The sequence below is a fragment of the Poromitra crassiceps genome (genome assembly GCF_964638095.1).
Source record: "Poromitra crassiceps genome assembly, chromosome: 10".
NCBI lineage: Eukaryota > Metazoa > Chordata > Actinopteri > Beryciformes > Melamphaidae > Poromitra > Poromitra crassiceps.
The window spans coordinates 40,273,297-40,417,475 of record NC_139631.1 but is presented as its reverse complement, the minus strand read 5'-3'; the positions used below and the strand labels follow the sequence as shown (position 1 = coordinate 40,417,475).

The 144,179-nt window shown below is 42.5% G+C and overlaps 1 protein-coding gene across 1 annotated transcript; it reads right to left on the bottom strand.

Moving 5' to 3' along the window:
* Positions 1-25,164: 25,164 nt before the first annotated feature.
* Positions 25,165-138,229, bottom strand: susd1 (sushi domain containing 1; the record flags this gene model as incomplete). The annotated part of the gene is made up of 20 exons (XM_083645439.1): positions 138,160-138,229; positions 133,336-133,476; positions 132,776-132,931; positions 49,808-49,960; positions 48,245-48,424; positions 45,985-46,164; positions 45,593-45,772; positions 45,098-45,277; positions 40,853-41,032; positions 40,569-40,640; positions 39,996-40,175; positions 37,813-37,992; positions 37,022-37,201; positions 36,489-36,671; positions 33,817-33,981; positions 32,571-32,665; positions 31,997-32,183; positions 26,944-27,037; positions 26,292-26,547; positions 25,165-25,218 (listed from the first exon to the last, which is right to left on the bottom strand). The coding sequence occupies exons 1-20, from the start codon at positions 138,212-138,214 to the stop codon at positions 25,165-25,167; spliced, it is 3,051 nt and encodes a 1,016-aa protein (XP_083501565.1). The 5' UTR covers positions 138,215-138,229.
* Positions 138,230-144,179: the final 5,950 nt, after the last annotated feature.

Genomic DNA, 144,179 nt, shown 5'->3' with positions numbered 1-144,179 from the left:
TACGTATTAATTACAGAATCATTTATTAATTCAGAATAAAGAATCCTAAAAGAAGTTTTGTGTCCTGCGCTGTATAATTTCGCCAGGCTACAATATTTAGAAGGTTTTTGTGGATTTTGGTTGCCGGGGTCTTTAAAGACCCTGTGTGTGTGAGTGGTGCTCGGCTTGAGTTTAAGGAAATGACTCGGGTGGAGAACTCACCTCCACGCGCAAACACACATCGTGTTTCTTTAAATGCGTGTCTCACTGTACATTAAACATGGTGGGCTATGTGGGCGATTTATTTTCCGACGTTTATAAAACATGGAGTCTCTGAGCGCTCCAATCTCACACACACACACATGCGGGCTACTCACAGAGGGAGAAGCGGGTTGGGCAGGCAGGCAGGTTACCTCTGGCAGGGAGAAGATCCACTGCTGCTCCGGCCGCTGATGTTGGGACGAGTGTGTCGTCGGGGGGAAGACGCGACACCAGCCTGCTGCTACTGGATGATGAATCACGGTGGTGATGGGAGGGAGGATGGAGGAAGGGAGGAAAGGAAGACGTTGAGAGACAGCGAGTTTCACTCAAGAGCTAAGCCCGTGCAGAGCGCTCATCAATCGGCCACAAGTTGAGGAAGTACGACCTCGCTCAGCTCCAGTTTCTTCTTTAAATGGATGTTTCAAAAAGTCTGGTCGCCACAGTTTTTTTTTATGCACATTAAACACATATGCTCATGTTTTTGTATCCGTTTGTGGTCCATTTTCGATTATTTTACGGCATTTATGTCTCGGAGAAACCGATTCAGAGAGCCCTAGTCTCCACTTTCAAACACACACACACACACACACACACACACACACACAGGTTCAATGCGACACGCCCGCACAATCCTAGGACGGAGACAGAGCGACCGAGAAGTCTGCTTGTTTCTCCATGACTTTCAAACCTAAATGTATAAACTTTGCGACGTTCATCATCGTTCAAATTTTGACTGGTGGATTATCAACATAGGTTCCTGTGGTGTTCCTCAGAAAAAAAAGTGCAGTATACATATAAATTACAGTTAAAGCAAAATGCCAAAATTGGAGCATAAATTCAAGGTTTTCACAGCTTTACTATTGCATGAGGTAGCTAATGTTCTGATGTAGGACTCTGCTTCTTTCTTAACACATTGAGTGCCAGCCGTTTTTTCAATCCTGTAGGTAAGTTGTGCCAGGTTTTTTTTTGAGGATTCTGGCTCATTTTACAAGAGCCGAGGATTATTTTCTGTTAAGACTTCGTGAACACCAATCATCTAAAAATAACTAATAGAATGTGTGCTTTCTCTGTCTAAAAGAGTTAGTTTGCAGAGTTAGTAGTTATGTAGATATTAGCCGTTGAGTACAGCATGGTTTTAGCGTCTGAGACAGGAAGCTGAGATAATCGCAGTTTTGTGAAATTCAATCAAACAGGCAGAACAGTCACCTGCCTGTGATTATGGGTGCCCTTGGGCAAGTCTGTATACTGTATGTGTGTGTGTGTGTGTGTGTGTGTGTGTGTGTGTGTGTGTGTGTGTGTGTGTGTGTTCGCGCGTTGCTCCGCGGCTCTGAGAGGAAGAGATCTCTGTCCGTTCTTTGCCCCCACAGCGTGTCTGTCTCCCACTCTGTGTGCTCTCTCTCTCTCTCTCTCTCTCTCTCTCTCCTCTCTCTCTCTCTCTCTCTCTCTCCTCTCTCTCTCTCTCGGGACTAGAGAGAGAGAGAGAGAGAGAGAGAGAGTGTGTGTGTGTCTCCAAACTCCTCCCTCCGTCTGTGCTGCGGAGGGAGGAGGCTCCGCGGCCGCTTTCGGGCAGTCTGGACTGTAAAAAAACTGGCTCGTTCGTGTCGGCTGAGAGCTTTGAAGAAGCTTTTGCGATTCTGGTCTTATTTATGCGCAAAGGTACTCGAGTGTGTGTGTGTGCGCGCGCGCGCGTGTGTGTGTGTGTGTGTGTGTGTGTGTGTGTGTGTGTGTGTGTGTGTGTGAAATCGAAAGAGTTTTCGCCCAGCTATTTCCTTGTAATTAGACTGGCTTTCTGCAGCGGACCCGTGGCTGTGGCTTTCTCTCTGTCTTGGGAGAGAACTGTCGCCACTTAGTGGTCGGTAAAATAGATTATACACATTCTCTTCCTCCAATATTGATATAGAAGACGTAAAAGGGGTTGATTGATGTCCCACCGTCAAAAAAAATAAATGTTTATGTAAGACGAGATATCTCGTCTTTGGCACTCAACGGTCGGATTATGTAAGACGAGATATCTCGTCCATGGCACTCAAGGTGTTAAACGTGAAAAAAGAGGGTTTCATTTTCAACACCTTACATTTATGGATATAAAACTTTGCCAGTAATATGATGAGATTACAAAGAAAGAATTCATTTTCTAAATCTCTCTTGTAATTTGTAAACCCAAACAACACATCCTTCAAGCGAAGCACAAATGTGTCATATATAGAGTCCAAAATGAAACGACATATACCTTGCCACAGCTTCCGAGTGTGTTCACAGGTCCAAAACAAATGAAATACAGTCTCTGGGTGCAAGTTATAAAAAGTGCAGGTCACATCAATATCCGTGATTTATGACATCACTGATGACATCATATACATTGTGACATCATCAGTGATGTCATAAATCCTTCCCATCAGAGGCTATAAGTAGGACCGGCAAGCTGGTGCCAGCTCCAGGAGAAGGACAAAACTCACCCAGACCACAAATATTTGAGTAAATCACAGGTACTGTAGAAGGTATAAGGTATTCATCCAGGTTAGTTGAACAAATGAACAAACAAGACGAAGTGTCAATGTTGTCAGTGCTTCTTAATGAGCTGCATCTGGAGGGATCAGTGTGTGACGCGGTGATCAGAGTGGATGATGTGGAATTCAACACCCACAAGGCCGTCCTCTGCGACTACAGCCAATACTTCAACGCTCTCTTCACCCATGGCTGGACGTCCCAGGAGAACATCTACGACATGGCCGGCCCTGTGTCAGCAGACATGATGCGTCTCCTCATAGAGTACGCCTACACCCGCTCTGTCCCGGTGACCGAGGACAACGTGGAGGAGCTGTTGATAGCAGCAGACTACCTCGGCATCATGGGGGTCGTCTGCTCCTCCTGTGAGTTCCTGGAGGTGCGGCTCTGCCCGGAGAACTGCATCGGCATCTTAAAGTTTGTAGACTTGTACTACTGCCCGGACCTGAGGAGCAAGGCCTTTCTCTTCATCCTGGAGCACTTTAAGCAGATTGCCACAGCCTCTGAAGAGTTCCTGGAACTCTCTCTGGAGCAGCTGACGGACATCCTGGCACGAGACGATCTGAATGTGAGACAGGAGAGCACGGTGTTCGAGGCCGTCCTCCGCTGGATCGCCCACTCACCCGAGGAGCGTGAAGGTCACATGTCTGTGCTGCTGCCTAAGATCCGCCTGGGCTTGATGACCACCGACTACTTCATCAACCAGGTGAAGAACAACAGTCTGGTTAAAGACAACGCCGAGTGTGAGGCGATCATCCTCGATGCAGAGAGGGCCATGGATGATGTCACCTCCAACAGACCCTCCAACCCTCTGACTCGCCCGCGCCTGCCTCATGCCATCCTGTTGGTCATGGGAGGCGATATGACGAATGCCGGCGATGTAACCAAGAGCATTGAGGTATACGATCCCCGTGCCGAGCTCTGGGTCAACATACCAAACGTTGAACTTGAGTCTCCCAGGCTTGACCACGGTGCCGCTTTCCTAAATGGCGTTGTCTACTGTGTTGGCGGCTACAACAGCAGGTTGGACAGCCTCAGCACTGTGCAGAAGTTCGACCTCTGTACCCGCACTTGGCACGATGTGGCGGCCATGCCTAATTGCCAGGGCTCTGTCAGCGTGGCAGTACTGAATGGCAGGATCTATGCCATGGGAGGTGGCTATGAAAACGTCTCTCTCGACAGTGCCGAGCGCTATGATCCTCAGACCGACAAGTGGACTCTGCTCCCACCCATGATTGAGCAGAGGAGCAGGGCCAGCGCCACAGTACTCAACGGCAAGGTGTACATCTGTGGTGGTCACGATGAGGAGGGGAGCCTGAACACAGCTGAGTGCTACAACCCAGACACCAACCAGTGGATGAAGATCGCCCACATGAGCAGCAGGCGCTTTAACTTGGGCGTCATCGCCTACAGACAGCGCGTCTACGCACTGGGGGGCTGGGAAGACGTCAGCGCCGAGGCCTACGACCCGCTAACCAACACGTGGAGCGCCGTGCCCGACATGCTGAATCCACGCAGCTACTTTGGCATTGAGGTGATGGATAACCAGCTGTTCGTGTGTGGAGGCTACAGCAAAGGAGACTTCTCCAATAAGGTGGAGCGCTACGACGAGAGCACCAACGAGTGGCACGAGGCCTGCAGTATGAGGACGCCACGTGACGGGTTCAGCTGCTGTGTGGCACATGGACTGTCCAACATGGCCGAGTACGCCGCGCCTCGCCACACCCTGCCCCCCGGGGAGCCTGCTGGCATGTCAGGAGGATCCATCTAGTTTAGTTTATATGTTTGACAATTCAATTTAAAATGACAACATGGCTGCAACACCAAAGTAGCTGCTCAATTAAAAGAACATCAGGTACAAAAACGTCACAGGACTTATTTCCATTGTGGTCCTTGTTGTAGTGAGATGTGTGTGTGTGTGTGTGTGTGTGTGTGTGTGTGTGTGTGTGTGTGTGTGTGTGTGTGTGTGTTAATCCACAGTTTAATCCCGGCAGAGGGCCCAGAGAGCACACGGCCAGTGTGTCATTGTCACCTCGGTGTGCGTGTGTGCGCGCGCATGTGTGTATGTGTGCGTCCGTGTGTGTTTTTCTGCGTCCATGTGTGCGTGTGTGTGTGCGTCCATGTGTGTGTGTGTGTGTGTGTGTGTGTATGTGTGAGTCCGTGTGTTTGTGTGTATGTGTGCCTCTGTGTGTGTGTGTGTGTGTGTATGTGTGAGTCCGTGTGTTTGTGTGTATGTGTGCCTCCGTGTGTGTGTGTGTGTGTGTGTGTGTGTGTGTGTGTGTGTGTGTGTGTGTGTGCGCGTCCGTGTGTGTGTGTGTACTGTGCGATTGCAACCTGTAGCACTCTGAAATGTCAAACTCCATGGAGCGTAACGGCCTAACGGGACTGCTTCGGGAATCCTTCCCTCTCTCTCTCCTGCTCTGTGTGCATTGCTCTCTTTATCCAGACCTTAACAAACGAATGTAGATAAACGGATCCCGGATCTGTCCCCTTGATCTGGATTGACTTAACCAGATAATCGCAATCGAGCTAAACAATACCACAGAGGTGGTTATCAGCTGGGTCTGTCAATTTAGGATTTCCCTATCCAGCTCTGAGCTTGTGCACATGAAAATGCTCATGCACGTGAGCTCATGCCCAAGAAAGAGGTGTGGTTTGTAGCAACTAGCCAATCACAATGCAATATGGGCAGCTCCAGATTTTACAGCGCCAGACAAGCCTATTTCCTCATTCATTCAAACTGAATTAATAATTAGCAGAGCTTTACTGTATGTCAGAATCTAAATCCGTGTTGGATATTAATTTGTTACTGAAGTACTGTCTAAAGTTAACACTTTTATTCACAAGTCATCTCTTTGAACAGCAGTTTCTGCCTCCACGTATGAGCCTACAGCAGTTGAAAAAAAACAGCCTTAGTGACCCGTATGCGGCCCGCGGGCGCCCCCTGTGTGGCCCGCGATGGAATTGCAAAAAAAAAAAAAAATTACAGTGCACCTGAACGCAACATGCAAGATACCCGCTGAATAAGTGTCATTCATTCCCGTTCATGTCATTCTGGCCAATACTCTTCTGTTATAGCATTTCAGTCTAGAATATGGAATATCTTTCAATAATATTCATGACTAAAAGGCTATAATCTCATGTGTAAGAAATGACTGTTCTACATTGAAGTAGAAATTTAAATAATTAACTTTTTGGTTTTGGATTTATTTAGCTTCAAGAGTGCATTTTTGTTCTTGTGTGACCCTCAACACAGGCTTTGAGAATCCCAGGCCACTTACTGATACTTATGCTTAAATTAACCCACTCATATTCTGGTTTATTTCAAGAAAAACATTTCGGCTAGTGGAAATTCTAATTGGCTGGTCACTTTAAAATCTAGCAGCCATATTGGCAGGTGGTGAAAAAAGTTAATTTCAAGCCCTGCAGGGAGAGCAGGTGGTGACATAGGAGTGAGTGAGGAAAAGGATCAAATATTGGCGGTTAAGACTGAATAATGACATCACAACTGTTAATTTAAAATTAGTTAATCCTCTAAACCTGGCTTCAAATGCCCCAAATTTTTCACGCTGGCGCCGTTCAGCCCTCAGCAAAATCTGGTAGCAAGGACATCATCAAAGTTGCCCATCCATGGGTTACGGCATGACAATATTTGTTCGCCCCCCGGCAACAATCTGGGTTTCTCATGTGGCCCCCCATGAAAAATAGTTGCCCACCCCTGACTTAGAGGATACTGGCTATATACTGTTGCTGGACATGACAGCACGTGGAAGAGCATGGAGGACGAGGGCGCCACTAGCCCTGGTGTAACACATCAAGGGAGCACACTCACACCTCCAATCAGCCGTCTGGTTTTCTGGAGAGATTCATACAGTGCGCGTAGGAATGTTGTCTAATCGTTGGATCCGATTGTCGGCTTCTTAGGCGGCCGTTTTAGGCTCGATCACTGAATAAAGTAGCAGAATAGGCTGCTTCCTGCACGGGAGGCAACCTTGCAACACTTTATAGGCAAAGCAGTCAACCTGCTGCAGTATATCTGTCTGTCATTCCGTAGTCCAGATTTCTGTTTGCCGCCAGGCAAGACCATGGATATCTCTTCACTTGCAGATTGACCATCTTGGATGTTGATGACCAACCGTCATGGAGGGCTTTATGTTGATGATTTGATGTGATCTATTCAAAATGGTTTTTGGCACTTTTTCATGACAGCAAAAGCTTGTCTGCTGCGGGTGAAGAGGAGATGGTTCCACCGAGACTTGAACTCGGATCACTGGATTCAAAGTCCAGAGTGCTGACCATTACACCATGGAACCACAGCAGATCATTTGGGTTGACTGAGAAAGTGGGTCAAGGAATCAAACTTCTACAAGTATGACAACCAAGTTAATTTCCGTCAGATTTGCAACTTCACCGACCAAACGGTGTGACAGGCTGTGCTTCCTTTGATAGAGTTGCAGGAATTTCAGCAATCAGCCACCACCGACTGTTGTACTTGCATCGGTGGTATAGGGGTGAGCATAGCTGCCTTCCAAGCAGTTGACCTGGATTCAATTCCTGGCAAATGCACTCTGTTGTGTCATTTTTTCAACAGACAGATAAAGCCAATGCTCCACAAGACTAGCTTGACACCCAATGACTGGTGTTTGTGCGTTGAAGAAAACAACTTCCATCATGAACTCGACGACAAAACCTGGACTGTGACTTCTTTATTTCAACTGACATTTGCAGATGTGTTTCATTGAGGCAATCCTTGAACTTCCATCATGAGTTGTGTCCACGTGCTCCCTCTGTTTAAGAAGTATCAGAGTACGACGAGGATGGGATTCGAACCCACGCGTGCAGAGCACAATGGATTAGCAGTCCATCGCCTTAACCACTCATCGCCTCAATTTTTTTCTGAAACACGTTTAAGTGTACCATTTGGCTGTAAAACGACAAACTGTGTGATCCGGCCGCCATGTTGAAACAGTCCCTCTGAGCTCCAACAACCAACCAGGGCGCAGCATGTCATATGACGTCACGTGACTTGTTCGCAGTTTGTTCGGATGAGTCACGTGACTTGTTCGGAATTTGTTTGGAAACCTTTGATCTCGTTCGGACCTTTTGTTCAGACCTGTTAGGACCTCGTTCGGACCTCCAGGCAGTCCAACTACAGGCGTGTACGGCCACCTCGTCCTCCATGCTCTTCCACATGCTGTCATGTCCAGCAACAGTATATAGTCAGTAGGGGTGGGGGAAAAAATCGATTCACCTAAGTATCGCGATTTTTAATGTCACGATTTTTTGAATCGATCTTTTATTCCAGAATCGATAATCGCAAAAAAAAATTTTTTTTTTTTTTTTTTTTTTTTTGGTGCTTGCAGTCAGGCCACTCACTGAACAGCAGGCCAGGCGCCGCCTACTGGTTTACTAGTGGTTTTATTACTTTATTAGTTAGTCTGAAGTAATAATTACACTTCAGGGTTAAAGTGGGTGCATCTCATTGTAAAATTTGACTTCAAACGGCCCAAATCTGGCTTCAAACGGCCCAAATTGGGCTTCAAACGGCCCAAATTTCATGGCGTCGGCCCATATCGGCCTGGCCTGCTTGGTATCTAATGCCCGGCCTGAATTATGATCCCAGTCCGCCCCTGTTTTTAACTATATCGCCCAGCCCTACTCATGATATATAATATACAGTCTCTAGTGTATGATTCAACTTTTCCCATGTTCTAATCTAGTGTAAAAAAGCAAACAAACTGAAAAAAGAAAAGAAAAAAATAAACAAAAATCGCAATAAATCGTAATATCGAATCGCAATAATCGTAGAATCGCAATACTTAAGAATCGCAATATAAATCGAATCGGCACCCAAGAATCGTGATAGTATCGAATCGGGAGATAAGTGAATCGCCACAGCCCTAATAGTCAGTATCCTCTAAGTACAGCACATTCACTGCTTTGCTCAGAATAGGATTCTAAAGCAGGTATCAGTAAAAAAGCAGGGCTGAAGTTCTAACAACAGAAGCTGTGCCGTGACCCGGATTTGAACCGGGGTTGCTGCGGCCACAACGCAGAGTACTAACCACTATACGATCACAGCTAGCCAGCTCCACAGAGGGACTGACTTTGAAAGAGCACCTTTCAACATCAAGGTAGGGTCTACCATTCAAAAAATAATGTTCTCCTCAATTAACCTTGCTGTTTCTTTGTTGTTGTTTTTTAATGTAAATTAAAGCTTCAGTATCTATCAAAGTGCAGAGGGCAGACAATTGTCCAAGTCCCTCTGATCCGAGTCCCAAGCGAGTCTCAAGTCAATTGGTCCCGAGTCTCAAGCAAGTCCCAAGTCTTTCCTTTTGTCGGCAAGTCGTCAAGTCAAGTCACAATGTTATTTCAAGTCAAGTCTCGAGTCGAGTCACAGGTTATGTCAAGTCGAGTCACAGGTTAGAAAAAATGACAAGGCAGTGATTATTTAGGCTGCAGACGTGCGCGTTCACGTGCTTGTTGCCAAGCAACACACTTCTCTCAGATGAGCTCGAGACAGCTGACAGACAGCTCCAACTCAGCTCAAAATTTTAGAGTTGTATTCAAAGCATAGAAACGTTCTCACAGCTCAATTTAACAGCGCCAACACAAGCAGTTTGATCACAAGTGCAATCAGTACTGAATGCGATGGCAGACTGCGCACTGCGGGCAGTTGACGAAGTCAGGAAGAAATTGAAAGATCTTCCGACGCATCAGCTTAAAACCCGCCGACGAGCGGAGGTCCTGCACCCAAAACGTCTATATTTACAGCACATATCGATCGATATTTTTGGAGAAGATTCCGGCCGCATCACGCGCAGATCAAGATGAGACAGCTGTCAGTGAGTAGCTACGCATTTGGGTGTAACTTTTACGCCTGCTCCATACACAGATGCAGCGCATACAGGGTGCACTAGTCATAAAATTAAGTTAGTCGTAACTTTGAGTTCTACATCGGATGTAGCGTGTAAACCTAGGCGTACGCCCAGCTGGTGCACTCGGCTGATCTTGTCACAAGTCCGAGTCGAGTTTCGAGTCATTTTCTTCCAAGTCCGAATCGAGTTTCAAGTATTTACCTTCCAAGTCCGAGTCGAGTCGGAAGTCGTCAAATTTGCGACTCGAGTCGACTCGAGTCCGAGTCCCTATGACTCGAGTCCAATTGTCTGGCAGAGGGTAAACATTTTGGGAGTTTTTATTAAACTATATGAATTCATTGTATTGACTGAAATGAACGAGTCGATTTTATGCAAGCTTGTCTTCTCTTTTGGGTTTCTTCGTCCGGCACATAACCATGCACAGCTCCCAAGTGTTTTGCGAGATAGCGCCACCTGAGTCGGTAGCCATGAACTACTGTGGAAAGGAGTGATGCTAATAAAAGAGATGTTCCTTCCAAGCTAAATGTTGAAGATGACGGAGAAAATTTTTAGATGCTGGTCCATTCCATGAGACCACAAAGTGACACGCAATAATCACTTGTTTCTTTCAGCTAACATTCTAAACTAGCACGTAAAGGCAGGCCCTTAGCCTTTTTTCACACCTGGCGCTCAACATACGCAGAACTGAAGCTTGAGCCAGGCTCAAGCTGAGCTGATGCTTAACCGGTCACACAAGAAGCCTCCTCTTTTCCTCAGAGTCTTGCTCGGCACGCCTTGAACCCGCCCACAACTCCCATTGACTTCATGACTGGCAGCTTCATGCTTAGAAAATAAGCATGAAAAAATCCTGAACGATGGCTTGAGCAAGGCGTGAGCATGCCTTGTGCCTGGTGTGAACGGCCTCGCCGACATGGGTTCAGCATTGCTTCAGAGTATGGTGTGAACAGCCACTTTAACAGAGGAGGGAAGGGAGACAGTAGGAATGTTTTAGCAATTTAAGCTAACAATGAGCTAGCCAGGAGTCGAACCTGGAATCTTCTGATTCGTAGTCAGACGCGTTATCCATTGCGCCACTAGCCCTGGTGTAACAGTTTGATTGATTGATTGATTTTATCATCATCATCATCATCATCATAAGTAGTATATAAATGGGAGCTGGGGCTCTGTCTGTTTGTTTGTTTCTCTGTTTGTTTGTTGACTTTACTTTACTTATTGCATTTAGCAGACGCCTTTGTCCTTTTATTCTGATTTGCTCAGAATAGGATTCTAAAGTAGGTATCAGTAAAAGAGCAGGGCTGAAGTTCTAACAACAGAAGCTGTGCCGTGACCTGGAGTTGCTGCGGCCACAACGCAGAGTACTAACCACTACTGTTTCTTTGTTGTTGTTTTTTAATGTAACTTAAAGCTTCAGCATCTATCAAAGTGCAGAGGGTAAACATTGGGGGAGTTTTTATTAAACTATATGAATTAATTGTATTGACTGAAATGAACGAGTCGATTTTATGCAAGCTTGTCTTCTCTTTTGGCTATCTTCGTCCGGCCCATACGTGTGTGTGTGTGTGTGTGTGTTTGAAAGTGGAGAGGCCTCGCTCTGAATCGGTTTTCCTCCAAGACATATAAATGTCGTAAAATCATCGGAAATGGCCCACAAACTGATACAAGTCTCTGAGCGCTCCAATCTCACACACACACACACATGCGGGCTACTCACAGAGGGAGAAGCGGGTTGGGCAGGCAGGCAGGTTACCTCTGGCAGGGAGAAGATCCACTGCTGCTCCGGCCGCTGATGTTGGGTCGAGTGTGTCGTCGGGGGGAAGACGCGACACCAGCCTGCTGCTACTGGATGATGAATCACGGTGGTGATGGGAGGGAGGATGGAGGAAGGGAGGAAAGGAAGACGTTGAGAGACAGCGAGTTTCACTCAAGAGCTAAGCCCGTGCAGAGTGCTCATCAATCGGCCACAAGTTGAGGAAGTACGACCTCGCTCAGCTCCAGTTTCTTCTTTAAATGGGTGTTTCAAAAAGTCTGGTCGCCACAGTTTTTATTTTATGCACATTAAACACATATGCTCATGTTTTTGTATCCGTTTGTGGTCCATCTTCGATTATTTTACGGCATTTATGTCTCGGAGAAACCGATTCAGAGAGCCCTAGTCTCCACTTTCAAACACACACACACACACACACACACACACACAGGTTCAATGCGACACGCCCGCACACGTCCTGCCTGTGACCATTGGACTCTTTAACGCCTCACTAAGAAGAGCACCTCGGAGACACTCAAGTCTCTCTGAGACTGAGTCAGCCGATTGGATAGCTGTGCCTTAGTTACGTCACACGTAATGTGCAATTTGATTTAATTTAATTCCAGTGTGCAATAACTGCAATTTGACACGTACTGTACATAGATTGTAACTGTAACTACTTATTGAATGCTATTCTACAATTCTACTTACTTTTACTATCCCATTGACCCTATTTTATTTTATTCTATTTTATTCTGTTTTAATTTATTTTATTTTATTTTATTTTATTTTATTTTATTTTATTTTACTTTATTTTATTTTATTTTATTTTATTTTATTTTATTTTATTTTATTTTATTTTATTTTATTTTTTATTTATTTTTATTTTATTCTATTCTATTCTATTCTATTCTATTCTATTCTATTCTATTTTATTTTATTTTATTTTATTTTATTGTATTGTATTGTATTGACTGTTTTTTACGTGTAGGGAGATACTGTGTGATACTGTGTTATGCTATGTTGTGTTATGTGGATATTTCATGCCTGAGTGCGAGCAACTGCAACTTGTCCCAATTTCCCCCCGGGGATCATTAAAGTCTTTCTGATTCTGATTCTGATTCTGAATCCTAGGATGGAGACAGAGCGACCGAGAAGTCTGCTTGTTTCTCCATGACTTTCAAACCTAAATGTATATATTTTGCGACGTTCATCATCGCTCAAATTTGGCTGGTGGATTATCAACATAGGTTCCTGTGGTGTGATGAACTCAAAATACATATTGATGTTGGGTTTCCAGGGTCTTTAACAGTTTTTGGGTCACTGCATACAAACGTTGTCCTCTTAAAGGAGAATTCTGTTTTTTTTTTTAACAACCTGGCCCTTATTTTCTAGCCTAGGTAAACCCAGCCCCCACGTGACCTGCTCTCTCAGTTCCCAGTCACTAGCGTCTAGACTCCGGGCCATTCAAATCGATTTCTGGGGCGATTGAAAGACCCACGCAGACCCGCAGCCAATGAGTGACGGCGTGACTGCCAACATCAGTCCTGCAGTGACCGGCCAATCAGAGAGTGCGTCTTTGTCAATGACGTGTAACAGCTGCTGCGGCTTAAGCACTGGTAGCCGTTAGCATTTGGCCTCTCTAAAGCATAGCTCCCGAGCTAGCTACTAGCTATATGGCTAGCTATATGGCTATGCAACTACGTTGAGGAAATGAAAACAGCTGTTAATGTTAATGTGGGAATCATGGTGGAACCGAATAAAAATGTTTTTGTTTGATACTCTATTCCAGGGGCACTCAATTAAAATTCAAAGAGGTCCAGTTAGAGAAAATGTCCTCAAGCAAAGGTCCGGAACATTGTAACGTAGCTTACGCTATGATTCAGTGCCATTGAACTCAATGATTGAAGTAGCCTAATGGTACAATGTCTGTATGTAGTCAACAACTGACTGTTAAATCTAAATAAACATCAACAATGCTTATTTACAGTTTTCATATTTAACTGGATTAATTATACATAACTAGCCTACTATAATAAATAAATGATCTTTTCTCATTTCAAGTAAAATAATGAATTTAAAAATAACAAACAACAGAGTGCTTTGGAAAAATGTGCATCTTAAAATGAAGTGCTTTAATTTAAGAGAAATAAGTTTCCCCTTTTCTTCACTCCATTTCACATTTAACACTCTCAGCCAACAAACAACCTTTTCTCTTGAGAGAAGTGAGCTCCCTATCTATCTATCTATCTATCTGTCTGTCTGTCTGTCTGTCTGTCTGTCTGTCTGTCGATCAACCTCGCATGCTGTTGCGTTGGGCAGTGAGTGTGCCCTGGTGTGTGTGTGTGTGTGTTTGCTCATGTGTGGCGCTTCCATAGACCGGTCAGGATCGCACCGCACTTCACACGAGACATACTGGTTTTGAACTGCCCGTAAGAACAATGAATGGACATGTAAGAGTGGTTTCTTTTGAGCACACCATGTGAAATTACTATCTCTCGCGTCGCGTCACCTCCCCTCCGTCCGTGTGCTCGCAGCACCACTCGAAGCAACAGAGAGAAATGATTCGCTTATTTGATTGGCCGAGTAGCATCACGTGTGATGATTTACAGCGCGTGCATTGGTCTGTGAGCTTCCTGGCAGATAAACCAGTAGTACCGTAAATATTATAAAAGCATGTGCCGGTTAAAATAGAAACGCTCCGTGAAAATGTAAGTTATCAATGATTTGTAGCACTAATTTGTAGGTTATAGGGCTCGGTCCGGATAGGATGATGTCTCGGTCCGGATGCGGACCGGAGTCCGGACTTTGAGGATCGCCGCTCTATTCTGTTGTATTGTCATGTGAGAATGAAAACAGCTATAGTAATAGTACTTCAAAACAGTGGTTCTCAAAATGTTTCCACATAAGGATCCTTAAAGTGACTGAGAACAGGTCTGAGAGCAGGTCACATGGGGGATGGGTTTACCCAGGCTACTTATTTTCAGCTTGGTTTATGTTGTGCTGGTCACCCAGAACAGAGCTAGAATGCCCTACGCAACGGCCTGGAACAGAGGCCGTAGGGGCATGTGTTGTCCAAGCATTTACGTCCTGTAAATAGCTTATTTTCTGCCAGGCAGCGGCTCATATCGTCGCTGTCGCGGCAGGACCCCGAATATCCATTTTTTCAGATTTTTATTTTTTGTCATAAATCAGTGCCATTGGTCACCCTTCACTTTTACCAAATGCAACCAATGGAAAAGCATTAAAACGAGCTTGTGTTCTCGTAACGCCATTCGCCCTCAATCTGTCAGTCAAACCTCGAAATTCCTCCCTTACCTCCGTCTGTAGCCCCCCACGCAGGACAGTAAACGCGGAAAAGTCACACGGCAGACGTATTTCTGATATTGTTTTGTTTAATCCTGGCTTCCTCTGACGTGAATAGATCAATAAAATGTTTTCCAGTTATTCCTAGGCTGCAAACTTGTTTTAACATGCAAATCGGAGTGGTTTCTGACGAGAATAAAGTAACGTTAACGTTACGTTATGTCAGACTGTTCTCATCCCCATGGCAAAGCTTTCACCTCGGCCATGAGAGGCTGAGGAGCACTGCTGCACGGCTGCGCGCGCCCACGCGGCCCGGAGCTTGGGGCTCGTGCATGTGCATACCACTCTCTCCCGCCTGACTGGCCGGGAGAGAGTGCTTCCAAGTCGGACTGATAATATAAACAACATAATTTGAGCTTATCCAGGTAAGATATTAATAAAGTAATGACACATTCAGCGGGAATCTACCGTAAATTCCGGACTATAAGCCGCGGCTTTTTTCCCGTTTTTTGGCCCCTGCGGCTTATATAACGGTGCGTCTTATCTATGGATTTTTTCAGAAAAAAAAAAAAAATACAAATAAAATCTCTCTTTTTTAGCACTCTTTCTAACTATAAATCCACTTCTGTTTTAATTTCCTCTCTTGCCCTCTTTTCACCACACCGCGGACACTGTGTGCACTGTAAAAATAAACAACGGTGGTGTTGTGTTATGTTGTTTTGTTGAAATGTTACGGTAATACGGTAAATGGGAGCTTCCTCAAACAGCCATCTCTTTCCCGACAATCCCCTCTGTGCGTGACCACTTACATATGGTAATTACGGTAAGCAAACGGCCACTCGGCCATCAACTCCCTCCCCCGACTACCAGGAGAAAATCACAAACTTCGGCGAATTCACACAAAGGAAGATCAAGGAATATTCACAACAAGACGAGCAGTAGAAGCAACACTCTCACTTACCATGGGGAAGGTACGCAGAAATTCACACGACGCAGCTTTCAAGTTGAAAGCAGTCAATCTCGCATTAAAAGAGGGAAACAGAGCAGCCGCGCGTAACCTGGGCATCGATGAGTCAATGGTGAGGCGTTGGACGGTGCAGCAGGAGGACAAACACAAAGGAAGATCACGGAATATTATAGGAGTGTGAAAACATCCACAATCACCAACGGGTTCCAAAACGCTGGACTGCTGCGGGATGAAGAGGATGACGCCGCCACAGCTGGCGCTGAGGGCCGTCAGAGGCTTCAGAGGCTGTTCGATGCCGACAGTGATGAAGAGGAGTTCGTTGGTTTTGAGTGACAATGAAGGAGAGAGGAGAGTGGTTGACGAAGCCACCCTGAACCTGTTCGTTTCCGACACTGAAGATGAGGACTTTGGTGGTTTCAGTACGCAGGAAGAAGAGGAAGACGAGGATTAGTGACTTGACTTCTCTGGTTACAGGTTTGCTGCACATATAGCCTATTGTTGTGTGATTTTGTCTGGGGATTAGTGACCTGACTTTTGTTTTGTTTTGTTGAAATGTTAATAAATGGGAGCTTCCCCAAACAGCCATCTCTTTCCCGACATTCCTCTCTGTGCACGAACCCTTTCATATGGTAATTAAACATCAAAACACCCGCGGCTTATAGACCGGTGCGGCTTATAGAAGAAAAAAATAGTCAATTTTGGTCCCGCGGCTTATAGACCGGTGCGTCTTATAGTCCGGAATTTACGGTAACTATAATTAAGACATGTGCCAACTTTGACGACGTTTGGTTCAATATTTTAAGAGCAAACAGGTTTTTTTAACTTCCTGAAAAGTTGCTGTTTTGGAGATTCGAGGTCCTGCCGCGACAGCGACGATATGCTTATTATATGATATTGGCATAATAAATGTGAGCCTCTCTCACCCTTCTGTTTGCTAGTTTCCACATCCGGGGACTTCGCGTAACCAAGTCCCGCCAGAGTCTCACATCAGTTGAGATTTCAGCTGCAGTGGATCAAGCCGCCATGGTTCGCTTGGAGTAAACACCATAAGATAGGGTGGCTGGATTTTTACCTGATTTCGAGAATATGGACTGGATATATTTAAGCCTGACTAACGTTATATGGATTACAAACTGAAGAGCAGGGGCAACGGGAGCTTCTACTGTATCTCTACCAATGTGACGGACAGCAGACAGAGACAGGGTGAACAAGGTAAATACAGTGTTCATTTTCTCATTGTCTCTATGATATAATAAGGATATGAGTTGAGTGTTGAGCAGAGAGAGAGAGAGAGAGTGATTGACGGGTGGCTATAATGTGGGGCTTTCTCCCCGTCGGTAAACAAATCTTCAGGAGAGAGAATAGCGACCGAAGAAGCAAGATGGACAATGAAAAGTTAATCCACTTAGTACAACAGCATCCAGTTCTCTATGACAGCAGTCACCCAAGAAGGAGACCTGGTTATATATATCCAGCATCAATAGCACATTAAATATATCCGATTTATTTGACCTACCCATGATAATTCGGGACCAGACGTGACCAAAAAAAACACTCGGGAGAGAGGAGAGGCGCTTGTGACTCGGCTCAGGTTCAGCGTGGAATAGGCGTGCAGTGTGATCGCAAAAGCGTGTGATAGGTTCACGCGCAGCTCAAGGTCTGTAGGCGTAGGCGTGGGTTGAGGCAAGGCAAGGCGTAGGTGCCCTGTGTGAACGTAGCGTAGGCGTGGGTTGAGGCAAGGCAAGGCGTAGGTGCCCTGTGTGAACGTAGCGTAGGTGTGGGTTGAGGCAAGGCAAGGCGTAGGTGCCCTGTGTGAACGTAGCGTAGGTGCCCTGTGTGAACGTAGCGTGCCAAGCTGAAAATAAGGTCCAGGTTGTAAAAAAAAAAATGAAATTCTCTGAACTGGAATACTAAGTGGTCACTAGATGGCAGCACATTCTAAAAAAAAGAAAGAAAAAGAAAGAAGTCTGCTATCAACCCTGACACTGCTGAGCACTTAAAATAGAAACAAACCTGAACACACCGTTATCTTCTGGTGGGAAACTCCTGTCAGCCTCATGTGTGGAGGTCTAGGATCAAATCAAAAGACAATCAAACTGGAACCACTGTGGTACATCCTGCTGGGTAGCCTAGTCTATATCAGGGGTGGCCAACTGGCGGCCCGCGGGCCGCACACATTATACACGACACAACATTATAACACATAACATGTAGACTCTACATGTTATGTGTTATAATGTTGTGTCATGTATAACCAACGTCGATAACAGGCCTATTTCAGGAGAAAGCACTGGAAAGCAGACAGGAAGATTCTTGTTCATTCCGGTCTTCATGGTCCAGTCTACGATACTATAACGTTGTTACAGTCTAGGCCAGGCCAATAATAACCTTTAAATAAACCTCCATATTTTCCTGTTAATTTTAGTGTAAAGAATTACAGGTACATTTTAAGAACACATTTTCACGCAGGGTTATCTCAGCTACCATTCATCTATCTATCTATATCTATCTATCTATCTATCTATCTATCTATCTATCTATCTTCTATCTATATATAAATTTGGCAATGTGGGCTCTGTTCTCTGTTTAAATTTTTATCCCACTGATGATGTGATCAGTGATGTCATAAATCGCTGATGTCATAAATCACTGATGTCATAAGTGATGTCACTTGAGCAATTGTGCATTGTGACATCACTGATGACGTCATCAGTGACATCATCAGCATTGTGACATCACTGATTATGTCATCAGTGATGTCATAAGTCACTGATGATGTCATCAGTGATGTCATAAGACACATATGATGTCATCAGTGATGTCATAAGACTGATGGATGTAAACGTAACATTTTGTGAGCAACACACACACACACACACACCCCCGCACACACCAATAGAGTAGCCAAGGCCTTGCAGCTGTGAGCTGTAGGGACAGCTCAGCGAGCTGCAGTGTGTGCGAGGCTGTGCAGCGGCCGGGCCTAGGAATGGAGCCTAGTATAGTATATAAAATGGGCAATGTGGGGTGTTTGTTCTGTTAAAATTTTTGTCCCACTGATGATGTCATAGTGTCATCAGTGATGTCATAAGATGCAAAGTTGTGCCATCATCAGTGATGTCTTTCATCAGTGATGTCATAAGAGCATTTGTGATGTCATCAGTGATGCGAAGTTGTGATGTCAGCAGTGATGCAAAGTTGTGACATCATCAGTGATCATCAGTGTCATAAGAGCAGGGGAGCCCGCACAGCAGTCGAGCTGCAGGGCAGGCTCGGCCGTGGCATTGTGACATCATCAGTGATGTCATAAGAGCATTGTGATGTCATCAGTGATGCGAAGTTGTGACATCATCAGTGATGTCATAAGAGCAGGTGAGCCCACACAGCGGTCGAGCTGCGGGGCCGCCCAGCGGCCAAGCTGCGTATGCGAACTGCAGGGCCAGCTCAACGAGCTGCAGGGCAGGCAGGCGAGACCGCGCAGCGGGCAGGGCGGGCGAGAGGGTGCAGCGGGCGAGACCGTGCAGCGGGTGACCCTAGGAATCGAGCGCGCGTGGTGCGAGATACCTAGTCAAACAAACGACCAAATCTACTCTGTAATGAAAATAGTTGACCATTTAGTGATGAATAAAGAAAACATGAATAGGCTACTTAATATTTAACTTGCTCCTGAAACCTGCCACCTTAAGCTTGTGGCATACTCTTCGCGCCCAGCCAAGCGCATAGGGCGCGCGGCGATTATGACGTCATCGCACGGGCGTGTCGGGGGGCGAGGCCTGAGCGCAGCGCGGCGCGTCCATGGAGATTTTTCTATCAGCGCGTCGGGTTTTGCTGCCTGTGCCTGTGAGATCTCTGTGGTAGGCTATCAGTGGATATCTGCTGTGATTGAGTCCTCACCGTCGTAAAGTTGACTTTGAAGCATGACGTTCGATTATAACGAACTAGTTGTGTGGCTTACCCTTCCCAAATGTTGAGGGTCGTTTTTTATAATTGAATACATACTGCCTCATTCAGACTGCCTGGCGCCTGGAGCTGCGCACTGAGTATGTTCTGTTTTGGCCCGCGCAGAGTGCGCGCGCCCTCCTCGGAGCCCCGCCTCCAGCGCGTGCGCCAAGAGTATGCCAGAAGCTTTAGCCTTCATGAGTGCATCACACTGGATTGAAGGAGTTACTGCAATTTTACACTTTGCAAAGTCATCCTGTGGGCCGGACCGGACCCTTTGGCGGGCCGGTTTTGGCCCCCGTCCATATATTTGATACTGCTGGTCTAGTCTAATGCTAGTTTATGAAGCCATGCTACTGTCATGTAATAACACATAGGTCTAGTCTAATGTTAGTTAATGAAGCCATGCTACTGTCATGTAATAACACATAGGTCTAGTCTAATGTTAGTTAATGAAGCCATGCTACTGTCATGTAATAACACATAGGTCCTCACCTTCTTCCCTGGGGTCATTGGAGGGGACTGGTGATGCCAGAAACAATTCTAGAAGATGACAGATGGGGGGAAGCAGCAACGTTATCCAAGCACAACTTTAACCCAACACACTTTAGGCAAACTTACAACCACAATACATGTATGCTAATGCTAACTTGACTTTTTGAATGCCTCTAAGCTGGATAGCAGCTAGCTAAACAATGTAGCGGTATGTAGCAAACTAGCTAAATGGCATGTCAACCTGTGGGATTAAACTCGGTGCGGGGTTCCACTGACGTAACGCGATATAGCCTCTGACCGAAGGGACCAGTGAAAGGGCTTGAGTTTGACCAAAGGCAAATTCACTTCCAATGTTGAATTTTTGATCGTTTGTTTGTGTGAAGAAGATAAAAAAAAGCAGCTCACCTCCTGTCAACAGAGCAACTGGCGGTACAAAGCTTTGGTTATGGTGGTTATTATCGGTGGTTATGGCATGGATGTATTATGGTTATGGTCGGCGCGCGAGCTCCGAGCAGCAACAGGCTGCTGGTGCTGCTGAACTACACACACACACACACACTAGCCTCAACGCGAGACTCATCCCGAGATCCTTCTTTCTGAAGGAAGAATGACTGACTGATGAGTCTCGCGTTGAGGCTACTGCTGAACGCTTCCTGTGTTATTACGTCATTACCTGTCTTGAATGGTCGATAATGGTCGCCTTCTCCACTCAACTCATCTTCTTCAGAGTCACAAACAATGTTAGGATCGGGAGGTGCAGCCACCCCGCTAGCTGCTTGCTTGCTAACGACATGGATTGGATTGGCGCGAAGTACAACAATGGCGAATGGGGTGTGTTCAACCTGCAAAACGGTGTGCACCGTTTCCGCGTTGAACGTTGAGATACTTGTCTCTCGTTTGGTGGGTCCGCAGTGTTTCTCAAAGACTCGGTCGGGACCACTGAGCTATTTAACACGTGTTTTCAATAACGTGCATAAAACAAAGTTGGGTGTTTGAAAGACTATGCTAATGGTACATCCCAGTTTCGCATTTGTATGGTCCATTTCAATTTATTGCATCATCCCACCTGAACAACAGTGCAGAGCAAGTTAGCTCCTACTCGTCCGTTTTCCAGTTTGGTCTGCTATAATAAAGTAATAGCCTCAACAAACGCGAGACTCAATCAGTCATTCTTCCTTCTTCAACATGATGTGATGTTGTTGTCATAGTGAACAACACATCTACTTAATGTCAGATTATATATATATTATACCTTTTCATTTCCATTGGTGCTGTTGAATGTTAAGTTGAAGTGAGCAGGAATTTTCTCCGGGCAGCAGGAATTTCACTTCCGGTTTAGTGATTTTGCCTTCAAAATAAAAGAACGACAAAGTTCTGTTTTTACAATAAAAAATAGAGTAGAAATGTAGGCTACCTATATGACACCCAACATAACGAACATAAGAACACTAAGATGAACCTGTTTGAATGAAAATAGACCAGCAGAACAAATACAAAGGAGACTGTGTAAAGAAAACTCCTGCTGACCACTTCATGCTGGTCAATAGGTGCCTCTCACCTGATTTGTCTCTCGGAAGACATCAATAGGAGAGATTCTCTCAAGTATAGGTGATTCATTAATATGCACAATGGATGATGTGGTTATGTGAAAAGTAGGCACTTCTGCACATATGACACTTGTAAAATGTCTGCCCATATCAATAAGGCAGACACACACACATTACAACAGAACAGTAAAATGAGCCCATTTTGAAATATTGTTCAAAAATTAAAATTTTAATGCGTTGGGGAAAACTCAGTGCAGTCATGTACATCAGTAGTCCCTCTATCATGCCTAACTAGTAGCTAACCTACACTCGTGCGTGTGTGTGTGTGTGTGTGTGTGTGTGTGTGTGTGTGTGTGTGTGTGTGTGTGTGTGTGTGTGTGTGTGTGTGTGTGTATTGATGTTCTATGTTGATAATATCCTTCTGTGTGTGCTCTTTGTTTATTGTATATTTTATTGTATATTTGCTTTCAATAACATCAAGGGACAAACATTGCAATGTAGCTTTATATTTTATATTTATAAATTATATTTATAAATATTATTATAATATATATTATATATATATTATATTAATATATATATTAAGACAGTCTTGATTTTGTTCCCAAGAGTGGGGTCTGATTGTAGAGGATATACTTCTTGTCACTTAATTGTCTTTTGATTTCGTTGCTGTATGAAACTTTATATTATCCTGGACGGCAATGGCTTCGCCTTTATCTGCATATCTGGCATTGTTCAAACTCTGCTAGAGCTTTTCTCTCAGACTCTGGCCACACAAATCCATGACATCTCTTTCCACTTCACTTCATGAAATACTTCAGTCTACTTCACTCTACAATCCCTAGTCGTGGGGCCCTTTCACAGAACCCATGAAGGTGCAGTGAGTGAACACAAACAGTTTATTATACTCTACTGTAGCATTAATTGCCTGGCACCCAGAGTGGGCATTGGTAGCCCACATTATATTGCAACTTTACAATGTATAATAGTATACTGACAGAACATAATAATACACAGGTGATGAAAAAATGTCTATTTATTCAATTAATTATTTACAATTGTATAAAAACACAAGCATTCACATCCAAAAAGCATTCAAAAAACAGTGATGAAAAAAGAAAGCAATTTTCTTTTTCTTTTTACAAAATGTACAAAATGACTCATACTGACAGATGAAATGACAGAGCATCAGCAGTAGGCTACAACGCGAGGTCATGTCTTCTTGAAAAACCTGGAGAAAGAAGAAATCAATCAGGACACAAGACACACTTATGAAAAACATCTGTATCTGTGGTTAGGAAGAGAAGGACTTATTGGTGACCTACTAATATTGTAATCAGTAACCTAATCCACTGGAATACTCAAGATCAGTTAGTGAAATGTGACTAGTTTCACTTTTGTTGCTCAATGACCAGTAAATGAATAATGTATTCTGTTTGCAGACTGTTATTACCTATAACTATAGTGTACTGATTTAGATTACACACTTCAAATCTATTCAAGAGAAATATAGTAAGCCATCAAGTGTAACATATATTTTCCACTTTTGTAATGATGTGGTGGTGGTCTTCTAAATACTAAAACGTTTTACTATCATAAACTACAGTATGCCCTTCAGATCACAAAGATATTAAAGTAGCATGAAAAGGTGGGTGAACTTTATGTGACACATAAAAGGGAAGATAAACAGAGTGTGTATTTGCACGATATTAGCAGTCATCGGTATCGGCCAATAAAAGCTTTCAAATGAAATATCGGCGTCGGCCAGAAACAAACATTTCTGCTGATATGACATGCCGATGAAACCACGCTTTAATTACTCCCAAATGCGCAATGCTTGACTAATAAACGTATGGCATGTTTGTTTATCATAACCCAATTTGTAGCAGTTTCTTATTTTGCCCAGTGAATGTGTACATTTGGAAAGCATTGTATTTATGTCTGCATCTGCCAGTGGGCCATCACGATAAGAGTAGGCATAATAATGTGTTAATTCCACTACAGGAGAGACTTGTTCTCTGAAATTAGGTGGGGGGGAAATGTGCGCATATATCGGTACGGCACCCGCATTCGGCCAACAGAGTAATACTGCATATTGGGGCAGTGGTGGCCCAACGGTTAGAGAAGCGAGCTTGTGACTGGAAGGTCGTCGGTTCAATCCCCGGGACCGGCAGGATAAATCTGGGTGGGGAAAGTGAAAAGGCAGCGCTTGCCCCTCCCTCATTACCACCACTGAGGTGCCCTTGAGCAAGGCCCTTAACTCCAACTGCTCCAGTGGAGCTGATCAGTGGCCAGCAGATCAGACTGTGGTTGTACTGGTCAGCTTCCAGGTGTGAATGTGTGTGTGTGAATGGGAACAGGGCACTCCTGAAAAAGAGAGCATTGCTCTCAGTAGAGACTCCCCCTGTATAAATAAAGGTAAAAAAAATAAAAATAAAAATGTATATAGGCAAAAAACCCAATATCGTGCATCCCTAGTTTGCTCCTTACCAGGTGCAACAGTATCCGACCAAAATGACCAAAGCCACCAGTCCTACTGAGCCACCAGCTATCAGCGACGACAGCCTCATCGCATAGGAGGTACCTGCACATGGAGACCAGCATCAGCTTACAAAAAGAGAGTGTGTATGTGTGTGTGTGTGTGTGTGTTTATGCGCACACACTTTATGAAATTAAATACTTTATGCCATTTTGTGCAACAATTTCACAAGGTTGTAACTGTTGTAACTGAATAAAACACATTTCCACAACAAACAGCAGCTGACCACACCATCACATAATTTGGAGCATGCAGTCACTGCCTGCCTGCCTGCCTGTCTGTCTGCCTGCCTGCCTGTGTGTCTGTCTATCTGCCTGCCTGTCTGTCTGTCTGCCTGCCTGCCTGTGTGTCTGTCTATCTGCCTGCCTGTGTCTGTCTGCATCTGTCTGCCTGTCTATCTGCCCGCCTGTCTGTCTGCTTGTCTATCTGCCTGCCTGTCTGTCTCTATCTGACTGCCTGCCTGTCTGTCTGCCTGCCTGTCTGTGTGTCTGTCTATCTGTCTGCCTGTGTTTCTGTCTGTCTATCTATCTGTGTGCGCTGGGTGTGCGTCACCTGCTGGCTGTTGTGGGTTATGACTAATTGGCCGTTTTTGGCCATTTAATCAGCCATAATGACCGAATTCAAAAATCCGGCCCTGTCACCATCTGCTCGGGAACCTCTGCTGGTACCCATGTCAAATATGAATATTGTCAGGCCAACGGTGTCCAAGGAAAATGCAACAGACAGAGAGACATGATACATATACAGACAGACAGACAGACAGACAGACAGACATACATACATACATATGTTTGCCTTTTTATATGTTAGATAGTCTATTGTTTGCAAGTGATAACGTTACTCAAATTCGGTCTGAACACAGGAATAAAAATGTTTAAACTTCAGATTCTATAGATTTTAGGCAAAGTAACCCGGTGATTGCATTACTACATTGGAGTGTTAATTAAATACAATTCTAAACAGATGGGTAATTTGTATTAGATTATATTTTGAGAGTAACCATATCAACATTGTTTACCTTTTACATTTGCCCACAGGACACAGGAACTTTTAAACGCCTGGGAAAGAGTGAAAGGAGAAGTTCAGTCATGATCTACTCAGCACCATGCCGATGGAAGGTTGGCTGAAGTTTCTTTAGAGTTTTCCAGGGAAACAGAGTTACAGCTGTTCTCTAAACATATTTAAGTGAATGGTGACCAACTTTCAAACATAAGGGCAAATTCAGCCCAGGACCACGTGCGTATAAAAAGAAGAAGACACATTATCAAACTGTCACAGTAATCAAGAGAAGTGAAGCAAAGCCAAATCTGACACTGTTTCAAGGCTTCAAGGCTCACATTGCATGAGGAGCTCTGTACCCCTGCATCTCATGCCATAAGGCCGATTTAGAGCAACTGAGGAAGGCTACAATTTTCCATTCAATAAATTGATGACATCATCACTGATGACATCATCACTGCTATCCATGATCCGTTCCTGACTGAATGAATGAATGCATGACTCACTGTAAAAAATCTTGACAACGCACTTGATGCTCGTCTGGTGTAATCCATTGATTGTATGTCAATAGTATAATCCAAGTGAAGATTTGAGCTAAAACAGGGTGTAAATGACCTCTTTTGGCATCTCAGGGCTTGTGGAGACTTGGATTATGCCAGGCAAGCAGTATAGAGTTTTTTTTTTTACATTTGAAAGTTTGTCACAATTCACTTAAATTGTTTAGCATGCTGCAACTCTGTTTCCCTGGAAAACTCCACAAATATTTTGTGGACTAAAAAACTTCACTTGACCTTCCATGGGGTTGAGTAGATAATTACTGAATTTTCATTTATGGGTCAACTTTAAGAGAAAACATTGATGTCACTTCAGTAATCATGGTCTAAGTAAAACAAGCTCTGTGTATCTGTCCTATATAATTACATCATTTATTTATATTTAAAGTCCCTGGAAACCAGAAATATTTAGGATTTTGGTTTCCAGGGACTTTAAGGTGTTTTTTATAAGCCATGCAGGTTTTGACTTTGTGCAAATTAATAAACTGTTGAATCTTGTGCGATACACTTTCTCTCAAATTAAAAAAAATCTCAGAGACATAATTCTGTACTGCACATTGTACAACAGCTGCACCCACCCCTCTCCACTGACTGACAGCTCGCAGGATGATGTAGTAGTTCCTGCCATTCTCCAGCGCTGCGTTCAAGAAGCCTCCATAGTAGAGTCCATCCCCGACAGTGAAGTTCATCTCCCTCCCCACGTGTGTCACATGGATCTGGGCGGTGATGTACTCTCCTTGGGACGTCCTGCTGCTGGAGGAGTCTGCACTCCCAGGAGAGGTGCAGTCAAATATCATGATCCTCTCGACCGGCAGCACAAACACTTGGTACAGACTGACAAAAACAAAGGAAAAAATACTTCAGTGTTTGAAGGGTTTGATTTTAAAAGGTGCAATGTGTAGCATTTTTAACATTATAACCCATTGAGAACATTGCTAGTTCTGTCTGTAGTTCAAAGTTGAATGCCTGTGACTATCCAAAGGCCACTATGTTATATGATGAATTATTGAATTCCTCTGGGTGCTCTATGCATGTTTAAAACCATCCTGTCTTGGTCTGAGGTCAACTGATCACAGCACATATCAACGTGTGTAGACCCTCCTTCAATCAGGAATACTTAATATAATATAATATAGAGTAGACTGATTATACAGATACACCAATACAGCAGTTCATCATAACCCCTCCAGTCGAGTCATAAGTCTCGCCCCTCTTCAGCTTGCTTGTTACCTTATTGGGTCCAAAGTGCTGAGTGATCTGCGTAGCCTCAGACGAGGCAGCGGAGTCTCAAATTCTCTGTAGCGGACAACTGGAGCTTCAGGTACTGTAGGAAAAAAAGAACAATGTCAATATATGTTGTTTGTTTTCACATTAAGGGTTTCATTCCACAGAACCTCTGCTTTGGAGAGAGAAACTGGTATCTCAACGATGACTGTTTCAAGTTACCCAAATAACAGGAAGTTTGACATACATTCATGCAAGAAATAATTTTTTATAGGGGAGGTGTGTCTAAGGATGGCGAGCAGGAGAAGAGGCAGAGGCAGGGTGCAGGTCCACCACAGATGTTTATTAATGGTGGAACAAGGCATTTTTGTCTTGGGTTGTTACTTGTTACCGAATAGATAAAATATACTCAAAAGGCTTTGAACAAAATAAGGCTAATGAGTAGGGGGTGTCACGATACACTCAGTTCACGATACGATACGATACACGATATTGGGTTCACGATAACGATACGATACGATATCTTAACACATTCACTGCCAGACGTTTTTTTTTTTACTGTAGTTAGCTTCTGCCAGAGGGTTTTTTTGAGGATTCTGGCTCATCTTTCAAGACCCGAGGATTCTTTTCTGCTAAGATTTTGTGAACACACAATATCTCAAAAGAACTAATAGAATGTGTGCTTTCTCTGTCTAAAAGAGTTAGTTTGTAGAGTTAGTAGTTATGTAAGCATTAGCAGTTGAATACAGCATGGTTTCAGCGTCAGAAAAATTATTCAGAGATAAACGGCTTTTTTTGAAATTCGATAGAACAGTCACTTTAACCATTCATTTTTGGCTCTCTCTCTCTCTCTCCCTCCCCCTCTCGCTCTCTCTCTCTCTCTCTCCCTCCCTCTCGCTCTCCCTCCCTCTCTCTCTCTCTCTCTCTCTCTCTCCCTCCCTCTCGCTCTCCCTCCCTCTCTCTCTCTCTCCCGGAGACGCACTAGGTTTAATCCTAGTGAGAGGGGGAGAGAGAGAGAGAGAGAGAGAGAGGGAGGGAGGGAGGGAGAGAGAGAGAGCGAGAGAGAGAGAGAGAGAGAGAGAGAGAGAGAGAGAGAGAGAGAGGGAGAGTTGCTTCCAACTCCTCCCTCCGTGGGCGTTCTTCTTGGCTGCAGCGGCCGTCACAAGCTTGTCACCAGTCTCACTGCTTTGCTGCTGCTGTCCTGTGCCTGTCTGCGCGGCCGCTGTTTGAGGAAGTCTGGATGGACTCGCTCGCTTCTTGGAGTTTTGGTTGAGAGAAGCTTTTGCGATTCTGGTCATATTTATGCTGCGTGTTTCAAAGTGTGTTCCACCTGTAATCTATTATGCAAATTTGCAATCCCGCATCGCCAGCAATCAGCGCGAAAACGAAAGCGTTTTCCCCCATCCATTTTCATGAGAATGGCTGCTTTTTGCTTGCCTTCCTCTAGTCAGGAGGGCACTGTCGCCACTTAGTGGCTCGGTGGAATGGGTTGTAAACGTTCGGTGGCTCCAATAATTATATAAGAGATGTAAAAGGGTTAGATGCACATCCCACGGTCAAAAAAAAAATTTCATTTTTTTGACGTATTAATACGTCATTGGCAGTCAACCGTTGGATTATTTTTGACGTATTAATACGTCATTGGCAGTGAACGTGTTAATAATATTTTTTTGCGATCGATTTGTAAGTTGAGGGGGCATCCTCCACGCTAATTTGAGTAATTTCGCCATTTTCATCCTCCGTGTCTGTAACGTCCCTTGTCTGTTCAAACAAAGCAATGAAAAGGAGAGCGAGCATGCAATCAGATGCAGATCAGTGCCACCATGTTCAGCTTCTTTTTCTCGCGATATGAGATTTCATCTCAACGATACATATTGTCACGTTTTGATATCGTGATATATTGTGGGACGGTATATTGTGACATCCCTACTAATGAGTCAAAAGAACTACAAAAAGGACAAAGAAAATAGCAGAACTAAACTGAAATCCTAAACATAGACTAAACCCATAGAGACACTGCATGTAATAGGCCACGCCCATCATGGAGGAAGAGCTCCGTTCATTTCCACACACCAGCGTCATTTTCCTTGAATTAAACATAGCTAAAAGCTGTTGTGTGGTGGGCTGCGCAGACAAGAAATGTAAAAAATCGCCAGTTAAAGTTTTTTTGTACTCCTAAGCAAAACAAGGAAGCCATTGAGATTTGGCGAGAAGAAAAATGTGGATCTAGCGTATCTCTTCCGTATATACGATCTTTTGGTGCAACACGCAACCATGCACGTGACATAGGAGAACGCCAGGATTGGACGGGAGTTTGTGTTTTCCCCCGTCTTGGGCGTGGTTTCTGAATGATGACGCGTTACGCAGTGTCTCTATGGATGACTTGGGTCCTATTTGTACGGGGCAGGCCAGCAGTCCCGCTCTCACATCTAGGGTGAAGGTAGCCTGGGTGAAGCCAGCCTTCAACGTGACGTCGCAGACTATGCCTGTAACCTATAAGAAGTGATAGTACATAGAGGTCACCCAGGCTAGGGTGAAGGTAGAGTGAGCCCACACACAAGGGTGAGAGCTGGCTAAATACTCCCCCTCCCCTCCCCCAACACAGCCAGTGTCAATTAACAGGCCAAACAAATCAAGAAGGGCTTATTCAACAATCATTGGCATCACTGGATCACCAATCCCATATTGCAATGTCCCGATCATCCTTCTAATACACTCAAAATCGATTTCGATTTCTAATCGGACAAAGACATGAACAGTTAAATCAGGTCATATTTAGCATGTAGGCTAGAGGTCATGCGGGCCTCACCATGACAGTGTGTGTTTAAAAAACAAGATACCTACTCAGATGATGCCCTAGATTGAAATCTATCAGTTTCTACTTATTATCACTCACTCGTCTCTATAATGACGTAATAATAATGCCAATGGCAATTGTAATTTGCAACATATTCCACAGTTATTACTTATGTTTTGAATTACTTTAGCAAGAAATTTCAATTCAAAATGTAATTTTTATTCCAGTTTACATACTGTGATCAAAAGTGGAAAAAGGAGCTTCTTGGTTACTTTTCGGGAACAATTTAATCCAGAAGTGTTAGTACACAGGTAACCTCACAGGTTTACATACAATGTACAACTTCAAACAAATATGAGACACGGGCAAGAAAAACGCAACGCGTTTCAACCTCACTGGGTCTTCGTCAGGCTACAGCCTGATGAAGACCCAGTGAGGTTGAAACGCATCGCGTTGCACAACTTTTTTTTGAAGTTGTGCATTGTATGTAAACCTGTGAGGTTACCTGTGTACTAACACTTCTGGATTAAATTGTTCTCTAAAAAGTAACCAAGAAGCTCCTTTTTCCCACTTTTGATCACTATTTTGACACTCTCTCTGTTCCAGTTGACATACTGTAACATGAATAGTACCAATACCATACCAACATCAACCATCATTTTGTTTCAAGTTGTTTAGATTTCTGTTTTTATCAACAACAAAAAATATGAATATCTGATAATCCAATTACTATGGTTTTGGTTTGCACTGGATCACAGTTATTGCCTTATTCCTGTTACTCTCCAATCTTCAGAGATGGGAAAAGTACACACATTGTTTAAAGAATGTAGAGTTACTTGTGGAAGTAGAAGTACTGATTCAACTCGTTTACTCAAGTAAAAGTAAAAAATAACAGGCTCTGAAATGTAATCAAGTATAAAAGTAAGGAGTATTTCTAGCGGGTGTTTCTATGCAAAGCTAACTGAACCTCATGCCATATTAAGAATTTCCGCGCGCTCAATTCCAGGGTGGTGGAGATGATGAACCGAGCACACACGGACACAGAGCTCTTCAATTCTAGTAGTAGGATTGGCTACAGGTGGTGTATGCTGATGGTATTTCATCTCTGGTCCTGTCTTTGTTAGAAACAGTCACTATTAGTGGTGAGAGTGGACTTGGTTCAGGCGATGTCTGCCCATCGCTTGGCCGATCCGGTTCTGACACACGTGGGCCAGACTGTGAGGACATCTCTTGGCCTCCAGAAAGAACCTGAGCACCTTGGGATGCGCCCTCACCTCCAGCTGTGCCTGCTCACGGGGTCACCAGGGCCGGGTCGGCGCCGTGGTCCAGGAGCATCTGGACGAAAGCCGCGTCACACATGAACTGCAGCGCCTCATCCAGCAGGCGAGAAGTCACGTCACAGGTCAGAATGCCAGCAGCCTGGAGCAGCAAGCGTCCAGTGGGGGGCGGCGCTGATGTAGATGTAGAGCTGCCTGGCTGTGAGTCAGTCAGCCTCCTGAGTGATTTCTTCTTCTCTGGATGTATTGAAAGAACTGGATAGTGAATGGGACAGGCCCACCCATTCATTTGGACGGAGGCTGCTCACCATGGGTTGGCATCCTTTATGTTGCATTACCGCCTCCTTCTGGATTTATCCATCCACTGTTTCCCTTCATGCTGTAAAACCCTCTCAACCATCTAACCTCTCTCCCCTTCTTCTCCGAGTGATGTCTTGATGTGATGTCATCAGCGAGTGATGTCATCAGTGATGATGATCCACCATCTCCTGTGGCGTCAGGCTTTTTAATGGGCTGTAGTTAAGCGTTGATTGTATTTTTGATGTTGGGGTTTGTTTTAATAATGCATAATGTATGTGTATTTTTTATTGTTTTGTTCAAGTGTACATTCTGCATAATTCAATCATGTATTGCAAGCCAGAAGGATTAAACTCAAACTCAAACTCATGTCACTCAAGCATTTTGTGAGGGCTTCCTTCCGTCAGACATAGCCAGATGTAGGCTGGCAGCCAGCTGCCTGGCAAAAAGGTGCACATAATGCATAACCCCAAACTGTAGCCTACAAGTTTCATGCTTTTATGAAAATTGATTCACCCTAAATTTAGCACATATCACCTGCCTGGACTAAATACAGATACCTGAAAATCCTACTTAAGTACACAGTAAGTACTAAAGTATTTGTACTGTACTTAGTTACTTCCCATCTCTGCCAACCTTGATGGTCAGAGAGTAGAGTGTAAGCAGGGCTGGCTGTGTGCAGTGATACCTTGTAAGCTGGTGTTGGTGGTGACTGTAGCTGTGAACCTGGCAGACACTGCAGTGACAGAGATGCTGTAGTTGGTGACAGGCAGCAGGTGGAGACAGAGCTGCAGGCGGTCGGCTCCAGAGCTGAGAGACCGCCTCCTTTTATCATGAAATGCCCTCTGGTACTCTCTGGATCCAATGTACATCACCTAGGGAGGGTACAGCAGGAGACGGACAATCACCAAAAATACATTGGGAAAACGTTCATATGTACATGTTGTGACTCACCACGCTACGAAATAATTATCCAAATTTATGAGACACTGTAGTTTCCGAAGAAAATACATAGCCCGAACTACTGATGATTGCACACAGCGCCTGCGCCACGTTAGCTCCGGCTATGTATTTGCTTGGAAAATTACAGTGTCTCTTACAGTGTAATGTTGGATTATTATTAGGGGGGGGGATCGATTCCCTTTTGGAGCCACCCTCAAGTGGCCATTCGAGGAACTGTAGTTGTTGGCACTTCCACATAGGCTTCACCTATCCAAGCCCGAGGTTGTCGCTGGGTGACGCCAGGTGACGTTCTGTCTTACCTTGTAAACCTCTGTGTCCTCTTCATACTTTTCTGCTTTCCATTGCAGACACTTTTCATTCAAAACAACCAAGTCGTGAATAGCTGGCTTGATTTCTGTAAGAGAGGTGGGAATCAAAACAGAGCGAGAGTGACGCTACACCGTTCATTTGTCTTTACACACAATCTATTGTAAGCAGCTGCTGGCCACTGAGATGGAGGGCTAGCTGCCTGGCACAAACACAGGCAAGAGCACAAATACAAACAAATACAGTATGTCTGCCTGCACCAGGGGTAGACAACCTGTGGCTCTGGAGCCACATGCCACTCTTTAGTCACTCTTTAGCCCCTCTCCAGTGGCTCTCTGTTCTGTGGCTTTGACAAAAACTATATAAATAGTAAATGGCCTGCATTTATATAGCGCTTTTATCCAAAGCGCTTTACAATCAGTAGGTAGTCTACATTCACCCATTCATACACCGATGGCAGGGAGCAAGGAGGGTTAAGTGTCTTGTCCAAGGACACAACAACAGCAGCTGGGAGGGAGCGGGGATCGAACCGCCAACCCTTGCATCATTGGCCGACCCGCTCTACCTCCTGAGCTAAAGCCACCCCACTATATGAAAATGAATCATGTATCCATATATATATATATATATATATATATATATATATATATATATATATATATATATATATATATATATATATATATATATATATATATATATATATATATATATATATATATATATATATACACATACACATACACACACTGTACCTGACCTATTATTCCTCTATGACTACTTTCTCTTAACAATAGTGTACCTATACTACATTGAAAGATTTTTTTTTTTAAGTCAGGCATCCACAGGCACGAGTGGCTGTGTGCGGGAAGCCGGATTGAGGGTATTTGTCCTGGTCACTGCACTAGCGCCTCCTCTGTTCGGTCGTGGGGTGCCTGTTCGGGGCAGAAGGGAACTGGTGGGAATAGCGTGATCCTCCCACGTGCTTCCGTCCTGCCGGTGAAGCTCCCCGCTGTCAGGTGAAAAGAAGCGGCTGGCAACTGCACGTGTCTCGGAGGGAGCCTGGTGCTAGTCTATCTTTTATGGCTCTCCCTAGATCGGCAGAGGGTGGAGCAGCGACCGGGGCAGCAGGGGGAAATTGGCCAAGTACAATGGGGGGGGGGGGGGGGGTCAGAAGAAAAAAAGAAAAAAACACATACTGGTATATTTGTCTCTCCTAGATGTCATGTTCTTACTCACCTATGCATGTCAGTGTGGCTCTATGCCATATCCCAGTGTCAGCACACACAGAGGCATTGCTCCCCCTCCAGCTGTGAAAGCCGTCGACACAGCGATGGATCACAAGACTTCTGTCATGCAACACCACCTCCGAGTTGGTCAAGAGTGGAACTGGGCCACATTTAGCTGGAAAAACAGTGGAATCAATTGATTGATTGATTGATTGATTGATTGAAATCAACATCCAAGTGGTAGACATAACAACAAGCAAAAACGCATTAGCGAAAAATACAACTCTATAAACATTAAATTGTGAGTATGTGAGTAAGGGTGACTATATATACACACACCATATTACAGATATCATGTCTATTATGGTTTGGTTTCCAATCGCCCCCAATGTAACAGTTGTTCTCTCTCCTGTCGAGACGATCTCTCCACATTGGAGTGGGACTGTCCCTATTCAGGGGCAGCTGATGTGATTTGCTCTTTAAGACCAAGTGGGGGCGCAGTCTCGATAATCCCATTCCCTGAGTGTAACTGTCAAGTGGGGGTTGGCAAGACCCTCCCCGTAGCTACAGGGCAGAGGACAGGGACCTCCCCCAAGGTCAAGGGGACCAGGTTTTCTCCTCAGTGCCTGTTTCTCAAAAATAACGCTATGTGGAAACTTGGCCAATTCTCCCTTCTGCCCCGGTCATTGCTCCACCCCCTCCGCCGATCTGGGGACAGCCTTAGACTAGCACGTTTCCTCCGATACATGTGCAGTCCTCGCGACTCGTCAGCCGCTTCTTTTCACCTGACAGTTTCACCTGGTGTTTCACCGGCAGGACATTATTCCCCCCAGTTCCCCTCCCCCCCCAAACAGTGGGGAAAGGGGAACGATGGACCAGAAGAGGAACTCATGGTGTAGCGACCAGGACTCATAGCCCGGGCCCCCATCGGCTTCCCACCCACAGACGCGGCCAATTGTGTCTGTAGGAACGTCTGACCAAGCCGGGGGGTACCGGTACCGGGAATTGAACGTGGGTATCCCCCGGTGGCAGGCGAGTGCTTTTACTAGTACCCGGACGGAGATGGAGATTGTGCTTCCGCGTCTTGGAGACGATGGCTTCCACACTGCACATCATTGTGCCCTGGCTCTTCTGGACGCGTGCGTGGCCTGTGTGCCGCTGCCTCCCGAGGCATCTGCAAGCACACAAGCGGTGCCTTGCTCTCCGGTGGTGGGAGCAGCCAGCCGCTTGACACAGGGCAATGCATTAGCCTTTTTCACTTCGCACCCAATTCACCCGTTTTGTGTCTAAAATGCAGGAAGTGGCACAGGTGCAAGCAAAACAGTAACGAGAGCCCCAGCACTGGATCACCAAATGGATTGGAAGTTGGAAACCCTGCATCTGTGTTACTAACTGCCTTTTAGACACAAAATGGGGTGAATTGGGTGGGAAGTGAAAAAACGGCTAATTGTACCGGTTAGATTTTAACCGGTACAATTAGCCAGATTATTTTAGCCGCTAAAAGAATGGGTGAGCTCCATGCCATTTCGGTGCATAGGGCTGCTGCCGCTTATTGCCGGGTGATTGTGGGGTGGTGCTGCACCCAAACCCTGCAGTCCCACCACTGACCTAAATAATGTGGACAGAGCGATCCCATTGATCTTGGTATCCCGTTTGGAGTTGGAACGTTGGCCGCCGCCATCTTGATTTTTCATCAGCAGAGTGGGAGGGAATGGGTTGAGTCCTTCCGCACCTCATGTGAGATGGGATTTTCCAAGAAATGGCCCCCTACAGTTGTTATGAAAAGGTGAAATTAGCTATAGACCAAAACCATGTTTCGCCCCTCACTGGAAAGATGTTTTGTTACAAAGTCAGGCATTTTAACATGGGGGAATGCCTACTGCCCCCAGATGCCTAGTGGCCATTTGAGGAACTACAGCTTTTCAATTCACTTCTGCGTCATCAGAAGGAAGCCGGGGGGGGGTTGACCACCGAGTCAGACCTAAGACCTGGTCCGATTCCCATGCCAGTCAGTCTATGCCATGGAACTGCAGCCTTTCCACCCTCCACAGGAGTCCCATAAAACACAGAATATGTCGAGTGGAGAGATAGTCTCAGAATGCTGTGGCGAGAATATCTCTCCATTTAAGAGTCGCTCCGAAACGGTTCCAATCAAGGTTAACCGAAGAGGCCACGTCTGCGTGGTATTTATATAGCCTCGGTCTAAACAGTGTGTGGCTTCACCACCACAGGTGATGATGTGTCTTAACGAGTCATCCACGTCAGCTGCCCCTGAACAGCGACAGTCCCAAACACCACACAGACAATGTGGAGTGGAGAGATGGTCTCTCCACTCAAAGACCCTGGGTGACAACGTAACCAACCATTATGCGCTATTGCAGGTGAAATTAAAAATCACGTGTCCATCAAAAATAAACAGCAGCATTCAGTATTTCTGCAACATTCATTCAGTGCCACTGCAATAATACAGCAATCCTGAGCAACCATCAGTCACCTGTGACTCACCTGTGAGTCACCTGTGACACCTGTGAGAGCAAAGTATCAACAGAAAAGAAAAGATAGAAAAAAAAAAAAAGATACAAAGAGACAAACAAAAAGATACAAAGTATCAACAGAAAAGATGCGGGTCCCACAGTTGAACCAATGCAGGTCCATATATATATATAGAGATGGTTACTCTACCTTTGCATTTGATCGATACTTCCCCCCACTCTCCTGATATTGAACATGTGGAGTTACCATTCCCTCTCTCCTGGTAAAATCCCTCCATACACACATACAGCAGCACACTGCCTGGTCTACTGGTGCGCTGTTCCCACAGCAGGTTAGTATGGGGGAGGGTTAGTGGAGGGCCACAGCTTATTTCTGCACATAGAAATCAATCATCTCAGTTATGTATCATTGACAGACATGTGCTATCCAGAGAATTATTCTAAGAGAAATATGTAAAAAATTGTAGACACTTATTAATGTTTTATGCGATCATAAAGATGTTGGTAACAGAATATAGTGTGTGTGTGTGTGTGTGTGTGTGTGTGGGGGGGGGGGGGGGGGGGTGATCATAATCACGTGTAATCATGCCACAACTGTGAGACATTTAGAAAGACTCAGTATCTGATACAGATATTTTGAATTAATTTGAGGAAATTGCTGTAAAATATATAATAATATACTATATAATAAAGTTGAACTACAGTGATGATGAAAAGCTGCACCTTCACACCGTAGGTCAGCATCCTCCCACAGGCCATTCTGCCCGCACACCGAGTAGTTTCTCAGGCCTCTGGCGCGATGTCCTTCGTCACACTGGTAAGACGCCACACTACCGATGTGTGACGATCCGTCCCAGAGCACTTTAGCATGTGGTTTGAAAAGAGGCTCGCCACATTTAATTTCTACAACAAAAAAGCGGCAACACGTCATTTTGATCATTGGAAGTCAGATACTGTGGCTCTAGTGTTGAAGAGTAATGGATTACTTCTGTTAGTTGCTCACCAAAACACAGCAATCATATTACAGATAGATACAAAACAATCCTTTGATTGTTCAACAGATTACTGTGAAACTAATGTGAAGGGAAATTAGGCACTTAAAGGAACACTCCGCCGATTTTCAACCAGCTTTGTATCATTACAAAATCAGTAGTATATCCGAAAATTGTCAACAGTTTGGCAGACATTAATTTAGTTTGACAGTTATTGTGAGCTGATTTGAGTTAAGTTGTGGACCATTGATGTTAATCATGTACAAATGACATCGCTGGTCCACAACTTAAATCAAATCAACTCTCAATGACTGCCAAACTAAATGAATACTTGCAAAGATGTTCACAGTTTTCGGATATACTACTGATTTTGTAATGATACAAAGCTGGTTGAAAATCGGCAGAGTGTTACTTTAAGATTCTAAGATTTCACACATTTTGAAACATTAATGACAGTAATCTGTGGTGGATTAACCCAGCAAGCATTATGATGCCTGGATGAAGGATGAAGGTCACTATCACCTTGACAGAGGACAGAGGCCACATCCCACTCTCCACTGGCAGTGCAGACGGACACATTTCCCTCTCCACCATTGTGATATCCAGAGTTACACTGATGAAGCACCTGAGAGCCCACGGTGGAGCTCCTCTCCCACACTGCGACTGAATGAGGGAAGGTCGGGGGAACACCGCAGTCGACTTCTACGGGCAGATGGAGATTATTTTATTGTCACATTTCAATTGAACATTAAGATGATTATTTGGATCTCCCAGCCAGTGATGTAGTCAAGTCACAACTGTACATCTCCAGTTGAAGTAAAGTCTCGAGTCCCCAACGTTCGAGTCCAAGTCACCAAAAAAACAGTCCGAGTGGAGTTTGAGTCGAGTCCCCATTACCCGAGTGAACATGAGCGTGAATCCACATCTAGGTGGAACATACGTGCCCGTGCCCGTGCAGGGTCAGCCAAGATAGACTGGGCCTTCCTCAAGTACCTATCCTTTTATCCACCTTATTTTTGAATGCCCCGCTGTAAAAAATAATTATGGGTACAAGGTCCGGTTTAAGTGACCTGATTGTTGCAGCTTGCCATTTCCTAAAACGGTTGATTTGAAAGCTCTGCAGGCAAGATGGCCGCCTACACTTCCTTCTTTAGCAGAATTCCTCTGCCATAAACTAACATAACTTGGCCAATAAGTATGTAACATACAAAATAAAACAAACGCTAATGTCTTCATTTGATGTAGAATGCAGAGGACATGTAACTGTTTAGTTAAACTCGCATTCCAGGAATATTGTATTTACTGCGCTGCTCTAAAATAATGTAGTTGGCTCGAGACTGTTTCGTCATGGAACCCACTCGCTTTGGGCCAGAACACAATCGATTTGGGGGTGGAACACGCTAGGATTGGCCAACACCAACGCCAGTGCCCAGAACTGTCAAATCAAATCATCGACAGAGTATCAGAGTTAGATAGAGAACGTGACAAATATGGTGCCGCGTCTATGTGCCGACAGGCCGCAGTGCCGACAGGTCGCAATGCCGATAGCCCACAAGCAGAACCAGCTGAGCGAGGCGACGTGCAGCGTGTCGGTGGAGCTAACCTCTCCCAGCCCCCACGCCAAACCTAACCTCCCCCCATGCCTAAACCTAACCTCCCCCAGACCCTAACCCAAAACCTAACCTCTCCCAGCCCCCACGCCAAACCTAACCTCCCCCCATGCCATGCCTAAACCTAACCTCCCCCAGACCCTAACCCAAAACCTAACCTCTCCCACCCCCACGCCTAAACCTAAGGTCGGCATTGCGGGTGGTCGGCATAGCGGGTGGTCGGCATAGCGGGTGGACCCCGACAAATATAGCCACGTTATGGTTATAAACAACAAACTAACGCTGGTGATCCATATGGAAAGTTAACAGTGTTACTCGAAATGGTTAAAAGTTATATCGCTTTGGTCATTCAGTGGCGTTTTACTGCCATGTAACATAGCTAGCTAGCCGCTAACATTAGCCACAGTAGGCTGCGCACTGCGCTCTTAAAGGGATATTTATCGACGAGATTTTTGACCAAGCTGGACCTGATTAGTGATTTGCTCCGTTCGCCCAGACGGGTGTCAAGCTGTCAGCAACAAGGCTGAGAGGATCACACCGGAAGAAAAACCCATAGGCATCATGGCAGCCAGAAATAAGGTGGATAGGTTAGAAAGATAATTTAAGGTAGTGCGAGCAATTTCGCCGCACACCTTGACACCATGCCCTACAGAGGGGTTTAATAGGTCCTACCATGCCCTACCAAGGGGTTTAATAGGTCCTACCATGCCCTACCAAGGGTCCCCCGTATTCCTGGGGACATGTACCAATCAGTGACGACAGTCGACTTTTGAAAACTCTGCTGGTACACTCTTGTTCTTGTTTAACTTGCGGCTGTGTAAACTCTACAAACGTTAATGTTACTGCTCGTTGCCTTGGGAGCTGCAGAGCCATGGGAGCTGCCATTGCTGTTTTGCCAGCGGCGTCCCTGATTGGCCAACTATGAGGCAGGTCCCTGATTGGCCCGTTGACTTTGTAATTTGTGAAAAGGCCCGCCCCCGGGCTGGAGGCCAGACAGCACGACAGAACGAAACAAATGTGAGGTCACATGATCTGGATGGTTTACCAGGCTAGTAGAAAACAGCACTGTATCAACATATTGGAGTCAGTCATTACCTTTGCATGAGATGTTTGGCTTCGTCCAGTAGCCATTAATTGTACACAACGAGATATTATTTGCTTCGTTGTCATAAAATCCTATTTTACAGTAGTAGAATACTGTGGTTCCAGGGGTGGAGCTGCCGTTCCACATTTGTCCAGTGTGGGGCAGTATAGGGGGATCCCCGCATAATATCTCTGGGATAAGAAATAACATACGTGAAATGATATATTACATTTCAGATACATCAATTACAAGCATGGTTTGAAAATGAGATTTCTGACATCAAATTAAAATTTGTTGGAGGGGAAAAAAAAAAAATGTTGGTTATTTCCAGACTGTTTCCTACAGTATCTATGTTTTTCCAATACTGAGAATACTGTCAAAACCAGCTACAGAATTTAACATTTAGAAATGGTTTGCTACCCTTTCAGTATTTAGAGACCAAACAAAAGCATTTCAGGGGTTTCACTCATTGTTACCTTGGCATGAGAGAGTTGCGTGTGTCCAACGACCGTTTTCATTACAGAGCGCTACATTATTCCCTCCACTGATATGAAAGCCCTGTTTACAGGAATAGGCCGCGGTACTGCCAGGGGCGGAGCTACCGTTCCACACCTGCACAGTGGATCTGATTAGAGGAGGACTCCCACACAAGATCTCTACAGGGAACATGCACCACAACAATGTAAGGACATCCGCTGTTTCAACACCAGGGGGCGTCAGATCAATTCACTTTCAGCTCTGTCCATTCAGAAAGTTAAAGGGGCAGTGAGTAAGATTTTGAACCGACTGAACCGAAAGTGACGTAACCCCCAGCCAATCATCTCAATGGGGAATCAACAGATAGTTTTGATGAAATCCATGACGGTACCTTGGCAGAGCACGGCCGCCTCCTCCCATTGTCCACTGGGAGCACAGATGGAGGTGTTGCCCAGGCCAACATTGTGATATCCAGAGTCACAGTGATAAAGCACCTCGGAGCCCATCCTCGAGGTCTTACTCCACAGCATATGTGAGTGAGGGAGGACAGGGGGGGAGCCACAGTCGACCTCTACGGGCCAAAGCAGGGACAGTATTCAACAGTATTCAAGTAGCTCCAGGTGTGTGTGTGTGTGTGTGTGTGTGTGTGTGTGTGTGTGTGTGTGTGTGTGTGTGTGTGTGTGTGCATGGCGCGTGCGTGTTTCACTGAAATGGTTATTTATGTCAGTGGGTTTCATGCCTCCCAGTGTCCCTGAAACTGGTTGAAAACTACTTAACTACTATTGCTGCTGCTACAACTATGGGCCCTATCATTGTACGGTGCTATCGTTTGCACTGCCTTTGCGCTGCGTTTGCGCGCCTCTTATTGCTATGTTCCCAGCGCACCGTCCAGTTTTGCGCTGTGATGACACAGGTGTAGGCGTGGCCCAGGCGTGTCGGTGGGCCTCTAGCCTATCATGTGTCTCGCGCAAGTGTCATTTAGCGCTGTGGGGAAGATACCGTCGGTATGTGGCGAGCGCAAAGAGAGGTTTGGGAGTTGCCCGTTCCAAAATAGGCGGTCCAGCTCAATGTGTTAGAAAACATTGCCTTGGGTGCTCTCAATTTTAACGCCAGGAAATAGCTGGTCTTAGCGCGAACACAGACGTACGCCTGAGCGCAGACAGTATTCTCCAGCGCAGTGCAGGAAATCCTCGCTTGGATAGGGCCATTACGCACGGCTCGCGCGTGGACACACAATTCCCTCCTCAGAATGCCACGTTGATTTTCAACTAACCTACACTACAGAAAAAAACACACCTTGATTTAACAATGATAATTTGTTTGTCATGGTTTTGTGCAAAAAAGTGATTTGCATTTTGAATTGGATTACCAGGGGAACAAGGGTCTGGCCGGGCGGGAGTCTGTGTGTAGCGCGGGGAGGGGGTTCGGCTATGAAGGGGGGTCTCCCCGGAGAATGTGTGAGCTGGGCCGGGTAGGCAGGCCGGGGAGGTTGGTGCACAGGGTGGGTAAAGGCACTGCCGAGGCACCGAGGCAGCGCTGTGCTGTGCTGTGCGTGGTCCCGCGGATCGAAACCAGTTTCTGGCAGAAAATCACTTTCTGACACAACACCGGCCAATAGGCTATACAACAGTAACCATTGATAGTATAATACAGTAACCTCTCTCCCTGCACAATTGCACCATGCAACAATAGGTTAACCCGAGTGGACAATTCTGGTATAGGCTATTGAAATAAAATCTCACACATCCCCCTAGGGATTAAAGAAACGAATAGGCTATTTTTAAAGTCCCTGGAAACCAGAAATATTTTTTTTATTATTTAGCATTTTGAGTTCATCACATCACAGGAACCTATGTTAATAAGCCACCAGCCAAATTTGGCGATGATGAACGTCGCAAAGTATATAAATTTAGGTTTGACAGTCATGACAAAAGTCATGAGAATCTGAGTCATCATCAATCATGAGTCTTTTCTCCCGCTGACTGTGTGGGCGTGTCCCGTGTGTGTGCATGCAGGACTGCAGGTCTGCTCTGAGAGAGAGAGCGAGAGAGAGAGGGAGGGAAACGGAGAGAGAGAGAGAGAGAAGGAGAGAGAGAGAGAGAGAAGGAAAGAGAGATGGAGTGTGTGTGTGTGTGTGTGTGTGCGTGCGTGTGTGTGACAGTGAGAGAGAGAGAGAGAGAGAGAGAGAGAGAGCAGGCAGCATAGCGCTCGGCACACAGGCACACAGAGCGGGAGGGAGACAGACAGACACTGAGGGAGCGCTGTGGGGGCAAGAAGGTTTTATAAGAACGGACAAAAAATCGTCTGACGTGATAAGATCATTCATTTTAGCACCGCGCGCACCGCTCTCTTCAATGAGGAAGTGGAAATCCAGACCTTGTAGAAAAGTGTTGATTTTGGGGGTTTGGGTTGAAACTAATGTCTCCTACTTTCTGAGGCACACAATTACTCACATAAGACCCTCAATTTAATAGTTAGAAGGTTTTTGTGGATTTTGGTTTCCAGGGACTTTAAATGTGTATGTTATAGCCTATATGAGCGAAACGGCTAATTAAAAGGCTACTAATTACAAAAGCATCAATTTTCGTTACAATCGGAACTGGTTCATCCTCCAATTCTCTCTTCCCTCTCTTGTCCCCCCCCCCCCCCCCCCCCCCCCCCCTCTCTCTCTCTCTCTCTGACTCTCTCCCTCTCCCCATCTAGGCTATATTTTCTCTCCCCCTCTTTCTCTCTCTCACTCCAGTCCCGAAGCGGATAGAGACTGAGAACTGAGTCTACTCTCAGTGAGGAGGAAGCTGCTGACGTGACGCTGTGGTTTTATGGGCATGACCACACCTCCACAATGCTTTTGGGCATAAACACACCTATACGGAGATGTGCGCCGAGATGACGTGAAGCGCAGCGGGCCGAAACGCCCACAATCAGGGCTTTGCGCAGCGCTATTCCAGCGCAAAACGGGCGCTAACGCAAATCGGGAAGATAGAGCCCTATATGTCTAAGGCCCATTTACACCACTCAACGAAGTGGTCCACTACCGGGCCATGGTCGGGGTCATGGGAACACAGAAGAGAGACTATGACAGAGTTCCTTCCTATTATTCTTGGTGGATCTTGATTTATGATACAAGAATTCTTGCAGCTTATGCTCTATAAAGATGGTGTCTGATAGCCGAGATTTTTGGGGTGTGACGACGTCATTTCCTGCAGATTTGAGTGGAGGGAGCTAGTTGACAAGCACTAGAAACGCCGGTAGCAATGTGCTAACAGACGGCTAACATGGATCAACAGCTGACACACAGTCAGCCATCGCGGGCAAGACAGAGAAGCCGCATGAGGACAATCGCCACAAAAGGACCAGGTGTTTTCCGAATCCTCATCAATACCATGTTTCTACAAAAGACTGCTAATCTGCAGTGTGCCCTACCAAGGAGTTTAATAGGTGCTACCATGCCCTATCGAGGGGTTTAATAGGTGCTACCATGCCCTATCGAGGGGTTTAATAGGTGCTACCATGCCCTATCGAGGGGTTTAATAGGTGCTACCATGCCCTACCAAGGGGTTTAATAGGTGCTACCATGCCCTATCGAGGGGTTTAATAGGTGCTACCATGCCCTACCAAGGAGTTGAATAGGTCCTACCATGCCCTACCAAGGGGTTTAATACATCCTACCATGCCCTACCAAGGAGTTTAATAGGTCCTACCATGCCCTACCAAGGGGTTTAATAGGTCCTACCATGCCCTACCAAGGAGTTTAATATGTCCTACCATGCCCTACCAAGGGGTTTAATAGGTCCTACCATGCCCTACCTGGGGTTTAATAGGTCCTACCATGCCCTACCAAGGAGTTTAATAGGTGCTACCATGCCCTACCAAGGGGTTTAATAGGTGCTACCATGCCCTACCAATGAGTTTAATAGGTCCTACCATGCCCTACCTGGGGTTTAATAGGTCCTACCATGCCCTACCAAGGAGTTGAATGTCCTACAATGCCCTACCAAGGAGTTTAATAGGTGCTACCATGCCCTACCTGGGGTTTAATAGGTCCTACCATGCCCTACTAAGGAGTTTAATAGGTGCTACCATGCCCTACCAAGGGGTTTAATAGGTGCTACCATGCCCTACCAAGGAGTTTAATAGGTCCTATCATGCCCTACCAAGGGGTTTAATAGGTGCTACCATGCCCTACCAAGGAGTTTAATAGGTGCTACCATGCCCTACCAAGGAGTTTAATAGGTGCTACCATGCCCTACCAAGGAGTTTAATAGGTGCTACCATGCCCTACCAAGGGGTTTAATAGGTCCTACCATGCCCTACCAAGGGGTTTAATAGGTGCTACCATGCCCTACCAAGGGGTTTAATAGGTGCTACCATGCCCTACCAAGGGGTTTAATAGGTGCTACCATGCTCTTACACTGATACATTACGTTACTGCATGCTGCAGATCTCTCTCTGGGTCTGATACACTGATATCAGAATCCTGGCCAGTGATTTGTTCCCCCGTATTCCATGTACCAATCAGTGACGACTTTAGCGATCAGGCGCACCCACCCAAACAAATGTGAGGTCACATGATCTGGATGGTTTACCAGGCTAGTAGAAAACAGCACTGTATCAACATATTGGAGTCAGTCATTACCTTTGCATGAGATGTTTGGCTTCGTCCAGTAGCCATTAATTGTACACAACGAGATATTATTTGCTTCGTTGTCATAAAATCCTATTTTACAGTAGTAGAATACTGTGGTTCCAGGGGTGGAGCTGCCATTCCACATTTGTCCAGTGTGGGGCAGTATAGGGGGATCCCCGCATAATATCTCTGGGATAAGAAATAACATACGGGAAATGATATAGGATTTCAATGAATATCATAATGTTCTAATACATTTCAGATACATCAATTAAAAGCATGGTTTCAAAATGAGATTTCTGACATCAAATTAAAATTTGTTGGAGGAAAAAAATAAATAAATTGTTGGTTATTTCCAGACTGTTTCCTACAGTATCTATGTTTTTCCAATACTGAGAATACTGCCAAAACCAGCTACAGAATTTAACATTTAGAAATGGTTTGCTACCCTTTCAGTATTTAGAGACCAAACAAAAGCATTTCAGGGGTTTCACTCATTGTTACCTTGGCATGAGAGGGTTGGGTGTGTCCAACGACCGTTTTCATTACAGAGCGCTACATTATTCCCTCCACTGATATGAAAGCCCTGTTTACAGGAATAGACCGCGGTACTGCCAGGGGCGGAGCTACCGTTCCACACCTGCACAGTGGATCTGATTAGAGGAGGACTCCCACACAAGATCTCTACAGGGAACATGCACCACAACAATGTAAGGACATCCGCTGTTTCAACACCAGGGGGCGTCAGATCAATTCACTTTCAGCTCAGTCCATTCAGAAAGTTACAGGGGCAGTGAGTACGATTTTGAACCGACTGAACCGAAAGTGACGTAACCCCCAGCCAATCACCTCAATGGGGAATCAATAGATAGTTTTGATGAAATCCATGACGGTACCTTGGCAGAGCACGGCCGCCTCCTCCCATTGTCCACTGGGAGCACAGATGGAGGCGTTGCCCAGGCCAACATTGTGATATCCAGAGTCACAGTGATAAAGCACCTCGGAGCCCATCCTCGAGGTCTTACTCCACAGCATATGTGAGTGAGGGAGGACAGCGGGGGAGCCACAGTCTACCTCTACGGGCCAAAGCAGGGACAGCATGGCAGCATCAAACAGTATTCAAGCAGCTCCAGGCGTGTGTGTGTGTGTGTGTGTGTGTGTGTGTGTGTTTGTGTGTGTGTGTGTGTATGAAGTTCCAAACGACTCAATAAACATGCGCAGCTATCGACTGAACGTGTCACACACGCATGCTTTGACACCTGTGTAGCAAAGCAACGCGTGACTTAACATAGTCAATTTCATTAGACGTTCACACACACACGCGTTCGCAGTTTTTGGTGCTACGCCACCGGAAGTGTTTCTGCATCGCGCACAACATGGACGCGTAATTTTACGCGTAAATGTACGCGTCATTTTATGCGTAAATGTACGCGGGGTGCACAGTCAGAGCGCGTAAGCGCACGCGTACACGCGTGACCATTACAAGTCAATGGGGAAACTACATGACACGTCAAGCGTTGTGTGACACGTTCAGTCGATAGCTGCGCATGTTTATTGAGTCGTTTGGAACTTCATATCCGGTGGCGTAGTATCAAAAACTGCGAACGCGCGTGTGTGTGAACGCGTAATGAAATTGACTATGTTAAGTCACGCAGGCACACACACGTTGCTGCGCGTGTGTCCTTGAATATTGACTTTGATAGGACCCCATAGTGTGTGTGTGTGCGTGCGCGCGCGCACACGTGCGTGCGTGAGTGTTTCACTGAAATGGTTATTTAGGCCTATGTGAGTGGATTAAATTTTCATGACCCCCAGGGCCCCTGAAACTGGCTGAAAACGACTTGATATACTACTATTGCTGCTAACTAACTACAACTACATTGGCAACACTTTACAATACATGAAATACAATACATTAAAGCAGCTAGGAGCAAGATTTTCGATTGTTATTAAACAGTCTAAATTTAATATCGATGCTTCACATCTTACCTCTAATATTAGACGAGACCAACGCAGAGTAGTCTCGCTTGAAAGCAGAGTGAATCGCCGAGTGTGGTCTTGATGATTAGTCTGTCTGCGGGCCGGTGTCATCAGGAAGTGAAATGAAACGGTTTGCGGCAGCCACTTCGGTCATAACCACAAAATTACTAAATTACTTTCAAACAAACTGTTAGAATATAGCTAACGAGAGATGTTCGCGAGAGCAGAAAGTAGCGAGGGCAGCAGGAGGGGAAAGCCGTCCTTGTTTTGGGTCTGTTGCTAGGCAGAGCGAAACGGTTTACGGCAGCTGTAAACCGTTGCTAGACAGAGTGAAACGGTTTACGGCCGTAGCAACAGACCCAAAACAGCTGCCCTCGCTACTTTCTGCTCTCGCGAACATCTCTCGTTATATTCTAACAGTTTGTTTGAAAGTTATTTAGTAATTTTGTGGTTTATGGCCGAAGTGGCTGACGCAAACCGTTTCATTTCACTTCCTGATGACACCGGCCCGCAGACAGACTAATCAAGACATCACAGACATCAAGACAACACTCGCCGATTCATTCAGCTTTCAAGCGAGACTACTCTGCGTTGGTCTCGTCTAATATTAGAGGTAAGGTACTTGCAACTACTATACTATTAATGATCATATCAATACTAACACTACTATTATGAATAATAATGACACTACTACTAACACTACTCATACCAATACTGCTACTACGGCACAATCGGAAAGGTAAAATCACACACGAGAGATGAAATAACTCTCTTTTATCTTCCTTCACCTCTCCTGGCTCTCCTGTGTGGCTCTGTGGGTAAAGCATGGCACTAATCATGCCAGTGTGAGCAGTTTGTATTCGCTCAGTGGTAACGTTAGCCAAGCTGCCTGGTCTCGTCTCTGTTAACTATATCCTTACAACAGCTAAGAAAGGAGCTTGTGAAGAACGAACATCCCCACAGTCAAAGCATTTCTCTGAGATATCCATATAAAATTCCCTCTGGGGCAGGCAGTAATAAGGACTACAATGGTTAAAGCCAAAGAGCTTCAACAACAGATGTAAAAAACAAAAAAAAACAAAATACAAAAATAATAATAAATCCTGTGACAGATTCTAAGAAAGAGATTACAAGGAGACAGGCAAAGGGAAAGTTTTTTTTTAAACGTTACGTTACCTTCACAGACCATGTGTGGTCCTTCCCATGCTCCATCAGCTCCACACATAGAGGTGTTGTCTCCTCTCCTCCACAGGAAGCCTTCATCACAGCCAAACCTGGCCACACTGCCGTACCTGCTCCCTGTGGCCGACAGCAGCACCGCGCCCCGCACCGAGGCAGGCTGGCCGCAGTCAATGACTAACAAGGAGAGGGCAACACATTAAACATTACGCTCTATTCTGTTCCTACATTTGTTACTATTAGTTTGAGCAACATCTGTACTGGCCGCGTTATTATGGATACCACTGCACTTGTGGGCAGAACACGCCCTACGCAGCATTCAAGCGCCAGGATTGGCCAGGCTTCCATGCGGATTGTTCTGAAGAGCGCACCAGGTATTTTCATCTGATCTCAATCTAACGTTATATGACATGACACGTCCACCACCACCACGCCTCAAATAGACTATCAGATTGAGGCGAGATAAAGGAATACCTGGTGCGCTACTCAGAACAGTCTGCGTGGGCGCCTGCATGACCAATCCTGGCGCTTGAATGCTGCGTAGGGCGTGTTCTGCCCACAAGTGCAGTGGGATCCATAATAACGTGTACTGGCCACATAACAAAATTTGTGAAAGTGAATTGCTACAATCATATTTGTTCACCAGTCAAATATGATTGTAGCAATAAAGAGCAGCACTTCTGAATGATTTTTTTCTATTTTTTTTTCAATGGGACTACCACCTGATAGTGTAGACCTGATAGTTACCTGCCCCAGCAAAGCTAAGCAGGTCTAGGAGGTGCTCCCTCTGGAAAAATCTCCCCGATGCCCCAGGGCAGATTTACAGCAGCACCGTCCTTCAGATGAGACATTAAACCGAGGCCCTGACTCTCTGTGGTCAATAAAGATCCCACCGGCACCCTTCGCAAGAGTAGGGATGTAACCCCGGTGCTCCGGGGAAGTGTAACCCCTGGGCCCTGCCTAAATTACCACACAGGCCTTCCAAGGTCCATCATGGCCACCCGGGTCATGACCTCTTCACCATGCTTCCCCACGGTAGGCGGCTACGCCTGCCAGTGACTCTGAAAAACCGCCAGACTCAGCTTCTTCCCCTCAGCAGCACGTCTCGTAAATCAGTCAGGTATCCCCCTGCTCCCCCCCCCCCCCTAAGGGGAGCTGCCTCAGGCCTGAACTCTAATCCAAGCTTGCTCTGCCCATCACCACATATTGCACTTTCTTTGTCCTGCTGTTCCACTGTATTTGTCTTGTTTTGCACTTGTCCCTCTTATGTGAAAAAGGATGAATGCACTTTAATGCCAAAACAAGTTCCTATATGTTACATAACATAATGGTGAATAAATGATATCCGATTCTGATTCTGATTCTGATAATCATCCCTCGTTCTTTCAGTCCTCTATTCTCCAGCGTGAGAGCTGATATGTGCGGCGAGCGCTCACATTGGTGGTGGAAGAGTTGAGTTCATTCCCTGATATGTGAAGCGCTTTGAGGATCTAGAAAGGCGCTGTATAAATGCTTTTAATTATTCATTATTATTTAGGCCATTATAAAATGTTGTTTTACCTTTGCAAACGGCCGTGTCTCTGTTAGGGTGAAAGGGCTCGACTCCGTCGTGAACGCGGTATCCCACCGTACAACTGCAATCAAAACTCCCGTCCAGGTTCCTACAGCGACCTCCCGCTCCACACAGCCCTGGGATCCTGCACTCATCGATGTCTACACAACCAACAGAGAGCAGAATGTGGCATGTGAAATAAGGATAACGTTTTCTAACAAGATATAAAGTCAGTTTGGTGCCTCCTGTTGAAGAAATGTGTTTCCTCTCTGAAATTGCTAATTGAGCTTTCCATGGCTGTGGGCCAGCAAAATATTAGTTTAACATACTGTATATTATCGCAGGTTCGCGCCCCTGTGTTACCTCCGACTTGGTCGGGCGTCCATACAGGCATGATTGGCTATGTCTGGAAGCCGGATTGTGGCTATGTGTCCTGGTCGCTGCACTAGTGCCCCCCCTGGTCGGCCGGGCACCTGGTCGGGGCGGAAGGGAACTGGTGGGAATAGCGTGATCCTCCCACATGCTACGTCCTGTCAGTGAAGCTCCCCGCTGTCAGGTGAAAAGAAGCGGCTGGCAACTGCGCATGTGTCGGAGGAAGCATGGTGCTAGTCTACGGCTCTCCCCAGATCGGCAGAGGGTGGAGCAGTGACCGGGGCAGCAGGGGGGAAATTGGCCAAGTACAATTGGGGAGAAAATGGAGGGAAATCAGAAAAAACAAACATACTGCAGAATTGAGGCTGTAAAAGGTTACTGCTGTATTTTCAGTTGTTATGAGCCCAAAACAAGTTCAAAAAGGCCTTTTCCACATCTACATGGTCAACCTAAGTTACAGTAGATCTTCATCAATACATATTCAGATGTCCAAGACTCATTCACAACTCATCTCATTCATTCAGGATATGCATGTTGGGTCAGTGAGTTGTACAATGAAAGCAACATGCTTTCCTTGTCCATAATTTATTAATTTATGTTTTCCTTTAATATTCTCATCCTTTGTATCTCTTTCAATGTATTGTTTTTTTATCCACACTTTTTTTCTCAAGTCTCAAGTCTCAAGCCTTTAGTCACAAGTCCAAGTCAAGTCTCAAGTCTTTAGTCACAAGTCCAAGTCAAGTCTCAAGTCTTTGAGGGGCAAGTCCCTATGGATGAATGTTCTCTCATCTGTTGCATGCCATCCAGTCTGCTTAGAACACAGCATAGCTAAAACTAAGGGATGCAAAGCCGCGACCCCCCCAAAAACTTTAGGCTCGGGTTCACGACCCCTCCCACTGTGTGTGTGTGTGACTTAAGTGCAACTCAAGTCCAAGTCCCCATCTCTGCTATGGAGTTGTGCTGGCAACCTCCCTGTGTGTTATATGGACAAACTTGGACTCAAGTCACACACACGGTGACTTGAGACTCGTCCTCAAAGACTTGAGACTTAACTTGGAGTTGAGCTGAAAGACTTGAGACTTGGACTTGCAAAACAATCTCTAGTCTCAACTGGCATGAGGGGGAGATAACAGAATTTTTGTTTTTGAGTGAACTATTCCTTTAATTCAAATCAGTGGATATTTTGGCTTTAGTTTCTAAAGATGAAAGGGTGGTATTGTTTTTGTTCCTTTATGTGTCTGATAGCTGTATAGACGGTTTTCACCAGAGCGCAACCCCACAGCACTTCCTTTTTCTCAGCATTCGGCAAACTGCAGAAATATTCACTCGACATCGTTACTTTTGTTTTCGCTGCTCAGCTGTATAGACGGTTTTCACGGAATGGTCAGTCCTGCACTTGAATGTTTTTTTTTCTTTTATGTCCATATAGCAAACACTGCAACAGGAAGTGAGCGGGGGTTCAATTTAGAATGTTTTTGTTGTCAAGTTAAAACCGTCTATAGCCCGATGGTCCAATCTGCTCTCAAGTGGGCCAGACAAGGAAAAGCATGACATAATAACCTCCAAATGTTCTAGAGGTCGACCCATATGGGTTTTTCAATGGCCGATGCCGATATTTAGAGAGCAGCGTGGGCGATATATAATGCCGATTATTTTATTGTTTATTTTTTGCATTCGATAAAATACAATAATGTATCAAATATAATAATGAATGAGAGTATTTGGGAAAAAAAACAAGTAGCCTATAATTCCATTATCCATTCATTAATGGGCCAGCCGATTAACTGGTCTACCTGTAAAATGTTCCCATTTCTTTTAGAAGAAGTCAAATGTGAAAACATTGACAGTGAATGGACCATCCATTTACGAAACAGATGAACAGCCCGGGATGTCTTAAGAATAAAATAAGAGCAATTATTTCAACAATATCATATCTCAGTTTTTGCACATTCCATAAAAGAAGTTTTATTAAAGCCACAAGGGGGGAAATGCACTCGTTACAGCAGCTCAAACAAGTAGAAGAGCGACACATTCAAAGAACTCTAAAAGTAAATACTAAAAGTAAACAAGTTAGATCCAGTATACACACTAAATACATGTTTAGGCTACTGCTCATAAAAAATTGATGGCAAGGATAAGACAATACTATGTTCAGTAACATGAGGAAAACACTGAAGAACACATTTTCACATAGGGTTGTCCCAGCTCCCATAGGCCTATCAAACAAATGGTCAAGTCTACTGTCTGTAACTGTGAATTTCAACTGACGCCAACTGATCTTCTCTATATCAAAGGCCAAGGAAAACGTTTTGGACACTTTAATATAGCATACTACACACAGACATGTGTTAAGGTCTTTAATATAGCCTACTACACACAGACATGTGTTAAGGTCTTTAATATAGCCTACTACACACAGACATGTGTTAAGGTCTTTAATATAGCCTACTACACACAGACATGTGTTAAGGTCTTTAATATAGCCTACTACACACAGACATGTGTTAAGGTCTTTAATATAGCCTACTACACACAGACATGTGTTAAGGTCTTTAATATAGCCTACTACACACAAACATGTGTTAAGGTCTTTAATATAGCCTACTACACACAGACATGTGTTAAGGTCTTTAATATAGCCTACTACACACAGACATGTTAAGGTCTTTAATATAGCCTACTACACACAGACATGTGTTAAGGTCTTTAATATAGCCTACTACACACAGACATGTGTTAAGGTCTTTAATATAGCCTACTACACACAGACATGTGTTAAGGTCTTTAATATAGCCTACTACACACAGACATGTGTTAAGGTCTTTAATATAGCCTACTACACACAGACATGTGTTAAGGTCTTTAATATAGCCTACTACACACAAACATGTGTTAAGGTCTTTAATATAGCCTACTACACACAGACATGTGTTAAGGTCTTTAATATAGCCTACTACACACAGACATGTGTTAAGGTCTTTAATATAGCCTACTACACAGACATGTGTTAAGGTCTTGGTTTCACTTTCATGTGACTCATTAGACATGTTCAGAATGGTTCACTCACTCACTCTTCCTCATGTAGTGTTGTAGTGATGGGGAACCATCAAACGAGTTACGCTTTTCACTCAATGATGTTGCGAGGGCAGTGTTTCCCAAACTATGGGTCGGGACCCAATTTGGGTCGTGGACCCGTGGGGGGTGGGTCACAAACTGGTCGTCATGGCAACTCATTACTGTATGTTTTGTGAGTTTGGGTCCCCAGATGAAAACATGTGCGACCCCCTGTGCTAGAGAACAGTTTGTAACCTGGCTTATGTCCTGTCAGTTATTTCTCTAGCAAACACTGCAACAGGAAGTAAGCTGGGGGAAATTTAGAATGTTTATTGTCGAGTTGAAACATTTCAGTCTGGAATATGGAATAGGCTATCTTTCAATAATCTTTATGACTAAAAGGCTAAAAGTAATCTTATGCCCTAGGGCTGGTCTCAAAGAAAAACAAAACGACCCCCAAAAACTCAATAAAAGGCAGAATTATGTTAATAAATCTCATCTGCTACAGCCATTGGACTTGTATCACTATTATATCAGGAGATTAACAAGAAATTACCAATCACAACGGGAGAGAGGGTTAAAAATAGGGCGACTCCCGTGAAAATCAGGAGTGTTGGCAGGTATAATCTCCAATGTGTGGCCCTTCACTTACTTGATGTAAGTCAGTATGGCCCTCAGGAACAAAATGTTGCCCACCCCTGTTCTATATAGTGAATCAAATCAACAGTTGAGAATTCAGACACTGCGCGTGCTCGATTTCTAGTTATATAGGGAACAGTTAAGAACAGGGCTATTGTTTCCATTTTGACAAAACTTTTACCAAAGATAGCAACTTTTTGTGATACTGTTAAGTTTGCTTTTGTGATGCATAAGCAGGATAACAGAACAAAGCACACAATATCAGCACTTAAGACACACACACACACACACACACATTATATATATGTGTATATATAATATATAAGATACATACAACTACCACGGGGGGCTACATAGTCGCAAAAATAAACACTCAAATCCCACCACCACAGATAGCAATTAAATGTTTACTGTGTTGTGTGGACTATCATGTGTGACTTCAAGGTTACTTTATAACAAAAACCTTTACCACAGACTGAGCAATTAAATGCTTTATCTCCTGTGTGGACTATCATGTGTCTGTTCAAGTATCCTTTTTGTCCAAAACCTTTACCACAGATTGAACAAAGAAATTGTTTCTCTCCTGTGTGGACTACCACATGTGACTTCAACTGTTCTTTCTGACCAAAACCTTTACCACAGACTGAGCAATTAAATGGTTTCTCTCCTGTGTGGATTGTCATGTGTGTCTTCAAGTTTCCTTTCTGTCCAAAACCTTTACCACAGACTGAACAAGAAAATTGTTTCTCTCCTGTGTGGACTATTATGTGTTTTTTCAAGGTTGCTTTCTGGCCAAAACCTTTACCACAGACTGAGCAATTAAATTGTTTCTCACCTGTGTGGACTATCATGTGTTTGTTCAAGTCTCCTTTTTGTCCAAAACCTTTACCACAGACTGAACAATTAAATTGTGTCTCACCTGTGTGGACTACCACATGTGACTTCAACTGTCCTTTCTGACCAAAACCTTTACCACAGACTGAGCAATTAAATAATGTATCTCCTGTGTGGATTATCATGTGTGTCTTCAAGTGTCCTTTTTGTCCAAAACCTTTACCACAGACTGAACAAGGAAATTGTTTCTCACTTGTGTGGACTATCATGTGTCTTTTCAAGTTTCCTTTTTGTCCAAAACCTTTACCACAGACTGAACAAGGAAATTGTTTCTCACTTGTGTGGACTATCATGTGTCTTTTCAAGGTTGCTTTAAGACCAAAACCTTTACCACAGACTGAGCAATTATTATGTTTCTCTCTTGTCTGGACTATCATGTGTGTCTTCACGTGTGCTTTATTACCAAATATTTTACCACAAACTGAGCGACTCAAGTGTTTCTTCCCAAGAACTTCACTGTTTCTCTCTGAGTCTAAACCTGACTGAGGTTCACTAGTTTCCATCCATTCTTCATCACTGTCTACAGGATCAGGTTCAGAAGAGTCTGAAGTCTTGTCATCACTAGCTGGTTGTAAACTACTAGCTGGATCTAAGTTCCTGCCTCGTTCCGATACTCCACAGTCCTCTCCATCAGCTTCTGTTTTCATCTGTTCAGTTGAGCTGCTCGCTAGAGGCTCTGCCTCTCTGATCTCCTCAGTTTGGCTTTGATGAAGCTGTGAGGACTGAGGTTTCTCTTCATCATCTTCACTCTTCACAGGAACAGGAGTGAATGGGAACTTGGTGATGTGGGCCTCCCCCAGCCCTTGAAGCTGCTCTTCCTCCTGACTGCTCCAGGGTTTCTCCTGTTCCTCTTCAATGTGTGGGGGCTCTGGGGCCTCCTGAAGCTGCTCTCCCTCCTGACTGGACCAGAGTTCCTCCTGTTCCTCTTTAATGTGTGGGGCTTCTGGGTCCTCCTGGTCCAGACTGGAGTTCCACTCCTGCTGCTCAGCGTGAACCTCTTCTTTAATGACCAACAGCTGCTGGATGTCTGGAGGCAAGGCTTCTCTGTATAACCGCACAGCGTCCAGCAGTTTTCCTCGTCGGTCGATCTCCTCTCTTGAACGAGCAACTTCCTCCTCGTACTCTGCTATTGTTCTTTCAAAAAGTCCAAATATCTCTCCAACAGCCGCAGTTAGGCACTGCTTCACCACAGCTCTCAGCTTCTGGACTTTAGATATTTTCATTTTCACACAATGACAAGAACGTTTCCTCCTGAATTATTTACTGACAAAGCCCGGATTAGCTTCACAGCTAAGCTAATGTTAGCTTCACAGCTAAGCTAACGTTAGCCTCACAGCTAAACCATTCACCTCACCTCAGTCCCACAAGAGAGGAGCTTCTTCTTCCCCTCAGAGTTAAACGTAGCCCCGGTTCCACTTGTTCGTGATAATATCATCCGCACATACGAGTCTTGTTGTGTTTGTAAATGAAACTTCTGAACAATACGCTACTGCTGCTCCTTTCAAGAACGTTTGCATATTGGTGGCTGCCTTCTTCTTTTCCTCTAACTTTAATGGAGGATCGCATCTAACGTGGATAGGTGCATATCGCCCCCTACTGTACCGGAGTGTGTAATATCAGGGTTTTATCTATGGGTTTTATAGACGGTTTTCACGGAATTGTGTTGCCTAGGAACAGTTGGAAACCAAGCTTATTTCCTATCAAGATAAACTATTGTATTAGCAAACACTGCAGGAGAAATTAAGCTAGGGGCAATTTAGAATGTTTATGTTGTTGTCAATATCTTCTTCTTCTTCTTCTTCTTCTTCAGTTTTTGAGTTGGCATGTTGCATTACCGCCAACTACTGGATAAAAACAGAATTAACTCAAGATCCACTTAACTAAATAAATGAATAGTTGCCCACCATGTCCCATATTATAACTATAGGCTATTTTTCAAATGTTTGAGTTTAAAATCATCTCTCAAAAGCTTCTGTACACTTCTATCTATCTCAATTTTGCAATGTGGGCTCTGTTCTCTGTTTGTTCTTTGTTTAAATTTTTGTCCCACTAATGATGTCATCAGTGATGTCATAAGTCACTGATGTCATCAGGGTTATCATAAGACACTGATGATGTCATCAGTGACTGATGGATGTAAACTTAAGGTGCACACACACACACACACACACGCACGCACAGGCACGCACACACACACACACGCACACACACACACACACACACACACACACACACACGCACACGTTAATGCACCAAAACATTCAAAATGAAATAAAGAAAAATAAAGATTGTCCAAAGAATGATTGTATTATCCTCACTCCTTATTGGTTCTCAACCTTTTTGAGCCGTGACCCCCCAAAAACTTTAGGCTAGGGTTTGCGACCCCTCCCACCGCCACCTCCACCCCCCAACCGAATGTGTGAATCCATTCACACGCATTTCATTCACTTACTTAAATCTGTTTTATACAGCTAGAATGTAGTTGTTTATATAGCTTCATATATCCACATTAAATCATTGGTATGGGAGAAAAGTCTCCCACGCGACCCCCCCAGAGGGGTCCCGATCCACAGTTTGAGGGCCACTGTATTAGAACACAGTAGCAGCAATAATTAGACATTAGAAAGCATTTGTTAATGAACTAAAAATGAGCACAAGAAATAGTTTCTGACCCATCTCACCCAGCCAATCACCTGTTCCAACTGTTGCCCTCTGGACGGCGCTTCAGATCAATTTCCACCAAAACAACACGATTCAAAAACTGTTTTTTCCCCACTGCCATCAGGTTTCTGAACTCCACTCACCTCTGAAACCTCACTGCATACCTCTCCAGCAATGTATATGTTGAATGTTCTGTATTTATGTTGCCATATGTCTCTCTATGTACTGTAATGTTTCATGCTAACACAATATTCATGTGCTTAACAATTGCTGTACCGAAAGCAAATTCTGCCGACTTGTTGTGCAGTCCTTAATAAATGAATCTGAATCTGAATCTGAACCTCCCTGTGTGTTATATGGACAAACTTCACCTGTGTTTCAACCAGAGAGGTGGACTTGGACTCAAGTCACACTCACAGTGACGTGAGAGTCGTCCTCAAAGACGTGAGACTTAACTTGGAGTTGAGCTGAAAGACTTGAGACTTGGACTTGCAAAACAATGACCTGTGAGCATCTCTGGTCTCAACTGGCATGAGGGGGAGATGATAGAATTTTCATTTTTGAGTGAACTATTCCTTTAATGCAAATCAGTGCCAGTGGATATTTTGGCTTTAGTTACTAAAGATGAAAGGATGGTATTGTTTCTGTTCCTTTATGTGTCTCATAGCTGTGGCTCTGATGTCCAATATATATATATATATATATATATATATATATATATATATATATATATATATATTTATAGAACTGATAAATTGTCAGCTGATAATGGGGAATTTATCTTTATCGGCTATTATCATATCGGCTATAATAATATACAAAACGACATGTTCACGAGGAAGACAGCTTTGGCTAGCTTTAAGCATAAAATGTTGTCCGTATATACAGTCAATGGGTCCAGTCTACTATATGCCTTGTTTCATTGTGTTTTATCTGCCGACTAAGCAGCCATTTTGTTCTTGTATTGACTGATGCACTCTACTACTACCTGTTTAATGCATGTCTGATTTGACAGATTATGTCAAAGCATTTAAATTGGATTCTGACTCAAAATGCTCTAGAAGCCAAAGTATGTTTTTTTAATGTAGGCCTACTTTATTAAGAAACACAAGTTAACAGTTCCGGCAGCTTATACACCTACTCCTCTGCGACCCTGGGGAAGCAGTATATTTGATTTCTACAGGACATCATACTCGCTGGCAGACACACATTCGATTTACGGTGTCAAATTAACTTTAGTTCACGGGACACATGCGACCCAATCTGCTCTCAAGTGGGCCAGACAAGGAAAAGCATTGCATAATAACCTATAAATAACAACACATCCAAATGTTCCTATTTCTTTTAGAAGTCAAATGTGAAAACATTCACAGTAAACGGACAAAACAGATGAACAGCCTGGGATGTCTTAAGAAATAAATTTGAACCTTGAACCTTGAACCTTGAAGAATAAAATAAGGGCAATTATTTCAACAATATCATATCTCAGTTTTTGCACATTCCATAAAAGAAGTTTTATTAAAGCGACAAGGGGGGAAATGCACTCGTTACAGCAGCTCAAACAAGTAGAAGAGCAACACATTCAAAGAACTCTAAAAGTAAATACTAAAAGTAAACAAGATAGATCCACTATACACACTAAATACAACAATTGGCAATTGGTGACATGTTTAGGCTACTGCTCATAAAAAATGATGGCAAGGATGAGACAATACTATGTTCAGTAACATGAGGAAAACACTGAAGAACACAGGGTTGTCCAAGCTCCCATAGGCCTATCAAACAAATGGTCAAGTCTACTGTCTGTAACTGTGCATTTCAACTGACGCCAACTGATCTTCTCTATATCAAAGGCCAATGAAAACGTTTTGGACACTTTAATATAGCCTACTACACACAGACATGTGTTAAGGTCTTTAAAATAGCCTACTACACACAGACATGTGTTAAGGTCTTTAATATAGCCTACTACACACAGACATGTGTTAAGGTCTTTAATATAGCCTACTACACACAGACATGTGTTAAGGTCTTTAATATAGCCTACTACACACAGACATGTGTTAAGGTCTTTAATATAGCCTACTACACACAGACATGTGTTAAGGTCTCTAACAACAGCGAATACACGGACTCAGGCGCCTGAAGAAGTTTGGGCTAAGGAAAGAAATCCTCAGGGACTTCTACAGAGGCACCATTGAAAGCCTGCTGACTGGCTGCTTCACCGCCTGGTACGGGAACTGTACCACCATGGACCGCAGGGCGCTACGGAGGGTGAGGCGCGCGGCCCAGCACGTAACAGGAGACGAGTTGCCAGAACTGCACGAACTGTATAACCAGCGGTGCCTCAGGAGGTCCCTGAAGATCATCAAAGACACAAACCATCCCCACAACAGCCTGTTCTCCCTGCTACCCTCAGGGAGGAGATACAGGGTTCCAAAAGCACGCACAAATCGCTTGAGGAACAGTTTCTTCCCGCAGGCCACGAGACTCCTTAACATACACAAATAGTGTAGTAGTCGTACCCTACCGTACTGCAGCTGCTACCATTATGTATGCCTAATGTTTAATTGTATGTCTAACAAGGTACATGCTATTTGCACCTGTATGTCAATTACGTCAAATTTAAAGTGTCTGAACACGTCTAACGTATGCACAATGCCTAATGTTTAATTGTATGTTTAATAAGGTACATGCTATTTGCACTGTATGTCAAATACGTCGAATTAAAATGTCCGAACATGTCTAACGTATGCACATAACATGTGCACCTATGTGCAATGAATATGCCACTGACTTGTCTTATCGCTATTCTGCCTCATTGCCTATTGCTGCTTAGTATTGCTTATTGATGCCTATTTCTTATTGCCTATTGCTCATTGCTTGTTGCCTATTTGTACTATGTCGTAAACGGAGTCCACAGCACAAGAATTTCACACGTGATACTTGTACCATGGAGTGACAATAAAAATCTTGAATCTTGAATCTTGAGGTCTTTAATATAGCCTACTACACACAGACATGTGTTAAGGTCTTGGTTTCACTTTAGACATGTTCAGAATGGTTCACTCACTCACTCTTCCTCATGTAGTGTTGTAGTGATGGGGAACGACCCAATTTAGGTCATGGACCTGTGGGGGGTGGGTCTCCAACTGGTCGTCATGGCAACTCATTACTGTATGTTTTGTGAGTTTGGGTCCCAAGATGAAAAAATGTGCGACCCCCTGTGCTAGAGAACAGTTTGTAACCTGGCTTATGTCCTGTCAGTTATTTTTCTAGCAAACACTGCAACAGGAAGTAAGTTGGGGTAAATTTAGAATGTTTATTGTCGAGTTGTAACAGTCTATATCACACATGGGCAAAATACGGCCCCGTGTGGCCCGCGATGGAATTGCATTTCTTTTTTCTTTTTTTACAGTGCACCTGAACGCAACATGCAAGATACCCGCTGAATAAGTGTCCAAATGTTTATGTCATGCTGGCCAATACTCCACTTCTGTTATAACAATTCAGTCTGGAATATGGAATAGGCTATCTTTCAATAATCTTTATGACTAAAAGGCTCAAAGTAATCTCATGCCCTGGGGCTGGTCTCAAAGAAAAACAAAACGACCCCCAAAAACTCAATAAAAGGCAGAATTATGTTAATAAATCTCATCTGCTACAGCCATTGGACTTGTATCACTATTATATCAGGAGATTAACAAGAAATTCCCAATCACAATGGGAGAGAGGGTTAAAAATAGGGAGACTCCCGTGAAAATCAGGAGTGTTGGCAGGTATAATCTCCAATGTGTGGCCCTTCGCTTACTTGATGTAAGTCAGTATGGCCCTCAGGAACAAAATGTTGCCCACCCCTGTTCTATATAGTGAATCAAATCAACAGTTGAGAATTCAGACACTGCGCGTGCTCGATTTCTAGTTATATAGGGAACAGTTTTGAACAGGGCTATTGTTTCCATTTTGACAAAACTTTTACCAAAGATAGCAACTTTTTGTGATAGTGTTAAGTTTGCTTTTGTGATGCATAAGCAGGATAACAGAACAAAGCACTCAATATCAACACACACACACATTATATATTGTGTATATATAATATATAAGATACATACAACCACCACAGGAGGCTACATAGTCGCAAACATAAACACTCGAATCCCACCACCACAGATAGCAATTAAATGTTTACTGTCTTGTGTGGATTATCATGTGTGTCTTCAAGCTTCCTTTATGACCAAAACCTTTACCACGGCACATATTGAGCAACTAAATGGTTTCTAATCTGTGTGGACTATCATGTGTTTGTTCAAGTCTCCTTTCTGTCCAAAACCTTTACCACAGATTGAACAAAGAAATTTTTTCTCTCCTGTGTGGACTATTATGTGTCTGTTCAAGGTTACTTTCCGGCCAAAACCTTTACCACAGAGTGAGCAATTAAATTGCTTCTCACCTGTGTGGACTATCATGTGTCTGTTCAAGTATCCTTTTTGTCCAAAACCTTTACCACAGACTGAACAATTAAATTGTGTCTCTCCTGTGTGGACTACCACATGTGACTTCAACTGTCCGTTCTGACGAAAACCTTTACCACAGACTGAGCAATTAAATGTTTTCTCTCCTGTGTGGATTGTCATGTGTTTCTTCAAGTTTCCTTTCTCTCCAAAACCTTTACCACAGACTGAACAAGGAAATTGTTTCTCACCTGTGTGGACTATCATGTGTCTGTTCAAGTCTCGGTTTTGTCCAAAACCTTTACCACAGACTAAGCAATTAAACTTTTTCTCTCCTGTGTGGATTATCATGTGTGTCTTCAAGTGTCCTTTTTGTCCAAAACCTTTACCACAGACTGAACAAGGAAATTGTTTCTCACTTGTGTGGACTATCATGTGTCTTTTCAAGGTTGCTTTAAGACCAAAACCTTTACCACAGACTGAGCAGTTATTATGTTTCTCTCTTGTCTGGACTATCATGTGTGTCTTCACGTGTGCTTTATTACCAAATATTTTACCACAAACTGAGCGACTCAAGTGTTTCTTCCCAAGAACTTCACTGTTTCTCTCTGAGTCTAAACCTGACTGAGGTTCACTAGTTTCCATCCATTCTTCATCACTGTCTACAGGCTCAGGTTCAGAAGAGTCTGAAGTCTTGTCATCACTAGCTGGTTGTAAACTACTAGCTGGATCTAAGTTCCTGCCTGGTTCTGATACTCCACAGTCCTCTCCATCAGCTTCTGTTTTCATCTGTTCAGTTGAGCTGCTCGCTAGAGGCTCTGCCTCTCTGATCTCCTCAGTTTGGCTTTGATGAAGCTGTGAGGACTGAGGTTTCTCTTCATCATCTTCACTCTTCACAGGAACAGGAGTGAATGGGAAGTTGGGGATGTGGGCCTCCCCCAGCCCTTGAAGATGCTCTCCCTCCTGACTGCTCCAGGGTTCCTCCTGTTCCTCTTTAATGTGTGGGGGCTCTGGAACCTCCCGAAGCTGCTTTCCCTCCTGACTGGACCAGAGTTCCTCCTGCTCCTCTTTAATGTGTGGGGCTTCTGGGTCCTCCTGGTCCAGACTGGAGTTCCACTCCTGCTGCTCAGCGTGAACCTCTTCTTTAATGGCCAACAGCTGCTGGATGTCTGGAGGCAAGGCTTCTCTGTATAACCGCACAGCGTCCAGCAGTTTTCCTCGTCGGTCGATCTCCTCTCTTGAACGAGCAACTTCCTCCTCGTACTCTGCTATTGTTCTTTCAAAAAGTCCAAATATCTCTCCAACAGCCGCAATTAGGCGCTGCTTCACCACAGCTCTCAGCTTCTGGACTTTAGATATCTTCATTTTCACACAATGACAAGAACGTTTCCTCCTGAATTATTTACTGACAAAGCCCGAATTAGCTTCACAGCTACGCTAATGTTAGCTTCATAGCTAAGCTAACGTTAGCTTCACGGCTAAACCATTCACCTCACCTCAGTCCCACAAGAGAGGAGCTTCTTCTTCCCCTCAGAGTTAAACGTAGCCCCGGTTCCACTTGTTCGTGATAATATCATCCGCACATACGAGTCTTGTTGTGTTTGTAAATGAAACTTCTGAACAATACGCTACTGCTGCTCCTTTCAAGAACGTTTGCATATTGGCTGCCTTCTTCTTTTCCTCTAACTTTAATGGAGGATCGCATCTAACGTGGATAGGTGCATATCGCCCCCTACTGTACCGGAGTGTGTAATATCAGGGTTTTATAGACGGTTTTCACGGAATTGTGTTGCTCAGGAACAGTTTGAAACCGAGCTTATTTCCTATCAAGATAAACTATTGTATTAGCAAACACTGCAGGAGAAATTAAGCTAGGGGCAATTTAGAATGTTTATGTTGTTGTCAAGATAATTATTAGTTCTTCCTCTTCTTCTTCTTCAGTTTTTGAGTTGGCATGTTGCATTACCGCCAACTACTGGATAAAAACAGAATTAACTCAAGCTCCACTTAACTAAATTAATTAATAGTTGCCCACCATGTCCCATATTATAACTATAGGCTATTTTTCAAATGTTTGATGTAGTATCCTGTGTAATCAGATACCGCAGATCGGCCACTGCCGATGACGTCACAATGTGCGACACCCGGTTACCCCAAGTCGGAAATAAACATGGACGCAAGTCGTGTACCGTCAACTTGCCTCGTCTTTGTACTTAGACAATTATATGTCAGTGCCAGACAGTAAACATTACATTTGAGTTTAAAATCATCTCTCAAAAGCTTCTGTACACTTCTATCTATCTCAATTTTGCAATGTGGGCTCTGTTCTCTGTTTGTTCTTTGTTTAAATTTTTGTCCCACTAATGATGTCATCAGTGATGTCATAAGTCACTGATGTCATCAGTGATATCATAAGACACAATGGATGTAAACTTTAAGGTGTGCACGCACACACACACACACACACACACGTTAATGCACCAAAACATTAAAAATAAAATAAAGAAAAATAAAGATTGTCCAAAGAAAGATTGTATTATCCTCACTCCTTATTGGTTCTCAACCTTTTTGAGCCGCAACCCCCCAAAAACTTTAGGCTAGGGTTTGCGACCCCTCCCACTGCCAACTCCACCCCCCAACCGAATGTGTGAATCCATTCACACGCATTTCACTCGCTTACTTAAATCTGTTTTGTACAGCTAGAATGTAGTTGTTTATATAGCTTCATATATCCGCATTAAATCATTGGTATGGGAGAAAAGTCTCCCACGCGACCCCCCCCAAAATAATCTCACGACCCCCCGAGGGGTCCCGATCCACAGTTTGAGGGCCACTGTATTAGAACACAGTAGCAGCAATAATTAGACATTAGAAGGCATTTGTTAATGAACTAAAAAAAACATCCAAGTCAAGTCTCAAGTCTTTGAGGACGAGTCTCAAGTCAAGTCTCAAGTCACTGTGTGTGTGTGTGACTTAAGTGCAACTCAAGTCCAAGTCCCCATCTCTGCTATGGAACCTCCCTGTGTGTTATGGACAAACTTCACCTGTGTTTCAACCAGAGAGGTGGACTTGGACTCAAGTCACACACACAGTGACTTGAGACTCGTCCTCAAAGACATGAGACTTAACTTGGAGTTGAGCTGAAATACTTCAGACTTGGACTTGCAAAACAATGACTTGTGAACATCTCTGGTCTCAACTGGCATGAGGGGGAGATGATAGAATTTTCATTTTTGAGTGAACTATTCCTTTAATGCAAATCAGTGCCAGTGGATATTTTGGCTTTAGTTACTAAAGATGAAAGGATGGTATTGTTTCTGTTCCTTTATGTGTCTCATAGCTGTGGCTCTGATGTCCTATATATATATATATATATATATATATATATATATATATATATATATATATATATATATATATAGAACTGATAAATTGTCGGCTGATAATGGGGAATTTATCTTTATCGGCTATTATCATATCGGCTATAATAATATACAAAACGACATGTTTACGAGGAAGACAACTTTGGCTAGCTTTAAGCATAAAATGTGGTCCGTATATACAGTCAATGGGTCCAGTCTACTATATGCCTTGTTTCATTGCGTTTTATCTGCCGACTAAGCAGCCATTTTGTTCTTGTATTGACTGATGCACTCTACTACTACCTGTTTAATTCATTGGCATGTCTGATTTGACAGATTATGTCAAAGCATTTAAATTGGATTCTGACTCAAAATGCTCTAGAAGCCAGAGTATGTTTTTTTAATGTAGGCCTACTTTACTAAAAAACACAAGTTAACAGTTCCAGCAGCTTATACACCTACTCCTCTGCGACCCTGGGGAAGCAGTATATTTTATTTCTACAGGACATCATACTCGCTCGCAGACACACATTAGATTTACGGTGTCAAATTAACTTTAGTTCACGGGACACATGCGACCCAATCTGCTCTCAAGTGGGCCAGACAAGGAAAAGCATTGCATAATAACCTATAAATAACAACACATCCAAATGTTCCTATTTCTTTTAGAAGTCAAATGTGAAAACATTCACAGTGAACGGACAAAACAGATGAACAGCCTGGGATGTCTTAAGAATAAAATAAGAGCAATTATTTCAACAATATCATATCTCAGTTTTTGCACATTCCATAAAATAAGTTTTATTAAACCCACAAGGGGGGAAATGCACTCGTTACAGCAGCTCAAACAAGTAGAAGAGCGACACATTCAAAGAACTCTAAAAGTAAATACTAAAAGTAAACAAGATAGATCCACTATACACACTAAATACAACAATTGGCAATTGGTGTTTAGGCTACTGCTCATAAAAAAGTGATGGCAAGGATGAGACAATACTATGTTCAGTAACATGAGGAAAACACTGAAGAACACATTTTCACATAGGGTTGTCCCAGCTCCCATAGGCCTATCAAACAAATGGTCAAGTCTACTGTCTGTAACTGTGCATTTCAACTGACGCCAACTGATCTTCTCTATATCAAAGGCCAATGAAAACGTTTTGGACATTTTAATATAGCCTACTACACACAGACATGTGTTAAGGTCTTTAATATAGCCTACTACACACAGACATGTGTTAAGGTCTTTAATATAGCCTACTACACACAAACATGTGTTAAGGTCTTTAATATAGCCTACTACACACAGACATGTGTTAAGGTCTTTAATATAGCCTACTACACACAGACATGTGTTAAGGTCTTTAATATAGCCTACTCCACACAGACATGTGTTAAGGTCTTTAATATAGCCTACTACACACAGACATGTGTTAAGGTCTTTAATATAGCCTACTACACACAGACATGTGTTAAGGTCTTTAATATAGCCTACTACACACAGACATGTGTTAAGGTCTTTAATATAGCCTACTACACACAGACATGTGTTAAGGTCTTTAATATAGCCTACTACACACAGACATGTGTTAAGGTCTTTAATATAGCCTACTACACACAGACATGTGTTAAGGTCTTTAATATAGCCTACTACACACAGACATGTGTTAAGGTCTTTAATATAGCCTACTACACACAGACATGTGTTAAGGTCTTTAATATAGCCTACTACACACAGACATGTGTTAAGGTCTTTAATATAGCCTACTACACACAGACATGTGTTAAGGTCTTTAATACAGCCTACTACACACAGACATGTGTTAAGGTCTTTAATATAGCCTACTACACACAGACATGTGTTAAGGTCTTGGTTTCACTTTAGACATGTTCAGAATGGTTCACTCACTCACTCTTCCTCATGTAGTGTTGTAGTGATGGGGAACGACCCAATTTAGGTCATGGACCCGTGGGGGGTGGGTCGCCAACTGGTCGTCATGGCAACTCATTACCGTGTTTTGTGAGTTTGGGTCCCAAGATGAAAAATGTTGCGACCCCCTGTGCTAGAGAACAGTTTGTAACCTGGCTTATGTCCTGTCAGTTATTCTTCTAGCAAACACTGCAACAGGAAGTAAGCTGGGGGAAATTTAGAATGTTTATTGTCGAGTTGAAAGAGTCTATATAGTGAATCAAATTAACAGTTGAGAATTCAGACACTGCGCGTGCTCGATTTGTAGTTCTGTAACAGGGAACAGTTTCGAACAGGGCTATTGTTTCCATTTTGACAAAACTTTTACCAAAGATAGCAACTTTTTGTGATAGTGTTAAGTTTGCTTTTGTGATGCATAAGCAGGATAACAGAACAAAGCACACAATATTAGCACTTAGACACACACGCACTTACACACATACACACATTATATATGTGTATAATATATACATACATACAACCACCACAGGAGGCTACATATTCGCAAACATAAACACTCAAATCCGACCACCACAGATAACAATTAAATGTTTACTGTCTTGTGTGGACTATCATGTGTGTCTTCAAGTTTCCTTTTTGTCCAAAACCTTTACCACAGACTGAGCAATTAAATGTTTACTGTCTTGTGTGGATTATCATGTGTGACTTAAAGTTTACTTTATGACGAAAACCTTTACCACAGACTGAGCAATTAACACATTCACTGCCAGCCATTTTTTTTTTACTGTAGGTAGCTTCTGCCAAGCCGTTTTTTGAGGATTCTGGCTCATTTTACAAGAGCCGAGGATAATTTTCTGCTTGGACTTTGTGAACACGAAGTTCACAAAAGTACTAATAGAATGTGTGCTTTCTCTGTCTAAAAGAGTTAGTTTGTAGAGTTAGTAGTTATGTAGATATTAGCCGTTGAGTACAGCATGGTTTCAGTGTCTGAGACAGGAAGCTGAGATAATCGCAGTTTTGTGAAATTCAATCAAACAGGCAGAACAGTCACTTTAACCATTTATTTTTGGCATCAGTGAGAGATCAGACATCTGAACAATATAGTTCTGAACACCCTCTCCCTTAAACTCCTCCCTCCGTGGGCGTGTCTGGTGGCGTTTGTCACAAGCCAGTTTCTCCTGCCTGTCTGAGCAGTGAGCAGCCTCCCTCTCTGGCGGCCCCTCGTCGGCGAGTGTGGCGAGTGTGGACTGTGGATGGGACTCAATCGTTTCTTGGATTTTCGGTTGAGAGCTTTGATGAAGCTTTGTGCGATTCTAGGCTTTATGCTGCCCACCCAATCTATTTTTGGAACCCCCCACCCTTGTGCGCCCGTGTGCAGCAGCGTGAAAGCGTTTTCGCCTACAGTAGGCTATGAGAATGAGGCTCGTTCGTTTCTGGGTTTTCGGAATGCGTGCGATTCTGGCCTTTCTGCGGGTGTTTCAAAGTGTGTTTCACCCATAATATATTATGCAAATTTGCAATCCCCCACGCCAGCACCGCTCTCCGCTCTCGGTGTGCTGCTCTGCTGGCGCGGCCGCTCTCGGCGAGTCTGGTGACTGATGACTGTAAAATCGCCAAGCCATTTCCTTGAGAATGGCTTTCTCCCGCGGCTGTTTTTGGTTGGCATTCTCTCTGTCGGGAGAGCACTGTCGCCACTTAGTTGGTCGGTAAAATAGATTATACTAATTCAATACTTCCAATATTTTTATAGGAGACGTGGGGGGCATTGATCCACGTAGCACCGTCAAAAATTTTTTTTTTTTTTTTTGACGAGTCAACTCGTCGTTGGCAGTGAACGGTTGGATTGTGTTTGACGAGTCAACTCGTCATTGGCAGTGAACGTGTTAAATGGTTTCTCATCTGTGTGGACTATCATGTGTTTGTTCAAGTCTCCTTTACGACCACAACCTTTACCACAGACTGTGCAATTAAATTGTTTCTCTCCTGTGTGGACTATCATGTGTGATTTCAACTGTCCTTTCTGACCAAAACTTCTACCACAGACTGAGCAATCAAATTGTTTTTCACCTGAGTGGATTATCAGGTGTCTGTTCAAGTCTCCTTTTCTTCCAAAACCTTTACCACAGACTGAGCAAAGAAATTGTTTCTCTCCTGTGTGGACTGTCATGTGTCTGTTCAAGTCTCCTTTTTGTCCAAAACCTTTACCACAGACTGAGCAATTAAATTGTGTCTCACCTGTGTGGACAACCATGTGTGACTTCAACTGTCCTTTCTGACCAAAACCTTTACCACAGACTGAGCAATTACATGTTTTATCTCCTGTGTGGACTATCATGTGTGTCTTCAAGTTTCCTTTTTGTCCAAAACCTTTACCACAGACTGAGCAATTAAATTGTTTATCTCCTGTGTGGACTATCATGTGTTTCTTCAAGTTTCCTTTGTGTCCAAAACCTTTACCACATACTGAGCAATTACATTTTTTCTCTCTTGTGTGGACTATCATGCGTGTCTTCAAGTGTGCTTTATTACCAAATATTTTACCACAAACTGAGCGACTCAAGTGTTTCTTCCCAAGAACTTCACTGTTTCTCTCCGAGTCTAAACCTGACTGAGGTTCACTAGTTTCCATCCATTCTTCATCACTGTCTTCAGGCTCAGGTTCAGAAGAGTCTGAAGTCTTGTCATCACGAGGTGGTTGTAAACCACTAGCTGGATCTAAGTTCCTGGCTGGTTCTGTTACTCCACAGTCCTCTCCATCAGCTTCTGTTTTCATCTGTTCAGTTGAGTTGCTCGCTAGAGGCTCTGCCTCTCTGATCTCCTCAGTTTGGCTTTGATGAAGATGTGAGGACTGAGGTTTCTCTTCATCATCCTCACTCTTCACATGAACAGGAGTGAATGGGAACTTGGGGATGTGGGCCTCCCCCAGCCCTTGAAGCTGCTCTCCCTCCTGACTGCTCCAGGGTTCCTCCTGTTCCTCTTTAATGTGTGGCGGCTCTGGGGCCTCCTGAAGCTGCTCTTCCTCCTGACTGGACCAGAGTTCCCCCTGTTCCTCTTTAATGTGTGGGGGCTCTGGGACCTCCTGACTGGACCAGAGTTCCTCCTGCTCCTCTTTAATGTGTGGGGCTTCTGGGTCCTCCTGGTTCAGACTGGAGTTCCACTCCTGCTGCTCAGCGGGAACCTCTTCTTTAATGACCAACAGCTGCTGGATGTCTGGAGGCAAGGCTTCTCTGTATAACCGCACAGCGTCCACAGCCATCAGCTTCTGGACTTTAGATATTTTCATTTTCACACAGTGACAAGAACGTTTCCTCCTGAACTATTTACTGACAAAGCCCGAATTAGCTTCACAGCTAAGCTAATGTTAGCTTCACAGCTAAGCTAACGTTAGCTTCACAGCTAAACCATTCACCTCACCTCAATCCCACAAGAGAGGAGCTTCTTCTTCCCCTCAGAGTTAAACGTAGCCCCGGTTCCACTTGTTCGTGATAATATCATCCGCACATACGAGTCTTGTTGTGTTTGTAAATGAAACTTCTGAACAATACGCTACTGCTGCTCCTTTCAACAACGTTTGCATATTGGCTGCCTTCATCTTCTTCTTCTGTTTCGTTTTACGGCGGTTGGCATCCAAAATGTTGCATTACCGCCTCCTTCTGGACTAATACATCCACTGTTCCCCTATTCCATTACAGTCTTTTTTATATTGGCTGCCTTCTTCTTTTCCTCTAACTTTAAGGAGGGTCGCATCTAACGTGGATAGGTGCATATCGCCCCCTACTGTACCGGAGTGTGTAATATCAGGGTTTTATAGACGGTTTTCACAGAATTGTGTTGCTCAGGAACAGTTTGAAACGGAGCTTATTTCCTTTCAAGATAAACTATTGTATTAGCAAACACTGCAGGAGAAATTAAGATAGGGGCAATTTAGAATGTTTATGTTGTTGTCAAGATAATTATTAGTTCTTCCTCTTCTTCTTCTTCAGTTTTTGAGTTGGCATGTTGCATTACCGCAAACTACTGGATTAAAACAGAAATTAACTCAAGCTCCACTTAACTAAATAAATTAATAGTTGCCCACCATATCCCATATTATAACTATAGGCTATTTTTCAAATTTTTGAGAGTTTAAACTCATCTCTCAAAAGCTTCTGTACACTTCTATCTATCTCAATTTTGCAATGTGGGCTCTGTTCTGTTTGTTCTTTGTTTAAATGTTTGTCCCACTAATGATGTCATCAGCATTGTGTCATAATGATGTCATGAGTGATGTCATAAGTCACTGATGTCATAAGACACTGATGATGTCATGAGTGACTGATGGATGTAAACTTAAGGTGCACACACACACACACACACACACATGTTAATGCACCAAAAAATTAAAAATAAAATAAAGAAAAATAAAGATTGTCCAAAGAAAGATTGTATTATCCTTCCTCACTCCTTATTGCTTCTCAACCTTTTTGAGCCGCGACCCCCCAAAAACTTTAGACTAGGGTTTGCGACCCCTCCCACTGCCACCTCCACCCCCCAACCGAATCTGTGAATCCATTCACACGCATTTCACTCACTTACTTAAATCTGTTTCATACAGCTAGAATGTAGTTGTTTATATAGCTTCATATATCCGCATTTAATCATTGGTATGGGAGATTTTATCATCATGGGAGAAAAGTCTCCCACGTGACCCCCCCGCCCCCCCCCCCCCAAATAATCTCGCGACCCCCCGAGGGGTCCCGATCCACAGTTTGAGGGCCACTGTATTAGAACACAGTAGCAGCAAAGACATTAGAAGGCATTTGTTACTGAACTAAAAAAAAGGCAAGTCAAGTCTCAAGTCTTTCAGGACGAGTCTCAAGTCAAGTGTGTGACTTAAGTGCCACTCAAGTCCAACAAGTCCCCATCTCTGCTATGGAACCTCCCTGTGTGTTATATGGACAAACTTCACCTGTGTTTCAACCAGAGAGGTGGACTTGGACTCAAGTCACACACACAGTGACTTGAGACTCGTCCTCAAAGACTTGAGACTCAACTTGGAGTTGAGCTGAAAGACTTCAGACTTGGACTTGCAAAACAATGACTTGTGAGCATCTCTGGTCTCAACTGACATGAGGGGGAGATGATAGAATTTTCATTTTTGAATGAACTATTCCTTTAATGCAAATCAGTGCCAGTGGATATTTTGGTTTTAGTTACTAAAGATGAAAGGATGGGATTGTTTCTGTTCCTTTATGTGTCTCATAGCTGTGGCTCTGATGTCCAATATATATATATATATATATATATATATATATATATATATATATATATATATATATATATATATATATATATATAACTGATAAATTGTCGGCTGATAATGGGGAATTTATCTTTATCGGCTATTATCATATCTGCTATAATAATATACAAAACGACATGTTCACGAGGAAGACAGCGTTGGCTAGCTTTAAGCATAAAATGTGGTCCGTATATACAGTCAATGGGTCCAGTCTACTATATGCCTTGTTTCATTGCGTTTTATCTGCCGACTAAGCAGCCATTTTGTTCTTGTATTGACTGATGCACTCTACTACTACCTGTTTAATGCATTGGCATGTCTGATTTGACAGATTATGTCAAAGCATTTAAATTGGATTCTGACTCAAAATGCTCTAGAAGCCAAAGTATGTTTTTTTAATGTAGGCCTACTTTACTAAAAAACACAAGTTAACAGTTCCGGCAGCTTATACACCTACTCCTCTGCGACCCTGGGGAAGCAGTATATTTTATTTCTACAGGACATCATACTCGCTGGCAGACACACATTCGATTTACGGTGTCAAATTAACTTTAGTTCACGGGACACATGCGACCCAATCTGCTCTCAAGTGGGCCAGACAAGGAAAAGCATTGCATAATAACCTATAAATAACAACACATCCAAATGTTCCTATTTCTTTTAGAAGTCAAATGTGAAAACATTCACAGTGAACGGACAAAACAGATGAACAGCCTGGGATGTCTTAAGAAATAAATAAGGGCAATTATTTCAACAATATCATATCTCAGTTTTTGCACATTCCATAAAAGAAGTTTTATTAAACCCACAAGGGGGGAAATGCACTCGTTACAGCAGCTCAAACAAGTAGAAGAGCGACACATTCAAAGAACTCAAAAAGTAAATACTAAAAGTAAACAAGATAGATCGACTATACACACTAAATACAACAATTGGCAATTGGTGACATGTTTAGGCTACTGCTCATAAAAAGTGATGGCAAGGATGAGACAATACTATGTTCAGTAACATGAGGAAAACACTGAAGAACACAGGGTTGTCCCAGCTCCCATAGGCCTATCAAACAAATGGTCAAGTCTACTGTCTGTAACTGTGCATTTCAACTGACGCCAACTGATCTTCTCTATATCAAAGGCCAATGAAAACGTTTTGGACACTTTAATATAGCATACTACACACAAACATGTGTTAAGGTCTTTAATATAGCCTACTACACACAGACACGTGTTAAGGTCTTTAATATAGCCTACTACACACAAACATGTGTTAAGGTCTTTAATATAGCCTACTACACACAGACATGTGTTAAGGTCTTTAATATAGCCTACTACACACAAACATGTGTTAAGGTCTTTAATATAGCATACTACACACAGACATGTGTTAATATAGCCTACTACACACAAACATGTGTTAAGGTCTTTAATATAGCCTACTACACACAGACATGTGTTAAGGTCTTTAATATAGCCTACTACACACAGAAATGTGTTAAGGTCTTTAATATAGCCTACTACACACAGACATGTGTTAAGGTCTTTAATATAGCCTACTACACACATACATGTGTTAAGGTCTTTAATATAGCCTACTACACACAGACATGTGTTAATGTCTTTAATATAGCCTACTACACACAGACATGTGTTAAGGTCTTTAATATAGCCTACTACACACAGACATGTGTTAAGGTCTTTAATATAGCCTACTACACACAGACATGTGTTAAGGTCTTTAATATAGCCTACTACACACAGACATGTGTTAAGGTCTTTAATATAGCCTACTACACACAGACATGTGTTAAGGTCTTTAATATAGCCTACTACACACAAACATGTGTTAAGGTCTTTAATATAGCCTACTACACACAGACATGTGTTAAGGTCTTTAATATAGCCTACTACACACAGACATGTGTTAAGGTCTTTAATATAGCCTACTACACACAGACATGTGTTAAGGTCTTTAATATAGCCTACTACACACAGACATGTGTTAAGGTCTTTAATATAGCCTACTACACACAGACATGTGTTAAGGTCTTTAATATAGCCTACTACACACAGACATGTGTTAAGGTCTTTAATATAGCCTACTACACACAGACATGTGTTAAGGTCTTTAATATAGCCTACTACACACAAACATGTGTTAAGGTCTTTAATATAGCCTACTACACACAGACATGTGTTAAGGTCTTTAATATAGCCTACTACACAGACATGTGTTAAGGTCTTTAATATAGCCTACTACACACAGACATGTGTTAAGGTCTTTAATATAGCCTACTACACACAGACATGTGTTAAGGTCTTTAATATAGCCTGCTACACACAGACATGTGTTAAGGTCTTTAATATAGCCTACTACACACAGACATGTGTTAAGGTCTTTAATATAGCCTACTACACACAAACATGTGTTAAGGTCTTTAATATAGCATACTACACACAGACATGTGTTAAGGTCTTTAATATAGCATACTACACACAGACATGTGTTAAGGTCTTTAATATAGTCTGCTACACACAGACATGTGTTAAGGTCTTTAATATAGCCTGCTACACACAGACATGTGTTAAGGTCTTTAATATAGCCTACTACACACAAACATGTGTTAAGGTCTTTAATATAGCCTACTACACACAGACATGTGTTAAGGTCTTTAATATAGCCTACTACACACAAACATGTGTTAAGGTCTTTAATATAGCCTACTACACACAGACATGTGTTAAGGTCTTTAATATAGCCAACTACACACAGACATGTGTTAAGGTCTTGGTTTCACTTTCATGTGACTCGATTGGCATGTTCAGAATGGTTCACTCACTCTTCCTCATGTAGTGTTGTAGTGATGGGGAACGACCCAATTTAGGTCGTGGACCCGTGGGGGGTGGGTCGCCAACTGGTCGTCATGGCAACTCATTACCATATGCTTTGTGAGTTTGGGTCCCAAGATGAAAAAATGTGCGACCCCCTGTGCTAGAGAACAGTTTGTAACCTGGCTTATGTCCTGTCAGTTATTTTTCTAGCAAACACTGCAACAGGAAGTAAGCTGGGGGAAATTTAGAATGTTTATTGTCGAGTTGTAACAGTCTATATCACACATGGGCAAAATACGGCCCCGTGTGGCCCGCGATGGAATTGCATTTCTTTTTTCTTTTTTTACAGTGCACCTGAACGCAACATGCAAGATACCCGCTGAATAAATGTCCAAATGTTTATGTCATGCTGGTCAATACTCCACTTCTGTTATAACATTTCAGTCTGGAATATGGAATAGGCTATCTTTCAATAATCTTTATGACTAAAAGGCTCAAAGTAATCTCATGTCTTGCGGCCCTGGGGCTGCATTTGGCCCCAGGGCTGGTCTCAAAGAAAAACAATAGACCCCCAAAAACTCAAGAAAAGGCAGAATTATGTTAATAAATCTCATCTGCTACAGCCATTGGACTTGTATCACTATTATATCAGGAGATTAACAAGAAATTACCAATCACAACGGGAGAGAGGGTTAAAAATAGGGAGACTCCCGTGAAAATCAGGAGTGTTGGCAGGTATAATCTCCAATGTGTGGCCCTTCGCTTACTTGATGTAAGTCAGTATGGCCCTCAGGAACAAAATGTTGCCCACCCCTGTTCTATATAGTGAATCAAATCAACAGTTGAGAATTCAGACACTGCGCGTGCTCGATTTCTAGTTATATAGGGAACAGTTAAGAAAAGGGCTATTGTTTCCATTTTGACAAAACTTTTACCAAAGATAGCAACTTTTTGTGATAGTGTTAAGTTTGCTTTTGTGATGCATTTGTGCTTTTGTGGTGCATAAGCAGGATAACAGAACAAAGCACACAATATCAACACACACATTATATATTGTGTATATATAATATATAAGATACATACAACCACCACACGAGGCTACATAGTCACAAACATAAACACTCGAATCCCACCACCACAGATAGCAATTAAATGTTTACTGTCTTGTGTGGATTATCATGTGTGTCTTCAAGCTGTCTTTACGGACAAAACCTTTACCACAGATTGAACAAAGAAATTGTTTCTCTCCTGTGTGGACTATCATGTGTCTGTTCAAGCATCCTTTTTGTCCAAAACCTTTACCACAGACTGAACAATTAAATGTTTTCTCTCCTGTGTGGATTGTCATGTGTGTCTTCAAGTTTCCTTTCTGTCCGAAACCTTTACCACAGACTGAACAAGGGAATTGTTTCTCTCCTGTGTGGACAATCATGTGTTTTTTCAAGTTTACTTTCCGGCCAAAACCTTTACCACAGAGTGAGCAATTAAATTGCTTCTCACCTGTGTGGACTATCATGTGTTTGTTCAAGTCTCCTTTGTGTCCAAAACCTTTACCACAGACTGAGCAATTCAACTTTTTCTCACCTGTGTGGACTATCATGTGTTTGTTCAAGTCTCCTTTTTGTCCAAAACCTTTACCACAGACTAAGCAATTAAACTTTTTCTCTCCTGTGTGGATTATCATGTGTGTCTTCAAGTGTCTTTTTTGTCCAAAACCTTTACCACAGACTGAACAAGGAAATTGTTTCTCACTTGTGTGGACTATCATGTGTCTTTTCAAGGTTGCTTTAAGACCAAAACCTTTACCACAGACTGAGCAATTATGTTTCTCTCTTGTCTGGACTATCATGTGTGTCTTCACGTGTGCTTTATTACCAAATATTTGACAACAAACTGAGCGACTCAAGTGTTTCTTCCCAATAACTTCACTGTTTCTCTCTGAGTCTAAACCTGACTGAGGTTCACTAGTTTCCATCCATTCTTCATCACTGTCTACAGGCTCAGGTTCAGAAGAGTCTGAAGTCTTGTCATCACTAGCTGGTTGAAAACTACTAGCTGGATCTAAGTTCCTGCCTGGTTCTGATACTCCACAGTCCTCTCCATCAGCTTCTGTTTTCATCTGTTCAGTTGAGCTGCTCGCTAGAGGCTCTGCCTCTCTGATCTCCTCAGTTTGGCTTTGATGAAGCTGTGAGGACTGAGGTTTCTCTTCATCATCTTCACTCTTCACAGGAACAGGAGTGAATGGGAACTTGGTGATGTGGGCCTCCCCCAGCCCTTGAAGCTGCTCTCCCTCCTGACTGCTCCAGGGTTCCTCCTGTTCCTCTTTAATGTGTGGGGGCTCTGGGGCCTCCTGAAGCTGCTCTCCCTCCTGACTGCTCCAGAGTTTATCCTGTTCCTCTTTACTGTGTGGGGGCTTTGGAACCTCCTGAAGCTGCTCTCCCTCCTGACTGGACCAGAGTTCCTCCTGCTCCTCTTTAATGTGTGGGGCTTCTGGGTTCTCCTGGTTTAGACTGGAGTTCCACTCCTGCTGCTCAGCGTGAACCTCTTCTTTAATGACCAACAGCTGCTGGATGTCTGGAGGCAAGGCTTCTCTGTATAACCGCACAGCGTCCAGCAGTTTTCCTCGTCGGTCGATCTCCTCTCTTGAACGAGCAACTTCCTCCTCGTACTCTGCTATTGTTCTTTCAAAAAGTCCAAATATCTCTCCAACAGCCGCAGTTAGGCGCTGCTTCACCACAGCTCTCAGCTTCTGGACTTTAGATATTTTCATTTCCACACAATGACAAGACGTTTCCTCCTGAACTATTTACTGACAAAGCCCGAATTAGCTTCACAGCTAAGCTAACGTTAGCTTCACAGCTAAACCATTCACCTCACCTCAGTCCCACAAGAGAGGAGCTTCTTCTTCCCCTCAGAGTTAAACGTAGCCCCGGTTCCATTTGTTCGTGATAATATCATCCGCACATACGAGTCTTGTTGTGTTTGTAAATGAAACTTCTGAACAATACGCTACTGCTGCTCCTTTCAACAACGTTTGCATATTGGCTGCCTTCTTCTTTTCCTCTAACTTTAATGGAGGATCGCATCTAACGTGGATAGGTGCATATCGCCCCCTACTGTACCGGAGTGTGTAATATCAGGGTTTTATAGACGGTTTTCACGGAATTGTGTTGCTCAGGAACAGTTTGAAACCGAGCTTAATTCCTATCAAGATAAACTATTGTATTAGCAAACACTGCAGGAGAAATTAAGCTAGGGGCAATTTAGAATGTTTATGTTGTTGTCTAGATAATTAGTTCTTCTTCTTCTTCTTTTTCTTCTTCAGTTTTTGAGTTGGCATGTTGCATTACCGCCAACTACTGGATTAAAACAGAAATTAACTCAAGCTCCACTTAACTAAATAAATTAATAGTTGCCCACCATGTCCCGTATTATAACTATAGGCTATTTTTCAAATTTCTGAGAGTTTAAAATCATCTCTCAAAAGCTTCTGTACACTTCTATCTCAATTTTGCAATGTGGGCTCTGTTCTCTGTTTGTTCTTTGTTTAAATTTTTGTCCCACTAATGATGTCATCAGTGATGTCATAAGTCACTGATGTCATCAGGGATATCATAAGACACTGATGACGTCATCAGTGACTGATGGATGTAAACTTAAGGTGCACACACGCACGCACGCACGCGCACACACACACACACACACACACACACACACACACACACACACACACACACACACGTTAATGCACCAAAACATTAAAAATGAAATAAAGAAAAATAAAGATTGTCCAAAGAATGATTGTATTATCCTTCCTCACTCCTTATTGGTTCTCAACCTTTTTGAGCCGCGACCCCCCAAAAACTTTAGGCTAGGGTTTGTGACCCCTCCCACCGCCACCTCCACCCCCCAACCGAATGTGTGAATCCATTCACACGCATTTCATTCACTTACTTAAATCTGTTTTATACAGCTAGAATGTAGTTGTTTATATAGCTTCATATATCCGCATTAAATCATTGGTATGGGAGAAAAGTCTCCCACGCGACCCCCCCCAGAGGGGTCCCGATCCACAGTTTGAGGGCCACTGTATTAGAACACAGTAGCAGCAATAATTAGACATTAGAAAGCATTTGTTAATGAACTAAAAATGAGCACAAGAAATAGTTTCTGACCCATCTCACCCAGCCAATCACCTGTTCCAACTGTTGCACTCTGGACGGCGCTTCAGATCAATTTCCACCAAAACAACATGATTCAAAAACAGTTTGCCATCAGGTTTCTGAACTCCACTCACCTCTGAAACCTCACTGCATACCTCTCCAGCAATGTATATGTTGAATGTTCTGTATTTATGTTGTCATATGTCTGTCTATGTACTGTAATGTCTCATGCTGACACTATATTCATGTGCTTAACAATTGCTGTACCGAAAGCAAATTCTGCCGACTTGTTGTGCAGTCCTTAATAAATGAATCTGAATCTGAATCTGAATCTGAACCTCCCTGTGTGTTATATGGACAAACTTCACCTGTGTTTCAACCAGAGAGGTGGACTCAAGTCACACACACAGTGACTTGAGACTCGTCCTCAAAGACTTGAGACTTAACTTGGAGTTGAGCTGAAAGACTTCAGACTTGGACTTGCAAAACAATGACTTGTGAGCATCTCTGGTCTCAACTGACATGAGGGGGAGATGATAGAATTTTCATTTTTGAGTGAACTATTCCTTTAATGCAAATCAGTGCCAGTGGATATTTTGGCTTTAGTTACTAAAGATGAAAGGATGGGATTGTTTATGTTCCTTTATGTGTCTCATAGCTGTGGCTCTGATGTCCTATATATATATATATATATATATATATATATATATATATATATATATATATATATATATATATAGAACTGATAAATTGTCGGCTGATAATGGGGAATTTATCTTTATCGGCTATTATCATATCGGCTATAATAATATACAAAACGACATGTTCACGAGGAAGACAGCTTTGGCTAGCTTTAAGCATAAAATGTGGTCCGTATATACAGTCAATGAGTCCAGTCTACTATATGCCTTGTTTCATTGTGTTTTATCTGCCGACTAAGCAGCCATTTTGTTCTTGTATTGACTGATGCACTCTACTACTACCTGTTTAATGCATTGGCACGTCTGATTTGACAGATTATGTCAAAGCATTTAAATTGGATTCTGACTCAAAATGCTCTAGAAGCCAAAGTATGTTTTTTTAATGTAGGCCTACTTTACTAAAAAACACAAGTTAACAGTTCCAGCAGCTTATACACCTACTCCTCTGCGACCCTGGGGAAGCAGTATATTTTATTTCTACAGGACATCATACTCGCTCGCAGACACACATTAGATTTACGGTGTCAAATTAACTTTAGTTCACGGGACACATGTGACCCAATCTGCTCTCAAGTGGGCCAGACAAGGAAAAGCATTGCATAATAAACTATAAATAACAACACATCCAAATGTTCCTATTTCTTTTAGAAGTCAAATGTGAAAACATTCACAGTGAACGGACAAAACAGATGAACAGCCTGGGATGTCTTAAGAATAAAATAAGGGCAATTATTTCAACAATATCATATCTCAGTTTTTGCACATTCCATAAAATAAGTTTTATTAAACCCACAAGGGGGGAAATGCACTCGTTACAGCAGCTCAAACAAGTAGAAGAGCGACACATTCAAAGAACTCTAAAAGTAAATACTAAAAGTAAACAAGATAGATCCACTATACACACTAAATACAACAATTGGCAATTGGTGTTTAGGCTACTGCTCATAAAAAAAGTGATGGCAAGGATGAGACAATACTATGTTCAGTAACATGAGGAAAACACTGAAGAACACATTTTCACATAGGGTTGTCCAAGCTCCCATAGGCCTATCAAACAAATGGTCAAGTCTACTGTCTGTAACTGTGCATTTCAACTGACGCCAACTGATCTTCTCTATATCAAAGGCCAATGAAAACGTTTTGGACACTTTAATATAGCCTACTACACACAGACATGTGTTAAGGTCTTTAATATAGCCTACTACACACAGACATGTGTTAAGGTCTTTAATATAGCCTACTACACACAGACATGTGTTAAGGTCTTTAATATAGCCTACTACACACAGACATGTGTTAAGGTCTTGGTTTCACTTTAGACATGTTCAGAATGGTTCATTCACTCACTCTTCCTCATGTAGTGTTGTAGTGATGGGGAACGACCCAATTTAGGCCATGGACCCGTGGGGGGTGGGTCACAAACTGGTCGTCATGGCAACTCATTACCGTGTTTTGTGAGTTTGGGTGCCAAGATGAAAACATGTGCGACCCCCTGTGCTAGAGAACAGTTTGTAACCTGGCTTATGTCCTGTCAGTTATTTTTCTAGCAAACATTGCAACAGGAAGTAAGCTGGGGGAAATTTAGAATGTTTATTGTCGAGTTGAAAGTCTATATCACACATGGGCAAAATACGGCCCCGTGTGGCCCGCGATGGAATTGCATTTCTTTTTTCTTTTTTTACAGTGCACCTGAACGCAACATGCAAGATACCCGCTGAATAAATGTCCAAATGTTTATGTCATGCTGGCCAATACTCCACTTCTGTTATAACATTTCAGTCTGGAATATGGAATAGGCTATCTTTCAATAATCTTTATGACTAAAAGGCTCAAAGTAATCTCATGTCTTGCGGCCCTGGGGCTGCATTTGGCCCCAGGGCTGGTCTCAAAGAAAAACAATAGACCCCCAAAAACTCAAGAAAAGGCAGAATTATGTTAATAAATCTCATCTGCTACAGCCATTGGACGTGTATCACTATTATATCAGGAGATTAACAAGAAATTACCAATCACAACGGGAGAGAGGGTTAAAAATAGGGAGACTCCCGTGAAAATCAGGAGTGTTGGCAGGTATAATCTCCAATGTGTGGCCCTTCACTTACTTGATGTAAGTCAGTATGGTCCTCAGGAACAAAATGTTGCTCACCCCTGTCAATATAGTGAATCAAATCAACAGTTGAGAATTCAGACACTGCGCGTGCTCAATTTCTAGTTATATAGGGAACAGTTAAGTTATTGTTTCCATTTTGACAAAACTTTTTTGCTTTTGTGATGCATTAGCAGGATAACAGAACAAAGCACACAATATCAGCACTTAGACACACACACACACACACACACACACACATTATATGTGTATATATAATATATAAGATACATACAACCACCACGGGGGGCTACATAGTCGCAAACATAAACACTCAAATCCGACCATCACAGATAGCAATTAAATGTTTACTGTGTTGTGTGGACTATCATGTGTGACTTCAAGTTTACTTTATAACGAAAACCTTTACCACAGATTGAGCAATTAAAAGCTTTCTTATCTGTGTGGACTATCATGTGTTTGTTCAAGTCTCCTTTACGACCAAAATCTTTACCACAGACTGAGCAAATCAATTGTTTCTCTCCTGTGTGGACTATTATGTGTGACGTCAACTGTCCTTTCTGACCAAAACCTTTACCACAGACTGAGCAATTAAATTGTTTTTCACCTGAGTGGATTATCATGTGTGTTTTCAAGCTTGCTTTACGACCAAAACTTTTACCACAGACTGAGCAATTAAATGTTTTCTCTCCTGTGTGGATTGTCATGTGTGTCTTCAAGTTTCCTTTCTGTCCGAAACCTTTACCACAGACTGAACAAGGAAATTGTTTCTCTCCTGTGTGGACTATCATGTGTTGTTTCAAGGTTACTTTCCGGCCAAAACCTTTACCACAGAGTGAGCAATTAAATTGCTTCTCACCTGTGTGGACTATCATGTGTTTGTTCAAGTCTCCTTTGTGTCCAAAACCTTTACCACAGACTGAGCAATTCAACTTTTTCTCACCTGTGTGGACTATCATGTGTTTGTTCAAGTCTCCTTTTTGTCCAAAACCTTTACCACAGACTAAGCAATTAAACTTTTTCTCTCCTGTGTGGATTATCATGTGTGTCTTCAAGTGTCTTTTTTGTCCAAAACCTTTACCACAGACTGAACAAGGAAATTGTTTCTCACTTGTGTGGACTATCATGTGTCTTTTCAAGGTTGCTTTAAGACCAAAACCTTTACCACAGACTGAGCAATTATGTTTCTCTCTTGTCTGGACTATCATGTGTGTCTTCACGTGTGCTTTATTACCAAATATTTGACCACAAACTGAGCGACTCAAGTGTTTCTTCCCAAGAACTTCACTGTTTCTCTCTGAGTCTAAACCTGACTGAGATTCACTAGTTTCCATCCATTCTTCATCACTGTCTACAGGATCAGGTTCAGAAGAGTCTGAAGTCTTGTCATCACTAGCTGGTTGTAAACTACTAGCTGGATCTAAGTTCCTGCCTCGTTCTGATACTCCACAGTCCTCTCCATCAGCTTCTGTTTTCATCTGTTCAGTTGAGCTGCTCGCTAGAGGCTCTGCCTCTCTGATCTCCTCAGTTTGGCTTTGATGAAGCTGTGAGGACTGAGGTTTCTCTTCATCATCTTCACTCTTCACAGGAACAGGAGTGAATGGGAACTTGGTGATGTGGGCCTCCCCCAGCCCTTGAAGCTGCTCTCCCTCCTGACTGCTCCAGGGTTCCTCCTGTTCCTCTTTAATGTGTGGGGGCTCTGGGGCCTCCTGAAGCTGCTCTCCCTCCTGACTGGACCAGAGTTCCTCCTGTTCCTCTTTAATGTATGGGGGCTCTGGGGCCTCCTGAAGCTGCTCTCCCTCCGGACTGCTCCAGAGTTTATCCTGTTCCTCTTTACTGTGTGGGGGCTCTGGAACCTCCTGAAGCTGCTCTCCCTCCTGACCGGACCAGAGTTCCTCCTGCTCCTCTTTAATGTGTGGGGCTTCTGGGTCCTCCTGGTCCAGACTGGAGTTCCACTCCTGCTGCTCAGCGTGAACCTCTTCTTTAACGACCAACAGCTGCTGGATGTCTGGAGGCAAGGCTTCTCTGTATAACCGCACAGCGTCCAGCAGTTTTCCTCGTCGGTCGATCTCCTCTCTTGAACGAGCAACTTCCTCCTCGTACTCTGCTATTGTTCTTTCAAAAAGTCCAAATATCTCTCCAACAGCCGCAGTTAGGCGCTGCTTCACCACAGCTCTCAGCTTCTGGACTTTAGATATTTTCATTTCCACACAATGACAAGAACGTTTCCTCCTGAACTATTTACTGACAAAGCCCGAATTAGCTTCACAGCTAAGCTAATGTTAGCTTCACAGCTAAGCTAACGTTAGCTTCACAGCTAAACCATTCACCTCACCTCAGTCCCACAAGAGAGGAGCTTCTTCTTCCCCTCAGAGTTAAACGTAGCCCCGGTTCCACTTGTTCGTGATAATATCATACGCACATACGAGTCTTGTTGTGTTTGTAAATGAAACTTCTGAACAATACGCTACTGCTGCTCCTTTCAACAACGTTTGCATATTGGCTGCCTTCTTCTTTTCCTCTAACTTTAAGGAGGGTCGCATCTAACGTGGATAGGTGCATATCGCCCCCTACTGTACCGGAGTGTGTAATATCAGGGATTTATAGACAGTTTTCACAGAATTGTGTTGCTCAGGAACAGTTTGAAACGGAGCTTATTTCCTTTCAAGATAAACTATTGTATTAGCAAACACTGCAGGAGAAATTAAGATAGGGGCAATTTAGAACGTTTATGTTGTTGTCTAGATAGATAATTAGTTCTTCTTCTTCTTCTTCTTCTTCTTCTTCTTCTTCTTCTTCTTCTTCTTCTTCTTCTTCTTCTTCTTCTTCTTCTTCTTCTTCTTCTTCTTCTTCTTCTTCTTCTTCTTCTTCTTCTTCTTCTTCTTCTTCTTCTTCTTCTTCAGTTTTTGAGTTGGCATGTTGCATTACCGCCAACTACTGGATTAAAACAGAAATTAACTCAAGCTCCACTTAACTAAATAAATTAATAGTTGCCCACCATGTCCCATATTATAACTATAGGCTATTTTTCAAATTTCTGAGAGTTTAAAATCATCTCTCAAAAGCTTCTGTACACTTCTATCTATCTCAATTTTGCAATGTGGGCTCTGTTCTCTGTTCTTTGTTTAAATTTTTGTCCCACTAATGATGTCATCAGTGATGTCATCAGCATTGTGTCATAATGATGTCATGAGTGATGTCATAAGTCACTGATGTCATAAGACACTGATTATGTCATCAGTGACTGATGGATGTAAATTTAAGGTCCACACACACTGACACACACACACACACACATGTTAATGCACCAAAAAATTAAAAAATTAAATAAAGAAAAATAAAGATTGTCCAAAGAAAGATTGTATTATCCTTCCTCACTCCTTATTGCTTCTCAACCTTTTTGAGCCGCGACCCCCCAAAAACTTTAGGCTAGGGTTTGCGACCCCTCCCACTGCCACCTCCACCCCCCAACCGAATGTGTGAATCCATTCACACGCATTTCACTCAATTACTTAAATCTGTTTTATACAGCTAGAATGTAGTTGTTTATATAGCTTCATATATCTGCATTAAATCATTGGTATGGGAGATTTTATCATCATGGGAAAAAAGTCTCCCACGTGACCCCCCCGCCCCCAAATAATCTCGCAACCCCCCGAGGGGTCCCGATCCACAGTTTGAGGGCCTCTGTATTAGAACACAGTAGCAGCAAAGACATTAGAAGGCATTTGTTACTGAACTAAAAAAAAGGCAAGTCAACTCTCAAGTCTTTCAGGACGAGTCTCAAGTCAAGTGTGTGGCTTAAGTGCAACTCAAGTCCAACAAGTCCCCATCTCTGCTATGGAGTTTTGCTGGCAACCTCCCTGTGTGTTATATGGACAAACTTCACCTGTGTTTCAACCAGAGAGGTGGACTTGGACTCAAGCACACACACAGTGACTTGACACTCGTCCTCAAAGACTTGAGACTTAACTTGGAGTTGAGCTGAAAGACTTCAGACTTGGACTTGCAAAACAATGACTTGTGAGCATCTCTGGTCTCAACTGACATGAGGGGGAGATGATAGAATTTTCATTTTTGAGTGAACTATTCCTTTAATGCAAATCAGTGCCAGTGGATATTTTGGTTTTAGTTACTAAAGATGAAAGGATGGGATTGTTTCTGTTCCTTTATGTGTCTCATAGCTGTGGCTCTGATGTCCAATATATATATATATATATATATATATATATATATATATATATATATATATATATATATATATATATATATATTTATAGAACTGATAAATTGTCAGCTGATAATGGGGAATTTATCTTTATCGGCTATTATCATATCGGCTATAATAATATACAAAACGACATGTTCACGAGGAAGACAGCTTTGGCTAGCTTTAAGCATAAAATGTGGTCCGTATATACAGTCAATGGGTCCAGTCTACTATATGCCTTGTTTCATTGTGTTTTATCTGCCGACTAAGCAGCCATTTTGTTCTTGTATTGACTGATGCACTCTACTACTACCTGTTTAATGCATTGGCATGTCTGAATTGACAGATTATGTCAAAGCATTTAAATTGGATTCTGACTCAAAATGCTCTAGAAGCCAAAGTATGTTTTTTTAATGTAGGCCTACTTTACTAAAAAACACAAGTTAACAGTTCCAGCAGCTTATACACCTACTCCTCTGCGACCCTGGGGAAGCAGTATATTTTATTTCTACAGGACATCATACTCGCTGGCAGACACACATTCGATTTACGGTGTCAAATTAACTTTAGTTCACGGGACACATGCGACCCAATCTGCTCTCAAGTGGGCCAGACAAGGAAAAGCATTGCATAATAACCTATAAATAACAACACATCCAAATGTTCCTATTTCTTTTAGAAGTCAAATGTGAAAACATTCACAGTGAACGGACAAAACAGATGAACAGCCTGGGATGTCTTAAGAATAAAATAAGGGCAATTATTTCAACAATATCATATCTCAGTTTTTGCACATTCCATAAAATAAGTTTTATTAAAGCCACAAGGGGGGAAATGCACTCGTTACAGCAGCTCAAACAAGTAGAAGAGCAACACATTCAAAGAACTCAAAAAGTAAATACTAAAAGTAAACAAGATAGATCGACTATACACACTAAATACAACAATTGGCAATTGGTGACATGTTTAGGCTACTGCTCATAAAAAATGATGGCAAGGATAAGACAATACTATGTTCAGTAACATGAGGAAAACACTGAAGAACACAGGGTTGTCCAAGCTCCCATAGGCCTATCAAACAAATGGTCAAGTCTACTGTCTGTAACTGTGCATTTCAACTGACGCCAACTGATCTTCTCTATATCAAAGGCCAATGAAAACGTTTTGGACACTTTAATATAGCATACTACACACAGACATGTGTTAAGGCCTTTAATATAGCCTACTACACACAGACATGTGTTAAGGTCTTTAATATAGCCTACTACACACAGACATGTATTAAGGTCTTTAATATAGCCTACTACACACAGACATGTGTTAAGGTCTTTAATATAGCATACTACACACAGACATGTGTTAAGGTCTTTAATATAGCCTACTACACACAGACATGTGTTAAGGTCTTTAATATAGCCTACTACACACAGACATGTGTTAAGGTCTTTAATATAGCCTACTACACACAGACATGTGTTAAGGTCTTTAATATAGCCTACTACACACATACATGTGTTAAGGTCTTTAATATAGCCTACTACACACCGACATGTGTTAAGGTCTTTAATATAGCCTACTACACACAGACATGTGTTAAGGTCTTTAACACGTTCACTGCCAAGGACGTGTTAACACGTTTTCAGAATCCAGCTGTTGACTGCCAACGACGAATCAATTTTTTTTTTTTGACGGTGGGACGTTGATCTAACCCTTTTACGTCTCCTACACCAGAATTGGAGGTATTGAATGTGTATAATCTATTTTACCGACCCACTGAGTGTCGACATGTCTCTCCACAGTAGAAAGAGGCGACCCAAAACTGGAGGGAAAAGCGCGAGGAAGCCGTTCTCATACTGTAAAATTGATGGCGAAAACGCTTTCACTTTCGCGCTGATGCACAGCGGTGGCAACGGTGGGGGGTTCCAAGAATAGATTGGATGCACAATTTGAAACACGCAGCATAAATATGACCAGAATCGCATCAAAGCTCTCAACCAAAACTCCACGAAACGAGCGAGTCCACCCAGACTTCCTCAAACAGCGGCCGCGCAAACAGGCAGCAGCCAGGCAGCAGGAACTTCGTTGTGACACGCCCGCTGGAGAGCCAGGGAGGCAGGAGGAGAACACACACGGAGGGAGGAGTTGGAAGCAGAGGGGGGTTTCCTGCTGTTATGGAGGAAATTACTGTTCAAAACTATTGTTTAGATGTCTGACTCTTACTGATGCCAAAAATGAATGGTTAAAGTGACTGTTCTATCGAATTTCACAAAAAGCCGTTTATCTCTGAATAATTTTTCTGACGCTGAAACCATGCTGTATTCAACTGCTAATGTTTACATAACTACTAACTCTACAAACTAACTCTTTTAGACAGAGAAAGCACACATTCTATTAGTTCTTTTGAGATATTGTGTGTTCACAAAATCTTAGCAGAAAAGAATCCTCGGGTCTTGAAAGATGAGCCAGAATCCTCAAAAAAACCCTCTGGCAGAAGCTAACTACAGTAAAAAAAAAAAACGTCTGGCAGTGAATGTGTTAATATAGCCTACTACACACAGACATGTGTTAAGGTCTTTAATATAGCCTACTACACACAGACATGTGTTAAGGTCTTTAATATAGCCTACTACACACAGACATGTGTTAAGGTCTTTAATATAGCCTACTACACACAGACATGTGTTAAGGTCTTTAATATAGCATACTACACACAGACATGTGTTAAGGTCTTTAATATAGCCTACTACACACAGACATGTGTTAAGGTCTTTAATATAGCCTACTACACACAGACATGTGTTAAGGTCTTTAATATAGCCTACTACACACAGACATGTGTTAAGGTCTTTAATATAGCCTACTACACACAGACATGTGTTAAGGTCTTTAATATAGCCTACTACACACAGACATGTGTTAAGGTCTTTAATATAGCCTACTACACACAGACATGTGTTAAGGTCTTTAATATAGCCTACTACACACAAACATGTGTTAAGGTCTTTAATATAGCCTACTACACACAAACATGTGTTAAGGTCTTTAATATAGCCTACTACACACAGACATGTGTTAAGGTCTTTAATATAGCCTACTACACACAGACATGTGTTAAGGTCTTTAATATAGCCTACTACACACAGACATGTGTTAAGGTCTTTAATATAGCCCACTACACACAGACATGTGTTAAGGTCTTTAATATAGCCTACTACACACAGACATGTGTTAAGGTCTTGGTTTCACTTTAGACATGTTCAGAATGGTTCACTCACTCACTCTTCCTCATGTAGTGTTGTAGTGATGGGGAACGACCCAATTTAGGTCATGGACCCGTGGGGGGTGGGTCACAAACTGGTCGTCATGGCAACTCATTACCGTATGTTTTGTGAGTTTGGGTCCCAAGATGAAAACATGTGCGACCCCCTGTGCTAGAGAACAGTTTGTAACCTGGCTTATGTCCTGTCAGTTATTTCTCTAGCAAACACTGCAACAGGAAGTAAGCTGGGGGAAATTTAGAATGTTTATTGTCGAGTTGAAACAGTCTATATCACACATGGGCAAAATACGGCCCCGTGTGGCCCGCGATGGAATTGCATTTCTTTTTTTACAGTGCACCTGAACGCAACATGCAAGATACCCGCTGAATAAGTGTCCAAATGTTTATGTCATGCTGGCCAATACTCCACTTCTGTTATAACATTTCAGTCTGGAATATGGAATAGGCTATCTTTCAATAATCTTTATGACTAAAAGGCTCAAAGTAATCTCATGTCTTGCGGCCCTGGGGCCAAATGCAGCCCCAGGGCCGGTCTCAAAGAAAAACAAAACGACCCCCAAAAACTCAATAAAAGGCAGAATTATGTTAATAAATCTCATCTGCTACAGCCATTGGACTTGTATCACTATTATATCAGGAGATTAACAAGAAATTACCAATCACAACGGGAGAGGGTTAAAAATAGGGAGACTCCCGTGAGAATCAGGAGTGTTGGCAGGTATAATCTCCAATGTGTGGCCCTTCGCTTACTTGATGTAAGTCAGTATGGCCCTCAGGAACAAAATGTTGCCCACCCCTGTTCTATATAGTGAATCAAATCAACAGTTGAGAATTCAGACACTGCGCGTGCTCGATTTCTAGTTATATAGGGAACAGTTAAGAACAGGGCTATTGTTTCCATTTTGACAAAACTTTTTTGCTTTTGTGATGCATAAGCAGGATAACAGAACAAAGCACACAATATCAGCACTTAGAGACACACATTATATATATGTGTATATAAGATACATACAACCACCACGGGGGGCTACATAGTCGCAAACATAAACACTCAAATCCGACCATCACAGATAGCAATTAAATGTTTACTGTGTTGTGTGGACTATCATGTGTGACTTCAAGTTTACTTTATAACAAAAACCTTTACCACAGATTGAGCAATTAAATGCTTTCTCATCTGTGTGGACTATCATGTGTTTGTTCAAGTCTCCTTTACGGACAAAACCTTTACCACAGATTGAACAAAGAAATTGTTTCTCTCCTGTGTGGACTATCATGTGTCCGTTCAAGTATCCTTTTTGTCCAAAACCTTTACCACAGACTGAACAATTAAATTGTGTCTCTCCTGTGTGTGGACTACCACATGTGACTTCAACTGTCCTTTCTGACCAAAATCTTTACCACAGACTGAGCAATTAAATGTTTTCTCTCCTGTGTGGATTGTCATGTGTGTCTTCAAGTGTCCTTTCTGTCCAAAACCTTTACCACAGACTGAACAAGGAAATTGTTTCTCTCCTGTGTGGACTATCATGTGTTTTTTCAAGGTTGCTTTCCGGCCAAAACCTTTACCACAGACTGAGCAATTAAATTGTTTCTCTCCTGTGTGGACTATCATGTGTTTGTTCAAGTCTCCTTTTCGTGCAAAACCTTTACCACAGATAGAGCAATTAAATTGTGTCTCACCTGTGTGGACTACCACATGTAACTTCAACTGTCTTTTCTGACCAAAACCTTTTCCACAGATTGAACAAAGAAATTGTTTCTCTCCAGTGTGGACGATCATGTGTCTGTTCAAGTATCCTTTTTGTCCAAAACCTTTACCACAAACTGAACAAGGAAATTGTGTCTCACCTGTGTGGACTACCACATGTGACTTCAACTGTCCTTTCTGAAAAAAACCTTTACCACAGACTGAGCAATTAAATTTTTTCTCTCCTGTGTGGATTATCATGTGTTTCTTCAAGTTTCCTTTTTGTCCAAAACCTTTACCACAGATTGAGCAATTAAATTGTTTCTCTCTTGTGTGGACTATCATGTGTTTGTTCAAGTCTCCTTTGTGTCCAAAACCTTTACCACAGACTGAACAAGGAAATGGTTTCTCACTTGTGTGGACTATCATGTGTTTTTTCAAGGTTGCTTTAAGACCAAAACCTTTACCACAGACTGAGCAAATATTCTTTTTCTCTCTTGTGTGGACTATCATGCGTGTCTTCAAGTGTGCTTTACTACCAAATATTTTACCACAAACTGAGCGACTCAAATGTTTCTTCCCAAGAACTTCACTGTTTCTCTCCGAGTCTAAACCTGACTGAGGTTCACTAGTTTCCATCCATTCTTCATCACTGTCTTCAGGCTCAGGTTCAGAAGAGTCTGAAGTCTTGTCATCACTAGCTGGTTGTAAACTACTAGCTGGATCTAAGTTCCTGCCTGGTTCTGATACTCCACAGTCCTCTCCATCAGCTTCTGTTTTCATCTGTTCAGTTGAGCTGCTCGCTAGAGGCTCTGCCTCTCTGATCTCCTCAGTTTGGCTTTGATGAAGCTGTGAGGACTGAGGTTTCTCTTCATCATCTTCACTATTCAGAGGATCAGGAGTGAATGGGAACTTGGGGATGTGGGCCTCCCCCAGCCCTTGAAGCTGCTCTCCCTCCTGACTGCTCCAGGGTTCCTCCTGTTCCTCTTTAATGTGTGGGGGCTCTGGGGCCTCCTGAAGCTGCTCTTCCTCCTGACTGGACCAGAGTTCCTCCTGTTCCTCTTTAATGTGTGGGGGCTCTGGGACCTCCTGACTGGACCAGAGTTCCTCCTGCTCCTCTTTAATGTGTGGGGGCTCTGGGGCCTCCTGAAGCTGCTCTTCCTCCTGACTGCTCCAGAGTTCCTCCTGTTCCTCTTTAATGTGTGGGGCTTCTGGGTCCTCCTGGTCCAGACTGGAGTTCCACTCCTGCTGCTCAGCGTGAACCTCTTCTTTAATGACCAACAGCTGCTGGATGTCTGGAGGCAAGGCTTCTCTGTATAACCGCACAGCGTCCAGCAGTTTTCCTCGTCGGTCGATCTCCTCTCTTGAACGAGCAACTTCTTCCTCGTACTCTGCTATTGTTCTTTCAAAAAGTCCAAATATCTCTCCAACAGCCGCAGTTAGGCGCTGCTTCACCACAGCTCTCAGCTTCTGGACTTTAGATATTTTCATTTTCACACAATGACAAGAACGTTTCCTCCTGAACTATTTACTGACAAAGCCCGAATTAGCTTCACAGCTAAGCTAACGTTAGATTCACAGCTAAGCTAACGTTAGCTTCACAGCTAAACCATTCACCTCACCTCAGTCCCACAAGAGAGGAGCTTCTTCTTCCCCTCAGAGTTAAACGTAGCCCCGGTTCCACTTGTTCGTGATAATATCATCCGCACATACGAGTCTTGTTGTGTTTGTAAATGAAACTTCTGAACAATACGCTACTGCTGCTCCTTTCAAGAACGTTTGCATTGGCTGTCTTCTTCTTCTTTGCCTCCAACTTTAATGGAGGAGCGCATCTAACGTGGATAGGTGCATATCGCCCCCTACTGTACCGGAGTGTGTAATATCAGGGTTTTATAGACGGTTTTCACGGAATTGTGTTGCTCAGGAACAGTTTGAAACCAAGCTTATTTCCTATCAAGATAAACTATTGTATTAGCAAACACTGCAGGAGAAATTAAGCTAGGGGCAATTTAGAATGTTTATGTTGTTGTCAATATAGTTATTAGTTCTTCCTCTTCTTGTTCTTCTTCTTCTTCAGTTTTTGAGTTGGCATGTTGCATTACCGCCAACTACTGGATTAAAACAGAATTAACTCAAGCTCCACTTAAATAAATAAATTAATAGTTGCCCACCATGTCCCATATTATAACTATAGGCTATTTTTCAAATGTTTGAGAGTTTAAAATCATCTCTCAAAAGCTTCTGTACACTTCTATCTATCTCAATTTTGCAATGTGGGCTCTGTTCTCTGTTTGTTCTTTGTTTAAAATTTTGTCCCACTAATGATGTCATCAGTGATGTCATAAGTCACTGATGTCATCAGTGATATCATAAGACACTGTTGGATGTAAACTTAAGGTGCACACACACACACACACACACACAGACACACACACGTTAATGCACCAAAACATTAAAAATGAAATAAAGAAAAATAAAGATTGTCCAAAGAAAGATTGTATTATCCTTCCTCACTCCTTATTGGTTCTCAACCTTTTTGAGCCACGACCCCCCAAAAACTTTAGGCTAGGGTTTGCGACCCCTCCCACTGCCACCTCCACCCCCCAACCGAATGTGTGAATCCATTCACATGCATTTCATTCACTTACTTAAATCTGTTTTATACAGCTAGAACGTAGTTGTTTATATAGCTTCATATATCCGCATTAAATCATTGGTATGGGAGAAAAGTCTCCCACGCGACCCCCCCAGAGGGGTCCCGGTCCCGGTAGTGAGGACCGGTCCCGGTCCTCACTACCCTTATCAACTCCTCTCTATCCTCTGGTCTTGTACCAGCTCCTCTAAAGACTGCTAGAGTCAAGCCACTCCTTAAGAAACCCTCCCTTGACCCTACTGCCATCCAGAACTACCAACCTGTCTCTCTTCTCTCATTCATTTCCAAAACCCTTGAACGGGCTGCTTCCGAACAACTTTCTCTCTATCTCTCCCAGAATGACCCACTAGATCCTCTACAATCGGGCTTCAAGGCTTCTCACTCTACTGAGACGGCTCTCCTTTCAGTCACTGAGGCCCTACACACTGCTAAGGCCTCATCCCTTTCCTCTGTCCTTATCCTCCTTGACTTGTCTGCAGCTTTTGATACAGTAAATCACCAGATTCTTCTCTCTACTCTCTCTGATCTAGGCATCTCAGGATCTGCACTCCTGGTTTGCCTCCTATCTCTCTAACCGCTCATACCAGGTTCTATGGCGAGGATCTCTATCCAGATCATGTACTCTTAGCACAGGTGTGCCCCAGGGCTCAGTCCTGGGCCCCTTGCTATTCCTTCTCTATATCAGATCTCTTGGCCATGTGATCTCATCTCATGGTTTCTCTTACCACTGCTATGCTGACGACACTCAGCTCTACCTCTCTTTCCCCCCCTCAGACACCCAAATCGAGGCACGTATCGCTGCATGCCTCAAAGACATTGGTGCTTGGATGTCAGCCCACCATCTCAAGCTGAATCTTGGTAAGACAGAGCTACTCTTCCTCCGCGGGAAAGACTGTCCCCTCACCGATCTTTCCATATCCATTGACAACACTACGGTGTTTCCCTCTCAAACAGCTAAGAACCTTGGAGTGATCCTTGACAATCAGCTGTCCAACTCAGCCTACATCGCAGCAACTGCCCGCTCCTGTAGGTTCTCCCTGTACAACATCCGCAAAATCCGTCGGTTTCTCACAAGGGAAGCAACACAACTCCTGGTCCAGGCACTGGTCATCTCTCGCCTGGACTACTGCAATGTTCTTCTGGCTGGGCTACCTGCTGCAGCCATCCGTCCGCTTCAGCTCATTCAGAACGCTGCAGCCCGTCTGGTATTCAATCAACCCAAATTCTCTCATGTCACTCCTCTCTTCCGGGACCTTCACTGGCTTCCCATCACGGCACGCATTCAATTCAAAACACTGGTACTGGCCTACAGGGCAGTACACCAGACAGCCCCCCAGTACTTACAATCTATGGTCAGGCTCCAAATCTCTCACCGTTCCCTCCGCTCCTCCACCAGTGCAGGACGCCTCGCCCCTCCTCCACTACGGGGGCTCAAAAGTCGCTCATCCTTGTAAAACAATGACTTGTGAGCATCTCTGGTCTCAACTGACATGAGGGGGAGATGATAGAATTTTCATTTTTGAGTGAACTATTCCTTTAATGCAAATCAGTGCCAGTGGATATTTTGCCTTTAGTTACTAAAGATGAAAGGATGGGATTGTTTCTGTTCCTTTATGTGTCTCATAGCTGTGGCTCTGATGTCCAATATATATATATATATATATATATATATATATATATATATATATATATATATATATATATATATATATATATATATATATATATATATAACTGATAAATTGTCGGCTGATAATGGGGAATTTATCTTTATCGGCTATTATCATATCGGCTATAATAATATACAAAACGACATGTTCACGAGGGAGACAGCTTTGGCTAGCTTTAAGCATAAAATGTGGTCCGTATATACAGTCAATGGGTCTAGTCTACTATATGCCTTGTTTCATTGCGTTTTATCTGCCGACTAAGCAGCCATTTTGTTCTTGTATTGACTGATGCACTCTACTACTACCTGTTTAATGCATTGGCATGTCTGATTTGACAGATTATGTCAAAGCATTTAAATTGGATTCTGACTCAAAATGCTCTAGAAGCCAAAGTATGTTTTGTTAATGTAGGCCTACTTTACTAAAAAACACAAGTTAACAGTTCCGGCAGCTTATACACCTACTCCTCTGCGACCCTGGGGAAGCAGTATATTTTATTTCTACAGGACATCATACTCGCTCGCAGACACACATTCGATTTACGGTGTCAAATTAACTTTAGTTCACGGGACACATGCGACCCAATCTGCTCTCAAGTGGGCCAGACAAGGAAAAGCATTGCATAATAACCTATAAATAACAACACATCCAAATGTTCCTATTTCTTTTAGAAGTCAAATGTGAAAACATTCACAGTGAACGGACAAAACAGATGAACAGCCTGGGATGTCTTAAGAATAAAATAAGAGCAATTATTTCAACAATATCATATCTCAGTTTTTGCACATTCCATAAAAGAAGTTTTATTAAAGCCACAAGGGGGGAAATGCACTCGTTACAGCAGCTCAAACAAGTAGAAGAGCGACACATTCAAAGAACTCTAAAAGTAAATACTAAAAGTAAACAAGATAGATCCACTATACACACTAAATACAAGAATTGGCAATTGGTGACATGTTTAGGCTACTGCTCATAAAAAAATGATGGCAAGGATTAGACAATACTATGTTCAGTAACATGAGGAAAACACTGAAGAACACAGGGTTGTCCAAGCTCCCATAGGCCTATCAAACAAATGGTCAAGTCTACTGTCTGTAACTGTGCATTTCAACTGACGCCAACTGATCTTCTCTATATCAAAGGCCAATGAAAACGTTTTGGACACTTTAATATAGCCTACTACACACAGACATGTGTTAAGGTCTTTAATATAGCCTACTACACACAGACATGTGTTAAGGTCTTTTATATAGCCTGCTACACACAGACATGTGTTAAGGTCTTTAATATAGCCTACTACACACAGACATGTGTTAAGGTCTTTAATATAGCCTACTACACACAGACATGTGTTAAGGTCTTTAATATAGCCTACTACACACAGACATGTGTTAAGGTCTTTAATATAGCCTACTACACACAGACATGTGTTAAGGTCTTTAATATAGCCTACTACACACAGACATGTGTTAAAGTCTTGGTTTCACTTTCATGTGACTCATTAGGCATGTTCAGAATGGTTCACTCACTCACTCTTCCTCATGTAGTGTTGTAGTGATGGGGAACCAAATTTGGTCATGGACCCGTGGGGGGTGGGTCGCCAACTGGTCGTCATGGCAACTCATTACCGTATGTTTTGTGAGTTTGGGTCCCAAGATGACAAAATGTGATAAAATAAGCTGGGGGAAATTTAGAATGTTTATTGTCGAGTTGAAACAGTCTATATCACACATGGGCAAAATACGGCCCGTGTGGCCCGCGATGGAATTGCATTTCTTTTTTCTTTTTTTACAGTGCACCTGAACGCAACATGCAAGATACCCGCTGAATAAGTGTCCAAATGTTTATGTCATGCTGGCCAATACTCCACTTCTGTTATAACATTTCAGTCTGGAATATGATATAGGCTATCTTTCAATAATCTTTATGACTAAAAGGCTCAAAGTAATCTCATGCCCTGGGGCTGGTCTCAAAGAAAAACAAAACGACCCCCAAAAACTCAATAAAAGGCAGAATTATGTTAATAAATCTTATCTGCTACAGCCATTGGACTTGTATCACTATTATATCAGGAGATTAACAAGAAATTACCAATCACAACGGGAGAGAGGGTTAAAAATAGGGAGACTCCCGTGAGAATCAGGAGTGTTGGCAGGTATAATCTCCAATGTGTGGCCCTTCACTTACTTGATGTAAGTCAGTATGGCCCTCAGGAACAAAATGTTGCCCACCCCTGTTCTATATAGTGAATCAAATCAACAGTTGAGAATTCAGACACTGCGCGTGCTCGATTTCTAGTTATATAGGGAACAGTTTTGAACAGGGCTATTGTTTCCATTTTGACAAAACTTTTACCAAAGATAGCAACTTTCTGTGATAGTGTTAAGTTTGCTTTTGTGATGCATAAGCAGGATAACAGAACAAAGCACACAATATCAACACACACACACACATTATATATTGTGTATATATAATATATAAGATACATACAACCACCACAGGAGGCTACATAGTCGCAAACATAAACACTCGAATCCCACCACCACAGATAGCAATTAAATGTTTACTGTCTTGTGTGGATTATCATGTGTGTCTTCAAGCTTCCTTTATGACCAAAACTTTTACCACATACTGAGCAATTAAATGGTTTCTAATCTGTGTGGACTATCATGTGTTTGTTCAAGTCTCCTTTACGGACAAAACCTTTACCACAGATTGAACAAAGAAATTGTTTCTCTCCTGTGTGGACTATCATGTGTCTGTTCAAGTATCCTTTTTGTCCAAAACCTTTACCACAGACTGAACAATTAAATTGTGTCTCTCCTGTGTGGTGGACTACCACATGTGACTTCAACTGTCCTTTCTGACCAAAACCTTTACCACAGACTGAGCAATTAAATGATTTCTCTCCTGTGTGGATTGTCATGTGTGTCTTCAAGTTTGCTTTCTGTCCAAAACCTTTACCACAGACTGAACAAGGAAATTGTTTCTCTCCTGTGTGGACTATCATGTGTCTGTTCAAGTATCCTTTTTGTCCAAAACCTTTACCACAGACTGAACAATTAAATTGTGTCTCTCCTGTGTGGTGGACTACCACATGTGACTTCAACTGTCCTTTCTGTCCAAAACCTTTACCACAGACTGAACAAGGAAATTGTTTCTCTCCTGTGTGGACTATCATGTGTTTGTTCAAGTCTCCTTTATGGACAAAACCTTTACCACAGACTGAGCAATTAAACTTTTTCTCACCTGTGTGGACTATCATGTGTTTGTTCAAGTCTCCTTTGTGTCCAAAACCTTTACCACAGACTGAGCAATTAAACATTTTCTCACCTGTGTGGACTATTATGTGTTTGTTCAAGTCTCCTTTTTGTCCAAAACCTTTACCACAGACTAAGCAATTAAACTTTTTCTCTCCTGTGTGGATTATCATGTGTGTCTTCAAGTGTCTTTTTTGTCCAAAACCTTTACCACAGACTGAACAAGGAAATTGTTTCTCACTTGTGTGGACTATCATGTGTCTTTTCAAGGTTGCTTTAAGACCAAAACCTTTACCACAGACTGAGCAATTATTATGTTTCTCTCTTGTCTGGACTATCATGTGTGTCTTCACATGTGCTTTATTACCAAATATTTTACCACAAACTGAGCGACTCAAGTGTTTCTTCCCAAGAACTTCACTGTTTCTCTCTGAGTCTAAACCTGACTGAGGTTCACTAGTTTCCATCCATTCTTCATCACTGTCTACAGGCTCAGGTTCAGAAGAGTCTGAAGTCTTGTCATCACTAGCTGGTTGTAAACTACTAGCTGGATCTAAGTTCCTGCCTGGTTCTGATACTCCACAGTCCTCTCCATCAGCTTCTGTTTTCATCTGTTCAGTTGAGCTGCTCGCTAGAGGCTCTGCCTCTCTGATCTCCTCAGTTTGGCTTTGATGAAGCTCTGAGGACTGAGGTTTCTCTTCATCATCTTCACTCTTCACAGGAACAGGAGTGAATTGGAACTTGGGGATGTGGGCCTCCCCCAGCCCTTGAAGCTGCTCTCCCTCCTGACTGCTCCAGGGTTCCTCCTGTTCCTCTTTAATGTGTGGGGGCTCTGGAGCCTTCTGAAGCTGCTCTCCCTCCAGACTGCTCCAGGGTTTATCCTGTTCCTCTTTACTGTGTGGGGGCTCTGGAACCTCCTGAAGCTGCTCTCCCTCCTGACTGGACCAGAGTTCCTCCTGCTCCTCTTTAATGTGTGGGGCTTCTGGGTTCTCCTGGTTTAGACTGGAGTTCCACTCCTGCTGCTCAGCGTGAACCTCTTCTTTAATGACCAACAGCTGCTGGATGTCTGGAGGCAAGGCTTCTCTGTATAACCGCACAGCGTCCAGCAGTTTTCCTCGTCGGTCGATCTCCTCTCTTGAACGAGCAACTTCCTCCTCGTACTCTGCTATTGTTCTTTCAAAAAGTCCAAATATCTCTCCAACAGCCGCAGTTAGGCGCTGCTTCACCACAGCTCTCAGCTTCTGGACTTTAGATATTTTCATTTTCACACAATGACAAGAACGTTTCCTCCTGAACTATTTACTGACAAAGCCCGAATTAGCTTCACAGCTAAGCTAATGTTAGCTTCACAGCTAAGCTAACGTTAGCTTCACAGCTAAACCATTCACCTCACCTCAGTCCCACAAGAGAGGAGCTTCTTCTTCCCCTCAGAGTTAAACGTAGCCCCGGTTCCACTTGTTCGTGATAATATCATACGCACATACGAGTCTTGTTGTGTTTGTAAATGAAACTTCTGAACAATACGCTACTGCTGCTCCTTTCAACAACGTTTGCATATTGGCTGCCTTCTTCTTTTCCTCTAACTTTAAGGAGGGTCGCATCTAACGTGGATAGGTGCATATCGCCCCCTACTGTACCGGAGTGTGTAATATCAGGGTTTTATAGACAGTTTTCACAGAATTGTGTTGCTCAGGAACAGTTTGAAACGGAGCTTATTTTCTTTCAAGATAAACTATTGTATTAGCAAACACTGCAGGAGAAATTAAGATAGGGGCAATTTAGAATGTTTATGTTGTTGTCTAGATAATTAGTTCTTCCTCTTCTTCTTCTTCTTCTTCTTCAGTTTTTGAGTTGGCATGTTGCATTACCGCCAACTACTGGATTAAAACAGAAATTAACTCAAGCTCCACTTAACTAAATAAATTAATAGTTGCCCACCATGTCCATATTATAACTATAGGCTATTTTTCAAATTTCTGAGAGTTTAAAATCATCTCTCAAAATCTTCTGTACACTTCTATCTATCTCAATTTTGCAATGTGGGCTCTGTTCTCTGTTCTTTGTTTAAATCTTTGTCCCACTAATGATGTCATCAGTGATGTCATCAGCATTGTGTCATAATGATGTCATGAGTGATGTCATAAGTCACTGATGATGTCATCAGTGACTGATGGATGTAGACTTGTGCACACACACATGTTAATGCACCAAAAAATTAAAAAATAAAATAAAGAAAAATAAAGATTGTCCAAAGAAAGATTGTATTATCCTTCCTCACTCCTTATTGCTTCTCAACCTTTTTGAGCCGCGACCCCCCAAAAACTTTAGGCTAGGGTTTGCGACCCCTCCCACTGCCACCTCCACCCCCCAACCGAATGTGTGAATCCATTCACACGCATTTCACTCACTTACTTAAATCTGTTTTATACAGCTAGAATGTAGTTGTTTATATAGCTTCATATATCCGCATTAAATCATTGGTATGGGAGATTTTATCATCATGGGAGAAAAGTCTCCCACGTGACCCCCCACTGTATTAGAACACAGTAGCAGCAAAGACATTAGAAGGCATTTGTTAATGAACTAAAAAAAAATGTAAGTCAAGTCTCAAGTCTTTCAGGACGAGTCTCAAGTCAAGTGTGTGACTTAAGTGCAACTCAAGTCCAACAAGTCCCCATCTCTGCTATGGAGTTGTGCTGGCAACCTCCCTGTGTGTTATATGGACAAACTTCACCTGTGTTTCAACCAGAGAGGTGGACTTGGACTCAAGTCACACACACAGTGACTTGAGACTCGTCCTCAAAGACTTGAGACTCAACTTGGAGTTGAGCTGAAAGACTTCAGACTTGGACTTGGACTTGCAAAACAATGACTTGTGAGCATCTCTGGTCTCAACTGGCATAAGGGGAGTTCGGTAAAGTTGGAAAAATATTGACAGATTCGCACTTCCCGGATCAATAGCTCATAAACGAAGCATTTGTACTGCACACACAATGCCTCTTTCCCATCTTAGTAAGGTAGACAACGAGCTACAACCTCATTTTCACCTAAATGAGCGATCCTCCGAGCTCGACAAATAACATTGGTGTCTATGTGCTGCGGGCGGCGAGGCGAGTGCTTAGGGACCGTCCACAAAGTGCAACACAGATTACAAAAATATTCAATAAATTCACTGTTGTACAGTGTAGTTTCACCAAAATCATGTCACACATCAATGACCTCCTGCTGGTTATACTACACCACTACGTTTTGAAAAATATGATTTTGAATAATTTTGGTGAATTTTTATTGGAGAAATCATTCAATAACTTCACTCTCATACTGTGTAGTGTGATGTGTGACACTGTGTATTGTCACACATCAATGGGCTCCTGCTGGTTATACTACAGCAATAATTTTGGAAAAATATGATTTTTTAATAATTTTGGTGAATTTGTATGGGAGAAATCATTCAATAACTTCACTCTTATACTGTGTAGTGTCACCAAAACCATGTCACACATCAATGGGCTCCTGCTGGTTATACTACAGCAATAATTTTGGAAAAATATGATTTTGAATAATTTTGGCGAATTTGTATTGGAGAAATCATTCAATAACTTCACTCTTATACTGTGTAGTGTCACCAAAACCATGTCACACATCAATGGGCTCCTGCTGGTTATACTACAGCAATAATTTTGGAAAAATATGATTTTTTAATAATTTTGGTGAATTTGTATGGGAGAAATCATTCAATAACTTCACTCTTATACTGTGTAGTGTCACCAAAACCATGTCACACATCAATGGGCTCCTGCTGGTTATACTACAGCAATAATTTTGGAAAAATATGATTTTGAATAATTTTGGCGAATTTGTATTGGAGAAATCATTCAATAACTTCACTCTTATACTGTGTAGTGTCACCAAAACCATGTCACACATCAATGGGCTCCTGCTGGTTATACTACAGCAATACGTTTGGAAAAATATGATTTTGAATAATTTTGGTGAATCTTTATTGGAGAAATCATTCAATAACTTCACTCTTATACTGTGTAGTGTCACCAACACCATGTCACACATCAATGGGCTCCTGCTGGTTATACTACAGCAATAAGTTTGGAAAAATATGATTTTGAATAATTTTGGTGAATCTTTATTGGAGAAATCATTCAATAACTTCACTCTTATACTGTGTAGTGTCACCAACACCATGTCACACATCAATGGGCTCCTGCTGGTTATACTACAGCAATACGTTTGGAAAAATATGATTTTGAATAATTTTGGTGAATCTTTATTGGAGAAATCATTCAATAACTTCACTCTTACTGTGTAGTGTCACCAACACCATGTCAGACATCAATGGGCTCCTGCTGGTTATACTACAGCAATAATTTTGGAAAAATATGATTTTGAATAATTTTGGCGAATTTGTATTGGAGAAATCATTCAATAACTTCACTCTTATACTGTGTAGTGTCACCAACACCATGTCACACATCAATGGGCTCCTGCTGGTTATACTACAGCAATAAGTTTGGAAAAATATGATTTTGAATAATTTTGGCGAATTTGTATTGGAGAAATCATTCAATAACGTCACTCTTATACTGTGTAGTGTCACCAACACCATGTCACACATCAATGGGCTCCTGCTGGTTATACTAGAGGTTCTGGTTATACCCAGAATGATCTCATTATACAGTTGACCAACCCAAGGTGTAGCTCTGTGAGATACCAATCCTATATGTGGACACACTGGTATTCGTGCCTTTTATAGAATGTGTATAAAGCACTTTTAAATGGCATCTTAATGGCATTTACTGTTCTTATCTTTAGATGCCTTTTATTGAATTTGCATAAGCACTTTTTGTTAATATGTGATATATCGCCTCTTATAATGTTTTTTTTTTTGATGTAAGTAAGTAAATAATTTATTTCGGTCAATTTTCCAGTTTCACATGAATGCATTACAGTAATAATGTGCGTTTATATATAGGAGACCGAAAAGGTGTAGGCTGAAGCCGTAGCTTATAAATGCCTACCCTTTTTTACATTTTATTACATCAAAATTCAAAAACAAAAAAATAAGATAGTTGCAAGAATCAGTTGACAGCGAGAAGGAAAGTTTTCAATAGATCTTGGAAATAATAATAATAATAATGATAGCTTTTAAGTACATGATTGTACTAGGGTTTTGTATTTGTTAAGTACTCTTAGTTTAAACATTTTTTTGAATTTACATATAGAATTACACAATTTTAACTCATCACAGAGACTATTCCATAGTTGTACACCTTTGACAGAGATGCATCTACTTTTAAAGTTTGTTGTTGTGTTGTTGTGGTGTGTGTTTTTATGTCTATTTACCATATGTGACTGTATGTCTATTTGCACGGTGGAGTCTGCAAATAAAGTTTGATTGACTACAGCAATAAGTTTGGAAAAATATGATTTTGAATAATTTTGGTGAATTTGTATTGGAGAAATCATTCAATAACTAATAATTATCACTTGAAAGTACAGGTGTAAACACGCATGCCAAAACGCATTGAAGAAGGATTGCAATCTGATCGGCCAAACCACCTCCGGAGGTGGTCAGGGATGCATTGTGTACACATTATTGTGTGCATTGTGTACACATTGTGGACCCCAGGAAGATTAGCTGTCGCTATGGCGTCAGCTAATGGGGATCCTTTCAATAAACAATAAACATTGAACACAAGTGTAAATGCAATGTGTCCTCTCGATCTGGATACAGCAACTTTATGCGGATTGAAAGGACAGCCTTTCTTCTGCCATCAGATTGCAATCTGTTAATACAAGGTGTAAATGGAATCAGGCTAATGTGTCAAGTACAATCTGATTACAATCTGATGGCAGAAACCACATGTTAATGCCAGATGTAAATGGCATCTTATATTCATTTACATTCCCTAAGTAAATATTGTCTTAATATGTTTATTTATCCCATGTAGATTCAGTGTGAAACTTGTGCAAGATGGTTTCACACACAATGCATTGGCATGACAGCAGCACAAATGCCAAACAAAGAGACCCCTTGGAATTGTGTGTTGTGCAGTATAGCCTAAAGAGGCTGCAGGTGAGTTGTAGGCTGCAGGGGGGCTTTCTCTCCGTTCCACCCGCCCTGTGAGCTCCATGGCTGGCCACAGACACCCAGGACAGCCACCCCAACCTCCAGGCTGCCACTACCCAGCCCAGGTGCCTCTCTCCCTGCCACCAGACACCCAGGCCAGCCCCCCTACCACCACCCAACCACTATCCTGCCCAGGTGCCTCTCTCCTGGTCACCAGACACCCAGGCCAGCCTCCCTACCACCACTCATCCACCAAGAAAAGTGAGAAAAGGCACATTTTAGCTTCTCTATGGATAACTTCCTTTTATATTCCTCTAAGCTCTATTAATTGGGATCGCCCCCCCCCCCTTCCCCTCCCCGGACCCCGGGTAGGCAAACTACTGAGATAAGTGGCCCGGAGACCTTATCTTCCCTTCTGGCTAAGGGAGGTTTGACCTATATACTACTGTAGAATGACCTTGTATTCTGTGAAGGAGCTGATGCCCCGGACTAATCTGACTTTCTACACCAATAGCGGAGGAAGAAAGGCTACCACAAAATAGTTCCTCTTACCCTTTAGGATCTGTGGAACTCTCAAAATTGTTTTGAAGAAGAAAAATAAAAAATAATGATCCAAGGTTGTGTTATTGGGTTTTATATAAGATTGCAGTTTCCATTACAAAGCATACGAAACAATTCTCTGTCCAATTTTGTCCAATATACATGACATTATTGTCCAATACACATTCCCTTGTTAAGGATTACCACTGGCTTCAAATGATATTTCCTTCTTTACTGGGCACTATCTTAGTGCCCGTATTACTAGATAATTATGTTTTCTGTGAATCAACAAGCAGTGCCCATATTCCTAGATAATTCTGTTTTCGGTGAACCAACGAGCAGTAAGTAAGTACAGTAAGTATAAAAGTTATATTTGAATTCCCCATGATTAGGCAAAGGCACATTTATAATAAACGGCAGGAGACCCCTGGTGGTTGAACTGATAGTAATACACTCTTAAGGGTGACAAGTGAAACTCTTTCCAAATTTTTTTTTACCAAAATTATGCAAAATCATATTTTTCCAAGCTTATTGCTGTAGTATAACCAGCAGGAGCCCATTGACGTGTGACATGATTTTGGTGACACTACACAGTATGAGAGTGAAGTTATTGAATGATTTCTCCAATAGAAATTCACCAAAATTATTCAAAATCATATTTTTCCAAACTTATTGCTGTAGTATAACCAGCAGGAGCCCATTGATGTGTGACATGGTGTTGGTGACACTACACAGTATAAGAGTGAAGTTATTGAATGATTTCTCCAATACAAATTCGCCAAAATTATTCAAAATCATATTTTTCCAAACTTATTGCTGTAGTATAACCAGCAGGAGCCCATTGATGTGTGACATGGTGTTGGTGACACTAAACAGTATAAGAGTGAAGTTATTGAATGATTTCTCCAATAAAGATTCACCAAAATTATTCAAAATCATATTTTTCCAAACTTATTGCTGTAGTATAACCAGCAGGAGCCCATTGATGTGTGACATGGTTTTGGTGACACTACACAGTATAAGAGTGAAGTTATTGAATGATTTCTCCAATACAAATTCGCCAAAATTATTCAAAATCATATTTTTCCAAAATTATTGCTGTAGTATAACCAACAGGAGCCCATTGATGTGTGACATGGTTTTGGTGACACTACACAGTATAAGAGTGAAGTTATTGAATGATTTCTCCAATAAAAATTCGCCAAAATTATTCAAAATCATATTTTTCCAAAATGATTGCTGTAGTATAACCAGCAGGAGCCCATTGATGTCTGACATGGTGTTGGTGACACTACACAGTAAGAGTGAAGTTATTGAATGATTTCTCCAATAAAGATTCACCAAAATTATTCAAAATCATATTTTTCCAAACTTATTGCTGTAGTATAACCAGCAGGAGCCCATTGATGTGTGACATGGTGTTGGTGACACTACACAGTATAAGAGTGAAGTTATTGAATGATTTCTCCAATAAAGATTCACCAAAATTATTCAAAATCATATTTTTCCAAACTTATTGCTGTAGTATAACCAGCAGGAGCCCATTGATGTGTGACATGGTGTTGGTGACACTACACAGTATAAGAGTGACGTTATTGAATGATTTCTCCAATACAAATTCACCAAAATTATTCAAAATCATATTTTTCCAAACTTATTGCTGTAGTATACCCAGCAGGAGCCCATTGATGTGTGACATGGTGTTGGTGACACTACACAGTATAAGAGTGACGTTATTGAATGATTTCTCCAATAAAGATTCACCAAAATTATTCAAAATCATATTTTTCCAAACTTATTGCTGTAGTATAACCAGCAGGAGCCCATTGATGTGTGACATGGTGTTGGTGACACTACACAGTAGTGACGTTATTGAATGATTTCTCCAATACAAATTCGCCAAAATTATTCAAAATCATATTTTTCCAAACTTAATGCTGTAGTATAACCAGCAGGAGCCCATTGATGTGTGACATGGTGTTGGTGACACTACACAGTATAAGAGTGACGTTATTGAATGATTAGTCCAATAAAGATTCACCAAAATTATTCAAAATCATATTTTTCCAAACTTATTGCTGTAGTTTAACCAGCAGGAGCCCATTGATGTGTGACATGGTGTTGGTGACACTACACAGTATAAGAGTGAAGTTATTGAATGATTTCTCCAATACAAATTCGCCAAAATTATTCAAAATCATATTTTTCCAAACTTATTGCTGTAGTATAACCAGCAGGAGCCCATTGATGTGTGACATGGTGTTGGTGACACTACACAGTATAAGAGTGAAGTTATTGAATGATTTCTCCAATAAAGATTCACCAAAATTATTCAAAATCATATTTTTCCAAACTTATTGCTGTAGTATAACCAGCAGGAGCCCATTGATGTGTGACATGGTGTTGGTGACACTACACAGTATAAGAGTGAAGTTATTGAATGATTTCTCCAATAAAGATTCACCAAAATTATTCAAAATCATATTTTTCCAAACTTAATGCTGTAGTATAACCAGCAGGAGCCCATTGATGTGTGACATGGTGTTGGTGACACTACACAGTATAAGAGTGACGTTATTGAATGATTAGTCCAATAAAGATTCACCAAAATTATTCAAAATCATATTTTTCCAAACTTATTGCTGTAGTTTAACCAGCAGGAGCCCATTGATGTGTGACATGGTGTTGGTGACACTACACAGTATAAGAGTGAAGTTATTGAATGATTTCTCCAATACAAATTCGCCAAAATTATTCAAAATCATATTTTTCCAAACTTATTGCTGTAGTATAACCAGCAGGAGCCCATTGATGTGTGACATGGTGTTGGTGACACTACACAGTATAAGAGTGAAGTTATTGAATGATTTCTCCAATAAAGATTCACCAAAATTATTCAAAATCATATTTTTCCAAACTTATTGCTGTAGTATAACCAGCAGGAGCCCATTGATGTGTGACATGGTGTTGGTGACACTACACAGTATAAGAGTGAAGTTATTGAATGATTTCTCCAATAAAGATTCACCAAAATTATTCAAAATCATATTTTTCCAAACTTATTGCTGTAGTATAACCAGCAGGAGCCCATTGATGTGTGACATGGTGTTGGTGACACTACACAGTATAAGAGTGAAGTTATTGAATGATTTCTCCAATAAAGATTCACCAAAATTATTCAAAATCATATTTTTCCAAACGTATTGCTGTAGTATAACCAGCAGGAGCCCATTGATGTGTGACATGGTTTTGGTGACACTACACAGTATAAGAGTGAAGTTATTGAATGATTTCTCCAATACAAATTCGCCAAAATTATTCAAAATCATATTTTTCCAAAATTATTGCTGTAGTATAACCAGCAGGAGCCCATTGATGTGTGACATGGTTTTGGTGACACTACACAGTATAAGAGTGAAGTTATTGAATGATTTCTCCAATACAAATTCGCCAAAATTATTCAAAATCATATTTTTCCAAAATTATTGCTGTAGTATAACCAGCAGGAGCCCATTGATGTGTGACATGGTTTTGGTGACACTACACAGTATAAGAGTGAAGTTATTGAATGATTTCTCCCATACAAATTCACCAAAATTATTAAAAAATCATATTTTTCCAAAATTATTGCTGTAGTATAACCAGCAGGAGCCCATTGATGTGTGACACTACACAGTGTCACACATCACACTACACAGTATGAGAGTGAAGTTATTGAATGATTTCTCCAATAAAAATTCACCAAAATTATTCAAAATCATATTTTTCAAAACGTAGTGGTGTAGTATAACCAGCAGGAGGTCATTGATGTGTGACATGATTTTGGTGAAACTACACTGTACAACAGTGAATTTATTGAATATTTTTGTAATCTGTGTTGCACTTTGTGGACGGTCCCTAAGCACTCGCCTCGCCGCCCGCAGCACATAGACACCAATGTTATTTGTCGAGCTCGGAGGATCGCTCATTTAGGTGAAAATGAGGTTGTAGCTCGTTGTCTACCTTACTAAGATGGGAAAGAGGCATTGTGTGTGCAGTACAAATGCTTCGTTTATGAGCTATTGATCCGGGAAGTGCGAATCTGTCAATATTTTTCCAACTTTACCGAACACATGAAAGTTGAGATGATAGAATTTTCATTTTTGAGTGAACTATTCCTTTAATGCAAATCAGTGCCAGTGGATATATTGCCTTTAGTTACTAAAGATGAAAGGATGGGATTGTTTCTGTTCCTTTATGTGTCTCATAGCTGTGGCTCTGATGTCCTATATATATATATATATATATATATATATATATATATATATATATATATATATATATATATATATATATATAGATAGAACTGATAAATTGTCGGCTGATAATGGGGAATTTATCTTTATCGGCTATTATCATATCGGCTATAATAATATACAAAACGACATGTTCACGAGGAAGACAGCTTTGGCTAGCTTTAAGCATAAAATGTGGTCCGTATATACAGTCAATGGGTCTAGTCTACTATATGCCTTGTTTCATTGCGTTTTATCTGCCGACTAAGCAGCCATTTTGTTCTTGTATTGACTGATGCACTCTACTACTACCTGTTTAATGCATTGGCATGTCTGATTTGACAGATTATGTCAAAGCATTTAAATTGGATTCTGACTCAAAATGCTCTAGAAGCCAGAGTATGTTTTTTTAATGTAGGCCTACTTTACTAAAAAACACAAGTTAACAGTTCCAGCAGCTTATACACCTACTCCTCTGCGACCCTGGGGAAGCAGTATATTTTATTTCTACAGGACATCATACTCGTTCGCAGACACACATTAGATTTACGGTGTCAAATTAACTTTAGTTCACGGGACACATGCGACCCAATCTGCTCTCAAGTGGGCCAGACAAGGAAAAGCATTGCATAATAACCTATAAATAACAACACATCCAAATGTTCCTGTTTCTTTTAGAAGTCAAATGTGAAAACATTCACAGTGAACGGACAAAACAGATGAACAGCCTGGGATGTCTTAAGAATAAAATAAGGGCAATTATTTCAACAATATCATATCTCAGTTTTTGCACATTCCATAAAATAAGTTTTATTAAAGCCACAAGGGGGGAAATGCACTCGTTACAGCAGCTCAAACAAGTAGAAGAGCGACACATTCAAAGAACTCTAAAAGTAAATACTAAAAGTAAACAAGATAGATCCACTATACACACTAAATACAACAATTGGCAATTGGTGACATGTTTAGGCTACTGCTCATAAAAAATGATGGCAAGGATGAGACAATACTATGTTCAGTAACATGAGGAAAACACTGAAGAACACAGGGTTGTCCCAGCTCCCATAGGCCTATCAAACAAATGGTCAAGTCTACTGTCTGTAACTGTGCATTTCAACTGACGCCAACTGATCTTCTCTATATCAAAGGCCAATGAAAACGTTTTGGACACTTTAATATAGCATACTACACACAAACATGTGTTAAGGTCTTTAATATAGCCTACTACACACAGACACGTGTTAAGGTCTTTAATATAGCCTACTACACACAAACATGTGTTAAGGTCTTTAATATAGCCTACTACACACAGACATGTGTTAAGGTCTTTAATATAGCCTACTACACACAAACATGTGTTAAAGTCTTTAATATAGCCTACTACACACAAACATGTGTTAAGGTCTTTAATATAGCCTACTACACACAGACATGTGTTAAGGTCTTTAATATAGCCTACTACACACAGACATGTGTTAAGGTCTTTAATATAGCCTACTACACACAGACATGTGTTAAGGTCTTTAATATAGCCTACTACACACATACATGTGTTAAGGTCTTTAATATAGCCTACTACACACATACATGTGTTAAGGTCTTTAATATAGCATACTACACACAGACATGTGTTAATATAGCCTACTACACACAAACATGTGTTAAGGTCTTTAATATAGCCTACTACACACAGACATGTGTTAAGGTCTTTAATATAGCCTACTACACACAGACATGTGTTAAGGTCTTTAATATAGCCTACTACACACAGACATGTGTTAAGGTCTTTAATATAGCCTACTACACACAGACATGTGTTAAGGTCTTTAATATAGCCTACTACACACAGACATGTGTTAAGGTCTTTAATATAGCCTACTACACACAGACATGTGTTAAGGTCTTTAATATAGCCTACTACACACAAACATGTGTTAAGGTCTTTAATATAGCCTACTACACACAGACATGTGTTAAGGTCTTTAATATAGCCTACTACACACAAACATGTGTTAAGGTCTTTAATATAGCCTACTACACACAGACATGTGTTAAGGTCTTTAATATAGCCTACTACACACAGACATGTGTTAAGGTCTTTAATATAGCCTACTACACACAGACATGTGTTAAGGTCTTTAATATAGCCTACTACACACAGACATGTGTTAAGGTCTTTAATATAGCCTACTACACACAGACATGTGTTAAGGTCTTTAATATAGCCTACTACACACAGACATGTGTTAAGGTCTTTAATATAGCCTACTACACACATACATGTGTTAAGGTCTTTAATATAGCCTACTACACACATACATGTGTTAAGGTCTTTAATATAGCATACTACACACAGACATGTGTTAAGGTCTTTAATATAGCCTACTACACACAGACATGTGTTAAGGTCTTTAATATAGCCTGCTACACACAGACATGTGTTAAGGTCTTTAATATAGCCTACTACACACAGACATGTGTTAAGGTCTTTAATATAGCCTACTACACACAGACATGTGTTAAGGTCTTTAATATAGCCTACTACACACAGACATGTGTTAAGGTCTTTAATATAGCCTACTACACACAGACATGTGTTAAGGTCTTTAATATAGCCTACTACACACAGACATGTGTTAAGGTCTTTAATATAGCCTACTACACACAAACATGTGTTAAGGTCTTTAATATAGCCTACTACACACAGACATGTGTTAAGGTCTTTAATATAGCCTACTACACACAGACATGTGTTAAGGTCTTTAATATAGCCTACTACACAGACATGTGTTAAGGTCTTTAATATAGCCTACTACACACAGACATGTGTTAAGGTCTTTAATATAGCCTACTACACACAGACATGTGTTAAGGTCTTTAATATAGCCTGCTACACACAGACATGTGTTAAGGTCTTTAATATAGCCTACTACACACAAACATGTGTTAAGGTCTTTAATATAGCATACTACACACAGACATGTGTTAAGGTCTTTAATATAGCATACTACACACAGACATGTGTTAAGGTCTTTAATATAGCCTGCTACACACAGACATGTGTTAAGGTCTTTAATATAGCCTGCTACACACAGACATGTGTTAAGGTCTTTAATATAGCCTACTACACACAAACATGTGTTAAGGTCTTTAATATAGCCTACTACACACAGACATGTGTTAAGGTCTTTAATATAGCCTACTACACACAAACATGTGTTAAGGTCTTTAATATAGCCTACTACACACAGACATGTGTTAAGGTCTTGGTTTCACTTTCATGTGACTCATTAGGCATGTTCAGAATGGTTCACTCACTCACTCTTCCTCATGTAGTGTTGTAGTGATGGGGAACGACCCAATTTAGGTCGTGGACCCGTGGGGGGTGGGTCGCCAACTGGTCGTCATGGCAACTCATTACCATATGCTTTGTGAGTTTGGGTCCCAAGATGAAAAAATGTGCGACCCCCTGTGCTAGAGAACAGTTTGTAACCTGGCTTATGTCCTGTCAGTTATTTTTCTAGCAAACACTGCAACAGGAAGTAAGCTGGGGGAAATTTAGAATGTTTATTGTCGAGTTGTAACAGTCTATATCACACATGGGCAAAATACGGCCCCGTGTGGCCCGCGATGGAATTGCATTTCTTTTTTCTTTTTTTACAGTGCACCTGAACGCAACATGCAAGATACCCGCTGAATAAATGTCCAAATGTTTATGTCATGCTGGTCAATACTCCACTTCTGTTATAACATTTCAGTCTGGAATATGGAATAGGCTATCTTTCAATAATCTTTATGACTAAAAGGCTCAAAGTAATCTCATGTCTTGCGGCCCTGGGGCTGCATTTGGCCCCAGGGCTGGTCTCAAAGAAAAACAATAGACCCCCAAAAACTCAAGAAAAGGCAGAATTATGTTAATAAATCTCATCTGCTACAGCCATTGGACTTGTATCACTATTATATCAGGAGATTAACAAGAAATTACCAATCACAACGGGAGAGAGGGTTAAAAATAGGGAGACTCCCGTGAAAATCAGGAGTGTTGGCAGGTATAATCTCCAATGTGTGGCCCTTCGCTTACTTGATGTAAGTCAGTATGGCCCTCAGGAACAAAATGTTGCCCACCCCTGTTCTATATAGTGAATCAAATCAACAGTTGAGAATTCAGACACTGCGCGTGCTCGATTTCTAGTTATATAGGGAACAGTTAAGAACAGGGCTATTGTTTCCATTTTGACAAAACTTTTACCAAAGATAGCAACTTTTTGTGACAGTGTTAAGTTTGCTTTTGTGATGCATTTGTGCTTTTGTGATGCATAAGCAGGATAACAGAACAAAGCACACAATATCAACACACACATTATATATTGTGTATATATAATATATAAGATACATACAACCACCACAGGAGGCTACATAGTCACAAACATAAACACTCGAATCCCACCACCACAGATAGCAATTAAATGTTTACTGTCTTGTGTGGATTATCATGTGTGTCTTCAAGCTGTCTTTACGGACAAAACCTTTACCACAGATTGAACAAAGAAATTGTTTCTCTCCTGTGTGGACTATCATGTGTCTGTTCAAGCATCCTTTTTGTCCAAAACCTTTACCACAGACTGAACAATTAAATGTTTTCTCTCCTGTGTGGATTGTCATGTGTGTCTTCAAGTTTCCTTTCTGTCCGAAACCTTTACCACAGACTGAACAAGGAAATTGTTTCTCTCCTGTGTGGACTATCATGTGTTTTTTCAAGTTTACTTTCCGGCCAAAACCTTTACCACAGAGTGAGCAATTAAATTGCTTCTCACCTGTGTGGACTATCATGTGTTTGTTCAAGTCTCCTTTGTGTCCAAAACCTTTACCACAGACTGAGCAATTCAACTTTTTCTCACCTGTGTGGACTATCATGTGTTTGTTCAAGTCTCCTTTTTGTCCAAAACCTTTACCACAGACTAAGCAATTAAACTTTTTCTCTCCTGTGTGGATTATCATGTGTGTCTTCAAGTGTCTTTTTTGTCCAAAACCTTTACCACAGACTGAACAAGGAAATTGTTTCTCACTTGTGTGGACTATCATGTGTCTTTTCAAGGTTGCTTTAAGACCAAAACCTTTACCACAGACTGAGCAATTATGTTTCTCTCTTGTCTGGACTATCATGTGTGTCTTCACGTGTGCTTTATTACCAAATATTTGACAACAAACTGAGCGACTCAAGTGTTTCTTCCCAATAACTTCACTGTTTCTCTCTGAGTCTAAACCTGACTGAGGTTCACTAGTTTCCATCCATTCTTCATCACTGTCTACAGGCTCAGGTTCAGAAGAGTCTGAAGTCTTGTCATCACTAGCTGGTTGAAAACTACTAGCTGGATCTAAGTTCCTGCCTGGTTCTGATACTCCACAGTCCTCTCCGTCAGCTTCTGTTTTCATCTGTTCAGTTGAGCTGCTTGCTAGAGGCTCTGCCTCTCTGATCTCCTCAGTTTGGCTTTGATGAAGCTGTGAGGACTGAGGTTTCTCTTCATCATCTTCACTCTTCACAGGAACAGGAGTGAATGGGAACTTGGTGATGTGGGCCTCCCCCAGCCCTTGAAGCTGCTCTCCCTCCTGACTGCTCCAGGGTTCCTCCTGTTCCTCTTTAATGTGTGGCGGCTCTGGAACCTCCTGAAGCTGCTCTCCCTCCTGACTGGACCAGAGTTCCTCCTGCTCCTCTTTAATGTGTGGGGCTTCTGGGTCCTCCTGGTCCAGACTGGAGTTCCACTCCTGCTGCTCAGCGTGAACCTCTTCTTTAATGACCAACAGCTGCTGGATGTCTGGAGGCAAGGCTTCTCTGTAAACCGTCGGTCGATCTCCTCTCTTGAACGAGCAACTTCCTCCTCGTACTCTGCTATTGTTCTTTCAAAAAGTCCAAATATCTCTCCAACAGCCGCAGTTAGGCGCTGCTTCACCACAGCTCTCAGCTTCTGGACTTTAGATATTTTCATTTCCACACAATGACAAGAACGTTTCCTCCTGAACTATTTACTGACAAAGCCCGAATTAGCTTCACAGCTAAGCTAACGTTAGCTTCACAGCTAAACCATTCACCTCACCTCAGTCCTACAAGAGAGGAGCTTCTTCTTCCCCTCAGAGTTAAAGGTAGCCCCGGTTCCACTTGTTCGTGATAATATCATCCGCACATACGAGTCTTGTTGTGTTTGTAAATTAAACTTCTGAACAATACGCTACTGCTGCTCCTTTCAACAACGTTTGCATATTGGCTGCCTTCTTCTTTTCCTCTAACTTTAATGGAGGATCGCATCTAACGTGGATAGGTGCATATCGCCCCCTACTGTACCGGAGTGTGTAATATCAGGGTTTTATAGACGGTTTTCACGGAATTGTGTTGCTCAGGAACAGTTTGAAACCGAGCTTATTTCCTATCAAGATAAACTATTGTATTAGCAAACACTGCAGGAGAAATTAAGCTAGGGGCAATTTAGAATGTTTATGTTGTTGTCTAGATAATTAGTTCTTCTTCTTCTTCTTCTTCTTCTTCAGTTTTTGAGTTGGCATGTTGCATTACCGCCAACTACTGGATTAAAACAGAAATTAACTCAAGCTCCACTTAACTAAATAAATTAATAGTTGCCCACCATGTCCCGTATTATAACTATAGGCTATTTTTCAAATTTCTGAGAGTTTAAAATCATCTCTCAAAAGCTTCTGTACACTTCTATCTCAATTTTGCAATGTGGGCTCTGTTCTCTGTTTGTTCTTTGTTTAAATTTTTGTCCCACTAATGATGTCATCAGTGATGTCATAAGTCACTGATGTCATCAGGGATATCATAAGACACTGATGACGTCATCAGTGACTGATGGATGTAAACTTAAGGTGCACACACACACGCACGCACGCACGCACACACACACACACACACACACACACACACACACACACACACACACACACACACACACACACACACACACACACACACACACGTTAATGCACCAAAACATTAAAAATGAAATAAAGAAAAATAAAGATTGTCCAAAGAATGATTGTATTATCCTTCCTCACTCCTTATTGGTTCTCAACCTTTTTGAGCCGCGGCCCCCCAAAAACTTTAGGCTAGGGTTTGTGACCCCTCCCACCGCCACCTCCACCCCCCAACCGAATGTGTGAATCCATTCACACGCATTTCATTCACTTACTTAAATCTGTTTTATACAGCTAGAATGTAGTTGTTTATATAGCTTCATATATCCGCATTAAATCATTGGTATGGGAGAAAAGTCTCCCACGCGACCCCCCCAGAGGGGTCCCGATCCACAGTTTGAGGGCCACTGTATTAGAACACAGTAGCAGCAATAATTAGACATTAGAAAGCATTTGTTAATGAACTAAAAATGAGCACAAGAAATAGTTTCTGACCCATCTCACCCAGCCAATCACCTGTTCCAACTGTTGCCCTCTGGACGGCGCTTCAGATCAATTTCCACCAAAACAACACGATTCAAAAACAGTTTGCCATCAGGTTTCTGAACTCCACTCACCTCTGAAACCTCACTGCATACCTCTCCAGCAATGTATATGTTGAATGTTCTGTATTTATGTTGTCATATGTCTGTCTATGTACTGTAATGTCTCATGCTGACATAATATTCATGTGCTTAACAATTGCTGTACCGAAAGCAAATTCTGCCGACTTGTTGTGCAGTCCTTAATAAATGAATCTGAATCTGAATCTGAACCTCCCTGTGTGTTATATGGACAAACTTCACCTGTGTTTCAACCAGAGAGGTGGACTCAAGTCACACACACAGTGACTTGAGACTCGTCCTCAAAGACTTGAGACTTAACTTGGAGTTGAGCTGAAAGACTTCAGACTTGGACTTGCAAAACAATGACTTGTGAGCATCTCTGGTCTCAACTGACATGAGGGGGAGATGATAGAATTTTCATTTTTGAGTGAACTATTCCTTTAATGCAAATCAGTGCCAGTGGATATTTTGGTTTTAGTTACTAAAGATGAAAGGATGGGATTGTTTCTGTTCCTTTATGTGTCTCATAGCTGTGGCTCTGATGTCCAATATATATATATATATATATATATATATATATATAGAACTGATAAATTGTCGGCTGATAATGGGGAATTTATCTTTATCGGCTATTATCATATCGGCTATAATAATATACAAAACGACATGTTCACGAGGAAGACAGCTTTGGCTAGCTTTAAGCATAAAATGTGGTCCGTATATACAGTCAATGAGTCCAGTCTACTATATGCCTTGTTTCATTGCGTTTTATCTGCCGACTAAGCAGCCATTTTGTTCTTGTATTGACTGATGCACTATACTACTACCTGTTTAATGCATTGGCACGTCTGATTTGACAGATTATGTCAAAGCATTTAAATTGGATTCTGACTCAAAATGCTCTAGAAGCCAAAGTATGTTTTTTTAATGAAGGCCTACTTTACTAAAAAACACAAGTTAACAGTTCCGGCAGCTTATACACCTACTCCTCTGCGACCCTGGGGAAGCAGTATATTTTATTTCTACAGGACATCATACTCGCTCGCAGACACACATTAGATTTACGGTGTCAAATTAACTTTAGTTCACGGGACACATGTGACCCAATCTGCTCTCAAGTGGGCCAGACAAGGAAAAGCATTGCATAATAACCTATAAATAACAACACATCCAAATGTTTCTATTTCTTTTAGAAGTCAAATGTGAAAACATTCACAGTGAATGGACAAAACAGATGAACAGCCTGGGATGTCTTAAGAATAAAATAAGAGCAATTATTTCAACAATATCATATCTCAGTTTTTGCACATTCCATAAAAGAAGTTTTATTAAACCCACAAGGGGGGAAATGCACTTGTTACAGCAGCTCAAACAAGTAGAAGAGCGACACATTCAAAGAACTCAAAAAGTAAATACTAAAAGTAAACAAGATAGATCCACTATACACACTAAATACAACAATTGGCAATTGGTGACATGTTTAGGCTACTGCTCATAAAAAATGATGGCAAGGATAAGACAATACTATGTTCAGTAACATGAGGAAAACACTGAAGAACACAGGGTTGTCCAAGCTCCCATAGGCCTATCAAACAAATGGTCAAGTCTACTGTCTGTAACTGTGCATTTCAACTGACGCCAACTGATCTTCTCTATATCAACGGCCAATGAAAACGTTTTGGACACTTTAATATAGCCTACTACACACAGACATGTGTTAAGGTCTTTAATATAGCCTACTACACACAAACATGTGTTAAGGTCTTTAATATAGCCTACTACACACAGACATGTGTTAAGGTCTTTAATATAGCCTACTACACACAAACATGTGTTAAGGTCTTTAATATAGCCTACTACACACAGACATGTGTTAAGGTCTTTAATATAGCCTACTACACACAGACATGTGTTAAGGTCTCTAACAACAGCGAATACACGGACTCAGGCGCCTGAAGAAGTTTGGGCTAAGGAAAGAAATCCTCAGGGACTTCTACAGAGGCACCATTGAAAGCCTGCTGACTGGCTGCTTCACCGCCTGGTACGGGAACTGTACCACCATGGACCGCAGGGTGCTACGGAGGGTGAGGCGCGCGGCCCAGCACGTAACAGGAGACGAGTTGCCAGAACTGCACGAACTGTATAACCAGCGGTGCCTCAGGAGGTCCCTGAAGATCATCAAAGACACAAACCATCCCCACAACAGCCTGTTCTCCCTGCTACCCTCAGGGAGGAGATACAGGGTTCCAAAAGCACGCACAAATCGCTTGAGGAACAGTTTCTTCCCGCAGGCCACGAGACTCCTTAACATACACAAATAGTGTAGTAGTCGTACCGTACCGTACTGCAGCTGCTACCATTATGTATGCCTAATGTTTAATTGTATGTCTAACAAGGTACATGCTATTTGCACCTGTATGTCAATTACGTCGAATTTAAAATGTCTGAACACATCTAACGTATGCACAATGCCTAATGTTTAATTGTATGTTTAATAAGGTACATGCTATTTGCACTGTATGTCAAATACGTCGAATTAAAATGTCCGAACATGTCTAACGTATGCACATAACATGTGCACCTATGTGCAATGAATATGCCACTGACTTGTCTTATCGCTATTCTGCCTCATTGCCTATTGCTGCTTAGTATTGCTTATTGATGCCTATTTCTTATTGCCTATTGCTCATTGCTTGTTGCCTATTTGTACTATGTCGTAAACGGAGTCCACAGCACAAGAATTTCACACGTGATACTTGTACCATGGAGTGACAATAAAAATCTTGAATCTTGAATCTTGAGGTCTTTAATATAGCCTACTACACACAGACATGTGTTAAGGTCTTGGTTTCACTTTAGACATGTTCAGAATGGTTCACTCACTCACTCTTCCTCATGTAGTGTTGTAGTGATGGGGAACGACCCAATTTAGGTCATGGACCTGTGGGGGGTGGGTCTCCAACTGGTCGTCATGGCAACTCATTACTGTATGTTTTGTGAGTTTGGGTCCCAAGATGAAAAAATGTGCGACCCCCTGTGCTAGAGAACAGTTTGTAACCTGGCTTATGTCCTGTCAGTTATTTTTCTAGCAAACACTGCAACAGGAAGTAAGTTGGGGGAAATTTAGAATGTTTATTGTCGAGTTGAAACAGTCTATATCACACATGGCCAAAATACGGCCCCGTGTGGCCCGCGATGGAATTGCATTTCTTTTTTCTTTTTTTACAGTGCACCTGAACGCAACATGCAAGATACCCGCTGAATAAGTGTCCAAATGTTTATGTCATGCTGGCCAATACTCCACTTCTGTTATAACAATTCAGTCTGGAATATGGAATAGGCTATCTTTCAATAATCTTTATGACTAAAAGGCTCAAAGTAATCTCATGCCCTGGGGCTGGTCTCAAAGAAAAACAAAACGACCCCCAAAAACTCAATAAAAGGCAGAATTATGTTAATAAATCTCATCTGCTACAGCCATTGGACTTGTATCACTATTATATCAGGAGATTAACAAGAAATTACCAATCACAACGGGAGAGAGGGTTAAAAATAGGGAGACTCCCGTGAAAATCAGGAGTGTTGGCAGGTATAATCTCCAATGTGTGGCCCTTCACTTACTTGATGTAAGTCAGTATGGCCCTCAGGAACAAAATGTTGCCCACCCCTGTTCTATATAGTGAATCAAATCAACAGTTGAGAATTCAGACACTGCGTGGGCTCGATTTCTAGTTTCTGTAATAGGGAACAGTTTTGAACAGGGCTATTGTTTCCATTTTGACAAAACTTTTACCAAAGATAGCAACTTTTTGTGATAGTGTTAAGTTTGCTTTTGTGATGCATAAGCAGGATAACAGAACAAAGCACTCAATATCAACACACACACACATTATATATTGTGTATATATAATATATAAGATACATCCAACCACCACAGGAGGCTACATAGTCGCAAACATAAACACTCGAATCCCACCACCACAGATAGCAATTAAATGTTTACTGTCTTGTGTGGATTATCATGTGTGTCTTCAAGCTTCCTTTATGACCAAAACCTTTACCACGGCACATATTGAGCAACTAAATGGTTTCTAATCTGTGTGGACTATCATGTGTTTGTTCAAGTCTCCTTTCTGTCCAAAACCTTTACCACAGATTGAACAAAGAAATTTTTTCTCTCCTGTGTGGACTATTATGTGTCTGTTCAAGGTTACTTTCCGGCCAAAACCTTTACCACAGAGTGAGCAATTAAATTGCTTCTCACCTGTGTGGACTATCATGTGTCTGTTCAAGTATCCTTTTTGTCCAAAACCTTTACCACAGACTGAACAATTAAATTGTGTCTCTCCTGTGTGGACTACCACATGTGACTTCAACTGTCCGTTCTGACGAAAACCTTTACCACAGACTGAGCAATTAAATGTTTTCTCTCCTGTGTGGATTGTCATGTGTTTCTTCAAGTTTCCTTTCTCTCCAAAACCTTTACCACAGACTGAACAAGGAAATTGTTTCTCACCTGTGTGGACTATCATGTGTCTGTTCAAGTCTCGTTTTTGTCCAAAACCTTTACCACAGACTAAGCAATTAAACTTTTTCTCTCCTGTGTGGATTATCATGTGTGTCTTCAAGTGTCCTTTTTGTCCAAAACCTTTACCACAGACTGAACAAGGAAATTGTTTCTCACTTGTGTGGACTATCATGTGTCTTTTCAAGGTTGCTTTAAGACCAAATATTTTACCACAAACTGAGCGACTCAAGTGTTTCTTCCCAAGAACTTCACTGTTTCTCTCTGAGTCTAAACCTGACAGAGGTTCACTAGTTTCCATCCATTCTTCATCACTGTCTACAGGCTCAGGTTCAGAAGAGTCTGAAGTCTTGTCATCACTAGCTGGTTGTAAACTACTAGCTGGATCTAAGTTCCTGCCTGGTTCTGATACTCCACAGTCCTCTCCATCAGCTTCTGTTTTCATCTGTTCAGTTGAGCTGCTCGCTAGAGGCTCTGCCTCTCTGATCTCCTCAGTTTGGCTTTGATGAAGCTGTGAGGACTGAGGTTTCTCTTCATCATCTTCACTCTTCACAGGAACAGGAGTGAATGGGAAGTTGGGGATGTGGGCCTCCCCCAGCCCTTGAAGATGCTCTCCCTCCTGACTGCTCCAGGGTTCCTCCTGTTCCTCTTTAATGTGTGGGGGCTCTGGGGCCTCCTGAAGCTGCTCTCCCTCCTGACTGCTCCAGGGTTCCTCCTGTTCCTCTTTAATGCGTGGGGGCTCTGGAACCTCCTGAAGCTGCTCTCCCTCCTGACTGGACCAGAGTTCCTCCTGCTCCTCTTTAATGTGTGGGGCTTCTGGGTCCTCCTGGTCCAGACTGGAGTTCCACTCCTGCTGCTCAGCGTGAACCTCTTCTTTAATGGCCAACAGCTGCTGGATGTCTGGAGGCAAGGCTTCTCTGTATAACCGCACAGCGTCCAGCAGTTTTCCTCGTCGGTCGATCTCCTCTCTTGAACGAGCAACTTCCTCCTCGTACTCTGCTATTGTTCTTTCAAAAAGTCCAAATATCTCTCCAACAGCCGCAATTAGGCGCTGCTTCACCACAGCTCTCAGCTTCTGGACTTTAGATATCTTCATTTTCACACAATGACAAGAACGTTTCCTCCTGAATTATTTACTGACAAAGCCCGAATTAGCTTCACAGCTACGCTAATGTTAGCTTCACAGCTAAGCTAACGTTAGCTTCACGGCTAAACCATTCACCTCACCTCAGTCCCACAAGAGAGGAGCTTCTTCTTCCCCTCAGAGTTAAACGTAGCTCCGGTTCCACTTGTTCGTGATAATATCATCCGCACATACGAGTCTTGTTGTGTTTGTAAATGAAACTTCTGAACAATACGCTACTGCTGCTCCTTTCAAGAACGTTTGCATATAGACCAAATCACCGGGATGTTTACATTTACTTCCGGGTACCCCTGAGGTCCACACATTATAATGGCGGTGGACGGCATAAACTGACATGTTGAAGACAAAAACAGACAAAGAAGACAAAAATGGTTCGTCCGTGTTGTGTTGTTGTTTAATATCATTCATAACAACACTTTCACTAACGTTAGTGGAGACCAGACTAGCTAATTTAACTGTTGGACCAGACTAGAGTAGACTTGAAGCTAAATTAAATTGACGTGGCGTCAGTATCTCTGTCTGTACCAGGCTCTTTCTCGCCGAGAAGAGCGAAGAGCCTGGTGACGCGAGGTTACTCTGTAACGTTAACGACTGCAAAAAACAGCGAGTTTGACAGACGAACAAACGTTATTAGCTAGCTAACACTACATAAAACAAACACAGAAGAAAGGCTAGATACGTCGGACAAGCATGTTTACCAACCGTTTAACCATTTAAATTGAAAGTAGTCGGCTGAAAACAACGAGAGGGTTTGACAGCATTTATTTGACAACACGCACATTTAAACCTGCCGCCTTCCCCAAGTGGTACCCGGAAGTAAATTTGTTTACATGGTGACGTCACGGTGATTTGGTCTATAGGCAAAGAACTTTTATGGAAAGAACTGAAAGCTCCATATTGCCCCATTGCAACATCAGCGCCCAGCAGCCTCCGCCATTTTTTATTTTTGGAAGCGTGACAGCGCCAAAAGAACCTCGCACAGGCTCGCAGTGGTCAGCTGCGGTAGCGCGGGCCCCTATAATCAGCCTCTCTAAACAGTAACTCAACGGGAGAACACTCTAAATTTCGTGGATTCACATCTTTTCTGGGCGTACTGCAAATCTTGACTGAAGTGGTGTAGTGCAGGGATGTAAAACAACAACCATATTGTGGAAACTAAGCAAAATGTTTCGTTTTCTTTGTTTAGTTTTTTCAAGATAAATAGCTAATGCGGCTGTCGTCCACTCCGTCAGAAGTGTGTTGCCGTGGTTTTAACCTCGGGTCCTTTGCATTTACTATTTATCTTGAAAAAACTAAAAGAAAAAAAAGAAAAATTTTGCTTAGTTTCCACAATATGGTTGTTGTTTTACATCCCTGCACTACACCACTTCAATCAAGATTTACAGTACGCCCAGAAAAGATGTGAATCCACGAAATTTAGAGTGTTCTCCCGTTGAGTTACTGTTTAGAGAGGCTGATTATAGGGGCCCGCGCTACCGCAGCTGACCACTGCGAGGCGCATTCTGTTTCCAAAAATGGCCGGAGTTTCGTCTCTTTCCTTCCATGCTCTTTGCTATAGGCTGCCTTCTTCTTTTCCTCTAACTTTAATGGAGGATCGCATCTAACGTGGATAGGTGCATATCGCCCCCTACTGTACCGGAGTGTGTAATATCAGGGTTTTATAGACGGTTTTCACGGAATTGTGTTGCTCAGGAACAGTTTGAAACCGAGCTTATTTCCTATCAAGATAAACTATTGTATTAGCAAACACTGCAGGAGAAATTAAGCTAGGGGCAATTTAGAATGTTTATGTTGTTGTCAAGATAATTATTAGTTCTTCCTCTTCTTCTTCAGTTTTTGAGTTGGCATGTTGCATTACCGCCAACTACTGGATAAAAACAGAATTAACTCAAGCTCCACTTAACTAAATTAATTAATAGTTGCCCACCATGTCCCATATTATAACTATAGGCTATTTTTCAAATGTTTGATGTAGTATCCTGTGTAATCAGATACCGCAGATCGGCCACTGCCGATGACGTCACAATGTGCGACACCCGGTTACCCCAAGTCGGAAATAAACATGGACGCAAGTCGTGTACCGTCAACTTGCCTCGTCTTTGTACTTAGACAATTATATGTCAGTGCCAGACAGTAAACATTACATTTGAGTTTAAAATCATCTCTCAAAAGCTTCTGTACACTTCTATCTATCTCAATTTTGCAATGTGGGCTCTGTTCTCTGTTTGTTCTTTGTTTAAATTTTTGTCCCACTAATGATGTCATCAGTGATGTCATAAGTCACTGATGTCATCAGTGATATCATAAGACACAATGGATGTAAACTTTAAGGTGTGCACGCACACACACACACACACACACACGTTAATGCACCAAAACATTAAAAATAAAATAAAGAAAAATAAAGATTGTCCAAAGAAAGATTGTATTATCCTCACTCCTTATTGGTTCTCAACCTTTTTGAGCCACAACCCCCCAAAAACTTTAGGCTAGGGTTTGCAACCCCTCCCACTGCCAACTCCACCCCCCAACCGAATGTGTGAATCCATTCACACGCATTTCACTCGCTTACTTAAATCTGTTTTGTACAGCTAGAATGTAGTTGTTTATATAGCTTCATATATCCGCATTAAATCATTGGTATGGGAGAAAAGTCTCCCACGCGACCCCCCCCAAAATAATCTCACGACCCCCTGAGGGGTCCCGATCCACAGTTTGAGGGCCACTGTATTAGAACACAGTAGCAGCAATAATTAGACATTAGAAGGCATTTGTTAATGAACTAAAAAAAACATCCAAGTCAAGTCTCAAGTCTTTGAGGACGAGTCTCAAGTCAAGTCTCAAGTCACTCTGTGTGTGTGACTTAAGTGCAACTCAAGTCCAAGTCCCCATCTCTGCTATGGAACCTCCCTGTGTGTTATGGACAAACTTCACCTGTGTTTCAACCAGAGAGGTGGACTTGGACTCAAGTCACACACACAGTGACTTGAGACTCGTCCTCAAAGACATGAGACTTAACTTGGAGTTGAGCTGAAATACTTCAGACTTGGACTTGCAAAACAATGACTTGTGAACATCTCTGGTCTCAACTGGCATGAGGGGGAGATGATAGAATTTTCATTTTTGAGTGAACTATTCCTTTAATGCAAATCAGTGCCAGTGGATATTTTGGCTTTAGTTACTAAAGATGAAAGGATGGGATTGTTTCTGTTCCTTTATGTGTCTCATAGCTGTGGCTCTGATGTCCTATATATATATATATATATATATATAGAACTGATAAATTGTCGGCTGATAATGGGGAATTTATCTTTATCGGCTATTATCATATCGGCTATAATAATATACAAAACAACATGTTTACGAGGAAGACAACTTTGGCTAGCTTTAAGCATAAAATGTGGTCCGTATATACAGTCAATGGGTCCAGTCTACTATATGCCTTGTTTCCTTGCGTTTTATCTGCCGACTAAGCAGCCATTTTGTTCTTGTATTGACTGATGCACTCTACTACCACCTGTTTAATGCATTGGCATGTCTGATTTGACAGATTATGTCAAAGCATTTAAATTGGATTCTGACTCAAAATGCTCTAGAAGCCAAAGTATGTTATTTTAATGTAGGCCTACTTTACTAAAAAACACAAGTTAACAGTTCCGGCAGCTTATACACCTACTCCTCTGCGACCCTGGGGAAGCAGTATATTTTATTTCTACAGGACATCATACTCGCTCGCAGACACACATTCGATTTACGGTGTCAAATTAACTTTAGTTCACGGGACACATGTGACCCAATCTGCTCTCAAGTGGGCCAGACAAGGAAAAGCATTGCATAATAACCTATAAATAACAACACATCCAAATGTTCCTATTTCTTTTAGAAGTCAAATGTGAAAACATTCACAGTGAATGGACAAAACAGATGAACAGCCTGGGATGTCTTAAGAACAAAATAAGAGCAATTATTTCAACAATATCATATCTCAGTTTTTGCACATTCCATAAAATAAGTTTTATAAAAAACCACGAGGGGGGAAATGCACTCGTTACAGCAGCTCAAACAAGTAGAAGAGCGACACATTCAAAGAACTCTAAAAGTAAATACTAAAAGTAAACAAGATAGATCCACTATACACACTAAATACAAGAATTGGCAATTGGTGACATGTTTAGGCTACTGCTCATAAAAAAATAATGGCAAGGATAAGACAATACTATGTTCAGTAACATGAGGAAAACACTGAAGAACACAGGGTTGTCCAAGCTCCCATAGGCCTATCAAACAAATGGTCAAGTCTACTGTCTGTAACTGTGCATTTCAACTGACGCCAACTGATCTTCTCTATATCAAAGGCCAATGAAAACGTTTTGGACACTTTAATATAGCCTACTACACACAGACATGTGTTAAGGTCTTTAATATAGCATACTACACACAGACACGTGTTAAGGTCTTTAATATAGCCTGCTACACACAGACATGTGTTAAGGTCTTTAATATAGCCTACTACACACAGACATGTGTTAAGGTCTTTAATATAGCCTACTACACACAGACATGTGTTAAGGTCTTTAATATAGCCTACTACACACAGACATGTGTTAAGGTCTTTAATATAGCCTACTACACACAGACATGTGTTAAGGTCTTTAATATAGCCTACTACACACAGACATGTGTTAAAGTCTTGGTTTCACTTTCATGTGACTCATTAGGCATGTTCAGAATGGTTCACTCACTCACTCTTCCTCATGTAGTGTTGTAGTGATGGGGAACCAAATTTGGTCATGGACCCGTGGGGGGTGGGTCGCCAACTGGTCGTCATGGCAACTCATTACCGTATGTTTTGTGAGTTTGGGTCCCAAGATGACAAAATGTGATAAAATAAGCTGGGGGAAATTTAGAATGTTTATTGTCGAGTTGAAACAGTCTATATCACACATGGGCAAAATACGGCCCGTGTGGCCCGCGATGGAATTGCATTTCTTTTTTCTTTTTTTACAGTGCACCTGAACGCAACATGCAAGATACCCGCTGAATAAGTGTCCAAATGTTTATGTCATGCTGGCCAATACTCCACAATTCAGTCTGGAATATGGAATAGGCTATCTTTCAATAATCTTTATGACTAAAAGGCTCAAAGTAATCTCATGCCCTGGGGCTGGTCTCAAAGAAAAACAAAACGACCCCCAAAAACTCAATAAAAGGCAGAATTATGTTAATAAATCTTATCTGCTACAGCCATTGGACTTGTATCACTATTATATCAGGAGATTAACAAGAAATTACCAATCACAACGGGAGAGAGGGTTAAAAATAGGGAGACTCCCGTGAGAATCAGGAGTGTTGGCAGGTATAATCTCCAATGTGTGGCCCTTCGCTTACTTGATGTAAGTCAGTATGGCCCTCAGGAACAAAATGTTGCCCACCCCTGTTCTATATAGTGAATCAAATCAACAGTTGAGAATTCAGACACTGCGCATGCTCGATTTCTAGTTATATAGGGAACAGTTTTGAACAGGGCTATTGTTTCCATTTTGACAAAACTTTTACCAAAGATAGCAACTTTCTGTGATAGTGTTAAGTTTGCTTTTGTGATGCATAAGCAGGATAACAGAACAAAGCACACAATATCAACACACACACACACACACATTATATATTGTGTATATATAATATATAAGATACATACAACCACCACAGGAGGCTACATAGTCGCAAACATAAACACTCGAATCCCACCACCACAGATAGCAATTAAATGTTTACTGTCTTGTGTGGATTATCATGTGTGTCTTCAAGCTTCCTTTATGACCAAAACTTTTACCACATACTGAGCAATTAAATGGTTTCTAATCTGTGTGGACTATCATGTGTTTGTTCAAGTCTCCTTTACGGACAAAACCTTTACCACAGATTGAACAAAGAAATTGTTTCTCTCCTGTGTGGACTATCATGTGTCTGTTCAAGTATCCTTTTTGTCCAAAACCTTTACCACAGACTGAACAATTAAATTGTGTCTCTCCTGTCTGGTGGACTACCACATGTGACTTCAACTGTCCTTTCTGACCAAAACCTTTACCACAGACTGAGCAATTAAATGATTTCTCTCCTGTGTGGATTGTCATGTGTGTCTTCAAGTTTGCTTTCTGTCCAAAACCTTTACCACAGACTGAACAAGGAAATTGTTTCTCTCCTGTGTGGACTATCATGTGTCTGTTCAAGTATCCTTTTTGTCCAAAACCTTTACCACAGACTGAACAATTAAATTGTGTCTCTCCTGTGTGGTGGACTACCACATGTGACTTCAACTGTCCTTTCTGTCCAAAACCTTTACCACAGACTGAACAAGGAAATTGTTTCTCTCCTGTGTGGACTATCATGTGTTTGTTCAAGTCTCCTTTATGGACAAAACCTTTACCACAGACTGAGCAATTAAACTTTTTCTCACCTGTGTGGACTATCATGTGTTTGTTCAAGTCTCCTTTGTGTCCAAAACCTTTACCACAGACTGAGCAATTAAACATTTTCTCACCTGTGTGGACTATTATGTGTTTGTTCAAGTCTCCTTTTTGTCCAAAACCTTTACCACAGACTAAGCAATTAAACTTTTTCTCTCCTGTGTGGATTATCATGTGTGTCTTCAAGTGTCTTTTTTGTCCAAAACCTTTACCACAGACTGAACAAGGAAATTGTTTCTCACTTGTGTGGACTATCATGTGTCTTTTCAAGGTTGCTTTAAGACCAAAACATTTACCACAGAGTGAGCAAATATTATTTTTCTCTCTTGTGTGGACTATCATGCGTGTCTTCAAGTGTGCTTTACTACCAAATATTTTACCACAACCTGAGCGACTCAAGTGTTTCTTCCCAAGAACTTCACTGTTTCTCTCTGAGTCTAAACCTGACTGAGGTTCACTAGTTTCCATCCATTCTTCATCACTGTCTTCAGGCTCAGGTTCAGAAGAGTCTGAAGTCTTGTCATCACTAGCTGGTTGTAAAACACTAGCTGGATCTAAGTTCCTGGCTGGTTCTGATACTCCACAGTCCTCTCCATCAGCTTCTGTTTTCATCTGTTCAGTTGAGCTGCTCGCTAGAGGCTCTGCCTCTCTGATCTCCTCAGTTTGGCTTTGATGAAGCTGTGAGGACTGAGGTTCATCTTCCTCATCTTCACTATTCAGAGGATCAGCAGTGAATGGGAACTTGGGGATGTGGGCCTCCCCAAGCCCTTGAAGCTGCTCTCCCTCCTGACTGGCCCAGAGTTCCCCCTGTTCCTCTTTAATGTGTGGGGCCTCCTGAAGCTGCTCTCCCTCCGGACTGGACCAGAGTTCCTCCTGTTCCTCTTTAATGTGTGGGGCTTCTGGGTCCTCCTGGTCCAGACTGGAGTTCCACTCCTGCTGCTCAGCGTGAACCTCTTCTTTAACGACCAACAGCTGCTGGATGTCTGGAGGCAAGGCTTCTCTGTATAACCGCACAGCGTCCAGCAGTTTTCCTCGTCGGTCGATCTCCTCTCTTGAACGAGCAACTTCCTCCTCGTACTCTGCTATTGTTCTTTCAAAAAGTCCAAATATCTCTCCAACAGCCGCAGTTAGGCGCTGCTTCACCACAGCCCTCAGCTTCTGGACTTTAGATATTTTCATTTTCACACAGTGACAACGTTTCCTCCTAAAATATTTACTGACAAAGCCCCAATAGCTTCACAGCTAAGCTAATATTAGCTTCACAGCTAAGCTAACGTTAGCTTCACAGCTAAACCATTCACCTCACCTCAGTCCCACGTTTAACTCCCCTCGGAGTTAAACGTAGCCCCGGTTCCACTTTAAATGTTCGTGATAATATATCATCCGCACGTACGAGTGTTGTTGTGTTTGTAAATTAAACTTCTGAACAATACGCTACTGCTGCTTCGTTTCAAGGCCAGTGTGCCGTGAGCAGGAATTTCTGACTTCCGGTCAGGATTTTTCAGAATAAAAGCTGTCGTTAAAAATCGATAACATACACAAATTGAAGTTATGTCACACAAATGGAATAAATACCCATGCAAACTACACTCTAAATCAAATATATGTAAAATTCACTCTGGTTGACATAAAAAAAAACACATTTTACAGCCTTTCTTCTTCTTTTCCACTAACTTTAATGGAGGATGCATATCGCCCCCTAATGTACCGGAGAGCCTGAGTGTAATATTAAGGTTAATATCAAGACTCAAATATTACGTTGAATCGCTGCGCTCCGCATACTACGAAAATAAATGAATTGCATACATTTATTTAGTTTTTATTTTATTTTTTCACATCAAACGTTCATTTTTCAGGATTTCATTCATAACTGTAATCTACCCTCAGGGTTCGAGTTCTAGTCAGATAGCTATGGGGTCCCCCTAAATCGGTGGCCCCCAGTAGGTAGTCTCTTAAAACAGACTGTCTTATCTACATCCGGCAGATGCAGCTATATACAGTCTGTACTTCGTGGGGGAGAATCATGCACCAAACGGAAGAGGAAGTTGAAAGGCGGGACTTCCGCTCATTCGTCCAATCAGAATTTAACATTAGCTAACTAGCTGTATACTGCTGTAGCTATCGTTAGCTAACGCTGATTACTAAGACGAACGATAAGCTCAGTAACGTTAGCAACTTACCTCATCACTTTCGTTTAACTCTGGAATAAGTGCACGTCTTGCACGAGGTTCCTCCAAGCCGCGGATACATCGTTTACGTCTATCAGGGTCTTATTTCACCGGTTTCGTCGGCGTAGCTTCCATGGTAATTCTAAAGCACTGCTAGCATTAGCAACCTGCATCGGTTTAAGTTTCCGGGGGGAACATATTTTTCGTGGACACGCGTGTCGTGATTGGTCAGATTCCGTCGAACTTCCTTCCGGTCTGAAGGTTTTTTTCACTACTTCCTTGTGCATGTTCTGGGGGTCTAACGTACAGACGGTATGGCGAGAGCATTTGAAAATTGCGGAAGCCAACTCGTCTGTTCTAAGAGACTACCCAGTAGGGGGCCGCCGAAAAAAGTTTGGGCTGTTTTTTCCTCAAATTGTGGCCGTTTGAAGCCAGATTTAGAGGAATATCTCATTTTAAATTAACATTAGGTTTAGACTGTTGTGTGATGTTATTATTCAGTCTTACTCTTAACCATCAATTTGTTCCTTTTCTCACTCACCTCCGCTCCAATAGCTATATAATGCCATGACATTTACTTATTTGCATCTGATAAAATACAACAATTTAATTTTACAAATGATACAAAATTGCTGAACTTAAATGAACATTTATTTAACTCAGTCTCTGCACTTATAAATCAAAAACTACAAAAATAAATACATAATGCTTATACGAGGGATCAGCCAAGCAGCATTTTGGTAAACAAACCACTTCACTGGGTGGCAACGGTAATGGAACCCTATGGAGCCCAAGTGGCGCGAGGCGTGTGTGTCTCTAACTCTTGCGTCTAACTCTGTTTACATTAAAAAAACTGTGACAGTTCACACAACTTTAACACATGTAGCCTACTGTAGGCTATATGTGTGGTCACCACCATTGAGTTCATCCATTTTAGAGAGCACACTTTGTAGCTGGCCTTTTGTTCTGCCCTCAGCCTTTGTACAGGTGTCTGCTGTTGCGTCTCCAGTGAAGGTTTCAGAGGTCACACACTGAACTTACCCTGGCAGTGGGTTCCATCGTTTGGGATGAAGGTGGCCATGTTGTTGGAGGGGCTGTAGCCAATCAGGCAAGTGCAGTAGTAGCTGCCATACGTGTTGTGGCAGGAGGTGTGTTGCCCACAGATCTTACTGGCTCCTATCTGACACTCATCTTTGTCTGGGAGAAGAAATCAGTGCTTACATTATATATACTATATATATATATATATATATATATATATATATATATATATATATATACATACATACACACAGTATGTACATAGCCTATATATGTATATGTATGTATATATATATATATATATATATATATATATATATATATATATATATATACATACATATACATATATAAGAGACTGCGTTGCAATGTGGGATGTGTAAGTAATACATTCAATTTAACAAGTTAATTGAAACTGCCATTCACCCAATGGCACAGCCTACATTCTTGATCATTTATCAGCATAACTTCAATCACCATTTAGTGACATTATATGACAAAAAAACGGTTTTCTCATTTTAAAAACAGTCTAACATCAGTCCTGGAAACCAAACCCTGACCTTGGCAGAAGGTTCTTCCGTTTCCAACGAAGCCGTACATGCAGTTACACACTTTCCCAGAGCCGTCGCTCTTGTCGTCACATGTGGCGTCAGCGTGGCAGGTGGCACACACGTCCAGAGTCTGGCCCGCTGCCTGCATGTCTGAGAGGAGAGACACCGCATCCCACCAGTCACTATATCTTCAAGGCTTTTTTCTGTCGCAGAAAGCAGCACATAACCCTGCCAGAACCCTTAGAACAGCTGTTCTCAAAAGTGTGTTCTGGGGACCCCCAGGGTCCTTGAGGGGGTTCCAGGGGGTCCACAGCAAAAAGGGTAATAATTTATTTTCACTATAATTCCAAACATACGGTAAGTAACACAATGAATGACATAATGTATACTCAGTGTGCCCCCTGGGTCAATTTGCAAAAAAGAAAAAGAAAATACAGGGCGGACGTTTTTGGTTAGTTAGCTAGTGGTTCTCAAATGGGGGTCCGTGGCACTTTGCCAGGGGGTCCGTGAAAAGTTTTCAGGAAAATACAAATACAAACTTTTTGTGTGTGCGAAAACTTCATAGTTCAACGGAAATATTGTATACTTTAAATCTAAAATGTTTCATGGATTACATTCTAATCTAACAAACCTATCAATTTAAAAGTCAAGCAGTTACCGTGAAAACAATTAGGCTTAGCCCAAAATCACGAATCAGAATGTTGGAGTCCCCGGGATATTTTCTATCTTGTAAGGGGTCCTTGGCTGAAAAACATTTGAGAACCACCCAAATCAGTGTTTTTATTTTAGTGTACATCCCAGAACATGGCTAATGGTGTTAGTAGGCTATTGCCCATCCACATACTGTTTAACGTTAGCATTTGAGATAACACTATTGTAACAAACTATATCAAGGATGCACATTCCACATGCAACATTACTAATCTGATTAATATGACATATTTGGGTGATGTACCCCATCAAATTGCTATAGCGGGCTGTTTAAAGCTAGAGCAAAGTTTCTGGTGTCATCTGAATGGAAGAATTACTACATTTGAATATGAAAAATATAACTGTTGGTATAATAAACTTGGATTACCAGTCATTTTAATCAAATTAGGAGCTATAATTGGGAGTGCTGGTGTTACAGTAGGCTACTGGTGGAAGTGCATGGTCACAATCTGGCCCTCTGGTAGCAAGGAATGTTTTTTGTGGCCCTCTGTCTATCGCTGTCTCGATACCCTTCCAACAAGCTTTTTTAAAAGCGTTTATAACTGTCTGTCGTCGGACCTATTGCAAATAGTTAATAGCTCCCTTTTGACCGGCACTTTTCCTGAGTCCCTGAAAACTGCAGTTATTAAACCCCTACTAAAAAAGCGTAGCCTTGATGCATCGGTTATCAGTAACTACAGACCAATATCTAATCTCCCCTTTATAGCCAAAATAATTGAAAAGGTTGTTTACCTACAACTCAATAGATTCCTAACCTCAAATGATCTCCTAGATAAACTCCAATCAGGTTTTCGCCCCCATCACAGCACAGAAACCGCGCTTACTAAAGTCATAAATGACAATAGAATGAACACAGACTCAGGCAAAAATTTGATTCTAGTGCTACTGGATCTTAGCGCTGCATTTGACACTGTTGACCACTCAATTTTATTGGACAGACTGGAAAACTGGGTTGGGCTTTCGGGTACGGTCCTCCAGTGGTTCAGGTCCTATCTTCAAGACAGGAAGTACTTCGTCTCCATTGGCAATTACACATCTGACCTAACTAGGATGACTTGTGGGGTGCCTCAAGGATCCATTATGGGGCCCGTTCTCTTCAACCTTTATATGCTCCCTCTAGGCCTAATTATGCAAAAAAACAAAGTAGCCTATCATAACTACGCAGATGACACTCAGTTGTATATAACTCTTTCCTCAGCTGACTATGCTCCCATAGAATCATTGTGCCAGTGCATTGATCAAATAAATAACTGGATGTGCCAGAATTTCCTACAGCTAAACAAAGACAAAACAGAGGTGATAGTCTTTGGTCCCAAAGAACAAAGGCTTAAAATCACTGCATGCCTTGAGTCTCGATCCCTGAAGCCTAAGGATCAAGTCAAAAATCTTGGCGTTATTATTGATTCCGATCTCAACTTTAACTCCCACATTAAGTCAATCAGAAAATCAGCTTTTTATCATCTTAAATAGCAAGAATTAGGGGCTACATGTCCAGACAGGATCTAGAAAAACTAATTCACGCCTTCATCTACAGTAGGTTAGACCAGTGATTCCCAACCAGGGGTACGTGTACCCCTAGGGGTACTTCAGCAGCTTGCAGGGGGTACTTGGAAAGATTGGGGATTACAATGTATTTCCAAAATGATAAAAACGGATTACTTTTTCCAATTGAAAACTGTCAGAATTGTATTAAAAATGAGTCATTAAAATTATTTTAATAATGAGATGTGTTAGAGAGGTAATCTAAAAGTTTAATATAAGTTTAATATAACAAATTTAGGAGAATTATCGACATGCATGAGTGAGGGGTACTATTGGCATGGTAAAACAGCTCAAGGGGTACATAACATAAAAAAGGTTGGGAACCACTGGGTTAGACTACTGCAATAGCCTTTTTTCTGGTCTCTCCAAAAAAGAACTTAGGCAACTTCAGCTCATTCAGAATGCTGCTGCTAGAGTTCTAACGAAGACTAAGAAAGCTGATCATATCACTCCAGTTCTTAAGTCCTTACACTGGTTGCCAGTGTGTCATAGAATAGATTTTAAAATACTGTTATTAGTCTATAAATCACTTAATGGCCTAGGCCCTAAATACATAGCTGAATTGCTCCCACGCTACGAACCGTCTAGAACTCTTAGGTCAGCAGGGTCCAGCTTATTAACTGTCCCTAGGATCAAATCAAATCATGGGAAGGCCGCATTTACCCACTATGCTTCTGCTAGCTGGAACAAATTGCCTGAAAACCTCAGATCTGCCCCAACCTTACTTATTTTTAAAAATAGACTAAAGACTTTTATGTTTACCGTCGCTTTTAACTGCTGACAGCTATTTCTCAATCACTATCATATGTGTGTCTAGTCATGTTTCTTATATAGTCTATTCCTCTATAAGTTTTTAGCTCTTTTTGCAACTGCTGCGCCTGTTGCTTAATGCACTTTTTATACCCTTTAAAAAAAAATTAAAGTTTTGTTGTGGTGATGCTTTTAAATGTCCATGTTATTCTCTTCTTCTATTCTTTTATTTTCCTGTCAACCATTTTATGTGAAGCACTTTGAATTGCCTCTGTGTATGAAATGTGCTATACAAATAAACTTGACTTGACTCTCTATCATCAAAGTTGCCCATCCCAGCTGATGTACAGTATATTATGGCTCTTTTGGTCATGGGTTTAACACACACACTCTCTGTAATAAAACATCTACAATTGTGAGAACTCTCCCACTCTCGTGGTCCTGTCTTGCAGGAACCTGCTCGTGTTGGGTCATTAGGCTGATTGGGTGCACCTGGGCCCGGTGCACTCATTGGGCTTAAGAGGACCTCAGTCTCTCTCCCTCCTCACCGATGCATCTTTTGATTTGTTTGTTTTAATGTTTGTATTTTTATTTTCCCTTATAGTTTGAGATAATAAATTATTAACTTTTACTTTTGGTGTATGACTCCCCTAATATGTTACAACCCAGCTCAAGGAAGTAACAAGTGAAGGGAGTCATACACCAAAGTAAAAGTTAAAACAATATAAATTGATTAACTAAAAGTAAGGGAAAATAACGAGATAACACACAAACTACATTAAAGAAATGTCCAAAAGGTGCAGGGCTGAAGGTCTTATAACGCCCGCATCTGGCCCAGGTACACCCAATCAGCCTAATGACCCCAACACCAGGCTCCTGCAAGACGAGCCAGGAGAGTGGGAGGGTCTTGGCAGATGGGGACCCTGGGACCAAATATTTTTAATGGGCGCCCGTGGTCTAATTTGGGTCCGTTTATGGATCCTTGATGTGAAAACGTTTGGGATCCAACTGCCTGAGAAAGTAAATATAGTTGGGTGTCTTACCAGCAAGTGTCTATTTTAGTCATAACAATATAAAATGTGAACAGAACATATTGGTAATTAAAAGACACAGGCTACCATGTTGTACTGTACCAGTATCAGTACAGCTTGGTACATGTAGTGTATAGTGGTGGATTTCTCCCCCTCCATCCATTTTTGTTGAGTGAAATACCTATTGTAACTACTTTAACCCATTGATACCTGATGTAGCATTTGCATGTATATCCCACATTTGTGTGCGTATCCCTTTAAGACCGCGAACCGCGTTAACGCGGTTCGCGGTCTTAAAGGGATACGCACACAAATGCTGCATCAGGTATCAATGGGTTAAGACATCACCTATGAAACACTGTCACTCAAATCAAACAAAAGTAGTCATTTATTAACTTGATCTTGGTACCAAAAGGATGATAATTTCCATAATCGCCCCAAGGGAGGAAAACCAAAATTATATATTAGATGTATTTTTTTTTTTTTCAAAATATGTTGAAATGTTAAAATATAGACCATTTCAAAATTCTACTTGATGACATAAACATTCTAAATTGGGCTTAGCCTTACTTCCTGTTACAGTATTTGCTAATATAATAACGGACAGGAAACTTGAGTCCAAACTGCTCCCTATAGCAAACGGATTCCGGTGAAACGGTCTATATACTTCGAAACGATTTTTCTTCAAGTGATCAAGCCAGAGAACATTTTTTATAGCTGACACTGCTCATCTCAATCAAACCAAGCTCACCAGAAATTGGCATTTGAACAGTCACAAAGAATGATGTGATATTCTCACCTGCAATGGCACAGAGCAGAAACGACAGGAACGCGGTGGCTTTTCTCCTCTCCATCCTCTCTCAGAGTGTCTTCCTCTCTTCACTTGGTCAGACGCACCACCTCCTCAGTCACCCCCATCTTTTTCGCAAGTTTCCGTCTTGCGGGCAACGCTGAGCTGGTTTGATAACCAGGCCGGAGAGGAGGAGGAGGAGGCTGTGTGTGGTGGGTGAGCTGAGGCCACCCAGAAAAAAAAAACGCGCCCTTTTCTCAATGGTCCCCTTGGAGCTGGTGGTTTTGTGGCTTCATTCACCCCGTCACTCTCTCTGACACATGTGGTGAGATGACTTCACGTGCTGGTGATACACTCCCTACCAACGCTGGTGAACTGCACACTCATGCTGCGCAGGCTGATGATAAGGACTATATTTGGCCCGGGGGTGTCCTCTTTAGAAAACGACATTTTCAACATGTCTTGTGTGACACACGTGTTAATCGGAGCACATCATCTGACACAGCATTTGTCCTTTATGCTTAAAACGTGTGTGTAGAAAATTAATTATCCCCTGCTAAAGTGTTTCATTACATCACTGTCATGCACGAAAACCCACAACTACACCCACTGTGAGGACTGTAGCCTATACAAGGTCAATAATATCAATGATTTCGCCTGCTGCTATTGGAGACAAACACTGAATGTATGAACATTGCAATGCAACCTACCTTTACTATACTCCAATTTTCCAACCGCCTCTCTGTCTACCTACCTAGCCCATCCAAAGTCGAGTGTACCCTTCATATTAATAAATAGAATCCTTCATAATGTTCCGTAAAACGGACACAAGATAGAGCTCAGAGCCACGGCCCTCCACATCCGACCATGGGGTTTCGACTTGGTCCTGGAGGGGACGTGTCGAGGGGGAGATAAGTGTGGCGGGCTGCTATCTCTCTGGCCCACAGCGCGCTGACTGGGGGTCTCTGTGTCAGCCAAAGCAGTGAGCCCCCCACCTCAGCCCCGCTGGACTGGACTGATTAACAGATCTGTCCCTCAGTCGCGGCTCTGGCCTGAAGCCCTTGTATTTCTGTCCCAACCCAAGTGCTAGATAGATAGATCGTAGCAAAACAGACACTAGCCTATTTGTCTGAAAGTGTCACCGTCGGTTCAGTCGGTCCAATATGTGTGGGCATAAATGCGCATGTATAAAGTAGCTACAGGTCTGCACAAAAAACCCTCAATAGTGACTTAGAGTAAAGTGTCTCTTACAGAATTACATTGACACACACAAACTAATTGAGCCATTGATTGGGAAACCAAACCGATGTCTTCACCTCCGGCCCCAGGAAGTCTCCACCCAGGCACCCACTGCAACACACATTCATTAATTGCAACACAATTACCACAAAGCCCACGCACGCACACACACACACACACACACACACACACACACACACACACACACACACACACACACACACACACACACACACACCTACCTTGTGGGCAGGCAACTGCTTGAGGCCACAGGCCTTTGGGGCCCCCCAAGGGCTGATTTGGAATGATGTAGGACATCTCCAAACTTACACGATTCACATATCTCTTGAATTTAAAGTGAATCATTCAAGAGAATGTACATGAATAATACAAGTTTAAGAGGAATAATAATAATAATAGTAATAATAATAATAATAGTAATAATAATAATAATAATAATAATAATACCTTTATTTATATATATAGCGCTTTTCAAAACAAGTTACAAAACACTTTACATACAAATTAAAAAGGCAAAAGACAACACAATTACATACTTGTAAGACACTAGGTAGACAGATCAAATATACTGTACATGTAGAAGTGTAACAATAAAATACAAGGAGAATAAAACAATAAAATCACAATAAGATCAATAGAAAGCAAGTCTAAAATAGTGTGTTTTTAGACGTGATTTAAAAAGAAGACAATGTGTTCGCTTCCCTGATCTGCTCTGGGAGGTCATTCCATAAGCGAGGAGCCTGAACAGAGAAGGCCCGCTCACCTTTAGTTATGAGACTGGAGGGAGGAGTGGCCAGGAGTGACCCGGCTCCCAGAGGGAGGAATGGCCAGGAGTGACCCGGCTCCCAGAGGGAGGAATGGCCAGGAGTGACCCGGCTCCCAGAGGGAGGAATGGCCAGGAGTGACCCGGCTCCCAGAGGGAGGAATGGCCAGGAGTGACCCGGCTCCCAGAGGGAGGAATGGCCAGGAGTGACCCGGCTCCCAGAGGGAGGAATGGCCAGGAGTGACCCGGCTCCCAGAGGGAGGAGTGGCCAGGAGTGACCCGGCTCCCAGAGGGAGGAATGGCCAGGAGTGACCCGGCTCCCAGAGGGAGGAATGGCCAGGAGTGACCCGGCTCCCAGAGGGAGGAATGGCCAGGAGTGACCCGGCTCCCAGAGGGAGGAATGGCCAGGAGTGACCCGGCTCCCAGAGGGAGGAATGGCCAGGAGTGACCCGGCTCCCAGAGGGAGGAATGGCCAGGAGTGACCCGGCTCCCAGAGGGAGGAATGGCCAGGAGTGACCCGGCTCCCAGAGGGAGGAGTGGCCAGGAGTGACCTGGCTCCCAGAGGGAGGAATGGCCAGGAGTGACCTGGCTCCCAGAGCATCTCAGGTTGGCCTCAGTCATAGGGCTTCAGGAGGTCAGGAATGACAGTCATTCACTTTCACTTTCAATTCAAGAGAATGTACGAGAATCATTCCCGTCAAACCTGCATGATCCACGTATTCTGGATTAAGGGAATGAAGAAGTGACTGTATCTGGAAGTCTAAACCAAAGAACAAAAGAGGATGTGAAAAAAGGCATGACAGTGGAGCAGATACTGATTAAGCAACGGCTGTATGTGCACTCTGCTGAAACAAGGTCTCTAACAGAAAGCAGGTTTTTTTCCCACGGTATTTTCCATGTTGACAACAATTGTTGTTGAGGTACCCCTAAAACACAAGCTCCCACCACACTGCGCCGGGGTCAGCTTCAAGGTACGGTAAGGTCATGTTACACACAATCCAAATGCATCGGAGACAAACGTCGCAGTCAGTAGCGTCCTGCGCTGGGTCATAGGATGGCGCAGAAACAGCAGCAGCGCTGCTTTTGGGCGACGGGCTCCGCCTCCTCGGGGGGAGGAGCCTCGGGACACTCCGACAGCAAGCTGCTCGAGACAGACAGCAGCCTCCCGCGCACCAGGTCGGCCGCGTTCCCGTCCATGACGGACAAGACCGCCACCGTCTTCTCCCTCAACGACATGTCTCCATCGTCGTCGTCGTCGATCAGCACAAAGTCCTTGATGTAAACCGAGCCCGTGCCGAGCCCCTGGAGGCTGTGGCTCTCGCCGGATTCACTCGGGCCGGCGTCCACAAAGGTCAACGTGGAGGTCTCCGTCAGGGTCTCGTGTGCGTCTGTGGAGCAGTCCTCCGGCCCTGAGTAGGCCTGGCTGCTGGAGTCCATCGTCCACACGGAGTCCCTCAGAGCGCGCTGGTCTTTGAGGCCTGGGGTGCCGGCCGCAGAGGACCACTTGCCTCTGCCGTCTGGGCCGGGGACCTGCTGCAGCCCGTCTTTCATGGCGTGGGGACCGTTGTCCATGGTGCGGACACTCCAGGACGCATCTCCAGGACGCATCTTATTATAAGCCACCCTCTGGCAGTCATCATAGACCCGCACACTGGTGCTCTCTGTGGGGGAAGAGAGGGGGACGGTGATGGCGGCCTCGCCTTTCCCTTGAAACCAAACACAGGAAATGAAAGACGTGCTCTTTCTACTGTTTCACACAGGGATGCAGTGGAGGTGTAAACTTGGATCAAATCAACTTCTTTTGCCATTTGGATTTCCCCCTAGTTTTCTACCCAAGTGTACTTGGCCAATTCCCCCCCTGCTGTCCCGGTCGCTGCTCCACCCCCCTCTGCCGATCTGGGGAGTTGCAGATTAGCACAAGCTAATTCCTCCGATACATGTGCTTCGCCGCCAGGATCAAACAATTCCTCCCAGTTCCCCCTCCTCCCCCGATACAAGCGCCCTGACCGACCAGAGGAGGCACTATAGTGCAGTGACCAGGACACATCCCCTTAATCTGGCTTCCCACCCGCAAACAGGGCCAATTGTGCCTGTATGGATGGCCGACCAAGCCGGAGGCAACACGGGGGCTCGAACCTGCGACCCTCGTGTTGGTAGGGTGGCAATCTCCCGCTGCTGCACTACCCTAAAATCCACTTTTTAAACTTATCCACCTTATTTTTGAATGCCCCACTGTAAAAAAGAATCGTGGGTACAAGGTCCGGTTTAACGTGACTTATTGTTGCAGCTTGCTATTTCCTTCGTTATACTCGGCTGCAGACCCGAATTATAAACCGGAAACTGGAGTACGTTATAAAAGTTATAAATATAGTCACGTTATAAACAACTAACCAACGCTGGGGGTCCGTATGGAAACAGTGTTACTCGAAATGGTTAAAAGTTCAATCAATTTGGTCATTCAGTGGCGTTTTACTGCCATGTAAAGTAACTATTACGCTAGCCGCTAGCATTAGCCACAGTAGCCGACGACTACCCACAATGCATTACGTTATCCCAGCACCCGAACGACACGGCTGTAGAGCAGAATGGCTCTGCTGTAAAATCCCCATAGACGTTTTTTTTGTCAAGTTAAAACCATAGACTGTAAAAACAGTCTATTACACCGGAAGCGGAAGAAGCACCCATCAGGCATCATGGCAGCTAGAAATAAGGTGGATACAAATCCTTGATATAAGCTTATAATATGCTACTTTCTGGCACCTACCTGCTCTGATGTCGCAGTTGTTTCCGTCCGACACCATGTCAAGGCTTTATGAAAATACCTGTGAATAATAAAAAGACACACAGTGTGATTCAAAGAGAAGACCTCCACATTGAGGGAAAGATGAGAAAATGATTGCTGGCATGATAGCAAAGCACAGGTTGTCAGGTCTCCGTCAGCGTGTGCTCTGCTGTGCGCCTGTGGAGTTGTCAGTAGGCCTGGCTGCTGGAGACAAGTTACGCCTCATTTGCTGCTAAAACAGTTGTTTTTGATGATAGAATCACTTGTGTTTAAGAAATATTACACCACTGTACAGTACATCACTGAGGATACGTCCCAGTTATGCATCCATGCGATGTGACTCATAGGAATAGACTATGTGACAACCAGGAAAGACTAGTGACTACTGGAGAGTCAGTTGACAGCCGGAACAGGGACGGCACCCGGGTAGCAGTATGGGTTAGCTCCCCAGCCTGCGTCTTCCGTGAGGAAGAAGCCCAACAACCCACGAGAGGCCTTTTAGGAGGGCCATTCAAGCCGCAAGTGGAGACTGCAGTGCCACCAAGTACTGATACTGCATGGTGTCCACTAAGATACCATCACCTCGGAATGAGATGTTTGGAGCGGGGGAGTCTGGTGCAGCGCACAGGTCGTAGACCTGGTGAGACGAGGGAGGAGCCCGGCCGGGTGGCAACCCACAGAGCCCGGTGCCTCTACGTACCAGAGCCCTCTCCCTCCCCCGGTCCCAGCAGAGTAGTTCCGGAGCAGCGGATTGAGTGGCCCTGACCACGTGACCACCTTCGACCCTCCCTATAGGGCTGACCGTGGGTAGCTACTGGGACGTAAGTTGGGGCTTGGCCAGCCCCGGCTGGGTCACCTGGGCGAGGGTGTATGATGTTGCGAGACCCGAAACATCCTATGACCCCAGGGTACATCCCAGTTATGCATCCATGCGATGTTTTTTTCTTTATGACCGAATAGTGTGTAAAGCCACTTTCAGACATGCCCTGGACTTCAGGAGTTATCTAGACATTACACAGGTGGAGGTGTATGTGCCGTATGAACACAATTGGCTGCGGTGTGCGCGCTCCCGCGACGCTCCTTTGACCCGGATCTGTGACTAGGCTAGGGGGTAGTCTCAGGTCCGGGTTGGAGCAAGTAACGTAATACCAAGCTTGTTGCCACGGAGAGTGAAAGATGAGGACGTTGTTTATTTACTTCCCAGCATTGCGCGTCACCAACTAG